The sequence below is a fragment of the Spinacia oleracea genome, chromosome 3 (assembly GCF_020520425.1).
Source record: "Spinacia oleracea cultivar Varoflay chromosome 3, BTI_SOV_V1, whole genome shotgun sequence".
NCBI classification, from domain to species: domain Eukaryota; kingdom Viridiplantae; phylum Streptophyta; class Magnoliopsida; order Caryophyllales; family Amaranthaceae; genus Spinacia; species Spinacia oleracea.
The window spans coordinates 31,036,377-31,167,014 of record NC_079489.1 but is presented as its reverse complement, the minus strand read 5'-3'; the positions used below and the strand labels follow the sequence as shown (position 1 = coordinate 31,167,014).

Below are 130,638 nucleotides of genomic sequence, written 5' to 3'. Positions count from 1 at the left end.
TGGCGGAGGGAGAATCCTCTTGCATGCTGCTTCGCTGGGCGCCCGGTGTGAAGGAAATAATGCCCTTGGTCCAAGTATGCATTCTATGTTAAGTCTAATAAGTGCGGTTCAGTATTAATTAACAAGTTAATAATTCAGTGAGATCAAGTGAGTTGAATGCCTAGCTAGAGGCCGCTTCAGTTCAAGTGGAATTAATGATATTAATCCACAGCTTACTCTTGACTGAACCGTAGGGTCACACAAATAGTACGTAAACGGATCAAGTATTTAATGGCATTAAATACTCCATCTATGGATATTCGGAATCGACGGATCTTGGTTTCAGTCGGAGCTGAGATCGTCACAGGCAAGAAATGAATACTCCGGAAACGATGATATTGCCGGAAACGGAAATATGGATCGTATCGGAAATATAAATATTATCCAAGTCGTAGATGTTGCCGGAAACGGAAACATGGTACGTATCGGAAAATATTATCGGAAATGGAAATATTGCCGGAATCGGAAATATTGCCGGAAACGGAAATATTGTCAGAATCGGAAATATTATCGGAATCGGAAAATAATTCCGGAAACGGAAATATTAAATATTTGTTCGAAACGGAAATTAATTCCGGAATCGGAAATATTAAATATTGTTCGTATCGGAAATGAATTCCGGAACCGGGAATTTAATCGGAAGCGTATCGTACGAATAAGCATCGGACGAGGCCTGCCGGACGAGGACTCAGCACGAAGCCAGGCCATCGCCCAGCAAGCCAAGCGCGCCACACGAACAGCCAAGGCCACGCCAGGCCCAGCGCAAGGCCAGGCCCAGCAGGCCATGGCAGCGCGCGCAGCAATGGGCTGCGAGCATTGCTGCAGCTCGCGTGGGCTTGTAGCTCGCGTGGGCCGAGCGGCCGTAAGGGCTGTGCGCGGGCATGGCCTACACTCTTGCGGGTTATGCTCGTGTAGAGTTTGTGTTCACATACGAAACCTAAAGAGTATAGGATTTGTTTAATGATTAAAATTCCTAATCCTAAAAGATAAATTAATTAAATAAGAATTCTACTAGGATTCTAATTTAATTAATTCGTATCCTAGTAGGATTCGATTACTTATTCCATGGTCTATAAATATGAGTTAAGGGCTCATAATTTATATCGAGTATTCAAGTATTCAAAGTGATTTTTGAGAGCAAAAATTCAGTCATATAATTGCCTACAATAGCCGAAAATTCTAAGTACCTTAAGGGCGATCCTAGTTGGTCAAGCTTAAGGCGGATCCGAACGTGCTGTGGACTATCTACGGAGGGACGACACTTGGAGTCCTAAAGACTTGTTCTTGTTCGGTTCGGGCGCAGCTAGGGAGGGCACGCAACAAAGTGTATGCATCTAAACTATGCTAAATGATTATGTGTAAATAATATGCTTTCCTGGCTTTATGGTTTTTCCGCATGATTTATGTTTTGTCATATGAATCATAACCTAAAAGTGGTATCAGAGCCTCTTATTATTTTCATAATCTAAATTGCATGAACATGGTTAAATATTACAAATTTGCAAGAATTAAAAGGGGTGATTAATTTTCGTAATTGTTAATTAATTGCAAATTGCGTTTATTTAATTATACGTACGCAGTTTTTTCGGCAGTTTCTTCGTTACTCATCCAAATCGAGTGATTTTTGTGTCAATTCCGCATGTAAAAGGCATTCTAAAATTTTGACAAAAAAAGTATTTTTCGGCCGAACCCAGAATTCTCAAATTCGAAGCCTAACTATGACTTTTCGGAGGTTTTAGTTTTTCGAATGCAAAATTTCGTAAATTTAAGATGTTAAATTAAATATTTGCGATTCTTGTTGATAAATCTTGAATTTTTGATTGACCTACTGTATATGTTTAACAAGTTTGAATGCCTAGCCTTGTTAATTATGCAATCTAATTTGTAATTATGATTAATTAGTTGAAAATTAGAATAATTTAGAATTAATTTGATTTTCATAATTAATTATAATTTAATTAGAAACCTATGATTAAAAACCACCATAAAAATTGTAAATTTATGATAAATTTTAAATTTTTATGACCTAGGCTTGAATCCATGATAATCGGAAATCAATTGAATAATAAATTTTCGATTTTTCGCCCTAAAATTATGAAATTAATATTAATTTATTAATTTGTCATTAATTTTGAATATAAATTTTTAATTTTTATGCGATTCGCTCATATAACTTGCACGCACAAAGCAATGGACGCTACGTGTTACCCTTAAGAGGTGTTGTATAGTGCGGGCATGCGACGACGAGCAAGGGAGCTCGTCGCCCATGCGGTACGAATGCAGCGAGCAAGGGCATGGTGCACGAGCACAAGGCAGCAGCCCTGCCTTGTGTCGTGGGCTGTGAGCAATGGGCGCATGGGCAGGGGCGAGAGCAAGGCACGTGCAGTCGCGTGTGGGCAGCAAGCGTGCTGCGCCACAGCGCGCACTGCCACGAGCGCTACGCACAACGTCGATGGCTCGCGCGCAGCGAGCGCTAGCTCGCATACTGCTGCCTCGTGCGATGAGCGCAAGCTCGCGTGCGGGAAAGGCAGGCGCGCAGCGAGCGATGGCTCGCATAAATCGAGCGCTGGGGCGCGCAGCGAGCGATGGCTCGCGTACATCGAGCGCTGGCGCGAGCACCAGCTCGCGTGTTCGATTGATGCCTTGCGATGGTGAGCAGCAGCGATGCGACGCAGCGCATGGGCTGCGCGCACATGGCCAACGATGGCTGTGTGCGTGTGGCCCATGGGCGTGCGTTGCGTGGGATTGTTGCGTTGCGATTAGATCGTTTTGAAATTTTAATTTGAAATTTTCAGTTTACGTAATTTTAATTAATTTTAAAATTAATAATTTAAATTATTTTCTTGGATTTTAATTTTGAATATTGTAATTATAATAAATTTTATTTATTCTAATTATTTTACTAAAATTAAAATCATGAATTAATTTAAATACGACTGAAATTAAATTAAACTTTTTGGATTCAATTATAAATTTATATGAGCTTTAAATTTTAATTAAATTTGTATGTTTCCGGTTAGACTAGAAATACATTTTTATGTTTAAAATTAGTAAAGCATATGAATTTATTGGTTTAAGTGGGAGCCCTTTTAGTCATAAACTCTTGATTAGGTCTACAAATCCTTAAGGTTAAAACAACTTGATTAGAATTAATAAGGACTGAATAATTTGTAGATTATTGGTGCCCTTGATTAATTGCTGCAAATGTTTATGTGATGCATAATGTGTTTTACTAACCAGCTATGTGGGCCATTCATGATAATGAATGGGTGAATGGTATATATTGTATATGTACTGTTTTGCAGGTTATGAAGTGACTAGTATGGCCCAAATAGGATAGAAAATATGGTCTGCGTACCATTAATTTGAATGTAATTGGTCTAAAGTACCAAAGTTGTTTTTCAATTCAAATATGGTCTGCGTACCATCAAATAGTTGTAATTAGTTTTAATTATAGCTTATCCTATTTGAAGAAAATGGTGCCTCCCACGGAGATTTTCAAGACGGACTTTGAAGTTAAAGCTTCAAGATGAAGTCGGGCCATACTAGATCACATTTATCTTATGCATGCTTTAAGTTATTTATTGCTTTAAATATGTCTTAAATATGCATGAGATCAAAGCTTGATTATGTTGCATGATTAAGGATTTTAGTTCACTTAAAATCTAACCAACATAGTAAGAGCCTTAAGTTCCAAACTTAAAAATTGAGTTAAAAGGTGTCATGCCAAAATATACACTTGCTTGGATATCCTTTACATCAATCTAGTAATAGTTTTCGCTCAGCGAGGTGTTACTTATTGGTCCTAAAGGGGCAAGGTACACAAATAATTGTGAGTACATGTTAGTTTTGGTGAAACTCACCGATATAAGTAAGGAGTCCTTTTATGTCGTGGCAAAATCGTTAGGTTTACCTAATAAGTTCTTAGACGTACCTATCAACCAAGAATAGTTTCTAGACTATTAGCAAAAGGCTTTTGCTTACCTAAGATGTTTTAGGATTAAGTCGACAAACTGTGCTTAATTCTTCAATGATTTTAGGATCTTGGAATCATTTTATTCACACCTGCCGGAACAATAAATTCGAATAAAATGCTAATAACTTGTTGAAATTGCATGATTGCTTTAATTTTCAAGTTATTACTCATGATAAATGTTTAGACTTTGCATGCTTCAATGTATGTTTTAATTATTGTTTATAATTAAATATCTTGCACTGCAGTAAATCCTTTTAGAAAGGTAACAGTAAATTTCCTCGATTGGTAGTGAATCCAAGAACGATTCACGGAAATGAGAGAAAATGAGAAATTTAAAATGTACGTTTCTTTTAGCGACTTTTATGGTTGTTTTCGAATATCAAAATCGAATGGCAAACCAATTGGTGCTTGTGAATTCAAAATACAATGTAGTTTTGAGATCATAAAGCATTGAGTTTAATACGCTCAGCTTTACCAATGGTTAACAACCTAATATCTTTGTCCATTTAATTCTCGAATGAGTCTAGTCCCTAGACATTCGAATAGATTGATGCTTAGAGAACTTTAGAAGCTTCTGGTAAGATCATCTAGTTGAAACTTAATATTCAACATAAATTAAATGGTAAGAACCTTGTTGGGGTGACATTGGACATGTCTAACAAAGTATAAAAGTCAACACTAAAGAATTCAATTCTTAAGACTATAAGAAAGGGTACAAGAAATAGGAAAACGAGGAACAAATGAAAGGAATTTACGATTCCGTTTCTACCTAAAAGTTTATGTTTAAAGAGAAGTGACCTAGCAATCAAACTTCCTTGGTATCATATACCGCTTGAGGTTCTTACTTCGGTAATAACTCAAACAATGGAAGCTAGGATACACTAATGACCTACAAGTGGGAAATGAAACATGGCAATGCTACATTAGTTGTAGGGTCATCTAGTTTGTTTTAAGTCCTTTCAAAGGCTGGAACTTAATGGCTATTTTGTTCCATAATCAACATACCTAAATTTCTGTTTTCAAACACAGAAAGACTCACATTCAAGAAAAACAAAAACAATGTTTGTTTGTTTATTTTAATGAAATGGTCAATTACAGGTTGAGTCAATATGCTTGATTAAAACAAACAACTCTTTAAAGAACTTTACTAGGTTCAAATCAACCCCTTGATTTGAGTTCCACTAATCTTTGGCATTGTTGCTTAGACCATATCAACAAGTTAACATTCAAAAGCTCTATTTTGATGGACTTTTGAAAGTTGATTGATTTCTAGATCATTTTAAGACAACTAGTCTTACTTGTTGAAAGTAACAAAAGATATGAACTATTGTTAGAACGCCTAGACAATAGAGTTCAAAGCTAAAAAAAGATTTTATGACTTTATTATTTCACATGGATTTGAGTGAATATAGGTTTATTTACTCAAATGTGATATAAGTTGAATCTGTTTGGCTAGTTCAAAGATTCAGAAGTATAAAATCCACTTGGCAAGAAATCATAAAGATCTAGGTTAGATCATGTTGATGATTACTTGAGACCAAATATGATCATCAATGATTGTGTGTTGTAATTTCACAATCTAGGTCCATAAGATATGGCATATCTTAGTTGGAATAATGGAAGTCAATTAGTACTTGATTCGATTAATGATGAATCATAAAGACTTTTCCTATAATTTCTAAAACAAAATGCTCAACTACCACCAAACTAAACCAAATTCGTCAAAGCTATTGAAAAGTAATTTCAGAATAACTTTTCATAAAATATATCTAGAGAGTTGCAAAACTCAGTGGGAGCTTAGTGTTTGTCATTCGACAAACTAAGGCCCAAGTATAGATATATGTTTCATTATGATTTATTCAAATGAGACACAAGGGTATTGTTTCTACCACGAATTTTTGAGAACATAATGTTTGTTTGCTCGAAATAATGTCCTTTTGGAGATTCGTTTCCAAAATGACAAGTGGGAGAAAATAGACCTCGAAAGTCTTCGAGGCGAACAACAAACATAAACGGACATTCCGGAGGCTTTTCGAAGTGCTTCAGAAAATCCGAACTTATTCTGTAAGGACTTTACAAGTGGCTTTAAAGAATAGACATCTCTTAGAAGACTTTACAAGTGCTTCAAGGAGAACAGAATATTCAAAGGACTCTCAAAGTGCCTGTTGATATTCTATTGTTTGATACCCAAGTAGGCATAGAGTTCAGGTCAATGAAACTATGAGATTCTTCTATTAATAGTGAAGAAACCTACAACTTGCAGTCAAACTATTAATAAGTTTGTGACCTGTAAGAAAGCTATGACGAAACCCAGATTCCCTAAAATGGTTAGAGGCCATATATAGACTCAAATGTTTTAGATGGTTAAAGACCATAAAACATAACCAATGTTTTGATGACAAAATTGAAATTTTGTTGATTTGCAAGAATAGTTTCACACCTATTGGTTGCAAGTTTGTTTTAAGGATAAAAACCATCAAACATGGAATTGTGTTCACACACAAAGCTAGATTAGTTGCTAAAGGTTACAAGCAAATTCATAGCATGGATTGTGTTGAAACCTCATGCATAATCGTAATGCTCAAGTCTATAACTCAAGCAATGATTGCATATTGGTACATATGACAATTGGATGACAAAACGTATTCCTCAATCAAATGTTGGAAGAAAACTATGTACATGGCATGTCATAGGATTTGTGGATCCAAATAAATGCTTGAAAAGGAATGCTAACTTATGAAATCTAAGTACAGATTTAAGCAAGCAATTAGGAATTGGAACTGTATTTTAGTGAAGCTAATAAGCATTTTAGTTTCATAAAATATACATGATTCTTATAGATATATAAGAAGTTTAGTGGGAGTACGTAAAACTTATTTGGTCCTATGTGTATCACACATATCTCTCTATTGTGAAATAACATTCAAATGCTAATGACTTAGGTTTGAAATTATTCATCAATGATGGACCAAGGCGAAACTTAGTACATACTGGGTATTAAGATCTATTTATAAAGATCTTATGATATTGTTTAGTAATGGCATTTACTAAATCAAACACGAAATACTCCATTGGAGATATTCGATCCATATGAATAAATCTAAGTAATGAATGTTTGAACTATGTATAAGCATTTACTAAGTTAAACATCAAAGAATCTAATGAGATTCTTCACCTATATTATATGTCAAAGAATTTAGTTGGATTCAGTATCTACTGTAACTGAATGAGCTAAAGTTACATGAATAGAATTCAATTGGGAATTATTCTGCAAAAGAATTTATCATGTATATAACATAATATGAGGATCGCCAAAAACGTATCGTATGACTTTAGGCATGACGAACATATACCAATCTCTATTGATCTAAGTGAAGATCAACTAGATTGAGATCAAGAACACTTATGGTACTTGAAAAGGTACATAGGGATAGTTCTTGATTCAAGGAAATAAAGATATGCTAAATATTGATGCTACACGCATAAACACTGGCAAAGGATCAAGCAAGACCCTTTGGAGTTAACCATTGACAAGGACGAGCTAAAGAGCATCGTGTTTTGAAATGGCAACATGGATTGAAGACCATGAGTTGTTGCGTGGGAAATTAAAATAATAATTTCTATGTTCTAAGATATAGTTGGAGAGTCTTCCACATATCTGTGAACTGCTTGGATAAGTAGATCCAAACAAAGCATCACTAGCAACCTATACAGTTGAAGTAAAAGTAATTATTGCCTAAGAAGCAATAAAATAGAGTTGTTTATATGAGTTCTTCATTGAACTTGGGAAGATCACATGTCTGTTGACTTAATGGTTCTTCATTGCAAAATGCGTAGAACCACTAATGTAGCAAGAAAGACTAGATCACAAAATAAACATACTCAAAAGTTCTTATCATCATATCTCGAAGAACATTCGATGAAAAGGATGTTAAGATTGGCAAAGCGTGATAACTAAACCTATGCAACAAGTGAGAAGCAACACTCACGTTGTAGCACTGGAAATCAAGCATAGCTTTGAATTCCATGAACTGTTTTAAAGATGGGTTTGAGGCCCATGGTTGTAAAACAATGGGGTTGAACATTTATCATACATGAAATGTATTTTCATATTCCATTTAATCTTGGTTTAGTATTAAATGATGAGTCCCTTCAATTTGACGATATATTCAAGATAGACTGTCAGGACCAGTCCTGTGACTAAGAAATGTCTATCAAGTGAACTTGAATGTCAAAGGTTGAAAATGGTCCCTAGTCGGAGTTTTCTATAAAATTGGACGCATAGAAAATGTTAAACGATTAGAATGCAAGATGACTAGTAGTTCTGTTTCTTGAACTATGTGGACATGGAAATGTCATAATCATTTGCATAGATACTTACTTTGGGAAGACTAGTATCGGACAAGACCTATGAAACTTTACTGTAAGAGATGAAAATCTGTCATAAGTAAATTTCATTAAAATTATTAGACACTAAATCCTCAATACCTGAGTGATTTGAGATTACTTGTTTGAGAACTGGTTGCTTTGACGTTGACCAACCGTCGCACCGTAAAAGGAGGCTATAAAGGCAACGCTCAGGTAATCACCTATCAAACGAAGTCTAATCTCAAGATCGCAAGATTGGGATTGTCCTCCCATAAATCGGGATGAGATGCTTAAAAGTTGTACAAGGCCACTCGGAGAGCTAGAAACTGTGAAATGCATGGCCGTGCTCGGATGAATCATAGGCTATGATTATCTGTTTATTTGATCAGTTGAACTCTGAAACCGAGGAACACCTCTGGACATAATAAGGATGACAACTCTTACCTTATGTTCAAGAGCAAGCATCGAGCGACAAAGGAATTAGGAAATGCACACTTGTCCCTAAGGACAAGTGGGAGACTGAAGGAAATAATGCCCTTGGTCCAAGTATGCATTCTATGTTAAGTCTAATAAGTGCGGTTCAGTATTAATTAACAAGTTAATAATTCAGTGAGATCAAGTGAGCTGAATGCCTAGCTAGAGGCCGCTTCAGTTCAAGTGGAATTAATGATATTAATCCACAGCTTACTCTTGACTGAACCCGTAGGGTCACACAAATAGTACGTAAACGGATCAAGTATTTAATGGCATTAAATACTCCATCTATGGATATTCGGAATCGACGGATCTTGGTTTCAGTGGGAGCTGAAATCGTCACAGGCAAGAAATGAATACTCCGGAAACGATGATATTGCCGGAAACGGAAATATGGATCGTATCGGAAATATAAATATTATCCAAGTCGTAGATGTTGCCGGAAAAGGAAACATGGTACGTATCGGAAAATATTATCGGAAATGGAAATATTGCCGGAATCGGAAATATTGCCGGAAACGGAAATATTGTCAGAATCGGAAATATTATTGGAATCGGAAAATAATTCCGAAAACGGAAATATTAAATATTTATTCGAAACGGAAATTAATTCCGGAATCGGAAATATTAAATATTGTTCGTATCGGAAATGAATTCCGGAACCGGGAAATTAATCGGAAGCGTATCGTACGAATAAGCATCGGACGAGGCCTGCCGGACGAGGGCCCAGCACGAAGCCAGGCCATCGCCCAGCAAGCCAAGCGCGCCACACAAACAGCCAAGGCCACGCCAGGCCCAGCGCAAGGCCAGGCCCAGCAGGCCATGGCAGCGCGCGCAGCGCGCGCAGCAATGGGCTGCGAGCATTGCTGCAGCTCGCGTGGGCCGAGCGGCCGTGTGGGCTGTGCGCGGGCATGGCCTACACGCTTGCGGGTCATGCTCGTGTAGAGTTTGTGTTCACATACGAAACCTAAAGAGTATAGGATTTGTTTAATGATTAAAATTCCTAATCCTAAAAGATAAATTAATTAAATAAGAATTCTACTAGGATTCTAATTTAATTAATTCGTATCCTAGTAGGATTCGATTACTTATTCCATGGTCTATAAATATGAGTTAAGGGCTCATAATTTATATCGAGTATTCAAGTATTCAAAGTGATTTTTGAGAGCAAAAATTCAGTCATATAATTGCCTACAATAGCCGAAAATTCTAAGTACCTTAAGGGCGATCCTAGTTGGTCAAGGTTAAGGCGGATCCGGACGTGCTGTGGACTATCTACGGAGGGACGACACTTGGAGTCCTAAAGACTTGTTCTTGTTCGGTTCGGGCCCAGCTAGGGAGGGCACGCAACAAAGTGTATGCATCTAAACTATGCTAAATGATTATGTGTAAATAATATGCTTTCCTGGCTTTATGGTTTTTCCGCATGATTTATGTTTTGTCATATGAATCATAACCTAACACGGTGTGCACCGGGCGGTTGTCTGCCCGTCGGGCGCCGAGGTACTGGAGAGTTCTTCGGCTTGCTCGCCCGGTGCGCGATGGGAGATCTTCCGGGAGAAAAGCTAAATATGTCCGCAACACCGAGTCTAACTTCCGGGGCTCAATCATGAACATCTAAGGCTCCCTTAAGTCGACATTGATCGTCCCGAATCCCCTCGGGATCTTGTAGTGGCCTAAATCACCTTGAAACGGGTCTAAACAGACCAATTTCTCACTAAGTAGTCCTGAAACTCAAGGCACACTCAAATACACAGATTAGTACTAAAAACGGCTCCTAAGAGCTCATTTGACGCATAAAAGTACTAAGGGACGGGGGTGAAAATATTATATAAAACGCACATATCAAACCTCCCCAAGCTAGATCCTTGCTTGTCCCTAAGCAAGGAAATCATCGATGAACACAAGACCAACTTCACCCCCAACATTTTTCAAAATGAAAACATAATCCAAGGTAAAATCTAACAAGTATGCATCAATGTCAACCAATCAAGTCCATTCAATCGCTAATCCCCCTTAATAATCGTCACGCAAAGCGAACCACAAATGCACAATGGAATTCCAGACTAGTGCTCACACACTCGTCACTCATTTATGTGGCGGATAAAAGATGTACCCGTTCTCTCCCCTCCCAACATATAAGTGAACAATGCCCTCCCAAACTCACACACTCGTGTGTCTAGAAAAACATACACTCAACCTAGTAGTCGACTCGGAATGTGTCATGTCATAACTTGCATTGATAAACAACTACTTGCACATTAATACAACTCTATGCACAAAGGTCGGAAGGTCTTTCAAGCTTGTAATGATAGGCTTAGGTAAGGGTGTGGTAAGTTTGGGTAAAATGTGAGCTTAAAGCCTTGGCTTTGGGGAGCATAAATCCTAAAAACAACCGTGATCAATCAACACAATGACCATAATCTCCCACTCAACACATGAATAAAAACAACAAACAACCACACTATACTTTCTTGCCTTGATTTCACAATTGTAACCAATCACTCATCACTAGAGGAAAAACCCTTATAAGTTGCTCATCAAAAGTTGCCCTTATACAACAAGAGCAACTTATAATGGTTACATTAAAAAAAAAAATTAAAAGCTGCCCTTATTTAACAAGAGCATCTTTTAATTGACAAAAAGTAAAAAAAATAAATAAAAAGTAAATGTTTTGTACTCCCCTTCTCTTCTCGCTGCTCCCCTTTTCTTCTCGTTGCTTTGCTGCTTGCCCACACACAAAATTCTCCCCCCGAACTCTATATCTGCAGAAGCCGTTTATGGCGACGACTGTATCATCCTCAACAGATTTTCTTCAGACCTTCATCTCCACATCAAACCTCGTACCGCCGACGTCGATTCTCAATAGGTCTATTTCCATCTATTTTTGTATTTTAATTCTTTAATATCGTGGATTAATTTCTCAATTCGCCAATTTATTAGCTAATTCTACACCTTTTGGACGGCTTTTGCTGATGGGGCTGGCGGTGGTGGTGGTTTGTTCAAGGATTTTGGACGGATTTTGCTGATGGGGCTGGCGGTGGTGGTGGTTTTCGTTGCGGCTTTCTGCCCAGTGTATCACGATCAAGTTAATTTCTCTTTGACCTTCCATGTTCAATTAATTTGCTCTGGTTTTTTTAATTTGAATTTAGGGTTTAGTTATGTTTGTTAGTTTGTGAATTCAAGTATTTTTTTTCAATTTTTATGAGTTTCGCTGTGAATTTGATGATAAATTAAGTGATTGATTTGAATTTGATGATAAATTAAGTGTTGAATTGAATTTGATGTAATGTGACCTTTTTTATTGATGTTGAATTGCTAGATTTGTTACTACTTAATAGTTAGTAACTAGAATTTGAAATCATGGACTACCTGAAATGTAAAATTAGTTGGACAGCTATTGTGGCAATTAAGGACAACCAAAATGCATACACAACAGAAGGAACATAGGCTAATCTGACATTTTATATCAACCTTGTTTAGGGAATTCTAGTTTCGTATGAAACTATTCTTTTAATGCTCGTTGGAAATTGGACTTATAAGGTTATCAAGTTCCTTTCACCTGTATAAATACCTTAAGAAAGCATAAGCCAGCCAGTTAATTTGATGTTAATTCAATTAAAAAGTATGCGTTCCATATTGTATTCTTTGTGGTTTTTTCTCTTTCAAGGTGGCATTCAGTCGCAGGGATTGTCTTATCAGGCATTGAGTCTGTTTCTCAAATGTCTCGAGACTATACTATTGTTGTTGTTTGGTGCGCAGGAACCCTTGTGGCCACTCTTTGTTCTTTTCCTTCTTCTATTACTTTCATATTATAGTGTATATATTTGATAAGTACATTCTCCATGTCTTTTGCAAATTTGAATTTGTTGGGTTGTTTCTTGGCCCTATGGTTGGCTCCATCTTTGCTCTTCTGTTGTACACTAATTGTACAATTGGTCTGTCTTCTTTAGTGTCGTCGTCCTAATCCGGTTTCGGTTCTCTAGCTACTGGTGGATTTTTATTCTTTTTATTTAGTTACTGTGCGCAAGGTATCTAATGCGTATGTTCGGGATGCTTATGTTTTGGAGTTCGGCAATCAAAGATAATTTATTTTCTGATTGATTTTCTTTTCTTCCAATTGATCTATGTGTTTTTCGGATATGTGGTTTAGTGGTTATATTTCTGTGAGCATGACAAATTGATATTTGTTTTTATAGGATATGTTGTTTTATCTTTCTGAACATGACAAATTCAGAGATTTCGGGAACGAACAAGCACTCGTGTGGCATGAGACTAACACCCCTTATGCAGTATGGAAACCCGAGAGTACCAGGGCCATATCCTTAAAATATCAGCCTTCTGAGGTGATTTTTTAAAATAGTATATGGTTATTCTGTGCTATCAATAGCACCATTTTAATAATTTAGAACTTTTGTGAATGCTTTTCATGCTTTGAGCTGTAAATAGCTTCTGTTGCTGAATACAGGTATTTGACCGTTGCTCGGTATTGATTTTTACCTCCAGGATTTAAAGCATAATGGGACTCTTTATGCACATTCTTTGCTCGATCTGGATATTCAGAAAATCCAGAGTACCAACCTTTGGCTGCCTTTGGTAGAACCAAGCGTAAGCGCTTCCACTTCAATCTTATTGTGGATTTATTCCTTTGGTTTTTAAACATGGATGTCTTTTTTTCCCCGGTTTGATTTCATGTTTACGGAGTAGTCCGTAGTTATTTGGATAATGTATTTTCTAATAAATGTTTATGAACGTTTAATTTGTACAGGGAAAGTCATCTGTTTCCCTCAAGGACTCTAGCTTGTTTGGAGTATCTCTGTCGGACTGTGTCAAGGCTGACTTCAGCTCATCTGCTTTGAGGTGCAAGGTATGTTATTGTATTTTTAGTTTTCTTTTGTCATGTTTTTGTTGATTTTAATTTCTATTTCTAGGTTTGTTTTTTATGGGTTTTAATTTTGCTGGGGTTTCTTCAAATGTTGTGTGTTTGTTTTTCTTTTCTTCCTTTAAACTGTAATTGAGAAAAGATCTGTTGGAATTGATGTCCAACAAATTATTGAGTAATGATAATCTGGTGTAAAAACGTCAGTTGGGTTCATCAAGATTTGATGAACTACTCCTTGAGGTGCCGTAGATCTGTTTCTGGTTTCTCAATCGCTTAGTTTTAATCATTAATACTATTTTAGGACTGGTGAATTGGGGTTTGTTAGCCATTTTTGTGGTTTAAATAAGGGGTGGTATGTTTGGAGCTTTAAATAAGGGGTGGTATGCTTGGAGCTTTAAATAAGGGGTGGTATGGTTGTTGAAGTCAGCCTGGCAGCAGATCAGCTGCTGAACACATCAGTTTCTGATCTGTTCAACTGCTGATCTGCAGATCAGCAACTGAACATATCAGTTTCTGATTTGTTCAACTGCTGATCTGCTGCTGTTGATCTGCAGCTGAACAGATCAGAAACTGATCTGTTCAGCAGCTGATCTGCTGCTGCTGATCTGCAGCTGAACAGATCAGTTTCTGATCTGTTCAGCTGCAGCTCAGCAGCAGCAGATCAGCTACTGAACACATCAGTTTCTGATTTGTTCAACTGCTGATCTACTGCTGCTGATCTGCGGCTGAACAGATCAGAAACTGATCTGTTCAGCAGCTGATCTGCTGCTAAACACATCAAAAACTGATATGTTCAGCTGCTGATCATTACAGTTATTACACTTCAACCGTTCATCATTTAGAACTATTTCTATGCTTGTGTAATTTTGAACCAGCCATGTTACTACTAGATGCAGACATAAGAATCATGAAAAACATTTAGAATATGGGATATAGGTTTGTTTGTTGGTAATTGGGATCGAAAATGCCATTTTTGACCATAAATGACCTATATCGACCTAAATGAACCATAGGCGTGCATAACGAAGTTGAAATGAGTCTTATAATAATATAATTAATCATATGAATCATTAAAAAGGTTTTATAATTTGAATATAAGTTCGTTTGTTGGTAGTTGGGATCGAAAATGCCATTTTTGACCATAAATGACCTATATCGACCTAAATGAACCATAGGTGTGCACAACGAACTTGAAATGAGTCTTATAATCATATAACTAATCATATGAATCATGAAAAACGTTTAGAATATGGAAATAGGTTCGTTTGTTGGTAGTTTGGATAAAAAATGCCATTTTTGGACAAAAATTACATATATCGATCTAAATGAACCATAGACGTGCATAACGAACTTGAAATGAGTCTTATGATCATATAACTAATCATATGAATCATGAAAAACGTTTAGAATATGGAAATAGGTTCGTTTGTTGGTATTTGGGATCGAAAATGCCATTTTTGGCCATAAATGACCTATATCGACCTAAATGAACCATAGACGTGCATAACGAACTTGAAATGAGTCTTATAATCATATAACTAATCATATGAATCATGAAAAACGTTTAGAATATGGAAATAGGTTCGTTTGTTGGTATTTGGGATCGAAAATGCCATTTTTGGCCATAAATGACCTATATCGTCCCAAATGAGCCTTATGTGTGCATAAAGAACTTGAAATGAGTCTTATAAACATATAACTAATCATATGAATCATGAAAAAGATTTAGAAAGTGTCCTTAGGTTCATTTGTTAGTTGTTAGGATCGAAAATGCCATTTTTAACCAAAAATGACCTATATCGACCCAAATGACCCATAGACGTTCATAAATATCATGAAATGAGTCTTATAATAATATAACTAATCATATGAATAATGAAAAACGTTTAGAATATCGAAATAGGTTCGTTTGTTGGTAGTTGGGATCGAAAATGTCATTTTTGGCCAAAAATTACATATATCGACCTAAATGAACCATAGACGGGCATAACGAACTTGAAATGAGTCTTATGATCATATAACTAATCATATGAATCATGAAAAACGTTTAGAATATGGCAATAGGTTCGTTTGTTGGTATTTGGGATCGAAAATGCCATTTTTGGCCAAAAATGACCTATATCGACCTAAATGAACCATAGACGTGCATAACGAACTTGAAATGAGTCTTATAATCATATAACTAATCATATGAATCATGAAAAACGTTTAGAATATGGAAATAGGTTCGTTTGTTGGTATTTGGGATCGAAAATGCCATTTTTGGCCATAAATGACCTATATCGTCCCAAATGAGACTTATGTGTGCATAAAGAACTTGAAATGAGTCTTATAAACATATAACTAATCATATGAATCATGAAAAAGATTTAGAAAGTGTCTTTAGGTACATTTGTTAGTTGTTGGGATCGAAAATGCCATTTTTAACCACAAATGACCTATATCGACCCAAATGACCCATAGACGTTCATAAATATCATGAAATGAGTCTTATAATAATATAACTAATCATATGAATAATGAAAAACGTTTAGAATATCGAAATAGGTTCGTTTGTTGGTAGTTGGGATCGAAAATGTCATTTTTGGCCAAAAATTACATATATCGACCTAAATGAACCATAGACGTGCATAACGAACTTGAAATGTGTCTTATAATCATATAACTAATCATATGAATCATGAAAAACGTTTAGAATATGGAAATAGGTTCGTTTGTTGGTATTTGGGATCGAAAATGCCATTTTTGGCCATAAATGACCTATATCGTCCCAAATGAGCCTTATGTGTGCATATAGAACTTGAAATGAGTCTTATAAACATATAACTAATCATATAAATCATGAAAAAGATTTAGAAAGTGTCCTTAGGTTCATTTGTTAGTTGTTAGGATCGAAAATGCCATTTTTAACCAAAAATGTCCTATATCGACCCAAATGACCCATAGACGTTCATAAATATCATGAAATGAGTCTTATAATAATATAACTAATCATATGAATAATGAAAAACGTTTAGAATATCGAAATAGGTTCGTTTGTTGGTAATTGGGATCGAAAATGTCATTTTTGGACAAAAATTACATATATCGATCTAAATGAACCATAGACGTGCATAACGAACTTGAAATGAGTCTTATGATCATATAACTAATCATATGAATCATGAAAAACGTTTAGAATATGGAAATAGGTTCGTTTGTTGGTATTTGGGATCGAAAATGCCATTTTTGGCCATAAATGACCTATATCGACCTAAATGAACCATAGACGTGCATAACGAACTTGAAATGAGTCTTATAATCATATAACTAATCATATGAATCATGAAAAACGTTTAGAATATGGAAATAGGTTCGTTTGTTGGTATTTGGGATCGAAAATGCCATTTTTGGCCATAAATGACCTATATCGTCCCAAATGAGCCTTATGTGTGCATAAAGAACTTGAAATGAGTCTTATAAACATATAACTAATCATATGAATCATGAAAAAGATTTAGAAAGTGTCCTTAGGTTCATTTGTTAGTTGTTGGGATCGAAAATGCCATTTTTAACCAAAAATGACCTATATCGACCCAAATGACCCATAGACGTTCATAAATATCATGAAATGAGTCTTATAATAATATAACTAATCATATGAATAATGAAAAACATTTAGAATATCGAAATAGGTTCGTTTGTTGGTAGTTGGGATCGAAAATGTCATTTTTGGCCAAAAATTACATATATCGACCTAAATGAACCATAGACGTGCATAACGAACTTGAAATGAGTCTTATAATCATATAACTAATCATATGAATCATGAAAAACGTTTAGAATATGGAAATAGGTTCTTTTGTTGGTATTTGGGATCGAAAATGCCATTTTTGGCCATAAATGACCTATATCGTCCCAAATGAGCTTTATGTTTGCATAAAGAACTTGAAATGAGTCTTATAAACATATAACTAATCATATGAATCATGAAAAAGATTTAGAAAGTGTCCTTAGGTTCATTTGTTAGTTGTTAGGATCGAAAATGCCATTTTTAACCAAAAATGACCTTTATCGACCCAAATGACCCATAGACGTTCATAAATATCATGAAATGAGTCTTATAATAATATAACTAATCATATGAATAATGAAAAACGTTTAGAATATCGAAATAGGTTCGTTTGTTGGTAGTTGGGATCGAAAATATCATTTTTGGCCAAAAATTACATATATCGACCCAAATGAACCATAGACGTGAATGACGAACTTGAAATGAGTCTTATGATCATATAACTAATTAATCATATGAATCATGAAAAACGTCTAGAATATGGAAATAGGTTCGTTTGTTGGTATTTGGGATCGAAAATGTCATTTTTGGCCATAAATGACCTATATCGTCCCAAATGAGCCTTATGTGTGCATAAAGAACTTGAAATGAGTCTTATAATAATATAATTAATCATAAGAATCATGAAAAACATTTAGAATATGGATATAGGTTTGTTTGTTGGTAATTAGGATCGAAAATGCCATTTTTTTTTACCATAAATGACCTATATCTACCCAAATGAACCATAGACATGCATAACGAACTTGAAATGAGTCTTATAATCATATAACTAATCATATGTATCATGAAAAACGTTTAGAATATGGAAATAGGTTCGTTTGTTGGTAGTTGGGTTCAAAAATGTCATTTTTGTCGAATATAATTGTTTTCGCAACCAATCTAATTTTTGTTTTCGCATATGAAACTTAATTTAATTTATTGGTTTGCATGTACGGTGTTCTTTTAAAGGTTTTCAAAACTCCAAGGGAGGAGCCCTTTACCAAAAAGGAGTTGGATGAGGTTCGAGACAAGTGGGCTATTTACTTCAACGATTGTGAACTACCCTCAGTGTAATAAATAGAGCAGATTTGTAGTTATTCGTGACTCTTACATTATTTTGTTATTTATCGATTTAATTAATTACATTTGAATTAATTCGGTAATATTATTGGAAATTTGAAATTTATATCATTTTTGAGAATGTCAAGCTGGTGTTTGATGAAACAGAAATTATATTGCAGAATAATAGGAATTATATTGCAGATTTTTTTATTTATTTTTTTTTAAAAAAAAAACTCAAAAGTTGCCCTTGTTTGCAACAAGAGCAACTTATGTGCAGCTTATAAGGTGCCCTTGTTTGCAACAAGGGCACCTTATGTGCAGCTTATAAGGTGCCCTTGTTGCAGCAAGGGCACCTTATAAGTTTCACATAAGGTGCCCTTGTTGCGACAAGGGCACCTTATAAGTTTCACATAAGGTGCCCTTGTTGCAAACAAGGGCACCTTATAAGATTATAAGTTGCCCTTATTAAGGGCAACTTTTGATAATTTTACATAAGTGACCCCCCCATTGGTGGCACTTACGAAGGGCACCTTATAAGCCAGTTTTAAGAGCAACTTATAAGGTTTTTTCCTCTAGTGCATGAAGATAAGAAATTGTAATACCGGAGTGACAAAAGCTTGAATCAACTTGAGAATAACGATATTTCTCTTCCTTTTTTTTTTTCTTGCTCAATCTCAAATTTTTTTTGTTTTTTCTTTCTTCTTTTGGAACCTTCACATTTTTTTTATTCTCCTCATCTCATTCATTTTTCAGCTTATTTTTTCAACAACAATCATGATAAGAAGAACTTCCCTTTTCAATACTCAATATGCTCAAAATGTACCACACTATAACTCCCTCACCTCACTACTATTAGCTCCCCCAAGCTAGGCTTGGGACTAGTAACCAATGGGGAATTTACGGGCTTGTAATGTGGTTAGTCACCGAAGGGCACAAGCACAACATGGGTAGAAAAAGAGGGAACAAATGTATCTAATTTCATCTGAAGGCTACCTAAATAGAAAAAATGCCTTCGTCCTCCACAATGTGCATGTATATGAGTCATAAAACACTACTAATAGTTGCAAACCAATACTCAAAATCAACGACACACCAGGAAGCTATCACACATCCTAACCAAGTCAACTAGTCAAGCACCAAGTCCACAAGTAGTTAGTCGGAGTTGACTCATGTTTAGGCATCAAAGCAATCGAATATCAAATCATGGCTAACACATCTACATTGCCCATCATCAAATACCAAGAATAAAACAATTTCCGCTCAAGGGGCACAGGGAAGCATGATATTGTATTCATCGGAACGTATTTTGGTATTTTTTTTTTCAAAGCAATAAACTAATCTAGAAAGCATTAAACACACCAAAGAAACACACCAAAATAAAGAAATGCGAAAAGAAAAGAAAAACATACCTAATATATACAGGTAATGTGAACCCCCCCAAACCAAATCAGACAATGTCCTCATTGGCTCAAGGGGTACCGAACCATCATCATCATCAACAGCATCACTGATGGCCTTGGCCATCATCACCATCATCACCATGGCCACCTTGGCCACCATAGCCGCTACTGCCCGCTCCAAACCCCCCGTAGTGGGTAGGCGTGAAGGTGCCCATGGAACCGGGGGCTCCGTACCCCTCTGTGGGGTAAGTAAACCAGGAAGGGTGCTGATGATCTGGGGCAATGTAGCCCTGCCTGGCGTACTGATCGTAGAAAGGGAACATAGTCCGCTGGTGATCCGCGGAAAACTCATGGAAACCGAGCTCAAGTCTGCCCAACCTCTCATGAATGGCCCCTAACTCCTCTGAAGACCCATGCTCCTCCTGTGGAGCCGGACTACCTCTCTGTCCCGACCCCCTCTCTCTACGCCCTCCCCTCCGGAAATAGGTGCGAGGCGCGGCCTCGGGCTGGGGCTGGGGCTGGGGTTGGGCTGGTTGTTGTGGTGGATGTTGGACTTGGTGAGGGTTCTGGATATTGTTGCTCCTGTAGGATAGTAGAGGGTTGTTTTTGTAGCCCTCATTGTAAGAGTTGGAGAATGGGTTATTTTGTTTGTAGGATTGAAATGCGTGACATTGTTCAACAGAGCTCCTACATTCCGGTGCATAATGACCAGACATTCCACAATTTTCACACATAGTAGCAGGTTGGGCACTCATAGCAGCTACACTAGCAGGTTGGGCAGATTGAGTATTGGCTGCTTGCATATTATCAAACTTATAGTGTAAAGCAGTCAATTGGGCAGTTAATTGTTCAATAGAATTTAAATCATGCTTACCACCCCTGTTAGATAGACCTCTAGGATTTCTATACTGGGCATTGTGAATGGCTATATCCTCAATCACCTCCATAGCTCTAGGCACCTCAAGTTGCATGAACCTCCCACTGGCAGCTGAATCCAACAAACATCTAGACTCATTGCCCAGACCATTATAAAACTGCTGAATCAAGAACCAATCTTCCAAACCATGGTGCGGGCATTCTCTTTGCAAATCCTTGAATCTCTCCCAGACCTCGAACAAACTCTCATCCGCTTGTTGTGAGATACCTAATATCTGACCCCTCAGACGAGCCGTTTTCTCAGGTGGAAAATATTTAACATAAAAAGCAAGAGCCAAGGATTCCCAATTATTGATTTTCAAAGCCGCCCGATTCAACCCATTAATCCACAGTTTAGCTTTCCCACTCAAAGAGAACGGGAAAAGTATCTCCATAGTCTGCTCCGGAGTCAATCCCTTTTGCTTGATGGTGGAGCAATATTGGATAAAGGACTGAATGTGAAGATTCGAATCTTCACCTGGTTCCCCACCGTACTAGCGTCTCTCGATCATGTTAATCAATGCAGGCTCAATCTTGAAGGTCTCAGCTGCAATAGAAGGCATGATCGCCTTTGGTAGCACGGACAGACTTGGCTTAGAATAGTCTGTAAGCCGTGGGGTAGGTGGCGGTATCAGATTTTCGTCACCCATCTCTATCTCTGAAACTGAATCTGTATCTGAAGGAAAAAGATCGCCAATATTATGATCAGAATCAGAGTAATTCCCATACTGTGCAATGAAAGTTCTTTGTCTACGAAAGGTTCTTTCGGGCTCAGGATCGAATGGAGTAAGATTACTAGTACCTACGGTCCTGGGCATAGACAAAGACTACAAAACAATATGAGATCCGGTCTCAAGGAACGTGAGTTCCTTGAGTAGTAACAAACAATAATCTAGGATAAGCAATCAACAACAGAAAATAAAATCGTGTCCCCGGCAACGGCGCCAAAATTTGACAGGCTAAAGTCGTATTACCTAATAAAAAATAACCTAAGGTCCACTAGCTAGGTAGCAAGGGAAGTCAGGATCGAATCCACAGGGAAACAGTGTTCTTTCTACTATTAATCAACTAAACTAGACTATTGGGAAACAAGAATTGGTTGGTTTGTATGCTAAGACTACGAACGATAATTAAACAATTAAGAATTCAGGAATTAAAGGATCTAGGGCATAGGTTCACCAACAAATAATAATCCAGGACGATAAACAATCACAATAATCAACAAAGCAATTAATTAGACTAGCATGCTCTCTCGAATCGATACTAATCATAGACTTAGAATTAACGGGCTCTCGCTACGTATTAATCCTAATTCCACCTATTGACACAAGCCTAAACATCAAATTGCATCTCTCGAATCTTAATTTGATATTGCATAACTACCACAATTAAACCTGCGCAAATCTAATTGTTTAGTGAAATAAACCAATCAATAGGAATCAATTACAATGCCAACAATCATGACTATTCAATATCCCTTCATATTATTCATGGATCCCCAAACCCTAGAAATTAGACTACTCAAGCATATTAACAATAACCAAAGAAATTAACATAATCGAAAGCATTATTAAGGCAACACAATGAATGAAATTAAGGAGTAATACCTAATTGAATGGCAAAGGAAATTGAAAGCTTGAATTTTTATTGAATTTGAAACTAAGTGTTTTGAACTAAATTTTGAGAGAAAAGCTAAGCTTAGGAAAATAATCTAAGTGCTTAATACTAGAAAATAAGATAATAAGGTGTTTCACTAAATTAACAAAGGCTATATTTATAGTTTAGCTTAAAAACATAAGAGAAAACCGGAATAAAACCGCGCGCTAAAGGCTCCAAGGTTGTCGTCGCCCGGTCGGGCGGCTCTCCGCCCGACGGGCGAGAAGCTCGAAATCCGCCCGACGGGCGCAGGGCTGCCCGACGGGCCTAGGGCGACTTTCTAAAAACCTTCTCCGCGCGCCCGGTCGGGCGCACCTCGCCCGTCGGGAGGAGGGAGAATCCTCTTGCATGCTGCTTCGTTGGGCGCCCGGTGTGCACCGGGCGGTTGTCTGCCCGTCGGGCGCCGAGGTACTGGAGAGTTCTTCGGCTTGCTCGCCCGGTGGGCGATGGGAGATCTTCCTGGCGAAAAGCTAAATATGTCCGCAACACCGAGTCTAACTTTCGGGGCTCAATCATGAACATCTAAGGCTCCCTTAAGTCGACATTGATCGTCCCGAATCCCCTCGGGATCGTGTAGTGGCCTAAATCACCTTGAAACGGGTCTAAACAGACCAATTTCTCAATAAGTAGTCCTGAAACTCAAGGCACACTCAAATACACAGATTAGTACTAAAAACGGCTCCTAAGAGCTCATTTGACGCATAAAAGTACAAAGGGACGGGGGTGAAAATATTATATAAAACGCACATATCACTGACCCACAAAATTGAGTAAAAACAGTATAAATCATCAAACCGGAAAACGACTCAAACACGTCGCTTTCATGTACAAAATTCAATTCGGAATACTTAACCCCAAGGCAAATACAAACAAAAGGACGTTCATCCTTTAGAGCCTCCAATGCACCTAAAGGACAAGAGCAACCGTCTTGCTGACAACAGGGCTGGCGCCTGGCGCCCGACGCTGCCGCTGCTGGCAGTATTCCACATTTTAATATAAATACCCCTTCATCTTTCACGACATGAAGGAGGAGAAAATCAGCAAACAATGTCGAAACTTTGCACAAATCCTCCCACAAAATACAATTCTCCATAATAAAAATCTCTTCCAACAATATCATACAAAATTCAAGTTCTACGATTTAGCAATTAGAGCTCAAGCTTGGAAGCATCAACCTAGAAATCTAGGTAATTCTGGGGCTCTAATCTCTCAATTTTAAGATTCTACCTTTCTGATTTCAATTTTACAAATTATCCAAGGATGTTCATGTGAAGTACATACTCACTTGAACTAGGAAATGCAATAAAGAGTAATCTTTTGAAGGGATTTCACTCTTGAAATTCCCTTCAAATGATCTTTCATACTATTGTTTCAAGTTCAAAGTTTTAATCTTTACTACTTATTTTCGAAAATTATGTTAGTAAATGAGATTTCACTCTTGAAAATACTCTTTACAACAATCATCATACAATTTTACAAAATCCCTAATTTTTGGAAATGTTCAAGGATGTTTGAAGAAGTGCAAACTCTCTTCAAACTAGAATTCATGAACTGCAAGTTTCATGTTCAACATTTAATGGGGTTACTCAGATCATTAATTTACCTCCCAACCCATATTTGGGGGTTATAAGCTCTTGTTATAAATATTTTTAATAATCCACATGTTGTAGTTGATTGTAGTTTACAGAGGAGAGGTGATGCTTATCTTGGTGACTACCTTTCTCATAAATTAAGAGTGTAAATGTTTTACAAGATAATGGGATTTCAAGATCAAGAAATAGTGTTAGTATAGCCACCAATGAAGGTGTCTTCGAGCAACCAGAACCCCTGAATCTTAGCAGTTCTATCATGGAGAGATCGAATTACTAGGTGAAGAAACTTGCAATATCATGATTAGAAGCTTGCTTCGAAGGTTTATCTTCTGAATTCATCCCCGTTGTTGAAAAATGTGGATTTGTCGCTCGGGAGATTAGAGAATAGGCTATTATATCTTGTACTTTATATTTTTAATAATAGAGTTGTATTTTATCTACAACAGGAATGCTCGAACGGAAGAAAAATGCTGGAGTTTCGCCAAAGTCTTCCAACGTACAAGGGGAGAGATGCACTAATAACAGGTGTAACATGTAATCAGGTAATTCATCGCATTAACAATCTAAGAGTTGAAAAGGAGGGTATTGTTTATCATTAGGTATTGTTTAAAGAACTAATCTCATGGAATATTATTTAATGCAAATTCAAATCAATGTTCCTATTCATTCTAGATTTTCTTCTTATTGTGCTGAAAGAGCTACTTTCTCATAGACCGGAGTTAAAGTTGATATTGATGAGTGCAATATTACTCTAAGCTATTAGGCACATAACCAAATAATAAACAATATGTCCAAATAATAAACAATATCCGGTCGCACCCTTTATCAAGTAAGATATTGATGAGTGCGACATTACTACTACTTGATGAAATAATAATATGTTACTACTTGATGAAATTCAATATCTTATTTGGACATATTGTTACTACTTACTAGATGGAATTATAGTAAGAGATTCTAAAGTTACTAGATGAAATTCTTGTAGGAAGAATATGCTCAGCGGGCTGGTTTGTGTCTGCACCCTTGTCAAATCCATGATGAATTGAAAAAGGAGGTGTACATAATAATTTACTTCAGATATTTCTTTTTAGTTAGGTAAATTGTTTTCTCGCATTCTCTTAGTTGCTTGTGGTTATGGGATGAGGCGTAAATTAGACATTGTGATTTCCTTCTAACCTTCAATTTACAGGAAACATTTCTTGTTCAGTTTTTCCTGTTTGGCAAGAAAGTAGAAGACTTGGTGTTGTGTTGTTTTTTGTTTTTAGGGAGTCCCCCCTCCCACTGGTACAGAAGTACACTTTTAAAGAAGTTTAACAAAGATAGGTAGCTATATACATTCCCGTAGCCATGCGCACCATAACTTTGGTAACAGTCAAACCATAAATGCAGGTTAGAATTGATCCATAAAATTATGTCCTACCTATCGTGTGAGGAAAAATTTGTCTACAAAAGAAAAATATTGGTCCTTTTATAAAGAGAAACAAGAAAATTTGTTTTGTAAATAATCATCTTTAGGCTTCTACCCTGATTTTGGTGATGTTATGCTTGAAGGTTTATCTTAAAGGTAAGGGTAATAACATTCAGTTGTCGTCTTTCTATTTTGAAGCTCACTCTAACTCGATAAGGTACTTTATTCATTAGTAAGACTGACACAGTTCAATCATATCCATCTGAATGCCTGTATTATGATACTTGTGGCTGTAGAAAAAGCATCCACAAACTCGATCTTGCATAACACTATTTAGTTTATAGTATTTCACTCTTTTGGGTTATCAAACATCATAAAATGTTTGTTTGGGATGTGTGATGTGGGATATTCAGTAAATATTGAATCTTTTGAGTGAATATCTTTCATCCAATATTGTGCACAACAAATTGATTCTTTAAATTCCAAGCAGCTATCTTAATGTCGCAGTGTTTTAGAAATATTCTTTACGCAGTCCAAGTTTCTTAAGATGGTTGAAATAGTATTTTTTAAGTTTTCAACCAATGTTTATCTGGCTATTAGGCATAAGTTGAGTCATTGTGTACTTGTATTTTTTTTTCCCCATCATAATATATGTCTTATCTGATTTTAGCATGTTACAATGTCTACTGCTCCAAATATTTGCATGGAGTTTACGGATGCAACCGACTTTGTGATGGAAGTTGTTCCTCACTTGAAGAATCTCCTTCAGTACCATTACACAAATAGGAGGTTGTCAGACTTAAATCTCATTAATTGTGTTGGGAGAGGGAGTTGCTTCCGAACCATCAACGACCTACATTGTAAACGTATTTATGGGTCCGTATTGTGTATTATATATATTGCAACTCGAACTTTAGCATACCTTTGCTAGCATTGCATTTTCATAAATTAGTAATGCTCGTCTTTAAAAAAAAAAAAATTTGTATAACACTTTTACCGAACCTGATTGATATGAATGTTGATATTGTATTAACGATATGTTTGTATTTCCGATAAAGTTTTTAGCACTAACCTTTTACGTAAACTTATTTGCATAAGACATTTTTATATCTTGGGGGACCGTGAGCGCTGGCGCACGAGCCAACAACTAGTGCTAGCAAATATGCACGATTTTACCTATAAAAAAACGTATCTTGAATTTGTCAGTCCATTTATTCTTCAATTCATTGAGATTCGAGGATTCTCCACCTCTCCAACCAGTTTATCATAGCTAATTATGATAATCTTTTTTCTACTTTGTGCCTAATTGTTTTGTTTAAAATTTTGTTCAACACAGTTTCAGTTTTGGGGATAATCGATTTGTATTTTTATGGGTAAGAGAAATTGATGATGACTTGCTAGGTATTCGAATAGCTCTCGTTCGAAATATTTGTTAGATCATTTTCATGGCAATTGTTAAAAGATGGAATTTTTGGTTTGATAGTTTTGTATACAGAAGATAATAACGTTGGCTCTACATCTTTCATATTCTCCACCATCTCCTAACATAAAACTTGGCTTGTAAAAAATAACTTAATGTAATTTATTTGATACATTTTGTTATTCGTTGGAATTGAAAATGCAAGAAGTGGTGATATTCATTGAAAATTTGTATCCGGGTAGGGGTATTGGCCTAATCACTTTATAAGCTATTTAATTATATAAACTAGAACCAAACCAAGTGGGATATACCCAAACTAAAACAGAGTAACAAAGGAAGAACCCATAAATAATTTTTTTTATTAGTGTCGTGGTCAGTTAATTTCTAAGGTGAACTGCTATTTTTTATCCTACTACAATGATATAGAAAAAAAAATAGTATGATAATAGATAAGAAAATATACTTAATATAAAATAAAGTTCCAATCTATTCTAAAGTTATTAAAAAAAGACATAAATAGTTAGATCGGGATAATATTATAGAGTTATAAGATTTCCAATCTATTTGAAAGTAATAAAAAAAGACAAAAAAAGGATTAAAAAATGAGTCTGGGATAATATTTATTGAGCCGTAAGAATTCCAATCTTTAAAATAATAATTAAAAAGGACATAACTATAACAGATAAAAATGAGTTTGGGATAATATTTATAGAGCCATACGATTTCCAATCTCTAAAGTAATAATTAAAAAGACATAACTAATAGGAAAAAAAAATGAGTTCGGGATAATATTTTTAGAGTTATACGTTAAAGATGAAATACAATAAGATCAATATGTTTAGTTATTTTAATAGATAAGTTAAAAGCAAATAAGAAAAATAAATGATAAAGAGTACGCAAACAGTATAATAAATCAATCACGTAACTAAACATCTAAAATTATTTTCATCTTATCTTTTCATTTTATGCTTATCATTCTCTTAATAAGGAGTAAAAACAAACTATAGCTTACAATACGCTTACTCCCTCAATTTTTTTTGACATCGGCTAAAACTTATAGGAAAAGAAATAAAAACAACATAAAAATCAATCTAATATGGCTCCAAAGGATGATGCGCCACACGAATTCCCGGTTGAATTGCTGCTTGCGCCAAGTTATGAGCCTGTTGAACTTGATCTAGATCAACCTTGTGAATGACGCATCTGCTGAAATTCTTACCTTTATGGCGAATGCCCGAAAGCGTCCATTCTTGTTGATAGTCTGAGGTTCCAGAATTTTGCATGTTTGTAACTAAGTAGCAGAATCTGCAAAAATGCAAATTGAGTCAATAGAAAGTGAAATAGCCCAATCTATTCCTTGTAAACAAGCCTTCGCTTCTGCATGCGCCGCCGAGCTTGCCATACCCCAATCATTGCCTTCCTTTTCTCCATTCACTACAACTGTAGTTGATGACAAAAATCAGCCCATTCTAGCACGATGACTATTTTTCTGCCATGCTGCATCAACTTGTAGGTGATATGTCATTGAATCCTCATTACCTTGACCAATATCAATCTTGAGAAATCCTGGAGGATAAGTAGAATAGTGTTGTTGTGGTGAATGTAAATCCATTCTTGATATCTGAGTACCAATAAAAACACGGTATTGAGTTATTACGTCTTCTACTTGAGCTAAAACTACATGTACTGTGGGATTTTGTCCCCGGAACACCTTATGGTTTCTAGAGATCCATAATGCCCAAAGATTACTGAGAAAATACGAGAGTTTGTCCCCTTGTCGACCATCCGAGCTTATAAAAATCCGGATATATAGTAGAGAATCCATTCTTGGAGGGAAAAATTCTCTTTGAAAGTAGAGGGGATTCCTAGCAATCCACACATCCAAACCTGTCTTACTATCGAATACCAGCGAAACACATGTTGGTCATCTTCTTCTTGATCCCCACAAATTAGGCACCCCGCATCGATTTGTATTCCTTCAGAAAGTAAATTTACTTTTACTGCAAGACCCCGAAGCATGATTTTCCAAATAAAAATTTTCCACTTGGGAGGAATGTTAAAAGCCCAAAGTTTTTTGTAGAAAGGTTGATTTGATTGCAGAAGGTTCACATATGTATCTTCCTTGTTTAGATCCTGTAGATATGCGTAACCAGATTTAACATTGTAATTACCTGATTTATGTCGTGGCCAAATTAGGTAATCATCTTGTCGATTTCCAGGTAACTTTGTTGATAGAATAACACGAGCATCGGTTCTTTCAAAATTCTCCCGTACCTTGACCGCATCCCATTGAAATTTTGTTGGTTTATAAACGCATATAATTTGCAACTTTGAGAATCTCTCAAACAAACATGGGATGAGAAAACAAGATCTCGACCATTCATCCATTTGTCTCTACCCGCGAAAACATTACATCCATACCCAATTTTCCTTGCGCAACCCTGAAAAAGAGTGTTTCATGTCTTCAGAATACCACGAAATCCCCAGGAGGTCCCAGCCTTTATTTTAGTCGTTCGTCCTAGAGACAGAGCATAATTGTCTTTTTCATGATAAATCTTTGAAAGGAGGAGTTGTGGATTTCGATGCAACCTCCATGCCCGTTTCATCAAAAAAGCTGAGTTGTAACTAGATATACCTCGAACCCTAAGCCTCCCATACCTTTAGGCAAGTGGAAAATATATTTTCGCACCCAGAGCATTCCTGTCAAACCTTGTTTGGCCCAAAAGAAAGTAGAGATCATGGAATCTAATTTGTTTGCAATACCTAACGGTATTTCCAAGCACACGAGCCACCATTGAAACTATATACCACCGAGTTGATAAAAATAAGTTTTTGTTGTTGTGATAAGGGAATGACATTCCAGGATGTTAATAGTTTTGCTACTTTATCAATCAAGAAATTGAAATGAGTAGAATATTTTCCCATGACGTCTATAGGGACACCCAAATGTGGTTCAAACTAAGTTATTTGTGGAATCCTTAAAATCTCCTTGTACCTACCTTGATCGTCCGTAGATGTATTTGGGCTAAACTTCAAAAATGATTTCTGTAAGTTCTGTTGTTGGCCCGAAATGGCACAAAATCTAGCTAGAATATTTCTCATCTTCAAACAAGCATCATCATTTACTTTGAAGAATATCATAGGGTTGTCTGCAAAAAATAGATGAGAAATATAAGGGCCACGACGAGCAAGTTGAAATCCTTGAAATAACTTCAACTCCCTACCCAATTTTAGCATCCTACCTAGAATGTCTATGCAGAAGAGAAACAAAAAAGGAGAGAGTGGGTCTCCTTGCCTGAGGCCACACTAAGGGCGAAACGGAGAAGATGCTTTTCCATTCATAAGGACCTTGAAAGAGGTTGTTGAGATGCATTGATGGATTAAATAAATCCACCTTGAAGGAAAACCATACGCCCATAATACCTTTAAAAGAAAATCTCAGTGTATTCAATCATAAGCTTTACTGACAAGCTAAAGTCGTATCACCTAATCAAAAATAAATCTAAAATCACTAGCTAAATAGCAAGGGAAGTCAGGATCGAATCCACAGGGAAACAGCGTTCTTTCTACTATTAAACGACAGGTCTAGACTATTGGGAATAACAAAAAGGGTTGATTTGGTTGATTAATACTACGGAAATAATAAAATACGAAAATATCAATATTAAAAGAATCTAGGGCGACGGTTCACCACAAGTGCAGACTAGGGATTGACGACAGACAAAAATAAACAATTAATGACTATAAATAGGAAAACATGCATCTCTCGAATCTTATGAATTCCTTAGGAAATTACAACTAGCAGGCTCTCGCTATGTACTAGAAAAAAATCCTATCTATAACCACAGATCATGAACATCAGATTTATACATCTCGGCGCATAATCTAAGATTCATCAAATTCAATCAAAATAGTTCGGCCGAACAGAATTGACGAACAAACAAAACAAGCTATAGAAATTATAGGTAAAAATCAGAAATTTATATCTAATACAATCCCCAATTATACATTTATGGATCCCCTAAACCCTAGAAATTAGACTACTCACTCATATTAACAATAAACAAAGCAAATAATATTATTGAAAACATAATTAAAACAAAATAATAAATCAAGGTAAGAATTAATACCTAAACGAAGAACGGAAGAATGAATGAAAAATTAAAACTTTGATTGAAAATAAACTAAGTGTTTAACAATTTTAGAGAATAAAACTAAGCATGAAAATAAACTAAGTATTCCATACTAGAAAATTAATGTCACTAAAAATAATAGGGCTTAGTATTTATAGTTTGCCCAAAATAACACTCAAAAACCGGAAATAAACTCGCAAAAAAGCGCATCAGGTTGACGTCGCCCGATCGGGCAAACGGCCGCCCGATCGGGCATTCTGCTCAACAAACAGGTCGATCGGGCAGAAATCCGCCCGATCGGGCGCCATTCTCCCGATCGGGCGCGCGTACAAACTGCACGATCCTCTATCTTCAAAACGTCATATCTCCTTCGTCATTTGTCGGAATTAGGCGAGTGATCACTCGTTGGAAAGATATTGAAGTCTAGTATCCAACCCAATTAGAATCACTTCATTTGGAGTTGTAGAATTGAGTTATGATCAAAAGAGTAGACGAGGGTCGATTTTCTACTTCTTTCACTATTCGCTTTGCTTGAGAACTCTTACAACTCAATGTTTGTGCTCTCGATAGTACATAATCTCTTGTATTGATTCAATTTAGTAGGAAATGCACACAAATATGCTAATTCCTACAATGATGAACCTGAAACTACAAACACACTACAAGGAGCACATTAGTACTAAAACTCGCTACGAAGAGCTCATTTGAGATCAAAAAGTACTAAGGGACGGGGGTAAAAACACTATAAAATATGAACATATCAAACTCCTCCAAGCTAGATCTTTGTTTGTCCCTAAGCAAAGAAATCATCGATTAATGCAAAAACCAACTTCACCCCCAAGTACATTTCAAAACAATGGATACAATTCAAGGTAAATTTCAACAAGCATGCATCAATGTCAACCAATCAAATCTATCCAACCACAAATCTTCCCTAACAATCGTCACGCAAAGCGAACCACAAGTGCACAATGTAATGCAAGACTAGTGCTCACGCACACTTCACTCATTTATGTGGCGGGTAAAAGATGTACCCGTTCGCTCTCCTCCCAACATATATGTGAACAATTCCCTCCCAAACTCACAACACTCGTGTGTCTAAAAGAACATGCACTCAACCTAGTAGTCGACTCGAAATGTGTCATGTCATAACTTGCATTGATAAACAACTACTTTCATATTAATACGACTCTATGCACAAAGGTCGAAAGGTCTTCAAAGCTTGTAATGTTAGGCTTAGGTAAGGGTGTGGTAAATTTGAGTAAAACGTGAGCTTAAAGCCTTGGCTTTGGGGAGCATAAATCCTAGCAAAACCCTTGATCAACCACAAGTGATGACCACAACTCTCCTACTCAACACATGATGAACAATCAAATGAACTACACCATACTTTCTTGCCTTTTTCATCTATAAAACCAATCACTCATAATGATAAGGAATTGTAATACTTGAATGACACAATGCTTTGAATTTTTTTTGAAAATAATGGAAAAAAAAATTCTCTTTTTTTTGCTCAATTTCTTTTCCTTTTCTTTTCATTTTTTTTCTTTCTCTTTTTTTTTTCTTTCTTTTTGGAAACCTTCACTTCTTCTATCTTTCACATCTCTTTCACTCTTCATTATTTTTTTTTCTTTTCAAACAACAAACATGATAAGAAGAACTCCCTTTTTTCAATAGTCAGTTTGTGCTCAAAATGTAGCACACTACAACTCCCTCACCCCACTTACTATTAGCTCCCCCAAGCTAGGCTTGGGACTAGTAACCAATGGGGCTTTCATGGGCTTGTAATATGGCTAGTCACCGAATAAAGGGCACAAGAAACAACATGGGTAGAAAAGAAGGGAACAAATGTATCTAATTTCATATGAAGGCTAACTAAATAGAAAAAAATGCCTTCGTCCTCCTCAATGTGCATGTATATGAGTCATAAAACATTACTAACAGTTGCAAACCAATACTCAAAATCAACGACACACCAGGAAGCTATCACACATTCCTAACCAAGTCAACTAGCCAAGCACCAAGTCCACAAATAGTTAGCCAAAGTTAACTCATGTTAAGGCATCAAAATAGTAAAATCTGAAATCATGGTTAACAAATCAACAATGCTCGTCATCAAAAACCAAGAATCAAAACAGTTTTCTATCAAGGGGCACAGGGAAGCATGATTTTTGTATTCATCGGAACGTATTTTTGTTCCTTTTTTTTTCAAAAGCGATAAACTACTCTAGAAAGCAATAACACATACCTCCCCCAAGCCAAACTCAGCAATGTCCTCAGTGCTTGAAGGAGTGGAGATCGAGGGTCTCAATCTTCATTGAACCCCTCCGGCTCCAACTCTTATGCGCCTCCCGTAAAGCGATTGGTTAGTAAATAACCAACCAACGAGCGCAGAAGCTTGTCATGCGCACTCGCACATCTTTCGTGCAACAAGACATGCACGATAATCAACAATAACATTTGCATAAAGTCCGAGCGAACTCTATGCCAGTAAGGAGTGGGATGCCTAAATTAATAATAAGAAAAAGAAGGAAAAGAGAAAGTAGGCATACTATCCTTATGGAAATTTTTTTTGTGGACTATTGATTCTTCACCCTCAATGATTAATGAAATATCACTCTCTGTGTTTTGGCATTCCTGGTGGACAAGCTCTTCACCATATAGAGCTCTCTGCAAAGCATCCACCTCTTCTTTGTAAGTACCGCAAGTACCTGCAAAAGATTCACAAAGAGGAACATACTCTATTGGGTCATTGGGCTTTTAATTTTCGGGGAGATGAGGAAGATCCTCAAGCAAAGGTTTTATGGGGAAAGAGAAGGGGAGTGAGACGATTTAAACGGGGCTAAGAATAACCCTTCTTGGACTTGGAATATGAGTGGTAGGGGTTGACACAAAAACAAGGGTTTTATCAACTTCAACTTCCTCATGGACTTGCTCTATAACATATGGCTTTTCAGTTTCAACAAATCCTTCATCCATTGATCCAACAGTCACATCACCATCCTCCAACTCATCCTCAACCTCTGTTATAAGTTCCTTCCACTCTTGGTTGCCTATGGGTTCACTCAGTTGGCCCTCATCCCCAAAACAACTCGAATCATTATTTTCAATAATTTCTTGAATTTTTCTAAATCTCTCAAGAGTAGCCTTACTAGCTTTAATAATCTCATTGGTAGCCTCTTGAGATCTAGTACACTAAATCTCAATCTCAGAGTTTAATCTTCTTAATTCCTCTGAGAAGCTATCTCTGCTTTCTGATTCGAGTTGAACATGATTGGGCAAGGGTTCACAATAATACACGGGAGAAGCAATAGTGGAATCATGAGGCAAAACATTGATATCCATGCAAGGGTTAGAGAATTCATTAGAATAGGCATGATTATCATAAACATTAGAACGCACCTCATTATAACAAGCATTCAAAGGAGAGGGGGTAGAAACATGTAGATTCTGCTCATAATTTGGATTAGCACATGGAACATAAATGGCCATTTCACGCTCATACAAATCTCTTGCAAACCACATATAATAATCCCACATATCATCCAAAGACAAGGCTCAAAATCATCATTAAATCTACTTTCTATCACATTCCTTGTATACTCATTTAAACTACCATAAGCAAAACCACAAGAATCCCAAAGATTAAGATTGTGGTACCCAATAAAATTATTTAGTCTATCGAAATACACCCAAAAAGGCTCATTTACGAATTGAGGGAAATAATAAATAATCCATTTTTTTTTCAAGGGAAAAAAAATTAAAAATTAAAAAAAAATAACTAAAGAAAATAAAATATATACATGGTCTCAAAGAACTGGAGGTTCTCTGAGACTTAAGAAAATAATCTAGATCATAAAATTAATAGCCGAAAATTAAACCGTTTCCCCGGCAACGACGCCAAAATTTGACAGGCTAGAGTCGTATCACCTAATAAAAAATAAACCTAAAATCACTAGCTAAATAGCAAGGGAAGTCAAGATCGAATCCACAGGGAAACAACGTTCTTTCTACTATTAAACGACAGGTCTAGACTATTGGGAATAACAAAAAGGGTTGATTTGGTTGATTAATACTACGGAAATAATAAAATACGAAAATATCAATATTAAAATAATCTAGGGCGACGGTTCACCACAAATGAAGACTAGGGATTGACGACAGACAATAATAAACAATTATGACTATAACTAGGAAAACATGCATCTCTCGAATCTTATGAATTCCTTAGGAAATTACAACTAGGGATCTCGCTATGTACTAGAAATAAATCCTATCTATAACCACAGATCATGAACATCAGATTTATACCTCTCGGCGCATAATCTAAGATTCATCAAATTCAATCAAAATAGTCCGGCCGAACAGAATTGACGAACAAACAAAACAAGCTATAGAAATTATAGGTAAAAATCAGAAATTTATATCTAATACAATCCCTAATCATACATTTATGGATCCCCTAAACCCTAGAAATTAGACTACTCACTCATATTAACAATAAACAAAGCAAATAATATTATTGAAAACATAATTAAAACAAAATAATAAAGCAAGGTAAGAATTAATACCTAAACGAAGAACGGAAGAATGAATGAAAAATTAAAACTTTGATTGAAAATAAACTAAGTGTTTAACAATCTTAGAGAATAAAACTAAGCATGAAAATAAACTAAGTATTCCATACTAGAAAATTAATGTCACTAAAAATAATAGGGCTTAGTATTTATAGTTTGCCCAAAATAACACTCAAAAACCGGAAATAAACTCGCGAAAAAGCGCATCAGGTTGACGTCCCCCGATCGGGCATTCTGCTCGACAAACAGGTCGATCGGGCAGAAATCCGCCCGATCGCTCGCGCGTACAAACTGCACGATCCTCTATCTTTAAAACCCCATATCTCCTTCGTTACTTGTCAGAATTAGGCGAGTGACCACTCGTTGGAAAGATCTTGAAGTCTAGAATCCAACCCAATTGCAATCACTTCATTTGGAGTTGTAGAACTTGAGTTATGATCAAAAGAGTAGACGAGGGTCGATTTTCTACTTCTTTCACTATTCGCTTTGCTTGAAAACTCTTACAACTTAATGTTTGTGCTCTCGATAGTACATAATATCTTGTATTGATTCCATTTAGTAGGAAATGCACACAATTAAATATGCTAATTCCTACAATGATGAACCTAAAACTACAAACACACTATAAGGAGCACATTAGTACTAAAAATCGCACTGAAGAGCTCATTTGAGATCAAAAAGTACTAAGGGACGAGGGTAAAAACACTATAAAATATGAACATATCATTTACTCATGTCAATCTTGACAGCCGCTAGGTTCGAACCCGTCGATTTTCTCCCATTAGTGATTGGTAATACCTCATGGCTAATAAGAACATTGTCTGACATATATCCCCCGGGAGTGAAAGCATGTTGTTTATCTTGAATCAAGATCGACAATATTGGTTTAAGCTTGTTAACCAAATAACTTGAAGCACAATTATAAACAGTATTACAAAGGCTAATAGGTCGCAAATGGCTAACCTCTTCTTGATTTTGATGTTTTGGTATCATGACCAACAATGTTTGGTTCCATTCTTTCAACATACGCCATGTGTTGAAAAAGTGTTGAACACTTTGAATCACTGATTCCCCTAAAATTTCCCAATTATGCTTGAAAAATTCCATTGACATTCCATCTGGGCCAGTGGATTTAGAACCTTTCATTGCGAACATTGATAACCTTATTTCTGCACCTGAAAAGGGCATTAGCAACGCTTCTATCTGAGAAGGTGAAAGTTGAGGAATATCAATTTCTCTAAGAACATTATCCAGGTCATCATTCTGGATTAAAGAAGCATAGAAATAAAACACTTTCAGATTGGAAACTACAACGTTTTCCACTTCTTCTTGGCCTTCTGCAAACCCAGAATCTGAAATTCTAAGCCTACGAATAACATTTGTAGCTTATCTTTTTTTAACTCTAGCAAACAAAATCTTCAACGGACAATCACCCTTTGCAATCCACATCTCCTTCATTCTTTGAGACCAATATTGACTTGTAAATTTGCACTGAATCGAACATCCACCACCATGGCAATATAAGTGTTTCTTGAGTTCAAATCTAAAACCTTATTTCCTGCATCAACAAGAGGATCCAATAACTGCTGCCAATTTATGCCCCAACATCGTTTATTCTCTAAACACCACTTCCTAATCCGATCTTTGGCCATCATGATCTTTCTTGACAAAGAGTACATAGAGGAACTAGCTATGGATAAACTCCAAGCTTCCTCCACAATTGTTGAGACTTTTGAAAAGGATAGACACCAATTCTCGATTTGATAAGGTCGATTATTTTTTAAAATCAAAGAATCTGTTTCAAATACAATAGCTGCATGATCTAAGACTATGATTGGCTGATTAATCACTCTACTATTAGGGAACTTTAAAAACAATCATTTGACATGTAAGGCCTATCTAATCTTTCCAAAATGAGGTCTTGGTCTTCTCTTTTTGTAATCCCCCATAAATTTATTATAAAGTTTATTAATATATTTTAACGTATAGTTATTTATATTTACATGAAATTTATGAATTTTAGTTATATATATATATATATATATATATATATATATATATATATATAGAGAGAGAGAGAGAGAGGCTCCCATAAGAACACTTCTTACGGTGAGAACACTTCCTTACGGTAAGAACACTTTGTGATAATGGCATTTTCGTAATTATTATTAACAAATACCCCATTTTTTTTACGCCATTTTTTTTATTTCAGAATCTCTTTCTCTCTCTTCAATTCCTCCCTCTCTCCAATTATCTCTCCGTTCGTAGCCACCACCAACGCTCGGCGGTCGCCGGTCAGGTCACTTCTCGCCGGTCGCTTCTCGCGGTGGTGATTCCTTCGCAGAAATCCAGCGACGCCGCGAACACCTTCCTCCTCCAATTCATCGATCGGTTAATTCTCAAAACTCAATCGCCAATTCTCAATTTACGATCTATTTGTTATTCGAACAAAATCGCACCAAACAGAAATTGTTATTCAAAACAGCTGCGATTTGTTATTCAAAACTCAAATCGCAAATTCTCAATTTGCGATCGATTTGTTATTCGGTAAGATTTTGCTGGTGGTGATTTCTGGTGGCCTATCGTCGCCGCCGCCGTTGCTGCTTGCTTCTCGGCGCCCAAGCTGCTCGCCGCCGCCTCTGCTCGCAGCCATTCAGTCGTCGCCGCTGCTCGGTTAATTTAATCGCTGGTGTTCTCAATCGATTTCAATCGATTCTAAAATAAAATCGATCGGCAGTTCGGTAAGATCTCTCTCCGGCGCTCATTCTCTCTCTTCAATTCCTCTCTCTCTCTCCTTTTCGAACACCACCAACATTCGCCGCCGCCGCCGCCGCCGCTGCTCGCGTCTCGCTTCCGCCGCTGCTCACTGCAATTCAGTCGCCGGTCGCGTTGGTTTTGGTTTCAGCAATTTCGATTATAAATTCCGTTCGCGGTGGTTGTGGTTGAATCAGATTTCAATTTCTGTAAGATTCTTCGAAATCAATCGATTTGGATTTCTTAATTCGATTCTAAAATCAATCAATTTCGATTTTCTAAGATTCTAAAATTAATCATTTTCTCCGATTATAAAATCAAACGATTATTCGATTCTTTAATCAATCAATTTCTCAATTCAAAAATAAAAATTGATTTGAATTTTGGTGGCCGCAAATCAGGTCTCGTTTTAGGACATTGTTGGATGAAGTTAGAACATGTTTGAATAAAGTTAGAACATGCTTGAATAAAGTTAGAACATGTTTGTATAAAGTTAGAACACTGTTAAATATGTTTATTATAGGCTTGTATAAATTTATAACATGCTTGAATGGATTTAGAAATGTTTGAATAAATTTTGAACACGGTTGAATAAAGTTAGAACATGCTTGAATAAATTTTGAAATACAGTTGAATAAAGTTAGAACATAGTTGAATAAATTTATATCATGTTTAATAATTTTAGAACATGCTTGAATTAATTTAGAACATGCTTGATTGGATTTAGAACATGATTGAATAAATTTAGAACATGCTTGAATAAATTTAGAACATGATTGAATGAATTTTGAAACATGTTTAATAATTTTAGAACATGCTTGAATAAATTTAGAACATTAGCTTAAAATTTAGAACATGTATATATGTATATGTGTTGACTAGGTTCCATGTTCTAAATTTTGAACATTGTTGAACGTACAATTTTAGAATGTGCTTGTATAAAATTAGAACATGGTTGAATAAATTTAGAACATGAGCTTGAAAATTGATAACATGGTTGAATAATTTTAGAACATGCTTGAATTAATTTAGACATGAGCTTTAAATTTTAGAACATGGTTGAATAAAATTAGAACATGCTTGAATAAATATAGAACATGGTTGAATAAATTTAGAAAATGGTTGAACAAATTTAGAACATCGTTGAATAAATTTAGAACATGCTTGAATAAATTTAGAATACAAGCTTGAAAATTTAGAACATTTGTATATGTATATGTGTTGACTTGTTCAAAATTTAGAACATGGTTGAATAAATTTAGAACATCCCTGCACAAATTTAGAACATCGTCGAATAAATTTAGAACATGTTTGAATAAATTGAGAAATTGATTTCGAAATTGAATAAATTTATTACATGTTTAATAATTTTAGAACATGCTTGAATTAATTTAGAACATGAACTTGAAATTTTAGAGCATGTATGTATGTATATGTGTTGACTAAGTTCTCATATTATAAATTTAGAACATTGTTGAATAAATTTAGAACATGGTTAAATAAATTTAGAACATCGTTGAATATATTTATATATGCTTGAATAAATGTAGAACATGAGCTTGAAAATATAGAACATGGTTGAATAATTTTAGAACATGCTTGAATTAATTTAGAACATGAGCTTAAAAATTTAGAACATGGTTGAATAAAATTAGAACATGGTTGAATAAATTTAGAACATGGTTGAACAAATTTAGAACATCGTTGAATAAATTTAGAACATGGTTGAATAAATTTAGAACATGAGCTTGAAAATTTAGAACATGGTTGAATAAATTTAGAACATGAGTTTGAAAACTTAGAACATGGTTGAATAAATTTAGAACATGGTTGAACAAATTTTGAACATAGTTGAACAAATTTAGATCACAGTTGAACAAATTTAGAACATGGAGAGTGTAAAAGTGTTCTTACCGTAAGAAGTCTTCTTACATAAGGAGGTGTTCTTACCGGATCCCTCCCCTATATATATATTATATATATCCATATAAAATAAATGTATTTAAATAAAATAAATATATCCATATAAATATATATTAAATATATATATATATATATATATATTTATATGGATATATTTATTTTATTTAAATACATTTTAAATATTTTAATGATGTATGTAATCAGACATTTTTAGAATCATAATTCGAAAACGATTTGAAACATATAAATACCTTGGTTTTAGAAAAGTATTTATAGTCGGGTTAGGACTCGAACACTTTTAAATTGAAAAAGGAATCCTAATCCTAGCCCAATTAAAATACCTATGCCCCAAATAAACCCCAAATTTTACCCATAACTAATTCTCTCTCCTCCCTCACCAAAAATCACGTACATTCTCCTTTTCTTCTCCTCTCTCTTTCACGTAAAAACTTCTCCTCCCTCTTCTTGCTTCAGCCGCCGCACCACCACCAGCCGCATCAACCTCCTCGTTGCCGCCGCGGCGAGCCTCCCTCCTTTCTCCTCTACACACACAAGCACTCCCCCTATCTTCTTTCTTGCTCCACACGCGTCGCCCAGCCTCCGCGACCACCTGCACCACCGTCGCGCCGCCAACCTCGTCGCCCAACCTTCGACCGTCTGCCCTGCTGCCGCCGTCCCTGTCCGCCACCGGCCAGCCTTCCTCCCTCTCTTCTTTTTGGTTAATTCTTAAACCCTTAAACTAATTAATATTTGAATTAGGTTTTACTCCATAATAATTTAATTCATGTTTCCTTGAGTTAAATTTATAGTTATTATGAGTTTCAGATTACATGTTTTGCATAATTAAATTAGTAATTTTCAGATTCTATAATTTGATTGAAATAAGGGTTTTAGATTATTAAAGCATGAATTTTTAGTTTTAAATCATGGTAGGATGATTATAATTTATTAAAATTATTATTTTTATGATTTTAAGCATGTTGGATATATTTTAAAAGTATGAAACTATTTTATATTGCTGGAAATTGTAAAGGGCATGTTTTATTGGAATTTATGATAATTTGTGATCATTAGTGAAGTAATCACTATGCTAGAAGGTTTAGTAGTTAAGTTTTGATATTTGAAAATGTTCTAAATATGTTTAGGAAGGGTTTGAAGTACTACAATTAGAGCTGTCAAAAATCGACCCGACCCGAAAACCGACCCGAACCCGACCCGAAAATACTGGGTCCTGAACAAGATTTTGTGACCCGTAACCCGATTTTATCCGAACCCGAGCAACCCGAAAAGGAATGGGTCAAAACCCGACCGAACCCGTTTTGGACCCGACCGATTGAAAATCATTGTATTTATAGTAATAAATGAGATTATGAGAAAATTTAAGCATAATAGACACGTTGTTTTTACTATTGTTGTGTGTAATATGATTTTAATTTGAATTATAAGCCATTTTATGGTTGAATTTGACTAAATATAAACTTTCGTAGGAAAATTTGTTAATTTGTGCCAATATTTTGTATATTTATAACCTAAATTAATGAAAATATAATGCGCGTTTTAAAATCTCTCAACCCGTTGGGTCAACCCGAACCCGAAAGTTCTGGGTCCCGAACAAGCATTTGCAAACCCGAACCCGAAAGTGACCGACCCGATTCAACCCGAACCCGAAAGTAATTTTTTACAACCCGACCCGACCGACCCGTTTGACAGGTCTAACTACAATGTTGCTGTAAATTCATGGAGGATTGATATAAATTTATATTGGTTGTTTTTAGGTGGAGAATTCTTTGTAGTCGACTTTTGAAATTGTTAAAGTGACCTCTCAATTTGTTTACACAAGGTACTTATATACCTATATGTAGATGGATGTGGTGCTATGAATGGAAACTATGTTGAATTCATGTATGACTTGCTTATATTGGAAATTGCATGTTTGATGACGTTGTGCTAACATGTTGATCATAGAATTTTGTTATGAGATTTATATTATGTTGGCATGATTGATTTATGCAAGCATGTTGGTTGGGAACTTACATTATGTATATAATGGTATGGATCATGATTGATTTTTGTTTCCCTTTTTAGTATTTCACTACTTATGAGGACCGTGGACTTTGTTTAGTAATTTGATATTTTACACCTGTGAAAGGTAGTTGATCATTGGTAAAGGAAGGATTGAATTAATTGGTATGAATTCTAGATTGAAAGTGGTGTGATCATTTATTTAATTTCAAGATAAAAAGAAGTTGTGATTATTGGTTGATAATGCTATTTATGTTGTTGATGAGTCATAACAGTATAAATCGGTAAATCATGTAAAGTGAAACCGGATATTAATGGCTTTAGATTGTGCACATCTGAAGTGACGGACAATTAGGAGTTGAAGTTCATGGTAACGTAGCCCATGGCCTTTTCTGGGACCGGATTGATCACCGTGTCCGTTTATAATTAAAAGGTTCCTCGATATTGTAGGTCATAGGAATACGAAGTCGCGCCCGTATTCTGTCTTCCAAAAGGAAGGCTATTTCAGTTAGACAACTCGGTCCATTGACTAATCCATTTAAATGAAATGTTATTCAAAGCTAGTCTTGTAAAAGTTATCTGTGAATATTTATGTTGTTAATTATTATTGTTTATTATTTATTAGTATCATGTTAGGTTTGTTCATTTATTAGTACCATGTTAGGTTTGTTCATTTAATAGTATCGTGTTAGGATTGTTCATTTATTAATATCATGTTAGATTGTTTATTATTTAGTATGTTGTACTCAACTTTACTGATTACGTGCTTTTATTTGTATGTGTTGATCATGGCTATGCCTTATTGATCATGTGATGACCCATTTTGGTGAGCAGTCTCTAGGGATCAATAAGCATTGTCCATTTACAGGTTTGAAGATGATGCATCATTGGGTTCGTGATTGGAGAGCTTGTGTAGTTATGTATAATTTTCTAAGTTGACCTTGGTTTGATTTATTTAAATTGACCTTGGTTTTGGATTTATTCAAGTTGACCTTGGTTTTAAGTTGACCTTGGTTTTAAGTCGACTTTAGATTTTATTGGTTGGTTTTGAAGTTAAATTATGATTAACTATTTATTCTATAAAGTTATTATTATGTTTTCTGCTGCAAAATTCTGAATAAGGCGACACATTTTCATACGGGCGATAATGCCTTGAGATTCTCTATATTTTATATTAAAAGGTTATTTTAGAAAAGAGAGAATTGTCGGGGTGTTACACTTTTATTGGTCCATGTAAAAGGCGGTCCCCAAAATGGAACTTCAATAAGACTTGACGCTAAATGCCACCGAATAAATTCATCATACCCTCTAATGATTGAAGACCCCCCTAGTTTATCTGAATAGTATTCAACTTGATTAAAATCACCAATTACAAGACAAGTAGGGTGAAGAGTCAATAAATATAAAATTTGATCCCAGACCTCTACCCGATCCTCAACTGATGGTGCCCCATAAACAAGCATTACTTCCCATTCATTTCAACAAGAGAGTTTGATTTTACAAAGTACTACATTTTGTGAAGAAAAAACACAAAATACCTCAAAAGGGCACCAACCTAAAACCACTAAACCACTTTTAGGACCTATAGAATTAGTACCACAAACAAAAGAGGGATTACACCCTTTAGCTAACCTTTCTACATGATCTATAGAAGATTTTGTTCAGAAAGGAAAATAAACATTAGAGCAAAAGTTTTAAACAACCAGACCAAGTAAGGAGAAACCCGGGATTTTTGGTCGTTAGTTCCCAGACAATTCCAAGAAATTATTTTCACAATAAACCTGGGGGCTGTGAAGGGCCAGCCGCCAAACCAAGAGAGTGACAAAGAAGATGGGCAAGAGAACTTTCCTCCTTCTCCACAATAGCTGCTGCAAATTATTTGTTTCCATAAGAAATTTTATTACCACCCACCGGAATCCTAGGCTTTTTCGCCTTACTTACATTGACATTGTTATCTTCCTCTTGCCTCGATTTTCCATCTGCATTGATGAGTTTTGCGTAGCCACAACACCTGAGCCCAACGAGCCAACATTTCTTTGTGAACAAAAATCCTTCCCTTCATTCGAACCCTAATATTAAGAGTTAATTACTCCCTCAATTTTGGCTCATGTAATTCCTTTATGGCTGAAGTAAAGGCTATGGAATTTGGGTTAGAGCTGGCCAAAAGAATGGGAGTAACTAAATTGCAAGTTCAAAGGGATAATTAAGCTGTGGTTTTAGCTCTCAAAGGTACTGAAGCATATGGAGGGGAATGTATTCATATCATACATCATTGCAGACAACTTATAGCTGAATCAAGATGGGATGTAGAGATGATGCATTGATATCGTGAAGGAAATAAGGTTGTAGATTGGTTGACCAACCAAGGTGTTACCCAGAACAACAAAATTGAGTTGATTCAAGTCCCTCCTTTAAACTTAGGTCGTATTTTACATGATGATATTGCAGGTGTGGCTATGTCACGTTTTATTCCTCCGTAGTAATTGTTGTTTTAGGTTTCTTTTTTCTTTTCGATGCTTACCTCTCGTTTTGCATAAAAAAAAAAAGGTCGTAGATAAAAATAAGTTATGCATTTATGGATTTATGTTTTAAATCAACAAATTTGATAGCTATATATAATGGAGTACATATATTGTACGAAAAAAATTGATCGTTGGTAGACAAAACTAAGTTACGAATTTATGGATCGATTTCTCTTCAACAAATTTGATAGGATCAATATTTTGGAGTATAGGATACAAGAGTATTGTACAAAAAATTTAGTTATTTTGATGTTTTGGAGTATGATCGATTTCTCCGTACTTGTCATTCATCCGTGTATTGCACGGGCAAACTCTAGTATTTTTTAAAAGTTATCTTAATGTGTAATGTGTTTGTGCAACTGTGCAAGACTTCGCCCAAAAAGTAGACTACTTGAAAAATGTATCATTATGAAATGGGAAATCGGTCATTTTTCTCTTTAGTTAAAAATACAATACAGGCGTCCGTTCTTCCTTCCTCCAAACTGAGGAATTCGCGTATTTCAAACATTTCTAGGAAATCGAATTCCAAAATCACTCGTTCTTTTGTTTTTGACGGGAGAATCACTCGTTCTTAGGTAAATCAATGGCTATCTTATTATTTCTTCTGAATTCTATATATACTTTTTCATTTTTTACTCAATTTCTTTTTCCATATTTGGGGGTTCAGTTGAACCCACTGAAAACCCTCGTTGGATGCGCTACTGTTCTACTAAATTTGATATCATTTCTGCAATTAGATGTCAAATTGACTCCCTTGTTACTTTTTTATTGTGAGATTTTGATGTTTTTATAATGATTTATTAAAGTTATAGGTGATGGCGGATCCGCATAATGTTGAGTTTGAAGCTGCTAAGTTTTTACAGAAACTCATTCATGAATCTACTGATGAGCCAGCGAAATTGGCCACAAAACTTTATGTTGTGAGTTGTTGTGGCCGTCTTCCACTTCTTTCCCAGTCGATTTTTTATACGACTTCTTAAATATTCTCTATGTATGCTTCAGATATTACAACACATGAAAGCAAGTGGGAAGGAAAATTCTATGCCGTACCAAGTAATATCTAGGTGAGTTTTTTTTACACCCAGCTTCATCATTCTCACTATTTTTATGTGTTTGTTGTCAAAATACTTAGGTTAGTGTTGATTATCAAAGTTATTGGTTTGATTTATGTCTTGGTGGGGCGGGCTAATATGTTGGTTTGGGTCAATTCTAGTGAAAGATTAGAGGGTTTAGAAATCTGTATATTAAGCTGACTAATTCTGTGTTACCTCAGTCTTTAGGCCAAATAATGAGAACATTAAGTACATATTTTTTGTTCGGTTTGATTGGTGGGACGGGCCAGTAAACTTAGAACTCGCAAACTTGATTTTATTGAGCACACTGCAATGTGTCTTTTTAATGTCGAAGAATTCGAAGCTAACCTGACCATTCTAGTTAAAATAGTCTTTTTGGCCTTTTCCATAGATGAACAACTTGTTAAAAAAGAAGGTGAAGGACTACAACCATAGGAAAACTTCCTCAGAGACCTGCCAACGCAAAGCCCGGGTCTCAGTCGCTTGGTCGGTTATATATACACAAAGAAATACGTAAAGACATCCTAATGGAACTTTAATTTTTTTCTTTTATAACTCTTTATTCTGATTTTTTTGTCCTGATATAGATATGTCCTTGTGATTTGTGATTAGATCCTACAAGCTTTTTTATCTGATAACCAAAGAGGTTGAAACTTGAAAGATTCTCATTTGGGACCCATGTGGGTTTTCTTGTTGTGATTGATGTATGGGAACACCTCAGGAATATGGAGGTTTGAGTTAATAGAAAATTTAAAGAAATAAAGGGGGGCCAAAGGTGCTGTGTATGGAGGGAGTTAAAAATATTAACATGAAGAAAAAGGGTTTATGTTGCACTTCATAGAAGCTGATAGCAGAAAAGTATCTTTGTGGATGACCTCGATTATCGGTTCATGCAGCCGACCCCTTCCATTTATTTGCATTTATTTCGGGAGTGGTTGTGCCGTAGAGAAGAACATGAGGATAGCAATAGGGATATTCTTCGGGTTATCATTGCCAAGACATAGTACTATCATATACAAGCCAAGCATATAGTGTATGCTAAATTATTTGGCAGGCTGAATGGCTTGGTAGAGAAAGAGAGTGAGAAGAGTTTGAGGATGATATAGGACCCAGTCCAGTATAATTCTTATCACATGTCATACAGTTGTCAACGAGTGCCGAAGGGCTATATGAAGAGCGTGAAGGCTAAAGCTGAATACTCTTATTGATCTTTTATCACATTTCTTATTCATTCGTGCTTGTGATGGTTGCTTTAATGTAGGCTATGAATTACTAGCAGATGCAGTTGTAGGAAGAGCGTTAAGGTTAAAGCTGCAGACTTATGTCGATCTTTGATCACAATTTTTTCATTTGTGCTGGCTATGGCTGCTTTTATGTAGGCTATGGATTACTAGCATATGTCATTTTCATACTAATGTTTATATGATACTCCCCTGTTCCCTAATTGTTTGCTCCATTTTCTTTATTGGAGTAAAGTTCAGCAACTTTGACCATGAATTCTCATTGATATGTAAGAAAAAACAATCATGCATGATCTTGTTAGATTTGTTGGAACATATACTCCATAATATCAACTTTTTAGAATTTTACAAATACTTAATTAGAGACATTAATGCTCAAACATGGTCTTTTGAGACAGCAAAAAAGCAAGTGGTGCAAACAATAACAGATGAATGGAGTCATGGAGTAATTGACAATAAAAAAGCATGCCCTGAGAAAGCAGTCTTGTTTTTTTTATTGAATTTTTTTTTAACTTTTAGATAATGAACTTCCATAATGTCAATGAAAAAGTCAATGTTATGGATGGAGAAGTATTGTATGTGATGGTTCATGGGAAGTTTCACTTACCTAGCTCCCTCTTTCAAGCAGTTTTCATGCCATGAGAAGTTGATTACCTGAAAACTAGTTGCACCATGGAAACTGGTCAACCAAATAATGCAGTTTCTTTTTCTTCTGCGGAATTTCAATTTTCCATGCCTTTTTCCCCCTAATAAAAAAAAAAGCCTTGATCTTTGCTGATTCTTCAGTTATTCAGCGACAACAAGAAGTAGGGCTTTTCATTATTAGATCTGTAATGTGATCTTCTTTTTGAGCATAAAATCAGATTGACCTGTGCTTCTCCAATCATAGCATCATTGCTTCTCAAATGTCCAGAAGAAGACTAGTGATGTAATTACATAAATGGAATGCTGATAACAAACCAAATGTTGCATTGTTTTTGAAATGTTAATAAGAGTGTGTTTTCTTGTTATCCTCGGTAAATCTGGCTAACAAAAAAAGTTATGATCTGCATAACTTCTTACTTTCAATGTCTGATGAATTTCATTCTCACAAGGGCCATGGAGACTGTTATAAATCAGCATGGTCTTGATATCGAGGCATTGATGTCGTCACGCCTTCCTTTGAGTAGTGGATCTCACGTGGGAGAGTCTGCCAGAGTACAACCAGCAGGTGTTAATAACTCCTATAGGAAAATTTATTTTATTCTCCTTCAAGCATGTCATTAATATTGCGCGTGGTTGTTTTGGGTGGTGAACGATTTTGCAGGATGTTCACAGTCTGTAGGAGTTGCCACAGACTCTAAATCGGGCATGATTGAAAATGACACTACAAGACCTGATGGTTTTAGTTCTGGGAGGCCACCGGCTGTTCCTAGCAGTATTGGGAATGACCCTTTCCAAGGACAGGTTTCCCAAAGGAGTGCAATGTCATTTGATCATGAGAGCCCTTCAAGTATAGACACCAGATCTACTAACTCACATTCGCAGGATCGGCGTGAACCACCAGTTTGGGAGCAACAAGGCATGCAGAAAGATACAAAAAGAGCCAACATCAAGAGAAAGAGGACTGACTCATCCGGCATAGAAACACAGGATGATATCTCCCAGCAGCTCGATTCTTATTCTGGCATGCCTGATATAAGGAAGGAGAGGCTTATTGGCAAATCCGAAGCAGGAGGGACTCTTCCAGGTGATAGTTTACAACTCTGACCTGTATTATTTCTACAGCGCATGCAGGGGTACAGAAAAAGGAGGCTGCGTCAGCTTATGTGGGCTGTGAGGGTTGCAGTGGGGGTAGTTTGAAATAAGAGTAATATGAACATCTTGTGTTTTATAAGTGATGTAGATCTTGCTGTTTTTTGGTGTCCAATCTATAACAATCTTTACTCAACTGTCAAAACCCAAGGGTTCTAGTTCAAATTCAAAGGCTTCACCCCCCTAAGGTACAAATTAGAAAGGGTTTAGATTGATTATATGAGCTTCACTCACTAATGCAATTAATCTACCTGATCTTATTTTCAGTGTTTTCACTGGCCTACAAGTGTCACAATCTGGTTTTACTCCCCGATTTACAATAGACTCTTTAGTTAAAAGTCTCTCCTTTCACAAAAGAATTTTTGTAAAAGTTCCGAAATATTTTCTCAAAAACTGAAAATTACAAGCAGCAATGTTGGGCTAAAATAATCTTAATAAACTGTCCTAGTACCTCCTTAACAAATTACTAATCTAATACCTAATCCCTAAAAAGATTCTGAAATAAGAAGACTAAACCTAATCTAATTAGGAAACCAACTCCTGGTACACAAGTACACCTCTAGGTTTTTAAACAAACCAATCCTGATACACTTGGGACTTGAACAAAACAACAATTACTGAAATCCCAACTAGATTTTAATAAAAACTTAAAAATAACCTATGGAAAAATAAAGAAAATTTTGGTTACATTAAAAATCTCATTCCTATTGAATAAGTAAAACCACAAGTCATTTTAAGTGATATTTTGATAATTAATGCAAATGATAGGAGGGCCTTGGATACGGATTCATAGAGGACATTAGGGGAGTACACAATTCGCATTCATACATAGCTCGAGAGAAAGCATTTGTGTATATGTGCTTGTTTATTAACGTAAAACAAAAATTGTGGATGGTTTTTGCGCTGGTAAAATTCTATAAAATGATTTATGCGCTGGTAAAATTCTATAGTACCATGGAAGGGGGGGGGGTGTGTAATGAGAGATTGAGGGAGCTGCCTGCCGCTTTTAGTAGACAGGAGGTCATGCGAGTCTAAATCATATAGCTGAAATATTCCGAGACTTGTGTTGCTGCCTAGAGATTAATAGCTGAACCAACAAAGGCACTTGCTACAAGCTTAGAACTTCATAACTGTTGGCTTTGTTTTTGAGTTGGATATTGTATTCTCTGCTCGCGTAGTCGCGTCCTTGATGGTTAATTGTCATTTGAAATGAAATTGAGATGTTGCATGTCTTTGAATAGTAGCAAGCCCCTATGTGGCAACTTTATGCCTCTCTTGGCCGCCGGTGAATTTTGTGCCTCTCTTTCTCTCTCTTTAATTTCAAGGAATTCATTAGTGTATCCAATAATGTTTAAAAATATTGTAGGATGACTTTTGGAAGGATCTTTCTAGTCTTGCTTGCAGGCTGAAAAATAATACACTTTTATGTTTCTCTTTTCGGGTATTTTTTTTGGGACTAGGGATAAGGTTATGTGTTTTATATAGATTTTGTCTTGCTCCTTTTGCAATTTTGGGAGGCATTGGGTACTTGAGAAATACTTATAGATATATCTACATTTACATGTGTATGGGAAAGTATAAAATTATCCCTAAGATATACTTCGTACTATACTTTTGCAATTCACTTCTTTTACTTTAGATTCTTTTAAAAAAGTTTTAGAAGTGTGAACACATTGTACGTCTAGAGCACAGGTAGTCCCGAAACTATTAGTAAAGTTTCACGGGCATGAGGTTTTGCCTTCTTTGATACTTGGTTTCGGAATTTATCCCCATGTCAAACCAGCCCAAACTGGGTGCGGGATGTGGGTTGATGGTTGGGCTCGCGTGGAATAACTGGACTCTAACCAAAACAGGTGGAAGGTATGAGAATCTTGGTTAAGGTTTTGAACACCCTAGATCTGAAAGTTGGGCACCAAATAAAAGCAACAAAGCATTTTTTAGCCACCAAAGTAGACCCAAACGGCTTTGCAGCTACCAAAGTGAAAATGAGTGTCTACAAAACACCAAAGTAGGTATAAAGATATTTAAAAAACACCAAAGTTAATTAGGATATTTGTAACACATGCTAATGCTCTCACATCATTGTAGTTAATATTATCATTTCTAGAGGTTTGTCATTTGTGCATATGGTATCTTCATCACCCACTCAATAAGGTAAGCAACTTTTTAATTTTTGTTTTTGATAATGTTATTGCAAAAGCAAACTGTATGCAGCAACAACAACAACAACAAAGCCTTAGTCCCAAAATGATTTGGGGTCGGCTAACATGAATCGTTGTAGGAGATCGTCATTGTCACCAATCAAACAAAAAAGGAGCAAGAAGTAATAAGAAACACAAGGAAGAGAAAGTGGAATTAATGAAAGTAAGATAAGAGAAAAATGTATATATATTATAGAAGAAATATTGTAAGAGATAATAAAAAATAAGTAAAGTTTAAAATAAATGAATAAGTAAAATAAGTATATTTCAAAATAGCATGTAAATTAAAAAAATTAAAAAAATTTAAAAATAAAATAAAAATAAGAATAAAAAATAAAATAAAAATAGAAAGAAACAAAAACATGAAAACTGTATAAATCAACTGAAGTCATCAATGCATATTCTCTCCTTCCACTCTGTCCTATCCAACGCCATATTTTCCTCAATCCCAAGAAAGCTCATATCGTGCTCAATCACCTTCCTCCAAGTTTTCTTAGGTCTTCCCCTACCCCTTGCAATTCTATCACTTTGCCACCCTTCTATCCTCCTAACCGGGGCATCACTTGGTCTTCTGCTCACATGTCCAAACCATCTTAAACGATTTTCCATCATCTTAAACTCAATCGGTGCAACCCCTACTTTCTTCCTAATAATCTCATTCCTCAAACGATCCTTTCTTGTATGCCCACACATCCAACGTAACATGCGCATCTCCGCCACATTCATCTTGTGCACGTGACAATGTTTCACTGCCCAGCATTATGTGCTGTATAACAAAGCCGGTCGAATTGCATGCCTGAATCACATAGGAACCCCGTGGCACCTTTCCACTTCAACCAACCTGCTTTGATTCTATGGGCCACATCGCCATCCAATTCTCCATCCTTTTGGATAATAGATCCTAAATAACGGAACGTTTTAGAGCCTTGGACAATTTTCCCATCTAAGGTAATCTCCCCTGTCTGTCTCTCTATCTTGGACTCCACTAAACTTACACTCCATATATTCCGTCTTGTTTCTACTTAGCCTAAAACCCCGAGATTCCAACGTTTGTCTCCATAACTCCAACTTACTTTCCACTCCTTCTTTTGTTTCATCAATCAACACAATATCATCTGCAAACATCATGCACCAGGGAATACCATCTTGGATTGACCTCGTCAATTCGTCCATGACTATAGCAAAAAGAAACGGGCTAAGTGCGGAACCTTGATGCACTCCAATCGTAATGGGGAATTCTTCGGTCTTACCAACACTAGTTGGTATTTTGGTGGCAAACTGTATGCATTTTGCCAAAATTCAGAACTCAAGGGGTTCTGGTGGCAATGTAACAAAGTTGGTATCTTGTGAATTTTTGTAAACCCAATGTCCCCAACACCATGTATATTCTCAAACTGAAAGAAGAGAATCAAACCATTATGATATAATTATGGAAGCCTCAAAATTTCTAACATTCTATTTTAATCTCTCTTCATAGGATGAACATGTGACATGGTCCACACAAAAATAAAGTTTTCATTTGTTGGTTGGTATGGTTGAACAACTTATAAATCCAACTTAATGAACAATGTTTTTATTAAATTCTTGTACACTTTGGGTTTTTATCGTTAGTATACATCAAATTGCCTTTTGAAACTATACCCTTGAGCAAGTCACCTCTCTTAATTTTTCTTTTGGAGCTATGAAAATATATTACATTTCCTTGCAAAGACATATTTATTTTCTCTTATGAACATCCCTCAGTTGGGATCTTTTATCTTATGGCTGCCATGTAAAGAAACATGCAAAGGAGAAGCTTTTGTCTTCCAAATATAATTGTAGAACAACACTTTTCTTCAAGAAAGACACCAAATTGACCCCTTTACTTTTAACTGGAGCAAATTGCGCTTATAAAAGCATCTCTAATGGTAAGCTAATTTGACAATTAGCTTGTTATGCCACATAAGGTTTCAAGCTATTTTATAGTCTAGCTAATTTATGCTCCAATGGCTAGCAAATAGCTTGTTATTTAAATTGGTCCTACTTGTTCCACTTGTCAATTATTTATTTGGCAAATTTGGGAGCTAGTTGTCTAGCAAATTAGCATGTTTAAGCTAATTTGCTTGGCCAAGCTAATTTGTTATTTTCACTCCAATGGTCTAGCTATTAGCTTGAAACTTTTATAAATTTCAAGCTAGTCCCTAGCTACAACCATTGGAGATGCTCTAATGATTGTGCAATCTATCCTTAACCTTGATTTCCCTTCTAAAACTCAAAACTTGGTGCCTCACTGCCATGTGTTGGTGGAACACTGTGCTTAGGTTCCACATTCCAGCTGTCTGCACATCATGTCATTGTACAAGATAATAGAATTTCTTTCTTGCATAGCATGTGTTATTATTCTGTTGATCTGTTTTCTGGTGAATATGCAGTCGATTCTGATGGCTGGAAGCAGGGATTCTTCAGTGGTGCCAAAAATTTCCGAGATAAAACTGTGCCAGGCCATCTATCATCTGGTACTCAAGTTGACGTTGCAATTAGAAATCTGAATTCTGCATCTTCTCTGGATGCTGCTGGAATTTCACATATACCACTTAGTGCTGATAGGCTTTCTCAGGTGATTCTCACCTCAGGCTATGTATACATCTTTCTTGTTCCTTGTGCAGTCCCCTTTTCCCTCCCCTCAATCTTCTCCACTGCCCTCTCTACGAGGAATTGTATTTTGTCAATTTTTTTGTGGGAGGGGGGGGGGGGGGTGGGGGGGAGGGACTGCCTGGTGATAACCTAGTAAGGAATAGAGGTTTTCACTACTACTCTTTTATGACAAAATGAATCCGTACAAAATAAAGAATAGTTGTTAAGCACAAATCTCCAGTTGGACAGTGCCTAAAAAACTCCAGCGAGTAGCGACCCTATTCTATTGGAAATTAAGTAGCTAGTTCTACCATAAATTGGTTGTACATTAGATTTATTTATTTAGTAAGTTGGGATCTGTAATGAAGAAGTACTAAAAAAGGATAGCAAAAAGGTGTTGCCCATTTTGCCAAATTTTTTATGCCTTTTAGCTAGTATCAAGTGACATTTTGTCTAGAAACCCAAAAAAGTCCAGTTACATTAAGAATCTAACATCTGGTTCCAGCTATACAGTAGTTTCGGTAAAAATAACTTGAACTCTTGCCGCGAGAAAATATACCCTCGAAATTTGCTGGTTTCCTGCTTTCAAAGTATGGGAAGAAAACAATCCCCATATGTTAGTGAAGTTAACCATCTTTCTGCTACCTTCTTTTCTATGTCACATAAACATTTGTGGCAGAATGAGGATTAAGTGAGGGGTCCTTTGGTTGGACATTTTGGAATGGTTTGGCATGGAGTTAGATTCCATTCCATCCATTGTATTGTTTGGTTAGGCCTTTTAAGAATGGAGTCTCATATCAAGGGGTTCTATCTCCACCCCAAACCCTTAGAATCTCATACCCACCCCTTACCATATGATTCATAATCCATTCCACCCAAGATACTAACCCTAACTCACAAATGAGAGAAGAGAGAAGGTTGCAGCTGGCCCACCATCTTCAATCTTATGACTTTTGATCCGGCGACCGCCGCCGGGGACCTTCAATCCGCGACCATCAACGACGACCTTCGATCCGGCAACCACAACGACCTTCGGACTTCAATCATCGACAATCCTTATCTCTGGCATAATCGACTGTGTTGTAATTGATTGTGATGGTATTGCAATATGATAACCATACAACCTTCGAACTTCAATCATCATCGTAATATTCTGTGTTGGAATGTCATTTTATTACTGGATGTTTTCTAAAATGGGATTTGGCTTATTTTGATTTACTGCTCTTGATGTTTGCGATTGATATTTGATAGAAGTATATTTTTTTTGGAGATATTTGATATTTTTAAAATAATATGTTAATATCAGTTGTATAATATTAGTAAATTAAGAAATAACAAAATTGTTGGATAACTTATTTTCTGAAAATAATTATAATTAATACAATAGTTAGCTTATTTTTTTTTATTAATTTAATAAAGTTAAACTGTAAACTAATTTTGCAAATATAAAACTAGAATCCATTCAAAGTAAACCAAACATTAACAATGGACATAGAATCCATTCCAATGGTGAACCAAACAATTTCACTATGGTATGGGGTTTTGAATCCACATCTCCCTGGAATGGATATTCATACCAATCCATTCCAGTTTTTTGTACCAAAAGACCCCTGAATGTATCCCAAACAAAGCTTTGAATACGTGCCAAATAGATTTAACTTATGGACTGTAATGTATGATTCTAAGAGATGCTCAACATGTACTTACTCCATTTAACATAAGCTACAACTACAAGTCTGCAACCTGCTTGCAAGAAACTATCAGAAGAACCAGTGCCAATGCAAAACTTTGACCATCATTATCTTTATCTGTTAGCTTATCGCACGAAAAAAATAGAATATTCAATCATTAGTTAAAAGATTCTATGTGGTTCAAACATAATTTGAGACTAATCCAACCATCTTTTGCCTAATAACTTATGTTTTTATATCCTAGCCAAAAAATATGGTCAGAGTGAGGTATGCAATTAACGCAAAAGTAAAACTATTGCAAGTAAAAGAGAACGGAGGAAGTACTATTTTTCTTTGATATCTACATGCACATACTTTTCTTTTTATAATATTTCAGTTATATATTTTTTTGGTAAATAGTAGATTTTACTAACCAGAAAGAGCAGCAGTTTAACTTTACAAGACACGAGGCAATGCCAAACAGCAGGCAACACAACAGAGTCTAAGACATGTCAACAGACAACAATCTAAACACAAAAATTACCTAAGGCACGAGAGTTGCTAGCTTTTTTAGTTAGTAGCAACTGGTGTACACAGCAACCTGAATACTACACACAATCACTGAAGTCTCCTGCTTATGCTGTTTAAATTTGGATTTTGGAAATGAGTTTATAGACTAGACAGCAGCAGGCAATAGGTCTATAATCTCTAATACTAGAAGCATTCTGGATCTTAGGAACCAAAGTCACCACAGTGTTGTTGACTTGTTTAAGCATTTTACTTTCCTTGTCTTCCTCCCCTACCAGATCATATAGACAGCAACCGAGATAGCCACTCTGTAAATAGTCAATTGGAGATGATAAACTGCATCTCAGTCTACCTGTTCCCATCCATTCTCTGAACACCAAGCCAATTCAGGATTGAACTCTAAAGTTCCCTAGAAAAATCACACTGAAAAAACAGGTGATTAGAACTTCATCAGCGCTATGACAAAGGCAACATCTTGTTCACAAGTAGAAAGTTTGTTAAGATGGCAAGCCAACTGATGAAATTGCATTTTGGAGGTGCTGGGTTGTTACAAGTCATTTTCCTCCAGGGCACTCTAAGTCTCTGACATCAGCTGGAGCTGCTTATAATACTTACTAATGGAAAAGAAAGGAAGCTGCAAAAAGTTCCCCCAGCAGTTATTATTTTTTTAATTATAAAAGGTAGAAAATGAACTCTCTATTTTGATGCCACCCCTGGCTTATATAATACTAGCCCTATATGCACGCGATGCCCACCATGAAAAACATAATATCAAATATAGTATTGGACCTTATAACCCCAAATAGTTAAGTCACCCCGGATGATCAAGTCATTGGAAAAAAACAACGTTATCATTTGTTAGAAAACTAATATCTAGAGAAATGAGTTGTTATTTAAAGAGGTGTAATCTAATTTCTTAAATGTAGTTAATAGGATTTTCTAGGCTATTTATTCTACTACAAACTACGTATAATTGATTATGTGATAGGATAGTTGTTAATATTTTTGACTTATATCATAGGCTGGAAACTTACTTATTTTTTACTTTCTTATTAAGTATCTCAAATTTGGAAATATCTAGTGATGTTATTCGATTCGTAATGTCGATATATCATAAATGAAATGCTCATTGTTTTCATAACTTACAAAGTTTTGCTGTGCGTAAGTGTCCAACAGTTAGAAAATGAGATGACAAAAATTGAAATTGGGTTGAATAGTGTATGAAAAGGTGACCTAGGTGCTGTGGCGCTAGGCGATCGGGCTAAAGCACTTTATTTGTTCTTGCAAGGCGCATTCAGTGAGGTGCAAATGGCGCATCTGAGGCGCACATCAGTCAATTTAATTGAAAATTTATGTAGTGCGTCTCAGTGTCTCACTTCAATGAGGCGAACCCAAGGCGCAACAAGACCCCTATCGACTTGGTGCACCTTGATCCTCTTCACTCACTGGGGCTGATGCTTTCCATATTGCATGGTTCTTCCTATATTTTATTGTTGGACGCTTGATTTTTCCTTCTTTTTATTCATTTTAAGTATTAGTATAGGGGATATCATTTATTTTATGGGAGGGTAGAAAGGGAAATCATTTTTTAATGCCACCTCAAGAATTGGCGTATATAATAGAGATAGTGGCAGAAACTAGAAAAGCCCCCCCCCCCCCCCCCTGGCTGAAGTTATTGCCAGCAGGAGAGACGAGTATGCGATGGAAGATATTTTTCTGTTTTTTTTTGCTTGATGTATTTGTAATGGTTAGTATTTTCAATAATCCAGTGAGAAGGATACTAAATGTGAGATTGTAAGATGCGTGAGACGAATTCAGGTTCGTTAAGAAAATATAATATTGTAGGCCTTCATGGCTGTCCAGAAAAAAAATATTTCATTAATTCTCCAGGATACTTGACTTTCCAAATAGCATAATAATGTCTAGCATTCATCCTGCACGCAGTTAGGTAAACCTTGTAGTAGCATGAGTGGACTCTCTCTGGTCTCTGCCCAGTCGTTAAGAGTTACATTGTTCCCCTGGCATCCACATTCAGTTTTACCATCTCTCTTTGTATAAGTGAAGTGTATTGATGTATATAAAGGAATACACCTCCATTAGTTTGCTTCAGAAATTTCAAATATCCTTTTGCTGCTCCACCTGTACAGTTTATGATGATTTGAGATTACTGATGTAGATTTTTCCTATTGAAAAATGGTAAATGTTGTGAGTGCTATGTGTGTCTTGCATTTTCCTTAACCATCCTTTGTGCTCCCTCAGTCCCTCCGCTTCTTTAAGTTGTTTCGATTTAGGATCTTTATTGATTCCAAGGCCAATGGAATCTAGTACTTTGTCGTTAAATATATAAATCAAAATATATTCATGTGCGATCTTGTTTGATTTGTCGAATTATGGTCGTACGAAAACAAAATTCTCTATTATAGTTTTAAAGTATCAACTTTTTTTATTTTTTTATTTTATGTATTTAACGATGTTGATGTTCAAAATATGCATTGAAAAATGTGCGAGAAGGGAAATGGAAATATAATTCTGAAATAGAGGGAGTATAATTTTTGTTTTCTAGTGGCCACACAGTTACAGATATTTTTTTCCTTTTTGACCTTAAGGTTGTCTTGCTATTTTCTTCTATTTTTGTTGTCTTTTACAAGTACCTCACTTCTGGCTGCGATCTCTTTATTTTGCTGATTCTTAGATTGTTTGGTTGTGTTTTACCCTCAGGCTGGTAATTCCAGTAAACACTGTGAAGGGGGAATACCTGGAAGTTCAGCTTCTAGAGATACTGGAAAGTATCCAGCTTTTCCTGCTTCAGTAACAAGCATGCCTTTTAAAGAGCATCATCTGAAGCAGCTGAGAGCCCAGTGTCTGGTCTTCTTAGCATTCAGGTGTGTATTGTACTGTAGTTATTTTGGCTAGAATATTGTAAGATGTCAATAAATCTGGATATCTTTTTATCTTGACTAGTTTTTCATTTGCATAGAAATGGGTTGTCCCCAAAAAGACTCCATCTTGAGATTGCGCTCGGGAACATCTTACCTAAAGAAGGTACTATGCCCTAAACCTTTGTCATCAGCTATATTCTCTTCACGGAATCACCTTTTAATACCAAAAAAAAAAGTTCTTTAAAGAATCATGTTTTTCGATTTCTGGATAGTGCTAATATTCTGTTTTGATGCTGCTAGGATCCAGCAGTAGTGTAGATGGAGCTCAAAATGAGCTAGTTAAAGATAAGGGGAAACAGCAAACAACTTTTGAGTCAAGCAATATATCTGAAGTCCCTTTGCCACTGGGAAACCTGGCTAGTGTGAAGAGTGATGGAGCTCCTACTGTTTCTGGTGCTGCTGTATATATTAGAGAAGCTGATCCTCTCTCGAAAGAAACTGAGAATATAAAATTGTTGGCAAGAAAACCTGCACTGTCTGACCTTTCACATACTGATGAAGATATGAAACACCTTCGTCACGGAAACAGAAGCCTGGAGGATGATACGGAGAATCAGGAAATAACCAACTCTTCTGCACTTATAACAACTCCGTGGAAGCCTGATACTTCAGGAATGAAAAGTTCAGCCACCCATATCCATGAAGATATTCTGCAGCCAGGGGGAGCTAACCATGTTCCTTGTGTTATTGGTCTGAATAGGCAGCTGAAGCCTGAGATGATTTGGGAGACTAGAGTTGATCAGAATGACTTTTCTCGGGGGCCATTGCATGGCTCTGTTCGACATGAATTAGGGGCCAGTAATGAGATTTCTTCAATTTTATCTCAACGTGACAGCCTTAATCAGTATCAACAGCTTGCTGATAAACAATTGTCCACATCTTGGAAATCAATTGAAGGCGTGGAAAATGGACATAACAAGGCAAGATCAGTAAATGATCCTAACATACAGCCCCGTAATGCCTTGCACGGTAAGTAAAACATTTGGTTGGAGATGCTTGGACGAATAAGCTATGGTCTAGCTAAAAAATATAGGAGTATGGGGTCTATTGCAAACTGTAAAAAGAAATTTTATAAAAGTATAATGTTAGTCTACTTAGTTGTATTGATAACAGTTTGGTATGTTTCATGATAAATTGAAAAGAAAAGCAAGTGTCTTACCTCAAGAGGGGCAGGGGAAGTATGGTATTCAACTTGGTAAGTGCTATACATAAGTCATAACATTGACTGTAGTAGCCAATTAATAGCAGAAAAAAACTGTTTAAATATAAAAAACTGACTTGACCAGATAAAATGTAGATAAATAATAAAAAAGGGAAAATAACTCAGGAAGATTGAAAACTTAGGACGATTGAATCTAACAAGCACGTAAGCTTGCCTTACTGTGGGGTCAAGAGAAAAACACAACAATTGTATTATTATTTATATCATTAATGTTATTGAGTCCATTTTTTCCCGTCGCTTCACCATTCGATGGTGTAGTTCGAAGTATGCTTTGATTATGCTTAGAAAACTGTTCTGCTTGACTATAGTCCTTTCATTAACTGTGAGGAGTGCTGCTCCTTATCATATATGCATCTATTCTAAAGTCAAAGTACTCCAACGTAAACTCTTTCCCGTAAAGCTTGTTACTCATCATTCACGTTAATGTGCAGATGGTAATGGTGCTTTAGAGTTCCGAACACGATCTATCCCTGATGGGTCAATTGTTGTTCCTGTGTCTAATTCAAGCTACATGAATAAGGATTCTAGCTCTGTTGCTCCTACGGATAAGCACTCAGAATCTGAAGAGGAAGGAAAATTTTCTGTTAAGTTGCCCCCTGTACCAAAATATACGTTGTCTGAAAAATGGATAATGGCTCACCAGAGAAGGAAACTTGCTGCTGAACAGAAGTGGGTGCAAAAACTGCAGAAAGCAGATCAAAGAATCACCACCTGTTTTAGTGAACTGAAGGTTTATTCTTTCCCGTTGATTTTTCATTGACAAGTCATAACTTGGTGGTCTTACTGCTTTATTTCTACTTCCTATTTAGCGTATATCTTGCATTTTTATGTTATTTTGATGCCTGAAAAAGTGAGTTATCTGGAAAGTATCAGCTTCTTAAATGCTTAGGGATCACTTCCATAATGCCATTTGAGCAGACATTGGTTTTGCTAATGATATATACTTAAGTAAACATCATATTACTTAAACCCAAGTTTGAAATGGAAATTTTCTACATGTGCTATTAGCCTATTACACCCAAAAATATACCCTTGTTTTTTGAGCAAGCGGGTCTTTTATTTTTTCTCTGTGTACTTTATGCTTTCATGGTCTTTATCAAGTGTCACTTGGCTTGACATAACCGTTTCCCATTTCTCTCTCTTTCTCCTTGGTTTGTGGTCCCAATCACTTGTTTGCAACCAAATAAAGACGGAGGAAGTATATGAGTATATCTTTTGTGTATATTTCCAATGCCTATGAAATACTTCTTGCTTGTCTTTTTATTTGGAAAATTTGTCAATTACTAACTATGAAAATATCCAATAGGTCTATCTGTGACTCATACAGTTATAGGCTGTTTCATATAGAAGTTGTAAATAACCACGATTTCAAGCAGTCGCCATTTACTCGACACATATAAGGCCCGATTCGAGCTGATATTGAGCAGAATGTCTCATCAATAGATATACCCTAAATGAATCGACCATAACCGAACACGATTTGAACGTCTTGTTTTTACTTCTAATTGATTTTATCCTTGTAATGTACTCCCTGTACGAGGAGATTGTGGGTGGGGGGAGGGGGTAGGTGAGGGCTTAGTTTTAAAAAGCGCGCTTTTTTGCGCTTAAAGCTCGGAAGCTCAGAAGCTCACAACAAAACGCTTCTGCCAGCCGAAGCCTAGTGACATACAAGAAGCACGCGCTTCCTAGCGCTTCGGTGCTTCTGCGCTTCTTGTAGTCTGGGCACATCAGACCCTTCTTTTTTATAAAAAATAAAGCCACATGACTTTAATCTTCTTTTTTAAAGTATCACGTGATTTTTTTTTGAAAAACGAATATTTGGGAAGTTTTTGAAAACCCTAGTGCAATTTTCTCCCGTAGCCGGATTTCTCTAGCCTTCTCGCCGGATTTCTCCCGTTGGATTCTGAATTTTTCTTTCATCGTTTAGATTTCTCTTTTTTTTTTTCATCTTTTCTTTCCATATTTTCTCCATATTTTCTGAACTTTTGAAAATTTATGATTTCTTTCCGAGTGCGCTTCGCCTACGAAAAGCGTGCGCTTTCGCTTTGCGCTTAAGCTCCAGGGCCCTTTTGCGCTTCATTGCGCTTCGCGCTTTTTAAAACTAAGGGTGAGGGCATAGTTACATTGGTAATATTGCGTTCTGGTACTTCCATGATCTCGGTTCGGGTACAAGAAAATGTACGAGTGGTTTAGATATTTCATTACTTCCTTTGTTTTTTAATGTTCTACTCAAAATTTTGTAGACTCTTGTTTCTAGGAAGTTTGAGAAAAGTGAGTGGGTGTAAGAAAAAGGTGGATTAAGTATGATAGAGTGACTTAGTGAGTGGAAAGGTGTACATATCATGGGGAAGGGGGTTAGGATGGTAAAAGGGGTTTGCAAAAAATAGAATAAAGTCTAAGTGAGTAGAACTTTATGGAACACCCAAAAATAGAAAGTGAGAGAACATTAAAGAACGGAGGGAGCATGTCAGTTTTTCAACTAGTGATGCTAAACCCATATTTTGGTGAGTGAAGTTATTACTAATTCTATCTTTTCTATTTGAAGTGGTGTGTATGAAACCACAAAATCTCAATCTAAACCCTTAGAATTTATATACAGAGAAAAGATAATTGGTTACATTAGTCAAATGTTTTTTACACATAAAAAGGGTGCTGATTTCATGGTCATTCTTTCTTCTATTGTTTTATCTGTGTGATATGTAGGAAACAGTGAGCTCATCTGCAGATATATCTGCAAAAACAAGGAGTGTGATTGAGTTGAAAAAGCTTCAATTATTGGAGCTTCAACGCTGCCTTCGAAGGTGATAGTCTTTATTCTACATTTGTCTTCTGCTGAAATATTCTTTCTCTGATTCTTTTTTGAATCTCTTTTCTGCAGAAATATTCTGAGTGATTTTTTTAAGCCCATACAAACTGAAATGGACCGGTTGAAGTCAATTAAGAAACACCGAATTGGTAGGAGGTTGAAGCATGTTGAAAAATTTGAGCAAAAGATGAAGGAAGAACGTCAAAAGAGGATACGTGAGAGACAAAAGGAGTTCTTCAGTGAAGTAGAAGTTCACAAGTGTGTCTAATGTTCCTTTTGAACTAGATGTGTTCCATTCTTAGCTGATTGGTTCTTCTTGTTTTATGAATATTGTTTTGTTTGATTCATTTTAACTGTATTTCATTTGTGGACTCAAATGCACTCAGGGAGAGACTGGAGGATGTGTTTAAATACAAGAGAGAACGCTGCAAGGGTTTTAATCGATATGCGAAGGAGTTTCACAAAAAGAAGGAGCGAATACACCGGGAAAAAAATGACAGAATTCAACGTGAAAAAATAAACTTGTTAAAAATCAATGATGTGGAGGGTTATTTGCGGATGGTACAGGTATAAAAAAATGAATTATCTTAGTGTTGTCCTTTCTGGCCTTCAGTTCTGTGCTCAAATTTAATTTTAAAACTGCTTAGGACGCAAAATCCGATAGAGTCAAGCAACTTCTCAAAGAGACAGAGAAATATCTTCTGAAGCTTGGATCAAAGCTTAAGGAGGCAAAGGCTGCTGCTAGGCAAGTTGAGATGGATGAAAACAGGATTGCGGCTATTGATGAGAGTGGTGATATTTTTGCTGAGGCAGAGGATGAAAGTGATCAGGCAAAGGCAAGTAATGGGAAAGGACTTTCCGGCTCTCTTTCCATTTCCGCGGCCAATATCTCTGTCTCATCCTGTTGTATATATTTTTGCAGCACTACAAGGAAAGCAATGAGAAGTACTATTTGATTGCTCATAGGTATAATTAATGTCTTTGACTAATGGATTCTCCGATTCTGCCACTTTCGTACGTTTTAATGTTCAGGATTTATTCTGTTACGTAGGAATCCTTGAACAACATTGTGGGCTGTATCATCTGCTTTAACAGAATCTGTTGTCAGGCACATATTAGGAACTTTAAATAAAATATGGGATGATTAGAGCGGATAAGTTATGCTACTGAAAACAAGAAATAATAATTGAGCTTTCACAAGGAGTGGGATAGAAGCTGACAAAGCAGGGAAATGCAAACCTCCTACGAGTCTAGACATAGCTTAATATGCAGCATTCTCTTTTGTGTCCTTATCAAGGGGTGATGTTCTTACGAGTTATGAGTCCCCCACCCCACCCCACCCCACCCCACCCCTCTCCCTTGTTTAAATTTTTTATTTTTTTTATATGAACTGTATCCTTAACAAGCCTTGAATGTGCCAGGTTTGTGATTACTTCCCGCAATTGGTCTACCAGTTATTCTATTGCACGTGTTTGTGTCGTATTTACGTGCCAAATCAATTAATATATGCCTCCTTTTGTCATCGTCATGCGCAATAGTTTATTTGTCATCTGGTTAATTTCAGCCGTTAAACTAAAAGTCTAATCTCTACTACCATTACTTCATATCAGGCATCTTTTAGTTGGACTGGCACCCAATCCAAGAAAATCAAATGAATAACAGCCACCAGTACCACCACCATCATTTATTTAGGAGAAATGTGTATGGCGAGGCTATGTTGAGAAAATTGTGATTATTAAATTGAAATAGTGGGTAGTTTTAGTCCTTATTTTTTTGGAATGGTAGATAAAGGAAACAATATTATCATTGGTGGACCTAGTCTAAGGAAATGGTAAAGGTAATTGGGACAAACCAAAATGAAAGAAGGGAAAGATTTTGTACGGTGGAGGGAGTAACTAAGTTTAGTATATTTATTAAATCTGAAATTCAGTTTAGTTGGGCCAAGTATTTAGTTTGGCTTAAGGCCCCTAATCACATTCCTATTCAAGCAGAAATCCAGTTTTCAGAATGTACTTGTTTTGTTTTAGTTAATCCACCTAACTAAATCCTAGAACATTTTTAAATATTTAATTTTATTTCAAATTTCAAATTTCTAAAATTTTAAATGAAATAAAATTTGATGTTATCTTTATATTTAAAATCTGAATTTTCAAATTTCAGATTTATAAAATTTTGCTCAAACCATAATGAAAGCGCAAAACATATTTTGACTGGTGTCGGTTGGAACTATGAAGTTTTGATCTTTTAATGAATGTATTAAGATTGGGTTCACATACTAGTGTAAAACTTTGGTTCGAAAAGTATGTAGTTTTGATTTGCTTTGTGACTTGAGCATTAGAGTTAATGATGGAAGTCCATAAATATTATTAAGCTGCAATTAGCTGCTGGTCATGCAAATCGATTTTGATTTCTTTTACATTCTGCCTCCTTCGTTTCATCTTGCACTTTATTTTTTGCAGCATCAAGGAGAACATTGCCGAGCAACCAACTGGACTTCGGAATGGAATACTACGAGAGTAAGTAGAACAAAAACATCGCTGTTTTAAGTAAAATTTTGTGACTTCTCTTTTGTTCTTTCTAGAAACACTGAACCAACTGTTTAGGTAGTTATATAATCTGCTTGTTTTTAGGTACCAAATGAATGGACTGAGATGGCTCGTATCACTGTACAATAATCATCTAAATGGGATTCTTGCCGATGAAATGGGTCTTGGGAAAACTGTTCAGGTATGACATAGGATTCATATATTTCAAAGTAGGGAACAGAGAGCTGGTAATGGTGGTATTTAATTTTTCAGTGTTTACGGATCAGTGTTATGTATGATCTGGTGTATTTTTACTGTAGGTGATTTCTTTGATTTGCTACTTGATGGAGACAAAAAATGACAGAGGACCTTTTTTAGTGGTTGTTCCGTCTTCAGTTCTTCCTGGATGGGAACAGGAGATGAGTTTGTGGGCACCTGGTATAAACAAAATTGTTTATGCTGGGCCTCCGGAGGAGCGGCGCAGGCTATTCAAGTAATGGACTTGTATTTGAGAGTTATGGATTTCAGCCAATAATACCCTGTTGAATAACTGCAGCTGTTAATTTTCTGCTGTAGGGAGAGGATCATCCATCGGAAATTCAATGTCCTCCTGACAACATATGAATATCTAATGAACAAGCATGACAGGCCTAAATTGAGTAAAATTGACTGGCATTACATTATAATTGATGAAGGACATCGGATAAAGAATGCATCTTGCAAGCTAAATGCTGAGTTGAAACTTTATCGTAGCTCTCACAGATTACTATTAACTGGGACCCCTTTACAGGTTATAAATCAACCTTTTCTATCCCATTATCTTCTTTGAAAACTCATGTTATTGGCTTGTTGACTTTTTAAAATTATGTATTCCTAATTGATTTTGTAATCCTTCCTTTTTTTTCTTATAATATCAAACAATGTTGTAATTTTGCAGAACAACCTTGAGGAGCTTTGGGCTTTGCTTAATTTTCTACTGCCAAACATTTTTAACTCTTCTGAGGACTTTTCTCAGTGGTTCAACAAACCATTTGAGAGTAATGGCGACAACTCCCTGGATGAGGTGAGACTTGATCTGGCTTCTCCTATGTGGCTTATCTTTCAGAGGTTTTTTCAGTGGATAATTTATATTGTCATTCCCAGGCCTTGCTATCTGAGGAGGAGAATCTATTAATCATCAATCGTCTTCACCAAGTTCTTCGTCCATTTGTACTTAGAAGGCTGAAACACAAGGTTCTTTTAACGATATTTCAGTTTTTTATGACAGTGTTTAGTCTTTGCTGTTAAAATTGCGACACTTAATGAGAATTTACTCCTTTGGACATGAATGCTCTTACATATGGACATATAATCCTAATATAAAGTTGTGGAAGTGTAATTATAGGCCTGATCTATAGTAGCTAAGCCACCAAGAACAATCCTTGAGATTTGCTTAGCTTGTTTGGTTAAAGACTTTTTCTGGTTTGCTTGTTTCATTAAAGATTCTTCACCTACACACTCGAAAATCTGATAGTAAGAAAGTCTAAAGCAGTCTATTAAAAATACTTTTTAGGTGCTGTGGCCCTAGACGATAGGACATTGGAAGGCGAATAAATGTAATTATTTCTAGTCTGCCTCACTTCATCAATGAGGCACACGCCCTGTGCCTTTGGTTTTTGCTATGCGTTGTACTGTCTCTTATATTTATGTTTCTAGTGACTGTAGCTAGGCAACGGGTAAGGATTTTAAGCGGGCTTGGCTTTTGATAATTTGATGTCGAAAAAATATCTCCATAGTAGGAATTCCGTGGTATTTCCCATGACAGATTAGTTGACTTTGTCTTTCACAGGCCTTAATTTGCACGATTCACTTTTTTTGGTTCATTTCTGCTATTTCTGAACAGTAAAAGTATCGAGCAGAAGAGGGTAATTAAAAAAAGAGATCATGTTTTTTGCAGGTGGAGAATGAATTGCCTGAAAAAATCGAGAGACTTGTCAGGTGTGAGGCTTCTGCATACCAAAAGCTCCTTATGAAGAGGGTTGAGGAGAATCTGGGTGCACTTGGGGTGTCAAAGGTTTCTGTTTCTGCATTCAGTTTGTTGCTTACTTTATCTTTTTCCGGAGAAGCATTTAGATTAACATAAAGTACACGGTCCTTTTTCGGGCATTTTTCACAGTTGGACAGTAAAACAGCAAACCTAGTTTCACAGCCTGCACGTGTTGGTTTTCTCACTCCGGTATTATTATTTTATTTTCTAATGGTGATCACTAATTATCAGGCTCGAGCTGTTCACAACTCTGTGATGGAGCTCCGGAATATCTGCAATCATCCATATCTTAGCCAGCTTCATACGGAAGAGGCATGTTTCCTTCTTCAATCATGGGATTTGTCAGTTTTTGGGTAGGGTGAGGGATGGAAGATAGGTGCATTATCCTGTTTTTCTTAGTGTGCTAAGTTTCTTGTTAATTTTGTTTTATGTAGGTGGATAATTTTATGCCTAAACACTTTCTGCCGCCGGTTGTAAGGCTATGTGGCAAGCTTGAGATGCTCGATCGTTTGCTTCCTAAACTCAAAGCAACTAATCATCGGGTATTGATGCATTTTCTCTTGCAGTTTAAGTATAATCTTCTAATTTTATGTGAGATTGTTGCCGATCAGTTGTTCTGTACTAGACTGGTAACTAGAAATATAAAATTCAGGTACAGGAAGTTAATATGGGGAAAGTTTGACAGATGATTGTAATGCTAATGCAATTAAATCACCAGCAATGGTGTTGGATCCCAACTTTAGAGTGGCATGACACTAAAACTATGCAAAATAAAACAAGTAAAAGAGATCCATCGTCAATATTCATCGTGCTTTCTCTTTCCCTAAGCTTCTCTATTCATAGACTAACTAACTCCCTGTTCTTGTTGCCCAAGGTTCCATTAACTTAATTATAATGACAATTTCTAACGTGCCCTTTCCCTATACCTGATGCATTGCATGTTCTTTATCTAAGCTATGTAGACTAGGGAGTACCAATCTAACATGGACGAAGATATGAGTATTGGATCCTTGGAAGGAAAGGAAAGTTTTGTGTGATGGTAGAGGACCGAACTTGACTTTCTATTTGGTGGACAAAGGAAAAAAAAAGAACATCACAAACTACCCTTTTGTTTTGTTTTAATGGTTTCCGTAACCCTATTGACCAAAAAAAAAAGTTTTATGTTATCCTTTTTTCCCCACCAAAGATAACGTGTTTAAAAAGGCTTCCCTTGTAGACTTTCCCAAAAGAATTTCCTAAAAGGTGCAAGGCGGAATAAAAAGTTCAGAAATGTGAGAAGTCATTATCCATCGGATAAAATAGAGCACCCTTTTGTTTCCCACATTTCTTATGCTCATGTACTTGTTTGTTAGTGTTATCTAAAAAGAACTCCAAGCTAATGCATCGTTGGTGGCTTTAAGCTGGGACCTTAGTCTCCAATTGCTTCAATCATCAATCCCAAACTCTTTTAAGTAGTCGTATTGAATGCAATTCCAACATCATAAAACTACTTCAAGATTTTTCCCTTCTTGTCACAAACTACAAATATGTCTTTCCTTTGTTCCTTGCAACATATCTTGTGGAGTAGACGTTACAAATATGTTCATGGGCTTTCGTGCCTTAGTATTTTAGGAAGATTGCTTATTTTTGGGCCTGAGCTACCACCCAATGGCCCACACTCTTCCTTTTCCCCATCATCACCATCATCATCATCAAATTGAGGTATGCTATCATTTGACTATTTCATTTTGCTTGTGCCTTTTTAATCTTAAATGCCTTGACTTCCTCCTTTACACGCTTTGGGCAATTAGGGTAATTTAAGATGCATTTCTATATCCTCCAACCAAATGTTGTTTGAAGGGAAAGGTCCTTCCCTTAGTTACTTACTTTATCACAAAAGATTTAGGATGTAGGATCCAACTTTTATACTCCCTCCGTCCCCGGAATACTCGCACCGCTTTCTTTATAAAGTCGTCCCGGATTACTCGCACCGTTTTTACAAATGGTAAACTTTTATTAATAATATTATACTTACCCATGGACCCACCTATATCCTTACTCCCTAAAAATAACATTAAAAAGTGATTCAATTTCCACTACCCTTTTAAAAAGTTGACACATTTCCCACTATCTATATTAATAAAATACCTCACTATCAACTACCATCTAATTAAATAATAAGTCAATTACATTGTATTAAACTATGTGCCGGTCAAACTAGTTCGAGTATTGGAGTATTTTTTTGCCGGTAAAGTGACAACAATCAATAGTTTATTGTGTTCTTGAAATACTCCATCCGTCCTTGAATACTCGAACAATGACAAGATGGTGGTGAATGATGGAATTGATAATACTTCTTGTTCTTCAGCACTATAATTCAAAACTGAAATTTTCGAAAAGGAGGTAAACTACCGAAAATTTGTCAATTATTTATTGTGTTCTTGAAAGCAACCCTCTCCCAAAATCATGGATGGTTTCGTGTGCAGAATTGGGGGACAATGATCAAATTGATAAGTTTTGATTCCTATGTAAAAGGTATTTACCTAATTCGTATCTTGAACTTTGTGACAAAGGTCATGTTTGTGAAGTGTTGGAGCATAGGAGGTGAAATCAGATTTTCAGGCAAATTAAATTGTTCAATTACAAAATTGGTAATTAGTATTAAAGTGATTTTTAGTACATAATTTAGCTTGCATTAGAAGGATTTCTTGCTTGTCAGACTTTATTTGACCTAATATCCTCAATAAGGGTAGAATGGTAATAACACACTAATGGAAATTTGACGAATTGACGCCATCTGGAGTAAGGGGCAAGTCATGATTATTTTAAAACCAGAGGTATTTGGTGAATTATTTAAAACACGAAGGTATCCTGTGAATGTTTATTACCGTACTATTATTGCTTCACGTTTAGCAAACGATTTTGTATAATGGTTCATGTTGGCCGACCCCTGGGTTAAAGCTTTGTTGTTGTAGTTGGAGGGGACACACGTTCGACTTTGTCGCTCCAACAGTTTTACAATATGTATACATGCTTGAAATTTAAATTCAAATAATTTTAACTGAACCTTCAAGGGCTATTTTGGCGTTCTCGTTGATGTGTAATAGGCCCCTATTCGAAGATCAAGTTCACAAAACAAAGTGACCGATATTTCTCCTTGTGAGAACACTCCCGAACCCGTGTATGAAAAAGCACCTAACGCTAGGGGGTGAGCACTTTTTTAGTTCTAGGCGAGGCTCATTCAAAGAAGTGTATTAAAAAGTGCAAAGCGCACTACAACGATAAGAGTTCTAGAGCTTAAGCGCGCGCCTTTTCTTTTGGCTCTTGTCCCACTTTCCACTGTTAAGGATTAATAGGGTGTGGTCCATAGCAACATAAAATTAAAATAGAAATGAGAATTTCAATGAAGCGCAAAAAAAACAATCTTCATGCACTTTGATGCGCTTCTTTCAAAACGCTTCACCTCAGACTAATTAATCGCTTTACGCGACGCTTAAGCACACTCTTTTATACACTGATTCAATGAAACACACTTAAAGCACACAAGGTGCATGTGAGGCACACATGGGGTGATATGGCGCGCCTAGGCGCAACAGGACCCCTATCGGCTATCGCCTTGGTTTGCCTTTGTATACATTGCTGCTTGAACCCCACAATTTGAATCTTCAATCTAAATCAAAAGAGAACACTCTTGAACATCACAATTCGAATCGTCAATGGAAAGAGAAATCTCATAAAATTTTAATGATACTAAATCTAACATTTAGATTTTCCTAGATGCTCTTTATCCTAAATCACTCTTGTATTTAGAATAAAGCAAGAAAGTTTAACTTTCAAAATAAGCAAAACTCACGATTTTGTATTAATTCCATGTATCTAAAACAATGAGTCTAAGGTCCTTTGTATAGGCCTTGTTAGCAATGCTTAATCTTAACTTTAAACAAACTTGGAACCTAAAGTCCTAAAGGAGAAAACCCCGTGGCGCGTCGGATGATCCATGAGCAAGAACAGACCCATGAGGGTTCGAGAAAGGTGGCAAGTGGGCCCAACCTAGGTGTGTGACCCTTCGTTTTCTTCAAAGTGAGCCGTACTTGAAGTAGAAGTTGTTTCTTAATTCCAAGTGAGTGCTGTGATGAATTCAACCCTTTGAACGCCTCGATCGGATCCCATTGGATACAGTGATATTGTGTTTGGCTCATCAAAAGAATTCTCGTTCTATTCTTGTCACTTGTATATGTATATGTTGATATGAAGAGCAGGGTATGGAGTTCAATTTCCCTACTAAGAATCTAAGAAAAGTAGTAAACAATTGATATCCCAAATTACGCTCTATAAGATGTGTAATTGATGCTCTTAGCTCAAAAATATATTAAGAGAGGTTCTTCCCAAGCCACTAAAATCAAAGGAGGAACTTATGTTATGGCTTCATCAGTATACTTGGAACTGGTCAACAATTAACTTTTTTTTATCACAAAGCTCAAAATATTACATACTGCACCCTAACGCTTGTATAACCTAATACTTCTAGAATTTCGAATAACTAGAAGCAAGCTTATATAACGTAAAACTGTAAAATTATATCGGAAAAACTGTTGTTAAGGTTGTTCATATCAAGCTCCCACTATCTTTTAGTTCTTAATCTAATTAACAAAAAATATTTAAATTCTTTGGCTCTTGGACTGATTATAATAATTAGTATGAACACTTGAACAGCCAAATCCTAAACTCAGCCAAAATTGAAAACGCCGCATTTTCCCCCCTTTTTATTAAAAATAACTTTTAGAAGCTGTAAGCATAATGAAGTTAACCTACAGATTCTTGTGTTGAAATGGTAGAAAGTATTTAAATAAATATGAAGTAAACATTGGAAGATGTTGCTGGAATCATATTCTTGAAAACTATGTGCAGCATCGGGTATTGATCTCCTCCTGCTAATAAATTATGCAGTTATGTTTATAGCTTTAAATGGAGGGTCGATTTTTTTCGGGCTTGGCTTTTACTTGATTCATGCAATTAATGCAAGTACCTTTTACACACTCACTTGTTTCAAGTTTGTGTTGTTCAGTGAGTGATATTGGGTAAACTCTCATGTTGTTCTGCAGGTTCTTTTCTTTTCCACAATGACTAGGTTGCTTGATGTTATGGAGGAATATCTTGTATGGAAACAATATCGTTACCTTAGGTTAGATGGACATACATCTGGCCTTGACAGAGGTGCCCTTATTGAACAGTTCAACCGACCAGATTCTCCCTATTTTATATTCTTGCTCAGGTTAGTGACACTTGGTATGTTTTAGATTGGATTTAAATTGGTACTCCTATTCTCTCATCCTTACTCAAAGCATTTTACTTACCATGTCCAGAAGTATCCTGCTCTAACTTTTATAGGATGTCCCAAATATTTTCAATTTGCTTGCTTTTAATATCTATTTCACTATATTTATGGTTGTTTATATCAATTATTGTCTTGACGTTTAGAGTAATTTGAAAAATAAAAAGGAAATAACGTATATTTGCTTGTAAACTTCCAAAGTAAATAAGGTTTGCCGGGTTCTGGTTAATTTTTTCATTGCGTTTTGGTAACCCATGCAAACATTTTGGGATGGAATGATCGTAATAGTTTTCTGCCTCATGTGACAATATCAAATGCAGAATTCATGGTGTGTCATCTTATGGTCATCAGTTTTTTCTTTTTGTCCTGGGATTAGGAGTGATACTTGTTGGCAGATAATGAGCTATACTTCGTATATGATGAACTTTGGAAATTATATTGATGTTGTACGAACTTTTGACATGTTCTATTTATGTTCTGTCAGTATTCGGGCTGGAGGTGTTGGGGTGAATCTTCAAGCAGCAGATACTGTCATCATTTTTGACACAGACTGGAATCCGCAGGCATGTCTTTGACCCTTCTGTTCTCTTTTGTTCACCGAGGGGGCGGGGGGGGATGTTGTGGGTGGACAGTTTTTGCTGACCGTATTTGCATTGCTTGTGGTTTAGGTTGATTTGCAAGCACAAGCTAGAGCGCATAGGATTGGACAAAAGAAAGATGTGCTTGTTCTTAGACTAGAAACAGTAAGTTACTTTCCCCCCTTGTGGTCTATTTCCCTTAATACATTTCGCATTGCAGGATGTTGTGAGGCTTTGCTTATGGAACTTCAGTGTTATCTTAATTAGTGTTTTTGAACATAATGATTTCGTTTGCGAAGCATCTGGAGATGATATATGGAACATTTGTCAAATTCAACCCAGCTAGCTTCCCACTTCCCACTTTACTGGACCCCCTCAAACTTTCATTTTTCTTAATTACAACCTAAAACTCTATCCCTCACTTTAAATTACAAGTTTCAACCCCGAGTCAGTTTCCGGCGAAAACAACGAACAGTGATGTCATCAATATATTTCCAACACAATTAAATGATTTCCAAAAAAAACACATTAATCAGAAACTTAAAAAAGAAATAAACTCCATAAAACCTTTTCCATTTCTTAACTCCCTCCATCTGCTAAACTCTTCTTCGATTACTCCATCCTGTTCCACCAATTTATCCCTCACATTGCCCGCGCCATTGAAGTCCAAGCTTGGAAGCTTCAACGTCGCCCCTCTCTCGCTTTCGCCGATGCCACCCTCCTCTCTTGTTCTTACACTTAATAAAAGCAAAATCGGAAGTTTTAAAGGTCGAATTCAACCATCAGAACTCCAGATCTGGAGTTCTTATGACCGGAAGTAGCCATTTAGAGACATGATTGAAGATGACGTATATTACGTGTGTTTCTTTGAATTGATTTTGTCTTTCTACCTCTAGGGTTTTGGTTTTTAGGATTGGGTTTTGGGTGGATTACTTTGGTTTCTTTGGCTGTTGTGGTTTTTACTGGAGGATTTGTGGGTGCGGGGGTGGTTGCGTAGTTTGGTGTTTGTAGGTAGGTAGTTTGAGGTTCTGCACTAGTGTTTGGGTGGTGGACCTACGGTGGGGTAGGTCGAAGGTGGCTAGGGTGGTTTCAGGGTGGTGAGCAGAAGTAGAGACAAGGGGGCTGGCAAGGAAGTGGAGGTTGGTGTGGAGGGGAGGAGAGAGAAATTGGAGGCAGCCATGGTGATGAGCAAGGGCTGCCAATCTGTCATGGAGGAGAAGGAAAGGAAGGGGAAATGTTAATTAGTTCAATTAAATGTTAAATTTTGAATTTTTAGTGGTTAACTAAGGGTTATAGGTTAATAAACATAGTTAAGGTAAATTTTCTTTTTTTCCAAAATCATTTAATTTGTTGGAAATTATAATTATGACATCACTTTCCGACACCATTAGCCGGAATCTAAACCGGGTTGTAATTTAAAGTGTGAGGTTAAATTTTGGGTTGCAGTTAACAAAAATGAAAGTTTTGGTGGTAACTCGTATAGAGGCAAGTTTATGGGGTTGTATTTTGCAAAATTTCCATTATATATTTTACCAATCTCCCAACCAAAGCAACAAAGAAAAGAAAGAGAAGTGGATGTTGAAAATTTGCTGAAACGCTTCTTCCGTTGCATATTCATCTCACTTTTTTGTTAAATATTTTGTGTTCCTCGTGTATTCACATATCGATTCTCACTGGTATCTTATGATGGAGCTAAGGAAGACATTCCAAAATGTGCACGATGCTTTGGTTTTAGAGAGATGCTCAACCAACGATGCTTTGGTTTTGTGGTTTCACGGGAATCTTGTGGCTGCTCTACATAAAAATAAATGGATTGATTTTCTTTAATATGTACTAATTATTAAAAGTGTTCATATGAATGTATAAGTACCACATGGCATACTCCTCTTGTGCAAATGCTTCATTTATGTGTCAAACCCTGAATAAAAAATAAAACATTTTCGTTGCAAGATATCCGAGACATTTGAAATGTAGAGTAAGAAACTGACCACATTAGTTCCTTTATGTTTGTCCAATTTTCCTTTTTGCATATACTCTAATGCGCACATTTGATCATCAATATCTTAAGCTGCAGCTTAAAAAAAATTATGAATATTTGATATTTTGAAATTACACATCGAGACGTATCTAACAAGACCGTAAATGAACATGTTTTTTCCCTATATTTGTCGAAGATTCTTCATGGTTAAATTTTCTCTCTCCAATAATAAAAGATTCTAAACGGGACAACCAAAAAGGAATGGATGAAGTATCATGTTCAATATTCCCAAACAAAATATAACAAAATTCATTGGTATCTCCTTAATAGCATCACATATGTATTTAGTCCTCCAACACTTTTATTGTATTAAGACTAACAAAAAGAAAGTACTGTTGTTATTTCAATTCCTTTTTGAAATTATACTTCCTCCGTTTTATTTTTAGGTGTTACACTACCTAAGTTTTTTAATCAAGTGTTACACTTCCATTAATGGAAAATCACTACACTATTTAATTGTATCTCTCTCCTCTTCTAGTACTCACCCCAATTATGTTAATCTTTCTTTCTCTCTCATGGTCCCCACACTTGATCACAACATCTTTTCTTACAATTAACATTACCGAATATCAATTTACTACAATAAAGAATTAACCAACTACCCCACTTGCATGTTATTTTAAAAACTTCCTAAAACTACATGTTGGTTAAAGTGTAACACCATAAAAAAATGAAGGGAGTATTAATTATTATGTTCGTTTTTCCATTCCCAAACTTGATGAGATTTTATAGAACTTAACAACCCGGCTCGGGGTACTTAATGGTTAGGCTATTATCGCTTACTAACTCTGTTCCCTTTTGATGGCTATTGTTTACTTTAGATACACTTATTAAGGGTAGGAGAGTATGTTGTAAGCGGGTTTATGTATGAAAAGAGTGAGTGAGTGATTCAGTGATTGAGTGAGAGAGTGTTGTAAGTGGGTTTGTGTAAGAAAAAATAGAAGAGTGAGAGAGTGAGTATTGTAAATGGGTTTACGTGGACAGAGGTTGGGAGAGTGAGATTTGTGTAAAAAATTTTAGGAAGAGGAATAAAACTTTACTTAAATTCAAATACAGTATAAGTGTAACAAGCAAAAGCATATTTATAAATGGATTTACGTAAGAAAAAATTTAACGAGAGCGTTGTGAGACTTGTGTAAGATAAATTAGGAAGAGTGTTGCATGTGGGATTATAGGGTAAGGTGGATTAAACTTTATATGAAATAGGAATGAAGTACAAGTGTAACAAGAAAAAGCGTAGCAATAAGAAAGTAACGGAGGTAGTAATTAATTGTGGACCAACTTTTGTTTTGGGTCTTGCTTTGGTTTCGTTGGCACATTATTGTCCGGTTTTTCCTTGATGCAGGTCTTTCATTATAATGCATTGTTGTTTCTATTAATGTACTGTTATATTTTGTTGGTTTCCTTAGAAGGGAAATTAAAGACGCTGAGATATCTTAATTACAGATTAGATTTTCCGCCTTTTTAAAAATTTTTAGTTTTTGATAATCATCTTGTCTAACAATTGTTAAACCTTATAATTAAGGTCCACACCGTTGAGGAGCAAGTGAGAGCTGCAGCTGAGCACAAATTGGGTGTGGCTAATCAGAGTATCACTGCTGGTTTCTTTGATAACAATACAAGGTATTACGTGTATTTAGCCTATAGTTTTGCTCTTCCCTGCTAGATTTTCTTTTGCAAATTATTCAGAACAATAGATTATTGCTGAAGCTATAACTTCTACCATCATCCAGTGCTGAAGATCGTAGGGAGTATTTGGAGTCTCTCTTACGGGAATGTAAGAAAGAAGAAGCTTCTACTGTGCTGGATGATGATTCTCTGAATGATATTTTAGCTCGCAGGTATCATATTTGTGCTCAAAATTGTCTGTTAGTTATTTACTGAATTTAATCCCCTTAATTTATTTTGCACTGAGTTTCCTATAGCAAATATTCATTGCCTAGATTGCTGTTTCGGGATTGAATGGTGAACCAGATAGACCTACAAAAACTGAATGGAATTTGAATGTTTCTCAGTCATTTTTTCGCGTTGTTGTCCTTGTTTGTCAAACCCAATGACCTAACTGTTAAATTGTTTAATTTGAGTATCCAATTTTGTTCTTATGTAACATATTCTGCTTACATTTTTGTAACCGCTCCTTAGTCTTTCTCTATGTAAATGTGATTTTGTCTGTGTTGCGTCGTACATTTTCAAAAAATTTCCACTGAATATTAATTTTTTTATTTTTATTTACATTTAGTCTACATTCACTTGTTTCCTTACTTTTTAGAAACTTCTTCCTTTTTCTAATTAACATATCCATGCTATTTATCAACTCATGTAGGATTTGGTATTTGGTGTTGGGCATTTGGCAATAGGTATATGTACGTGTGTTTATAGATGCTTCCTTTTTTTTTTGCATTTTTGTGCGACACAGAATGTCATGCAAGCTTTTGCATTGCCTTTGTGAACGCCCCTGCGTCTAAATTCTCATTAACAAATACTAGGAAAAAGTTGTGACTGAAGTATAGATTGTTTACACTTTTTAAAACTGTTTTCTACACTTGGGAAATTCAAAACTCTCTTTACACAATTCCTAATACACGAAGATGGATTAGGGAGTGAACTCAATTCATAATTTCGTACAAAAACTGTAGCTAGGGGTGAGTGAAACTAACTTCATGGCTAAGTAAACACATTTCTTAAATTTGGATAAAATGTGTTCAGCATATATCTTCTGCCTAGTGTAATGAATCTGATCAGCTTTTGCATTTACTTAGCGGTCACGCAAAACACCTAACTACTATTAACTACCAAAATGCACATGTTTGCTGTCCATTCAAAGCCATTTAACAATCCATAAAGTAATGAATGAAAAAGACTGAAGATAGCTCCCTGGTAGAACTTTCACACTTAAGAGTAAGGCCTAAGTGATTCCTAACTAGAGCCATAAAGATAGTTTGGTTGATATCAGGTATTTGACTATCCCTATATCATGTAACAAAGAAACTTATCATTGGCAGGATATTAAATATCTGTCACATCACCATAATGTTAACGTTACCGGAACTACAGGCATTGCTGGAAAAAGTTGTTTGACAAAAAGATTGCACCACATCCGAGTTTTAAAACCACAATGGTAGAGAAACAAAACACAGAGGAAAAAAAGGCATAACTGGAAGAGAGCCCGTGCAAATGGCTATTATAGATTTATTTTTTGAGAAAGAAAGTAAGAAAAGTTAGGATAGTCTTTCCTCAAGACCACTTCAGTCTAGGCCAGGCCCCCCTAACGTTTGGCCCAAACCAAATAACATCAAACAAATTTAGTAAGATAGGCCCAATTAATAGCAATTGGCCCTCCAAAAAACTTGGCCCATTGAAGAGAGTCCCGAGTGTAACACGTAATAAATTGCTAGACCAGAATTCTTTATTGTAAAAGCAATAAATTTGGATTTGGGACCACAGGAAAAAAACAGGAAAGAAGAGAGAAAGAGACAAGAAAGTGATGTTTTCTAAAACAAAAAAGGAAAAAGACAAAGAAACATAGAGAAAGAGGGTCATAAACACACGTAGAGTGAGAAGAAGATAGAGAAAGAGAGTAAAGGATAGAGAGTGAAAGAAAAATAGGAGAAGGTAGAGGGAAAAAGTTTGTTACATAATTTATTTTTATTCTAAAAATAATGGTTAATTGTGAGAGTGTTTATTGGTAATTTAATTTACGGATTTTTCATCAAATACCCCTCAATTTTCACGAAATTCACCAATGCCCCTCAACTTTCAGAAATTCACCAAATGCCCCTCACCTTTAATATAATACCCAAACTACCCTTACTAATGACACGCCGTTAGTCCGCCGTTAGCCCGCCGTTAGCCTACTTTTCTAATTCACCAAATGCCCCTACAATGTAACTTATTTCACCAAATACCCCTATTTCAAAATATAATTCACAAAATGCCCAAATGTAAAAATTACCTTTTTAAAGCCCAACGGCTAGTTTTTGGGCATGTGTATGTCGACCGAAAAGATGGAACAGTCCTTGTCGGCTGGTGTTACGGGGGAGGAAATTGATGAAGCAGGTTCTCCGTGCTAATTTGTTGGTGGCGTTTCAGGGTTTTCTCCGGCTAACAATTGTCCATTGGTTGGGGTTGGGGTTTGGTTGGGGTTGGGTTCTCTCTCTCCATTTTTTTAAGACAAGTGAGAGTCTTTTTATTATTAGATGCGAGTACAACATTAGTTTACACCATAACCGAGCTTAATCATAGTTTGGGGAAGTTGCTGTCAAAAATCCGTAGCTCTAGCGACAACCACATGTCCATAATAGGACTAGACATCGAAAGACACTACTGTCAAGATGACACCAAACGCCAACTTGCTGAAAAAGTTGCCATAGTGAAGCTGTGTTTCTTCGACAATTGCTTGACTATTCAGTTGTTGCGGATTAATAAACCTATTTGTTCACTGGCCTAGTTTTTCCAAAGACAAGAGCTTACCTTTGTTGCTTTTAAAATGAACAACTGTCTTAAAGCGTTGAACAGAGATTATGGGATTCAATGCAGGAATGCTTTTGATTTGGGTGAATTGGTTGTAACCATGGTGTAAAAACTAGCCCGAGTTAACTCGTATCGCCCGAGTTAACAAGGTTTTGGAGGCTGGCGATACGAGATATCCCGAGTTGTAAAGGTGTTTTTAAAAACGGCGAGATCTCGGCCGGTACAACCGATCCGAACGAATTTTGTCCGCATTAAACATTATAAACCTCACATCTACTCGGTTTTCAGCCGAATTCCCCATGTTTTCGACAAAAAGAAAGGGAAAAAGGAAAGAAATGGAGAAACTCCATTGAAATAGAGTAGAGAACTCCATTTTCAAATCTAAAACAAGAGAGGAGAGAGAAGGTAGACAAAGGAATTCATTTTAATTATGTCACGTGTATGGTTTAGGGGAGGGGAACTAGGGTAGGTAGTGAATGGGGCTGACATGGGGCTTCTTTTTAAATTTCAAATTCCTACGCGACAACCGCGACACGGTCCGCGACTAACGCATCATTTCCGTTACCGAGACTCCGCGACCGATCCCGCGACCGTGACCGATACCGCATTTTTTATCTATGGTTGTAACTGTTAAACAAGATAAAAAACAGACCAATGAAAAGTTCAAAACATTTGGATTGCAATATTTGACGAATCTATTTACACCGGGTAAAGAATTGTTTTTGTACGTGCTTAAAGGTCCTGCAGCACCTCTAGGAAGTTGGGGTGCTACTATGTTGTCTTTACAACAAATTGAAGCAGCTACTCGTGATGCTTACTTGTGCTGCCTTGTTGCGTATTTCTCTTGTTAATTACTCCATATTTGGGAAATAAACTACTTCCTCATGAAATTGTAATCAATCTAGCATTTCTGCTACTAATAGTTTCAGATGTGTCAGAAATAAAGTGTACTAAAAATATCAGCAACAGATTAAGCATATTCAACACACAAAAAAACATCACTTATCAAACTAGATTAAGCATATTCACCATTCAAAAACATCATAATTATCATATTCACCATTCAAAAATAACTTCATATAGTGACAGATATACTGAAACAATATGTAGTATGGATAAAAAACATCATAATTAAGCATATTCGCCATTGTTGCTTGGATCACGCTTGTAGTATACCCTTTGTGGATTGAGTGTTGTATCGGAGCTACGAATGACAAATTTCCTCCCACGATAACAGATTTTATTTGGGACTCTAACATATGTGGACTCATTATGTGTGGATGATGATTTTGAATGATAACTCATGACATAAAATGAGATGAAACTACAACAAAAGAATTTGGTGACTAAATAAACACTCAGAACAGGGTTATTTATACTAAAACAATAAGCTACGACTATTTTTCAATCCCAAAAAACTAGCCGTTGGGCTTTAAAAAGGTAATTTTTACATTTGGGCATTTGGTGAATTATATTTTAAAATAGGGGTATTTGGTGAAATAAGTTACATTGTAGGGGCATTTGGTGAATTAGAAAAGTAGGCTAACGGCGGACTAACGGCGGACTAACGGAGCGTCATTAGTAAGGGTAGTTTGGGCATTATATTAAAGGTGAGGGGCATTTGGTGAATTTCTGAAAGTTGAGGGGCATTTGGTGAATTTCGTGAAAATTGAGGGGTATTTCATGAAAAATCCGTTTAATTTATTATGAAATTATAAAAAATAGAAAGTAATATCATTATTTTAATTATAGCTAACATGGAGTACTTAATATTAGTATATTACTATTATAGATGATAGTAATAGATTAAAACTTGCCATTTGCAATTACCAAAAATAGAAAAAAAATATTTGGTATTTGTATTGGTTAGAATTTTACGAAATAGAATTTTATTATTTTTCCGTTTAGCCCCCCTAAGAAAATGGGTCAAGGTCCGCCATTGCTCAAGACGGTATAAATTGGATATTTTAGACAATTCTTATTATTTAGTTTTTTCCCGGGGTCAATCTTTCAAATCAGGGTTATGTAGTTATGTATAGTAAATGTTAACATGCTAAATGAAATAGAAGAAAGGGCGTAACAACAAAGATTGTTCCCAATCGATCGCTGTCAACCCTATTAAAGATTGTTCCCTTTCCTCTTGATAGCACCATCAGTTGATTTTCCTAGTTGTTGTCTTTTTTTTTTCTTCTTGAACAACCCTAAGCTTTACTGTGTATTTTTAGTTCCATAATTATTCCAGAACTTTTGAGCAGTGGGCACAGGGGACCCGGCTTCTGACCTGTTTCAGAGGATATATTTTAGAGCTGGCTTTTCCAAATCCATGTCCCCCTTTTCTCTTTTCCTTCTATTGGATGATTATTGCTTTCTGTTATCTGAACATCGTATTTCTATTTCAGTGAGTCTGAGATCGATGTATTTGAATCAGTTGACCAGAAAAGGCATGAAGAAGAGATGGTATTTACCTCAGAAATCACTGATCTGTCTAATTGTTTGTTATGTTTGTATTCTTCAACACCCCTGCCAATTTGGTGTACTTGTATTATTGTTGATGGACTTGTTATCAATTTAAATTAAAGGTTACATGGAGAAAGCTGGTACTCGAGAAGGGAGGTGATGGTTCTGAAGTTTCGCCGCCTCTACCCTCACGTCTTATAACAGATGATGATCTGAAGGTATTCTATGAGGCAATGAAGATACATGATATTCCTAATGATGGGGCTGCTTCTAGTTCTGGAATGAAGAGAAAAGCCGGGTATTTGGGAGCCTTTGATACTCAACATTATGGGCGGGGTAAGCGGGCTCGAGAGGTGGGTTAATTATATTCTTTGTTTTGCACATAGTTGACTTCTCACCAACCTATCCCATGCTTTTGGCCTTTGTATAGCTTTGTTGTTAAAGCTGTAGTAAGAAGTGCATGATCTTGTAGGATTGGCACTTCTCGTCTGTCATTTCAACACCTTGAATCCAAGTTTGCCTTTTTGATTGTTCAGGTGCGCTCTTATGAAGAGCAATGGACAGAAGAGGAATTTGAAAAGATTTGTCAAGCCGAGTCTCCTGAAGTTCCCAAGCCACAGGATGAGAACATGGATATCTCACTGGGAATAGACAATGGTCAAACATCTGGCAAAGTGGAGCTACCTTTGCAGTCCCTGCAAACTCCTCCTCCCTCTTTAGTATCATCCCCGCTTCGTAAGAAAGAGGTCAGACCATCCGTTAAGCGGGGCCGAGGGAGGCCAAGGAGAACAGAAGCAGATGTTTCTCCTGCCATTGGGGTTAGTTCAACACCCATTGGAGTTAGTCAACGTGAAATTCAATTGCAGAAAGGAATAGATTCAATCATGGTGAATTCAAGTGATCTAGACACTCATGGTACTTCTGCTGTGACACGAGATGACAGTGGAGACAAAAATCAGAATGATGTGGTTCCTCACAAACCCGAGGCAGTTGCACCTTTGCCACTTTCTCTTGATTCTGGGGTTCAATCTGATCTTGGTTGTACTTCTTTCTCAACTCAGCCTAAAAGACAAGGTCGGAAAGGGCAGCCAACCGAGAGATCTATTGCAGGGAATTCAGGGACTGAATCTGTTAAGCGGAGGGGAAGGAAACCAAGTCGTGTGTTCCATCCTGTTCCTGCTGGTTCTCAGGTAGAAGAATTAAAACCCATTGAACAACTATCCTCAGATACACCTGTACCGGAAATTTCTAGGGTTAGCACAGATAATCCTCATGCAGTGAGTTTAGGTAGCTCAGATCCCAAATCCTTTGAGGGCCGTTCTGGTTTAGCTGTTGATGAGGATTCGAAAGAGTCTGAACCAGCAGTTAAGCAGACTCTATATGATTTCTCATCGATGACTGACACGGAAACAAGCAAACCTAGATCATTATCAAGTCGAAATGTTTCTGCCCAAGATTTTGTAGTTGGGTCTGTTGACACAGCTGTTCAAGATCCAAAACCTAATGTTAATTCTAAAATAGATATCTTGGATTCCTCCTCTATTTCACCGGCTCCTTCAAAAGCTTCTGCTGTCAGCAAAGGTGATCCTGTGTCTCAGGATCAAATGGTTAATTCATTGAAAACTGGAACTGATCTTCAAAATGTTACCGCACAACTTTCCAATCCTTGTTCTGAATCTGCCATGGCTAACCCAATTGGACTCCGACCTGGTAGAAGACAAAGCCAGAAGCCTCAAGGTGGAATTGAACCAGTCCGACGCAGGGGTAGTAAACGTGGCAAGATAGTGAAAACTGACCTTGCTCCACCTGATGTTCAAGATAAAAATTTGAATAATAATGTGAAAAGTCAAGGTTCGCTGTCCACTTCAGCTGGCACATATGTTACAGCACCTGGAGCCGGTAATATGGGAATGGGCTCACTTGTTGCTACTGTCCCTGTAATTCCTCTTGTCCCAGTCTCAGGTTTCATGCTCAGTTCTACGCCTTTGACTTGTACTAGCGGCTCAACGCATCATGTAAACATGGGTTCACAATCAAGTCCTCTTCTGTCTGGAACTTCAGCTATCTCCCCCAAGAGTCCTATGCTTGTTCCTTTGCAAGACCAAGGGCAAGATCAGAATGCACAAGCTGGAGAAACGGCTCCACGTCGACGTGGAAAGAAAAAGAGTGCAGCATTACCTGCAGATAACTCGGGTAGTCAGTCAATATCTTCGAGGCAGTCTGATAAGAGTGCTGGAGCCTCTGGTAGCCGCAAAGGCATAGCAACAAGAAGTAGACGAATAAACATTTCCCAGACTAAGATTGTACAGGAAAAAGCAGAGGTATGGGACATTTCTATTGCTTCAACTGGAAAGGATTTAGAGACAATCCAGTCGGCCGTCGTGTCTTCTCATGTTGTCAGTCCATGTGTTCTGGAATCTGCTTTTGTTAAGGCCAATGAAGCCAGCAATTCTCAGGAATTAAGGCATGCTAACTCAATGGAACAGATAGCATTATGCCGCACTCCAGCAGATCTTCCACCCGTATCATGCAAGGGTAAAACGAATGTTATTGTATTGGCTTTAGAATCAACTGGTCCTGGTGTAGATCCTGCTCGGGTTACTTACAGAAATGTGGTTGCGAAAGATGAACTTTTGGAGTTGCAAAAGAATGCTGCTCGAAGTGTCCTTACACCAATTGTTGAGGTTTCTCAAATAGAAGCCAGCTGTACTGCTGCTATGCAAGCACCTACTCTGGATGAGGAATTGTTTGCACCTCCTGGATTCGACACCCCAAGAAATGAAGTGTCAGAAGCTGCACTGAGGAAGCCATTGGAAAGAGATGTTGGTGGCACATCTAAGATTACTGATGCAAAAAGAAGTGCTGTTGTCTTGGCTCTGGAATCAACTGTACTGGCAGCCAGTCCTTGCGGCATGTCATGCAAAAATATGGGTGAGAAAGAAGAATCTTTAGACTCGTACAAAGTAAAAGACTCAGACACGGGAAGTGTCTCTTCTTCGAAGCCTATAGGTCGTGAACCAATTTCTGAATTGGCTAATACAGCGACGATAGGTCACCCAGAAGATGAAATGTCAACTCCTCCTGGATTTCACGTCCCTCAACGGGGCCTGTCTGATAATGCAGTTGCAACGCCTTTGGAATGTGATGATAGCCTGACCTCAGAGATGGTGGCTGATTCTGCTCCAAAATCTAAAGTTGACCAATATTCTGAAGGTATGTGAGACACTGCTGTTGAACTGAAAAGGGTTGAAGAGAGGGAGATTGTTTTTTAAGGAATCACCGTGTGTCCTAGTCTCTATTCTCTTTAAGGATCTCTTCTTTTTTACACTTGTTATTTGTATTATTTAAAAGTATAAAATTGGTCCCTGGAGTCCGTGTATTAAGAATCAGACAATAAATGCTCTGGAGCAAAAGAGGTCTTGGTGTGAAGGGGAACATTTGAACAAAGCAAGGCTCAGAATTACTTTAAGCGATTATACAGTCCTTGTCTTCTAAAAAGAATCAAACACCGGTTGAAGAAGATTTTTGAAAAACGTTTTAAAATTTCCTACATAATAACACATTATCATGGAAGGCATACTTTAAGCGATTATACAGTCCTTGTCTTCTAAAAAGAATCAAACACCGGTTGAAGAAGATTTTGAAAAACGTTTTAAAATTTCCTACATAATAACACATTATCATGGAAGGCATAATACTGCTAATGACGGTTTTCTTCTGTATACACTCAATTCTGGAGGAGTAACTGTCATCGACTTATAAGTCCTTTGCACTTAATTTTACCTTGCATGATGCGTTGGTTTGTTCATTAGAGTTCATAAATGTTCTCTTGCATTCTATGTTGGTTAGTTTGTGCATCCTTTGCCTGTGATGTAATTTGGCGTTACTCTCACATTATTTTAGGTGAATATGAGTGGTTTGATTTGGCTCTTTTACTATTGCTTGTGACACTACCATGTATTTATATTGGTAGATCAGTATGGTAACTCTTGGCCTTTGTGCTCAGTGTTCTTTTGGGTAAGCATCGGGCAATGTGATTTGGTGTAGGTGTGATAGAAGAACTGGGTCTTTAATTAAGGATTACTGATTTACTGTCAATGTGAACTTTGTTGATATATGTGTTTAGGTTAGTCTTTTATTCGGCTTCTTTTGGGTGGATTCTTACTGTACTTTGTTAATGGGGAGTGATTATGAAATTGAGGTGGGACTGGTTTTCATGTAGCAATTGTTGCGCTTGGGTGTTCTTAAACTTTTGTTGGGATGGTGTTGGTTAATTTCCTTTTTATTTTAGAGTTGTCCCTAACGACATAGTATTTGAGAATTTGAATATAGCACCAACGTTGTCTAGATTATGTTGTTTAGTGATACAGTGATGTGACTATGGAAGTTAATGAGTTCCTGGTAGTAGATGGTTTAGCAACTGCTTTCTTTGAAGTTTTCCTGGTACTAGATGATTTTCCTAGTGCGGGTGTATCTGGTGTCCGTTCACAAACTCTTAAATAAGGCAATTTAAAGTTACTCTAATAGGATTAATAACCACCCCTATATAATTAAAAGTCACCTACTATAGTGTATAAAGGTAATCATATTACCGTTTGAAAAGCACTCATAATGTACAAAGGTAATCATATTACAGTTTACCCCCTTCCTAATGTACAAAGATAATCAAAATAGGTTAAAAGTCACCCTCATATTGGTTAACCCCAATAAAGGGCGTTCTACAGTAAAATTACTGTACACCCTCGCACACAAAAGTTTTTGTTGTCCCTTTGTTTTTGTGCTCATGGAGCCCTTCCTAGAGTATCTTTTTCCGATGTACTTACTGGATGGGAATGCGGGTTTTTGCTCAGTAATTCCACCTCTGCGAACTTTTCATTTTATAGGCAATGAAACTTTAACCGTTGCGGAAAGGTATGTAGTGAGATAGCTTCCCTGATTTGCATTTTTGTTTGACAGAGCTTAATGACGTTGCTGATGTTCCAACAGCTTCTGATGCTGTAGATCTTCGTAGTGGGTCAACATTGGAAGCACAATCAAGAGAAGATGAGCAAATTCATGGTATGCCTCAAACAAGTTTTAGTTAAGCAACTCAGAGAAGAATGTGCTTCTCTTCGCAGTTCTTTTTCATACTTTTATAATCCTAGCCTGGTATGTTGAAATTATTATTCTACCATTACTACCCAACCGGATTGAGTCCACGATGATTTAATTATTTGCATTTTCTTTTGCAGGGTCTGATGATGGCAAAGTTGATGCTTTTGATATATCAACAGCTTCTGGTGCTGTTGATATTGGTATTGTGTCAACATTGGAATCACATTCTAGAGTAGATGAGCAAATTCATGGTATGTCTCAAACAAATTTTAGTTAAGCAACCCAGAGAAGAATGTGCTTTTCTTTGTAGTTCTCTTTCAATATTTCTACACTCCTAGCCTGGTATGTTGAAATTATTATTCTACCATTACTACCCAATCGGCATTAAAGAATTGATCCAAGTCATCCAACATGATTTAAATATCTGCATTTTCTTCTGCAGGGCCTGATGATGGCAAAGTTGATGCGGTTGATGCTCCAACAGCTTCTGATGCTGTAGGTCTTGGTATTGCATCAACATTGGAATCACATTCAAGAGAAGATGGGCAATACCATGGTATGTCTCAAACAAATTTTAATTGGCAATACTTCATTTTCTAGTTCTTTTCACATTTCTTTACTCCTAACCTGGTATGTTTAAATTTTTATTCTACCATTACTACCCAACCGGCCTAAAGAAATGAGTCCGACGTGATTCAATTATTTGCATTTTTTATTGCAGGGCTTGGTGATGGCAAAGTTGATGCTGTTGGTGCTCCAACAGCTTCTGACGCTGTAAGTCTTGGTATTGCAGCAACATTAGAATCACATTCAAGAGAAGATGGGCAATTTCATGGTATGTCTCAAACAATTTTTAGTTGGCTACTCGGCAAAGATTGTGCTTCATTTTCTAGTTCTTTTTCATATTTCTTTACTCCTAGCCTGGTATGTTTAAATTATTATTCTACCATTACTACCTAACTGGCCTAAAGAAATGAGTCCGACATGATTCAATTATTTGCATTTTCTTTTGCAGAGCCTGGTGATGGAAAAGTTGATGCTGTTGATGCTCCAACAGTTTCTGATGATGTAAGACTTGGTATTGCGTCAACATTGGACTCACATTCAAATGAAGATGAGCAATTTCATGGTATGTCTCAAACAAATTTTAGTTCAGCAACTCAGAGGAGAATGTGCTTTACTTTCTAGTTCTTATTTATATTTCTATACTCCTGGGCTGGTACGTTGGAATTATTATTCTACCATTACTACCCAGCCGGCATAAAGAATGAGTTCAACGTTGTTTAATTATTTGCGTTTTCTTTTGCAGGGCATGATGTTGGCAAAGTTGATGCTGCTGATTCTTGTGCTGTTGCAGCTCCTAGTTTGGTATTAGAAATGGAGGTGTCTCGTGGTACGTCTGTAACATGGTTTTCTACTGTTTTTGTTCTAGTTTGTTCCAAAAAGATTTTTAATCCGTCACGGTTCTGTAATTTTCTTTTTTCCAGACACCAATGATGACACTGCTGACACTAATGTCGGTGGTCCAGATTCTGATGCGGCAGCAACGTCATCTTTAGAATCCAAACAGAAAGAGAAGCTGCATGGTTTGTTTGAAACAAATTTTAGTTTTGTTCTCGCAAAGACCAGCATTATTGTTTTGTTTGAATTTGGTTGCTATATTGTTGATATATCTCCAAGAATGATGACTTACTAGTATTAACGGTATAGCAAATTTTGATAGACTGACCTTACCATTGGATAACCGTTGTAAAAGAAGAAGGAAAATAGTATTCCAGCATGATTATGTAATATGCATGTTTGTCCACAGGGCCTGATCATGACAGTGGTGAACTTGAAATTGGTGATGCTCCCACAGTTTGCTGTGTTCTAGGCTCTGAAGCTGCAGCAATTTCAACTACGAAATTAAATGAGAAAGAAGAGTTCCTGGGTATGTTGTAAAAAACATTTTTGGTTATTTTTCTGAAAGAATGTCACCATGCCTTGTTTTTAGTAGTTTTTACATGCCTTTGTTGATTATACTTTCTCCTGTGTTTTTTTATTTTTATTTTTTATATTTATTTTTTATAATAGCACCATTTGCCTTATATGGAAGTTGCTTATTAATTGCACCAAGAAGTGTTGTTTGACAAATGAATCAAGGAGTGTGTTGGCTATTTGTTTGGAAGAAAACAGGGAATTTTAAATTAAGCCTAAAACTTCTTTTTTTTCATTTTAACAAACTGTTTTGATTTTTAGTTATTTTTAACTTTATTTTTACGTAGGATAAATTTGTATTAAACCGTCAATGAGGAGAAAAACTGAAATTATAGTATGTAATATATATTTTTTTTAATGTAAAACTAAATTAGATAGATAAAACAAAATTTCTTCCAATAGTGAACCAAACACTAGAAATAGGATATAGAACCCATTCCAATGTTGAACCAAGCAAATCTGTATTGGTAAGGGGTTTTCAATACATATCACATGGTATGATAATCCATTCCAATTTGTTGAACCAAACGGCCCCTTAATTGATTTGAATAATCACTTGTACAATTTTTTTACAGAATATTAAAGACATTCATCTTACAATATACTTCCTGCTTTCTTTTTTAGATGACACAATTTTTTTTATCACGTTTGCCAATGCAATATTTCAACAATAAATATCTTTGATTATCAATGGGTAAAATTTATAAAAGTTGATTTAATAAATCTATACAATGAGACGATTATAACAAGACCCCACATGACTATTTTTTTTTACGTATAAATCACAATTGATGGTTTAAGTAGATTATATGAATAGTGTCAAAGTTAAATTGTATCATCTAAAAAAGATCGGAAAAGTAAAAAGAAATATTCAAAACGATAAAGACTAAAATGGGACACCCAAAATGGAATACGTAAAGAATGAAAAGGGACGAAGGGAGTACTAATATCCCCTGTGACCAAAATACCAAAATAACTCGGCACTTTTCTAGTCTGATTGTTCCAAAATAAAAACGTCACACTTCCTTTTTGATTGAACATTGTTTTTTACTTATCTCACTCCCACCAATTTTTTTCCCGGTACCCCATCGCGGCAACACTATCTCTTTCTTTTCTTTTTCTTTATCCACTGGAAATTACTTTTTTTGGTTAAATGTCGTCATGCTATTATTCTTTTCTTAGTCTCTTTGCCTTAAAAATGTGTGAAGATTATTTTGGGGGAGGGAGTGTTGTCTTGAACTGTCCAGTTATCTGACATCTGAGTATCTGTATCATAGGGAGGTCAACAAGGGAGGAAATAATATAGCTAATTTATTTATTTTTATAAAAAATTCCATGTCCGATTCAGGGTCTGAGGTTGGCTATACTGTAAATGATGCTGCTGATGCTCCTGCAGTTTCCCTTGCCGTGGTTTCTACTACAGTAACCTCAACTTGGGGATTAGAAGATAAAGGAGAACTGTGCAGTATGTGTCAAACACCCTTTTAATAATGCAATTGTTTATGAATACTACTCCTTCAATCCCACTTTAGGAAGTCATTATCAAGGAATTGGCTTCAAATAACATTATTACCCATGTTTATACAATTTTTGAGAACAAGCTTCTTAATATGATATTACGCCTCAAATCTTAAAAATAGTAAGAATTTTATGGGAAAATTCATAATTTCACATACTAGGTATGAAGAGTGGCCTAATATTGTGAGATGACCCAAAATAGATATACATCCTTCAAGTGAGAGACGGTGGGAGTGTTTTTAAATTAAATGGTTCAGTTAGTTTTGCAAAATGTCGTGTCCTAGATTTGTTTGGCCTGCCTTTGTTGGTCAATTGATATTTCCTCATTTTTTTGTTTACCCAACACTTATTACGTTTGGGAAATTTCTCTTAAGTTGACACGTTTCTATTTTGGGTAAGTTTGATGCGTGAAAATGTCAAATTTACCCACGCCTATTTCTCTCACTCCTCTCCTCCTTCATCCCCTGTAAGTTTGATTGGAATTACGATTCTTGATTGAACCTCAAAAATCACGAAGCTTCAGAAAGGAACCGGGTTTAGTGATCGTTGCGGAGCGTGAAGAGAGAGATGGAGGATGTGACGGTGGGGACACGTTGTTTTGGTGGTTATTTGTAGCGGAATGGGTAGGAGAGGAGGAAAGAGGCTAGGGTTTGTTGCGGTGGTGGTTTGTTGTTGTTGCGGCGGCAGTGGTGGTGAAAAAGAGAGATAATTCAATGAGCTGCAATGGCCGAGGATTTTGAGGTTTTGAAGAAATCCTAGAGGAGAGAGAAGAGGGGTTGAGAACTTGAGAAGGATGGGGTCTTTGGAGGTGGTGGTAGGGTTGAGAAAAATGGGTTCGTGAAGGTGGTGATGGTGGTGGTGGACTGGTGGTTTAGGGTTGCCGAGCTGTTGAGGAAGGACAGAGTCAGACAGTGGGTTAGGGGAGAAAGGATAGGGTAGGTGTAATTTAGGGGCATTTTTGTCTTTAGACTTTCTCTTTCACTGAATTCTTGTGCCAAAATGAAGTGCGCCATCTAAATAAAAACGGAGGAAGTAATATGTTGTCCAATTATTTCTACAAGAAGTCAAAAAATTGAAAACACCTCTAGCACGTTTCAGTTATAGGTTTGTTCAGTTTCAGTCCTTGATGACATTGCCAGATTAAATGCTATGCTGGTACTGCTCCTACAGCTTCTCATTTTCTATGTTCTGATACCATTGCAGTTTCAACTTTGGAGTTAAAAGATAAAGGCCAGTGCTATGGTATTTAATTCAACAAGTTTAAGCACCCTAAATTTGACTATGTTTTGTTTCTTTTGATTAAATTCCAAGGAACCCAGAATGGAAACTGTGGAAGCAGGGTTGATTTTGATATGACTTTGTTGTACTCCTTCCTTTTCACAAAGATGGTTACACTTCCCTTTTCACAAAAACAAATAAAATGACTGGAAGCAAGAGATTGTAGTAAGAAAAGAAGGAAAATTTGGCAAATACAACCTAATAAAGTTCTATTTGCCAATTACAACCTCAAACTTCTAATTTTGTCAATTATAACCTTAAACTTATAAATCTATTTTAAATTACAACCCGAAGTCATTTCCGGCAAAAATTACCGGAAAATGATGTCATAATGTTATTGAAAAAAATAATTACATAATTTCCATAAAAAAGATTAAATAAAAAAATAAGAAATTAAAACAAAATAAATCGAAAAATTAGAATAAAAAAAACCGAAAACTAAATTTTTATAGATATTATGTAAATGTTTTTTAAATAACATTATGACATCATCTTCCGGTTAATTTTGTGGAAAATCACTTCGGGTTGTAAATTAAAATGGATGTATAAGTTTAAGGTTGTAAACATGTAATTTCCAAAATACGAAGTTTGAGGTTGTAATTGGCAAATAGAGAATTTTATTAGGTTGTATTTGCCAAATTTGCCAGAAAATAATAATAAAGTAACGCAAGGAGTGGAATGATGTAAGAAAGAATAATTAAATAATGTACAGTAGTGTTGTATCGTAAGAAAAAATAATGAAGCAATGCATGCAAGAGGGGCAAATATGGAGAAATAAGTAATAAATTATTGTGGGCCATATGTGTGAAAATAAAAAGAATTGAAGTTTAACCATCTTTCTGAAGAGAGAGGGACAATGAGTAGCTTATAAATGTGTTATTGATCAATAAGACTATTGTCAGATCTCACTATCAATCTAAATCGGGGAAACAAAAAGGAAATTTAAAGTGATATGGATGTTCGTTAATAGAGTTTGACGTAACAGTGAAACATGATATTGATGCCCCTCCAGCCTCCTGTGTTGGATGTTTTGATTATGTGGCGGTGGTGGAAAAGTGTCTCTGTATGCCTTAAAATTTTTAAGCGGAAAGTTGCTGATATATGCACAGGCGCACAGCAGAATACATGCAACTCTTTGAACTGAATGAGCATATTTTTGGAAAACTGATTGTGCATTTTTTTTTCCCCAAACTGGAATTTCTTTTTCAAAGAGGAAATATTACTTCTGTACAGAATCCATGTACCAAGTCCTTAGCTAGGCCTTAAAAAAAGTACTTCCTCCGGTTTTTTTTACTTGCATCATTTGATGTTTCACGTTTGCCAATGCATATTTTTAGCCATTAATATTTCTAATTATACAATTAGCTAAAATTAAAAAGTTGATATTTTGAAAATATATATTGAGACGAATCTAATAAGATTCTACATGACTATATATTCACTATTGTATAAATCACAAAAAAAATGATAAAAGACAGTGAAAAGTGTAAAATTGTAAATGGTGCAAACTGCAAAGTTTAAAAAAAAACGGAGGAAGAATTATTTTTAAGCCCAATGTAATTTTTGAGTTGGTTTTGCACGGCTTTGCAACTATAGTATATAACTATATACTTCCTCCGTTTTTCTTTAATTTTTCTTTACTTGCAATTTTATACTTTCTACATACTCTCTTTTATCAATGTTTTGTGATTTATACATAATGAACTATATAGTCATGACTCTTGTCGGATCTTGTTAAATTCGTATTGATATATATTTTCAAATACCAACTTTTTTTTGTAATTTAAGCTAATGTATAATTAGAGATATTAAAGCTTGAAACATCAAATGGTGCAAGTAAAAAAAACGAAGGAAGTACGTCATTTTATCATACTGATCACCATAACAATACAACCTCCGATTTTATTTGTTCTACTCACTTTCTGATTATTGTTGTTATTTTATATTCTACTCACTTTACTTTATTCCATTTTGGCATACCGTTTTACCCTTCTTACTCCATAAAAAAAAGCAGGAGGTAGTAGATTGAATAATAATGCTTACATAATTCGTAATTTGCATCTTTCCCTGTAGGCCCTAGTGATATCAATGCTGTACATGATGCCGGTAATGCGCCTGTAGTGTTGTCCTCTGTAATTTCAGATATAGCAGTGACTCCAATGTTGGCATCAATTGTAACGGAAGAGCCTCGGGGTATGGTTTAAAAGTTCTTTAGTTGACACTCCCACAAAATTCATCACATAGGTTTTTATTCCGAATGATTACTTTCTAGTTATTTAATCACACCATTACCATTGTCAAAAAGGAAGTAATATTGTTGTGTGTCTTACTGTTAATGTATTTTTCCTTCTATTTTACAGTGGCTGATAATAGTAATGGTGATGAACATGTTGCTGGGCCTGCCGGCAATGCTCCCTCAACCCCAAATATTGTGGAGTTTGATACTGCCGTGTGTTCAATTCAACAATCAAAAGCGATTAAAGAGTGTCATGGTATGTTTGAACAAAATGCTGGTTGAGTATCCAAAGAAATAATTCAGTTATATAGTACGACTGTTTCGCAAAAAATCTTTATTTCTACTGTACTTCTTTGTGTGCCTTTTAAAGTACTATCCAGCTCTTTTTGCAATAATAGATTAAAAGATAAATAATATGGCCTTACGTTTTAAAATTTGCATGGTCTTTTGCAGAACCTGTTGATGGCTACACTGAAATTGATGTTGTAGGTTCTGTTACTGTAGTAACATCACCGTTTGAAACAAAAGAAAAAGAAGAGCTCGAAGGTCAGTCATACACATATAAGCATCCCTGTGAGAACGGCATTACTCTTTCACTTGGGTTGGGCATCCTTATTTATGTCTGGCATGCCTTTGTCACCAATATCGTTACTGAAGGGAAACGTTTTTTAAAAATATAATTCCAGCATGATTTAGAGTGTTATGGATGTTTATGCAGGGCATAATGATGGCGGTGCGGAACTCGATGTTGGTGAATCTCCCACAGACTCCACTATTCCAGGTTCTGATATTGCAGCAGTCTTGACTTCCGTTTTAAAAACTAAAGAAGACTGCCTTGGTATGTCATTATACTAATATAAGCTTCCTAAAAAGATTTTACCATGTTCTGTTTGGTTTGCTCTTAAAGAAGCACTTTGTGGTTATGGCATGCCGTTGCTATTCAGTCTCACTGTCAATAAAGGGGAAAAGGTGCAGGATTGCTCCAACAAACCAACTTGTTTAGCAATTTGTGTGTTCTTTTGTAGGGCCTGAAGCTGGCATCGTTGAACATGATGCTGTTGATGTTTCCTCAGCTTGTATAGTTGGTTTTGATAAGCAAGCAGCATCTTCTTCAAAAGATAAAAAGGAGTGTCATGGTATGTCATCAACCAATTTCGGTTAAGCATTATCAGGAAAATGTCATTTTCCTAGACGTGTCCAATTATGACCACCAAAAAGGAAAAAAATAGAGGCTGCTAGTGTTGCCATCCTCATGTAATAATTTTGATTTGTTTTACACAGGGCCTGATAGTTATGATAAACTTAAAGCTGATGATACTTACACAAATCTGCATGTTGGTTCAGATCTTGCAGAAACCTCTACTCTAATAGAAGAAGAGTGCAATGGTATTGTTCACTATAATTATATTTGAGCATCTAGAAAGATTACAACATCTTTGGTTAGGGGTAATCCAATAGTATTGTTTGGACATGCCTGAATCGGTTATGTTCCTCTTCGAACAACCCAACACGGGGATCTTTGTTTTTATTTATTTACGTTTGTAATTATCATTCTTGCTTTTGCTATAACAAGTATGTTACCCGCGGGGGGGGGGGGGGGGGGGGAGATGGTATTCCAAATGCAAATGTAGAAGAATTAAGAAAGATGGAAACAGCATAAAGTTTGCTGAGATGGAGAATGGAGAGGAAAAGTAATATTTACTTGGTACTTCATCTCGGACGTAAATTTTATGTTTGGAGTTTGGACAGTCATAATGAAACCATGAAGTCCTGTATGGATAGAGGGAGTAATTTGCCTTTCGTTTTTGCAGGACTTGATCGTGGCAATGGTGAACTTGATGCGGTTGATGCTCCTACAGCTTTTCATGCAGTCCGTTCTGGAGCTTCAAGCTCGGAATCAAAAAAAGAGTGTCATGGTATGTTCAACAAATTGTTGTTAAGCATTACTGAAAATACACTATAATTCTCGAGGCCTGTCCTCTATATCGTTTGTGGTTGTTTGGCAAAACCTTTTTGGTTGTTTTTTTGTTCTGAAATTACAACCATTACACGAAAAAGGGTAGAGAAGGAAACTAAATTGTTACTGCCTTTGTTTCTATCAAAGTGCAACACATGAATTTGCATTGAGTTTTAGGCTACGTATTTGATGTGCTTATTTTAATATGCAAGTGGGATACTTTATAGAATAAACAAAGGGTATAAAGGGGTGAGTGAGTTAAGTAGAAGGCGATAGAAAGACAAGTGAAAATTAAATTAATGGCAAGTGGGGTGGGTCGAAGGAGAGAGAAATAATAAAATTTTAGAGGAAGTTGCCATTTATAGTAGTGATGCACTTATCTGGATACGGCCATTTTAAGCAAGTGATGCCCTTATTCGGAAACGGAGAGATTATAATATGATTGTTCTGCATGTATTTTAGGGCCTAAAGATGGAGATGTCAAACATGATGATACTGGTGATATCTTTAAAGGTTCTGATACTCCTGAAACTTCAACTCTGTCATCAACTGATAAAGAAAAGTGTCATGGTATGTGCAATAATAGTTTTTGCTTATCATCCTTAAAAAAATGCCATTATCCGTTTTGCTTATGCATAATAAATGTTGCTTTGTTTATTTTTAACATGCTTGATGCCGATAGTGGTAACTAAACACGAACGTTGTCAAATTGTCTCTATGAGAAGGGGAAAACAAACTGTCTCTGTGAAACTAAAAAAGTAATTTCCTTACCGTTGTTTAGGGCATGATGATAGTGCTGAACAAGATGATGGTGATGCTCCAACAGCTTTCTGTGTTGTAGATTCTGATATTTTAGCAGCTTCAACTTTAGAATAAAAAGATTAAAAAAAAAAAGAGCACTATGGTATATTTTGACAATACTATAATCAACCTTCAATACAAGCGTGTTAGAATCAATAATTTGGTCATTCTTGACGTCTCTTCCTAGTACCTATCCAGTTACCATTGCCAGCATCTGTTTATTTGCTTGACTCGGAAATATGTTTGTTCATTTGCAGGTTGTACTGATTAAAATGCTGATCATGATACTTGATACTGGTAAACCATCTACAGATTCTGGTTGTCTTGATACTGCAAGAAGCTGTGATAACTGTCATCTTATGTCTGTAAAAATTTAGTTGTTCATTCGTAAACAATTATTATGTATATGTTTCATCAAAGTAAGGCTTGGCCAATCTATAGATCTTTTTACATTGTACTTTTTGAATGCTTTATTAGTGCATCTAGTTTCCATGCATTTGCTATGATGCTAGGGGGGGGGGGGGGGGGGGGAATTTAAAACGCGCCTAACATAGTCTGATCCGTTCCAAATTTCCCGTCATGGGTGTTGAATCAGGAGCTTTAGGGTGCCCCGTCTGGCGTCTGGCACCACCCAGCTTGACTTTATTGGCTGTAAATAAACTTACAGGCCTTCTAGCTTAGTCGACGATTACGGTTGATAACACAAATTAATCCTGGCTATTGATTTTACTCGATAGATTTCAACCACAACTAAAATGACGTGTTAACTCTAAATAAAAGGTGAAATAATTAAATTAAATTATTTTTGCCTCTTCCACTTGCGATAATTATTTTTATGTACCTCTATTAAGTTAGAATGCTTGATTGTGATGATCATTCGATGGTTATCAATTTTGCTGAAAGAAGGCCAACATTGAAATGAGGAAAAGGTTTATTTTTCTCTAATTTTATCTTTAAGCACAATTTTCATCATTTTATTTTGGGTTATTGTTAATTTGACTTGCAAAATGTAAATCGAGGGTGGAGTTTGATTTAATTGTTGGAAATTTAGGGTTTGGTCATAAAACTAATTGGGTAAATGATATCTGGATATTGTTTGATTGTTATTGATTTTTGGAAAATGTTTGATTTAAAAGAGCTGATGTGTGCATGGCAGGCTTATTTCCTTGATATTCTTGCTATCTGAGTATCGTTGGAGTTTTCACTAGATGCTTATAGGTTTTGCCATGGTCGTACGTTTAGAGGACAGTAGTTGAGGTTTATCATCGTAAGCTAGTTTGATCTCAATTTGATTTCACCATATGCTGCAATAGAACTGACAATCTGTCCTACAAACCAACCTAACAATATGTTTGGATAAAAAAAATGGAGAGAAAGGAAGGAGGGGAGGGAAACAAGCTCCCTTTTTTGGGTAAAAGATAGAGCGAAGAAAAGGAAGGGATCCATTTTTTAAAGATTTCAGAAATACGAAATGTATATGCTTAGATAAGAAATTATGGAGACAGAGGGAGATGGAGGGATGGGAATGATATTGTTAGTGGAATAATTCCAACGCTCAGATTGTGCAGGGGTGTGCATGGTGCTCTTGGTGCACCTGTCCCAAAACGCACATAACAATAAAACGCAATAAAAATAAAAACCGCAAAAAAAAAGAACATTAACAAAAAGAACACTAACAAAAAGAACACAATTTGACAAATCAGACAAAAGGTACAAATATAAAAAGCAGTTATATTTTTTCTTGTTCTTTTAAGTTCTGGAAATGTTCTTTTCCAACCAATTTACAGTATGTTCTAATTAAAAAATAAAACGACGAACCTTTGATGAACTTTAAAACCAGATTTATAATTTTTCTTGTTCTTTTAAGTTCTGTAAATGTTCTTTTCCAACCAATTTATTTTCTAATTAAAAAATAAAACGACGAACCTTTGATGAACTTTAAAACCATATCTATATTTTTTCTTGTTCTTTTAAGTTCTGGAAATGTTCTTTTTCAACCAATTTATGTTCTACTTCCGTTATTTTATTTATCAAAATATATCTGAAAACAACACTATAAATATGTAAAAAGAACAATTGCTGATTCTAAAAAAGAACACACTGTTTTGATGCCACAGAAATAGAAAGTTATAAGAAAAGAACATTAAAATTTAAAAAGAACATAGAATTAAGAACGAGAAAATTTACCTTAATCACCCGATGCACCTTCATCAACAGCATAAACCTCTTTGAATGAATAAAAAAATTCAAAAAATAGCGAAATTGAAATAGTATTTCGCTTAATAAACTCGTTTTTTGTAAACGTAATTCAATTAAAATCACATTTCAGAAAAAGAAGGAGAAAATTTGTTTTGAACTTTCTCTCTCATAAAATCTCTCTTTTGTTGGGAGAAACTAAAAGCACTCCTCTTTCTCTCTCAAGAATGTGTTTTTAAAATGAGAAGTTATGAATCCAATAGGAGAAATATTATATATATAGAAAATGAAAAATAAAAAAACTAAAAAAAAAGAGGGGGGAGGAGAAGAAATACAAGCCATGTTCATGATAAGAACGGTGCACTTGTTTTTTTTTTTTTTTTGGGTTTTGTTGTTCTGTTCTTTTATGTTTATTAGATATAAATCTTAATGTTCTTTTATGTTTGTTCTTTTTTCAAAAAGTACAGTATTGAAGAGCAAATGAAGCTTTTACTTGACCAGCAACAAATGATGTCAAATCTTCAAAAACAGCTGAAAGAACAAGAAGAGAGGCTGAATAAACAGAGCAATTCCTCAAAAGAACAAAAAGATGATGAACCTAAAAGAACATTATAAATAAAGAAAAAGAACATTATAAATACAGAAAAGAACATATCATGTAGAACACTTATTTTAACCATGTAAAACAACATTACCAATAAAAAAATGAACAACAATAGAGCATAAAAGAACATAATAAAGTAAAGAAAAAGAACATTAAAAATAGGAGAAAAGAACATATCATGTAGAACACTTATTTTAACCATGTGAAAAAAGAACAACAAAAAAGATAAAAGAACAACAAAAATGGTAAAAGAACAATTTGATTTGAAGTGTGTAATATCAAAAGAACAACAAGCTAAAGCAAAAAAGAACAAAGAACAACAACCTAAAGCAAAAAAGAACAACATGTTCAATAATTATTTTCTGTATTATTACAATCTCTTAATACATATATGAGAACCAATATATAAAAGAACAAAAGATAAGACTAAAAGAACATATAAAATCGAAAAAATAACAGAAATCAAAATCATCAGAAATATATAATCAAGATACATTAATCATCAAAATTATCAAAATATAGAATCAAAATACATTAATCAAGGTTATTGAGAAATGCAGAAATCGAAATGATCAAAAAAATCAAAATAAATTGAAATGATGAAAATAATGAACCATGGAAATCAAAATCATCATAAATAAGTAATTCGTTTTAAAAAATTGAAAAATTACCTTCACAAATCGGATTATCAGCAGAGGAATTCAAATTTGAAGAAGAATAATCAATAGAATTTGATATTGAAATAGAAAAATCAACCAACATCTGAGAATTTTCCATTACTTTCTCTCGCCTCTTCACAGTTTCTCTCTCCTTTCCATAGTGTTTCTCTCTCCTCTTCACAAATTCTGATTTGAAAATTATAAAAAATAAGGTATATATACCAGAAAAATGGAGTGAAAAACAAAAGAAACGAAAAAAAAGGGACAGAGCAGTCATTGTTCTTTTTTTTAACAAAAGAACAACGTTTGTTCTTTTTTTTAACAAAAGAACAACGTTTGTTCTTTTTTTATCAAAAAAACAACGTTTGTTCTTTTCTTCTTCGGATTCAACAAGATATGCGCGTTTTATATTTATTGCATGTCATTTGGACACCAGTGCACCAAGAGCACTGTGCACACCCCTGCACCATCATATTTGCAGAATAATTCAGGGTGAGGCGGATAAAATTAGTCGTATTATATCATGGGATTTGATCTTGAGGGAAATATAGGATCAAAATAAGTAACTAATGACTAATGATTTAGAGGCAAATTTGTCCCTGAGTTTGTTCTTTTCACCTTACCCCAAAGAAAAATACTACCGGGAAGATTAATTTCAGACTAAGGCTACCCAACTCAATACATTATCAAAAATACGTTTTTGGTTAGTTCAAGAATATCAACTTTTAGGAGAAAATATTCAAGACATGCTGTTTCATTAACAATGGAATAGTACTTGAAATTTTTCAAAGTATAGAGTTTCCAGAAAATTTTATATTTGGCAATAAACTGTTTAAGAGTATTTGATCACTCTACCAGATTTAAGCTTTTTTCTTTTGTTTTATCTGGATATTGTGTTGTGTTGAAGGTTATACGGTTATTGAGATCGGATAATTAGGTGAGTTGTGTATATTTCGATTTTGCAGTATGGCTTAGCTGAGGACTTACTAAGGATCGGGGGATAAGTCATGGTTACCTTTAATATGTATGAATTGTGTTAAATTTTCAATTAATGTTTCTGATGAAGAAGTAAGAACATGATATTTGAATATCAAGAAAATTAGGGTTATATTAGCTTTAAGAAATTAATGTATGATTATGTTTGATCTGAACTTTTAGATATGATGTTGGTCAGTTTGTAACTAATGGATGACCGGGTTAATAATGAAACAGTAAACAACAACCATTATAGCATTATTTTCTTTTGGACTAAGTGTCCTCTAATGGTAATTCCTAGCCGTGTATTTTAAAATGAACACGCACCTCTGTTTCCAGTTTTTTCAACTCGTTATGTTTTATCCAGTTCTTGTTTGATGTATATAACTACTTGAGTAATTGAAAGTCTATCTTAAGTATTAACTGATGCATATGCATAAGAATCAGTCATTTTTTACTTTCTAAGTTTTGATTTTTGGGGCCTAATTTCATTTGCGAACAAAATAATTTGGTGGGAAGTTTTTTTAGTCTGTAGTTACGATGTCCGGATTCTATAGTTAGTGTGACATTGGGTTAATTGTCTGTCTTCTATAAAATTTAGTTTCTAAAATGTTTGGAATCTAGGTTAATTCTGTATCTGTGTATGCCTGGTTACCGATCTTGATTAGTTTTGGTGTACTTTAGCTTATGAAGAGAGTGAACTGCCAAAACTAAGGAACCTAAAAGGAGTGTGTAGACGTGAAAAATAGAAGCAATCCATTTGAAATATTCAGTCCTGTAGCATTTTTTCTTTTGGAATCAGATCCTTATAGTAGTGCCAAGATGGGAACTAAACTCGCAAGTCACAATCATTGTTAGCAGTGTTGGTTGGTTGGCATGCGTACAATTTTTGATCTTTTCTTTTGGGAATGAGATGCTTCGGGGGCTTATTATTCTTAGTTATGTTGTACTTATTGCCGAATTTTGAGATACATTTTGATCTGAGGATAACTTAGCTTTATGTTCTGTTTAGTTTGCCATTCTCAGCTCCTGCCTTCTCCTTTCCATAAAGAGTAAGTAGGTAAGAGTTACATATCAATATGAACATATTTTGATTCTAGATAGTATCTACTCTATTAGCAACATGTGAGTTGTATAGTATATAACCCTGAATTCGTTATAGGTGCTTTGATGACCAGTATGACGAATGGATGTGAAAGAGTTTGAGTGAATCTCTTCATACATCTAATTTCCCGTCTTTGTGTTGGAAGTTGTTTGGGAATTTTTGGTTTTCTAAATTACCCCTTACATATTTTTTTTTCTCATTTTTTCGAGGCACAAGTAAGCATGGTGATAATATTCCCTCCTGCTGCAAGGAAATGGAGACGCTTAATGGTTTACTGGCTGCAAGAGATGAGATCTTTCTCCATTGAGCTTTGACAGATGAGACTGTCCATATTATAAATGTTTTATACTTATTTCCAGATTATAAATGTCTTTCTCTTGTTTTATACTTAATTTTTTTCAACTTAATTTATAAGGGTCTAGACTTGTGACTATATTATTTTGAGATGAAGTTAAGCTGATATGTTTCGTACATTTAGGGTTTCGAGACGCGGGCAAACAAGATGGCTCCTTTGACATCACCTGTTGTATTGAATCTTGTTGAGCTTGTTTCTCTTGAAAATGTGAAGGAGCTTGAGATCAATATTCCTCTGTCAATTAATCCTCTATTGTGGTTTTAAGTGAAGCCCCTCTCTGTTTGTAAGCCCCCCACACTATATTCCCCTTAACCTTTAGCTTCATACTGTACTTGATTAGATTACATGATTTCATTTGGTATTTTTGTCGTTTCTGGTATATTTTGTGAACCATTTCTCACAATATTTTATGCTTCAAACCCATTTCTATTAGCTTGATGGATCTTAGAAGTACACTAGACCATTTGTGTCTAGAGTTTTATGCTGGTGTGTGCTATCATCTTGTTTTCTTGCACCACTGTTCGAAGAGATGGTTAACTATTAAGACAACAATGTCTCTGGTTGGATGTGATGAAATATTATATGAAATGTAGATTTTTTAATTGTCCTTTTTTGGATTGTCATTTCTTTCTTGAAGATATTGAAGTTATAAGAGAACTCTTACTCCGATTTGCATCAAAGTATGATTATTTGTAGGGATAATTAAATGTATTAGTATGATGGTTATGCTTGTTGATCGAGGTAGAAACTAGGTCGTTTACTAGTCTCTCCTAATCAAACAAATTACCTAAACTAACCACTAAACACAAGTAAAGCGGTAAGCAAGGGTCGGAATCCACAAGGACTAAGGTGCGCTAATTTATGCTAATCGAACAACAAGCTAGGTCGAAACGAGTTGGAAAGTCAACTAACTAACTAAAACTAAATCAACTTAACTAAGAAACCAAAAGCAAACGAGATTAGGGAATGGGTCAAACAACAACAAATCATGGAATTGACATAAGAGAATTGAAAACGGGGAAAATTCACAAGCACTACAAAATAAGCGTTAAATTCACAAATAGCTCCAACCATCTCCCGACATGCGAGCAATTTCCCTAAGCATCAAGGATGAACTTCCGTTCTACCCTATCATACACGGGGTAAATCAAAGTCCTAATTCAACTACATAATCAAGTTTAGGTCTTTAATCCCTTTTCAACCCAACTAGACTACTCCAAGCAATCATGAAACACTTAATTGATCAAGTTAAATGCAACATGTATTGGAAATGCCTAAACATGTAATAATTTAATCATGAAAATCCCTAATTTCCAAACACAAACACTCAAACCAATCAATGTTGAGTTTTCACCAAACCCTAATCAATAAACTACTCAATTAACATAAAAACACAAAATTTATTGAAATTAACAACTAAAAACATGGTTCTAAGCAATAATAACAACTAATCTAAACATGAATCATTAAGCTAAACAAAAATAATTAAACTAATTAAAAAAATAAATGAAAACAATAAATAAGGAAATAAAAGAGAAGAGAGAGTAAGAAATTCTCATTGAGTGAAGCTAAGAAGTTGTTTCAAATCTCTAGATTGCTCCTTCAATCATCCAAAATCCAAGCTTTCCATTAATTTTTCTCACTTTTTCTCTCTAAACAATACTAAACTAAAACCCTAAACCCTAAGAAAAATGAGAACTAAAACTAAAAAGTTACATGGTAAAAAATCTCCCAAAATTAAAAGAGCTAAAGCTATTTATACTAAAGATTAATAGATAAATTAAAGAGAAAAAAAACTAAAATAAAACAAAAGAAAGAAATTAAAAAAAAAAAAAAAAAAAAAGGAAAAGGAAAAAAAGAATGAAAAAGGAGGAAAGAAGCTCCGTAGCTTCTTGTTTTCCTTTTCACAAAATCTTATTTACAAAGGGTGTACAGTAATTTATTGTACACCAAGCCCATTTTAGACAAACCCACTTAGCTAACACGTGTGAAATCAAGGGTATACTGTGAAGTAACTCTCATTTGCTCTATCTCTCTCCTCTCAAGCGTTCTTCTCTCTCTTCCCTTTCTTCTCTGGCGGCGATTTTTCTGGCTGCGATTTCTCTTGCCATTTCTTCCACCTTTTGCTGCTAGTCTCTTCTGCCTCAATCGATCTACGAATATCTCTGCTGCGACTTTGCTGCGTTCTCCTCCATTGTTATTCAAGGTTTGTTTTCGTCTTTTGGTTTGTTGATATTTAGGTGTTCATATTTTAGCTTTGATTTAGGTTTTCTAGTGCGTTTATTCTTTGTTCTTCATCGTCAATAATTTTCAATGTTTTGTTTTGATTTAGGTTTTCTATTAGGTTTTATCAATTGTTGCGATTTTTAGTATTTATTCTGCGAATTATGTTGAGATTTTGTTTTTCTATGTTTGTGTTGTTGCGATTTTGTGTGTGCTGGGCAGGATGGTATGGTAGAAGAGGTTTAATCACCACAGTAATTTTACAGAAGCAACAAGCAAGCAACCCTGAAAATGTTATCAATTTCATTCCACCTTACAACCCTCTGTAAACCAACAAAAATGTCTTGTATACAACAAATAAGTTTTATTGAATTTATACCATTCAATTGCTAATGCTTGATACACTATAGCACAAAAAGGGTCCTCCTGATTAGAATACCAAAATATAGCTTCCTTTTCTTTTTAGGCGTAAGTGTAGGAGGGTAAGTTATGCTTGATCATAACTTTTGTTTGAGTGATGATGGTGATTTTGTTTGACTGATGATGGTGATATTGATTGGCTTATGAATTGGTGTGGATTCCCTATGCGTCTCCCCTCCCATTCTTAGGGTCTGTCCAACCAACAATGTGCCAAACTAATAATGGTGCTATTGCTTTTAGGGCAGGGTTAGTTACTCCTGATAGTTTTAAGTACTCCTATCATTTTTTATGATGTCAATAAAATGCCAAACTGTGAATACTGCAGCCCTGCTGCTGCACCAGATATAGTGTGTTCTGGGATGATCAAACATTGCCTTCAGTCCCACTCCTATTGAGGAAGAAGATCCACCAGATTCCTCGTTTGATTCTATTGCTTTTTCCAGTCCTACTACAAAAGGCTATTAGCTCAAATGGCAGAGCGATGTGCAAAATTATGTACATGGTGTGGGTTCAAATCCCGCATAGCCTATACATGCTTGCAAGTTGCGAACTAGGTTATGAGGTTACACATAAGTGAAAAGTTAGGAATATCAACATAAAAGTTAGCCCTAGTGTAGTAAAAGTTAAGAAAAAAAATTATATCAATTTACGTAACTATTACTACATGAAGCTTAACTTTTAATGCAAAAAGCCTAACTTTAATTTTTTCACTCAATAAGACTAACTTTAACTTCTGGGGTTACACTTACGTGAAGAGTTAGGAATATCAACATAAAAGTTGATGTAGTAAAAGACTAAAAGCTAAAGAAAAGTTAAAGCCTAACTTTTACTTTTAATAACTTAACTTTAACTGCTAAAAGTCTGACTTTTATAATTTTACCTTTCTTCAGCTAATGTGAGTCGTGCATTATTTTATGTGTTAAAGTTGTGGTTATGTAGGTTAAAGTTATGAAAACTGTTCTAAAAGTTAAGATAGTTTTTCATCGTCTCAAACCTAACTTTTACTTTTATTAATTTAACTTTAACTACTAAAAGTCTGACTTTTATATTTCTACCTTTCTTCGACTAATGTGAGTCATGCAATCTGTTTTATTCCACACCTTGTAATTTTATGTGTTAAAGTTGTGGTTATGTTGGTTAAAGTTATGGAAATTGTTCTAAAAGTTAAGACAGTCTTCCGTCGACTCAAGCCTAACTTTTACTTTTAATAACTTAACTTTAACCGCTAAAAGTCTGACTTTTATATTTTTACCTTACTTCAGCTAATGTGAGTCATGCATTATTTTTATTTCACACATTGTAATTTTATGTGTTAAAGTTGTGGTTATGTAGGTTAAAGTTATGGAAATTGTTCTAAAAGTTAAAGCAGTTTTTCGTCGTCTCAAACCTAACTTTTACTTTTATTAACTTAACTTTAACTACTAAAAGACTGACTTTTATATTTCTACCTTTCTTCGCCTAATGTGAGTCATGCAATCTGTTTTATTCCACACCTTGTAATTTTATGTGTTAAAGTTGTGGTTATGTTGGTTAAAGTTATGGAAATTGTTCTAAAAGTTAAGACAGTCTTCCGTCATTAATGTGAGTCGTGCATTTTCTTTATTTCACACATTGTACTTTTATGTGTTAAATTTGTAGTTTTATAGGTTAAAGTTATGGAAATTGTTCTAAAAGTTAAGGCAGTCTTCCGTCATCTCAAAATTGATAACTTTTACTTTTAATAACTTAACTTTAACTGCTAAAAGTCTGACTTTTATATTTTTACCTTTGTTCAGCTAATGTGAGTCATGCATTATTTTTATTTTCACACATTGTAATTTTCTGTGTTAAAGTTGTAATTTTATAGGTTAAAGTTATGGAAATTTTATAACTTTAACTTTAACTTCTGAGTTTTCACTTAAGTGAAAAGTTAAGAAAAGTCTCATATAAGTTCATCTAACTTTTACTGTTTGAAGGCTAACTTTTGATTCAAAAATGCTAACTTTAACTTTTTTTTTACTCAAAAATGCTAACTTTTAACTTCTGAGGTTTCACTTAATTGAAAAATTAGAATATCAATTACTCCGTAAAAGTTAAGAATATCAATATAAAAGTTAGCTCTGGCGTAGTAAAAGTTAAGAAAAGTATCATATAAGTTCACCTAACTTTTACGGCTTAAAGCTAACTTTTAATTCAAAAATGCTAACTTTAACTTTTTTTACTCAAAAAGACTTTAACATCCGAGGTTTCACTAAATTGAAAAATTAGGAATATCAATTACTCCGTAAAAGTTAAGAATATCCATATAAAAGTTAGCTCTGGTATAGTAAAAGTTAAGAAAATTCTCATATAAGTTCATCTAACTTTTACTGCTTGAAGGCTAACTTTTGATTCAAAAATGCTAACTTTAACTTTTTTACTCAAAAGGGCTAACTTTTAACTTCTGAGGTTTCACTTAATTGAAAAATTAGGAATATCAATTACTCCGTAAAAGTTAAGAATATCAATATAAAAGTTAGCTCTAGTGTAGTAAAAGTTAAGAAAAGTATCATATAAGTCAACCTAACTTCTACGGCTTAAAGCTAACTTTTAATTCAAAAATGCTAAATTTTACATTTTTTTAACTCAAAAAGCCTAACTTTAACTTCTGAAGTTTCATAATAAAATCAATAGCCTATGTAGGATTTAAACCTACATCTCCGCGCAAGTTGCACGGTGCTCGGCCAGTTGAGCTAATAGGCTTAATAATAAATAAAAAACCACACATTGTAGAACATATATAGGCATAAAAAGATTAGGTTGTCAAGTGTTGTTGCTGCTATGCTTGAAGTGTCAGTGCTCCTGTTGTTGGGAGTACTGGATTGGAATGATTGTTTGAATGAGAAATGGGGATGTCAGCCAATTGACTAATCTTGGTATTGTATCATGGATGTCTGGTTGTGTTGCAAAGAGCTTGAAAACAATGAATTTGAGCTAGCCTACTGCATTTGGATACTCTACGCAGCTTACTTTTTTGTGCATTATCTATTTGCAAGGGAAACCTATTATGCAGGGGAATACAAAAAATTGATCCCAAATGCTCAAAGCCTTGAAGATAATGAGAGTCAGTTTATGACTCTAGCTGCCAAAGGAGATTTGCCCAACAAATTGGACTGAATACACAGTGCAGGCTGGTCTTCCCCTTCTGGAGCCATAACACTCACAACTGGCTCGCTACAGGAGAAATAGTGATTCCCTTAACTTAGTATAGCAGGCTCGCTACTGAAATTCCAAAATGTGCAATGACATATGTAGCTGAATACACCATTGGACGAAATTGGCATGAGTTGCTTACCAGAAGCAACTGATAAGGGTGAGCAACAAACTATACCAGGGTAAGCAACAAACTATAACAGGGTAAGCAACAAACTATACCAGAAGCAACTGAGTCCCATACCAGAAGCAAAAAACCAGCAAATGATAAGGAAACAAGAGCTCACAACGAGGGTAACAACTCCACTCATTCACATCTCAAACTATTACTTGTATATGAATAACTTTAACCACAAAAAGGGTAACTTTTAAGCAAAGTAGTACCTAGAATAGATACATTGATTTTATATCAACATACAATATACCACAGAGAATAACAAAAACTTACCAAGCCAATTTCCATCAGATTCAGCAACATTATACTACAAAAAGTTAGATAATAATACTTGAAAGTTGAAACCAATAAGTTAATATGCACACCAATTATAACTTTTGACATTGGGCAACTTATAATTGAATAGGGTTATTAACTAAATCATATGATTTTGCAACCAAATCGCAATAATACAAACCAAAATTTGCACAATTATATGCACCCAAAGTTTAAAGAGATGAAATATGAACAATTGCAGTGAAAATAGAGAGTACCAGAACCAATTTTTATACACAAGTTTGTTGCTCATAACATCGACGAACTCGAGAACAAAAACATCAAATTAACCACCAGAAAAAAGGTCATTTGAGAAAATTAGGGTTCTAACTTTGATCATCAGAGAATCAATTGCAAATTAATAAAGTAAAGATAATAACCTGAAGAATAACAGATGCAGGAGATGGAGCCAGAGAATAGGTATGGTGAGAGATTCCGCGACAGCTAATCGGAGAAGACGAGGTGAAGTTGGCGGATAACAGAGGTTGTGACGGCGAATAGAGTTGCCAGAGAGAGGGAGGAAGTAGTGGAGGAGAGAGAATCGAAGCAGAGTGAAGAGGAGGAGTGAGATGCTCCGCCATTTTTGTGTCTGGGGGTGATGGGAGGAGAGAGAAAGGGAGGAGGTTGGTAAGTGGTAAGCATTTGGTCTGACATATCCGCGGCTAGCTTCGCACGTGTGAAATATTAGTGCACGTTAATATTAACGTACACCTGTTGCACGCAAGACCGATTATTTCCTTTTCAAAATCCCAAAATCAAATCATGCCCCCCTTTCCTTTTCAAAAACATCAGACCCTCAAATTGCTTCCTCATTTTTCTTGTCTCCTTCCCCTGCTGCGTTGATCCAACCCAGGCGGTCCATCATCATCCATCATCGTCGACCGTTCATCTTCATCATCTTTATCAATCATCAACCTCTGAATTCAATCTTGGGCTTCCGATTCCTAATCACACGGCTAATCATCATCTATCATCGCTCCATCTTCAATCATCGTTGTTCATCAACGGCCTCCATCAATTAATCGCAGCCAAACTGAGGCCGTCGGATACTCATCGAACGATCACAACCGTCGAGCTTCATTAATTCCGTACAGAAATTCGCGCTCAAATGTTCGGTCGAACCCGAAAAGGTTCGGGCGAACTTAATTGCTGGTTTGGGCGAACTCAAAGGAGGTTCGACCGAACCTCATACAATCAAGAGCTCTAAATTTTCGGTTCGACTACGGTTCGACCGAACCCGAATTGCTCTGTATTTTCTCTGTTTTGTGCGATTTTTGGTGTTGCTTTGTGTTGGAGGAGGTGCGAATTGGAGTTGTTGCAGTGGCTCGGTGGAGATGATGGCGGTATGGCCTGATGGTGCGTGCCATGCCGTTGGCTGTGTTGAAGTTGGCGAGAAGGTGTTGGTGGTGAAGGATAAGGAGAGATGAAGTGGTGGTGTGGTGAAGGATAAGGAGGGGTGATGGAGAGTAGTTGTTGTTGTTTGAGACGTTGACTTTTCTTGACCGGCCTTTAAGCTTATATTTCGATTCCCGAACAACATGCACCTACACAAAATAAAAATGGAAAATAAGAGAGAAACTAGAAATAGAAAAATTAAATAAATAATAATAATAATAATAATAATAATAACAAAAATAATAAAAATAAAAATAATAATAATAATAATTGAAATTGAAATTGAAAATGAAATAGAAAATTAATAATGAAAACTAAAATAATTAAACTATAGAATTATAAAAACAAGAAAAACAAACAAATTACGAAATTAAGGCCTAAAAACAAAGAAAAGTCACTAATTACGCTAATTAAGCTATAAAATATAAAATAAAATAAATAAAGGCTAAAAATGATAAAATTAGATAAATATATAATAAAATAAGCTAGAAAAACACCTAAAAACTACCCCTAGGAGTGACATAAATGTCACTCATCACTTGTATAAATTTATACAATTTACCGCAATGCCCCAACAAGGTCTCTGTTTATTTCCAGGGGAGGGGTAGTTAAATGTAGGTCGTACTTTTGTGATTGATCTTCTTGTTTAATCAACAGATTCGAGATGAAACTTTCTTACTTTTGTGATTGTTCTCCAAACTGATGGAATTGTAGAGTACACTTGAATAATGGATGACAAATCAATGGAGAATGGATTGTTGATAGGAGCAACATAAATTTTATTTGTTTGAGTTGGATCTTTTATTTCATTAGATGGTAGAATTGCATGTCTTGTAGATGATTCTGTACTTAATATAGATTATTAGCTTCTTCATTTCATTAACTTAATGTGAACCTTAACATTGAAAATAATTCATTGGTTTAATGTGTTTGGTTGGCTGACAACATAATATGTTAATGGTTGACTATATTCGTTGTTTATGCTGAATTGTATGTGGTAAATGCTAAATTTTCTTTATGGTGTCAGGTCTGAATCGATATTAACAAGAAAAACCAATGTTCGAATTGGATTTCATAATGGATGGGAAAATTATGCTACATCCATAGGTGACGAAACAAATGAACTTAACCGCATAGAGTTAAGTGAGTGCATCATGCCTGCTGCAGAAACAAGTGAAGTTAACTAGATAGAGTTAAGTGAGCTCTCCCTGTTTGCTCACAGGTTATATACTGTATGGTTGTATATGTTGTCACTATTGCGGTCTTTTGTGCTGTCGTTGTTGGATATGCTCTCTGATGAGTTCCATTGAGTTTTGTTGTTTGTGAATACTCTGTAATAAGCGTTGTCTGTAGTAGGATTGCATTACAGAAAAAATGTTTCAGATTTCCATTCTTTGTTAAGCTCCTTTTTTTTTTTGGCTAAATTTTTTCGGGTTTTTTTACCCTTATCGCTCAACTTATATTCTAATTCCGTTCTGCCAATTTATTTCAATATCTTAGGGGACCGCGCGCTAACGCGCGGTCCAACAACGTAACTAGTATTTCAAAAAGGGACACTATGCGTTTAAAAGGATCACTATATGTTAAAGAAGGTCACATACTTTAAAAGAGTAACTACTTGTATATGTTAAAGTGAAGGGTGACTTTATATTAAACATATGTCACTATAGTTAAAGAAAGCATTATAGTGTAGGATGGGATTTACTCCGTAAGACACGTATTTGGCACGTGCGGCCTTTTGGTCCACACTAATATTAGTGTGGACCAAGTCCATACAAGAATTTTCCCTCTTTTCCAGCGAACTTCGTATAAATAAGGCTTATTTATTTTGATAATTTTGGGGGGTTTTGGGATTTAATTTTGGCATTTTAATTTTATTAATTACTTAAAATGATTTAATTATAGTTAAAGGTTAACTAGTTTTTAAGCCCTATAACTTTAACTATAGCACACAATGTCATACTATTCATAAAAATGTTGAAGAAACTGATCCTCACTAATGCATATACTCCGTATATATTATGTCGTTTGGCAAGAATCCTAGCTAATTTGATTTCTATGCATGGCCTAAATATATACTTCCTCTGTTCTTTTTTGAATGACACAATTATTTAGGCACGTTTGCCAATGCACAATTCCGAACATTAACAACTTCCATTACGGATAAGAAAAAATTATAAAAAGTTGATATTTAAAAAATACTTATTGAGATGAATCTAATAAGACCCCACACGACTATGTTTTTTCTTATGTATAAATCACAAAAGGAAGTCAAATAAGCTTGTGTGAATAGTGTCAAAAACTCAATTGTGTAATGTAAATAAGAACAGACGAAGCATATGTAAAGTATACTACTATTTGGTTCAGTCCTAATTGAATTCTTATTAAAATTATCTTTTTATTTCTACTTTAATATAATAATAGTCAAGTTTTTTATATTTTATATTTTTTATAGATATGAAATACATATCTTTATCTTATCATAAGACACTAACTTTATCTTTCAATTAAACATATCTGTTATATCTTATCATGAACTTACTTTATCTTTTTTTAATTAATTTATAATATATTAATAATAATTTTGTGACTGGAGATTCCTACAAGGACGCTCTGCACGGCTTAATTTAATTTTAATTTTTTGGTGTTTTACTATTACAGTCTAATTTTTTTATTGGCTGATTTGAAACCAAATATTATTCAATCATAAGGTTTGTATTTAGAAAATATGCAATTCAAATGATACGGATAATGATGGTTTCTTTTATATGTTCAAAAACAATAAATACTCAGCGTAACAAGATATAGACGACTTAATCTAGACATCTAATTAACTTTACAACACGATTCAATCTTTATATTTTTGCATTTTTCATTGTTTCATTCCCTTGTATTCGAACATGTTCTTAGCTGTTTATTCTCATGTTCTAAATCATTGGTCATATGTTCTGAACCTTTTTATGCACACTCTCTGAAGTTATATTTCATGTCCTATTGCAGTTGGAATTGTGTATAAGGAACCATCTAGTTCTTCTTCTGTTTGTACTCCTCAAGTTGTATCTTCATTCAATCCTGGTGGAACTAGAAAATGGATTCCTTCTTGTTCCTAGGAGCTAAAACCTATTGTTGGAATGAACTTTAAGGATCCTAAGGAAGGTATTCAATTTTATAATGTTTATGTAACTCTGCTGGTTTTACTTCTAGAAAAGCTACTACATGAAGCAAGAAGTTTGGGATAGTTGCATTTCAATATGTTGTATGCAACATAGAATGTTTTAAGCCGTCGTGTAAGCTTATTGTGCAAGCAGTTGAAGACAAATCAGAAAAGAATCAGATTACAAGAAGGAGGTTGGTTACTCGTATTGGTTGCGGTGCTCAGATGTGTATGAAAAATGTTAACGGGAGTTACGTTGTGACATATTTCAAAGACGATCACAATCATCCTCTATATACTCCTGGTTGTGCTAAATTTCAGAAACATGGGAGGAAAATGGATCTTTTGCATTAAGAAGATTATTGTGGATAATTCAAAAGTGTTTTTAAGGCTTATGTTCTTATGATTTCCTCCTATGTTCTAATATGTTGTTTTTATGTTCTAAATTATGTTCTCTGTTTTTCTGCACAGATGAATATTGGTCCTGTGAAGACTTTTATATTGATGAAGGAATTAAATGGATCATATGATAATGTGGTGCATCAAAGCAAGATTTATAAAAACTTTTATAAAGTTTTGAAGGCATACATTGAAGGATCTGATATGCAAATGTTCATCAACAATTTTCAGAACAAAAGGTTGTTATGGAGTACGTTTTTTTTTTTTACTATGAGTTGGATGCAGAAGATCGGTTATGTAGAGAATTTTGGGCAATGTCATATTTGTAGAAAGAATTATGCTCTCTTTGTGAAATGGTATCTTTTGATAACACATTCAAAACAAACAGGTGATGTTCTATTTTGTACTGTTTTCCTTCATGTTCTAATATTTATATGCTTGTGCTCTATTTAATGTGTCATATGTTTTAAACTGTTTTACCATTTCTTAGGTGTAATATGATATTTTAAACATTTACTGGAGTTAATCACCGCAAAAATTGTATCACTTTTGTTGTTTCCCTTGTATCTAATGAGGATATATTGTTTTTTTAGTTGGTTTTTTAGAACATTTATGAAGGTGATGGGAGGTAACTACGAGCCAATGTGTTTGATTACTGATGAAGATACTGCCATGAAAGTTGCTTTTCCTAAAATATTTCAAGCGATTTTGCATGTGGCACATGAAAAAGATGCCTGACAAAGTTGGCATTGAGCTTTCACAAGAGTCTGACTTTCTTAAGAAGGTTTACAAACCTGTTTTGAGTGCAGAGATAGAGCCGACAAAATTTGAAGATTGATAGGGCAAAGTTATTAGTTAATTTAAGTTGGAAAATCATGAGTGGTTGGGGCAGATTATGATAGGGTGAAATGTGGATTCCGACTTATTTTAGAGATTTGATCTTATGTGGCATTATGAGAACCACATCAAGGTTAGAGAGTGAAAATAATTTATATACAAAGTTCACTAATCCTCATCTTACCCTTGTCCAGTGGCAGATCCAGGATATTACGGATGGTGTGTGTAATACCTCGTATTTTTGTAGTATTTATAAATATATTTAATTATATTTATTACGCATTTTGTAATTTTGTGAATTTAAATCGCATTTAAATAAGCTACTTAAATGTATTTAATTAATTAAAAGTATTTTTTATTTTAATTAATTATAAAGCGAATCTAGTTTTCAAGTTGAGTAGTTATTTGGGTTTTAAAATTATAATTCAAGAAGTATAACTCAAAGCCCAATCCAAAAGCCCTAACTCAAAGTGTAGGAAGGTGTAGGAAATTACAAAGAAATTTCCTTAAACCTTAGGACACCTTACCCAAGTTTAAAGGAACCCAACTTGAGTTAAATGAAATTACTAGGAAGCTTCCTTAACCCTAATCTCCAAAATATTCTCACCCTATAAATACCTTGAGAAACCCATCATTTTCCAACACATTTTGAGAACACTTTCTCTCTCATCAATTTTATTTCTTCCCCTCCAAGATTTCTCTTTCTTTCCTTCTCTTTATTCTTCAGTGAACGCTGCCAGCGAGCTGCCCAGCTTTCGTGGCTGCTTGCCTCATGTGCCTTGCTCGCTCGATTCGTGGGCGATGCTGCTGCCCATCTCCCCGCGCACGACCCTCCCTCGCCCAGTCGCTGCGCAAAGCTGCCCTTGCGCACGCCAGCTCCTGTCGCAACCCACCGCAAGCAAGCACGAGCTTGCTGCCTTGTTCGTGCTTCGCATCACTCGTACTTCTTTCCATTTGCGCCCAATTACATAATTAGTAATCGTACCGTGCTATAGGCCAGTTAGGTATATTTCTCTTCTTCCGAGCCTTCTCTAGGTTAAAGCTTGAATATTTATTATATTTTGATGATGGATTGTGATTATTTATGTACTTGGGATTGGTTATGTAACACCCCGACAATTCTCTATTTTCTAAAATAACCTTTTTATATAAAACGTAGAGAATTATCAAGGCATTATCGCCCGTGTGAAAACGTAACGGCTTATTCAGAATTTTGCAGCGGAAAACATAAAACTAACTTTAGGTTTATAAATAATCGATTACAGGTTTAATCCCAAAAACCAACCAACGAAAATAAGGGAATATAAATAGTACGATAAGTTTAAAGTCTAAATTAACAAACCAAGTTACTTAGCAAAACGAAACTAAATACAAGCTCTCTAATCCCGATCCCCATGATGCATCATCTTCAAACCTGCAGATGGCAACGCTTATTGATCCTTAGAGACTGCGCACCAAAATGGGTCATCACAGGATCAATAAGGCATAGCCATGATCAACACACACAAACAAAGCACGTAATCAGCAAAGCTGAGTACTACATACTAAAACAAAAACAATCCTAACATGATACTAATAAACGAACAACCCTAACATGATTCTAATGAAACATAAGCAAGGAAAACCTAAACATATTGACTTGAAAGCTATACTTGACTGGACTAGACTTTTGTATCCTTAACATTACTTTAATTGAAATAGTCAATGGACCGAGTTGCTACTAGAAACTTCTTCTTCTTCACTAAGGAAGACGAGGTACGGGCGCGACTCCGTAAACCCCAATGACCTGCGATATCGAGGGACTTTTGAATAAAATAGAACCGGCGATCAATCCGGCCCCAGAAAAAGCCATAGGCTACCCATGACCCCAACTCCTGATTGTCCGTCACTTTAGACGTGCACAGTCTAAAGCTATTGCTACTCAGTTTCACTTTACATGATTTACAAATTAAACTCTGTTATGACTCAACAATCACATAAGTCATACAATCAACAATTATTCTCAATTGTTTTTATCTTGGAATTAAGTAAGTGATCACAAAGGTGTCAATCAAGACTTATTCCAATTAATTAAACCTTTCCTTTAATACTGATCATGTTAGGTTATGATACATATGACAATTCATAAATCATGCGGAAAAACCATAAAGTCAGGAAAACATATTATTTACACATAATCATTTAGCATAGTTTAGATGCATACTCTTTGTTGCGTGCCCTCCCTAGCTGCGCCCGAACCGAACAAGAACAAGTCTTTAGGACTCCAAGTGTCGTCCCTCCGTAGATAGTCCACAGCACGTCCGGATCCGCCTTAAGATTGACCAACTAGAATCGCCCTTAAGGTACTTAGAATTTTCGGCACTTTATAGGCAATTGTATGACTGGATTTTGCTCTCAAAAACTCACTTTGAATACTTGAATACTCGATGTAAATATGTGACCCTAGGCACCTATTTATAGAGTTATGGAAAAGGATTTGGAATCCTATTAGGATACTAATTTATTTAATTATAATCCTACTAGGACTCTAATTAAATAAACTAAATCTTTTAGGATTAGATTTAATCATATGACAAATCCCGGTAGCTTTAGGATTCGAGTAGCACACAAACACACACGCACGCACAACAGCCCACGAGGGGCGCCATGCGCGCGCGCAGCCCGCGAGCTCGCAGCCCACTGCCGCAAGCCCACACGCTGCCGTAGCCTTGGCGCGCGCTGGGCCTGCCTTGCGGTGGGCCTGGCGCAGCCTTGGCTGGTGCGTTTGTGGCGCGCTGGCTTGCTGGGCGATGGCCCGGCTTCGTGCTGGGCCTTCGTCTGGCAGGCCTCGTCCGATGCTAATTCGTACGATACGCTTCCGATTAATTTCCCGATTCCGGAATTCATTTCCGATACGAACAATATTCAATATTTCCGATTCCGGAATTAATTTCCGTTTCGAACAAATATTTAATATTTCCGTTTCCGGAATTATTTTCCGATTCCGATAATATTTCCGATTCTGACAATATTTCCGTTTCCGGCAATATTTCCGATTCCGGCAATATTTCCATTTCCGATAATATTTTCCGATACGTACCATGTTTCCGTTTCCGGCAACATCTACGACTTGGATAATATTTATATTTCCGATACGATCCATATTTCCGTTTCCGGCAATATCATCGTTTCCGGAGTATTCATTTCTTGCCTGTGACGATCTCAGCTCCCACTGAAACCAAGATCCGTCGATTCCGAATATCCATAGATGGAGTATTTAATGCCATTAAATACTTGATCCGTTTACGTACTATTTGTGTGACCCTACGGGTTCAGTCAAGAGTAAGCTGTGGATTAATATCATTAATTCCACTTGAACTGAAGCGACCTCTAGCTAGGCATTCAGCTCACTTGATCTCACTGAATTATTAACTTGTTAATTAATACTGAACCGCATTTATTAGACTTAACATTGAATGCATACTTGGACCAAGGGCATTATTTCCTTCAGTCTCCCACTTGTCCTTAGGGACAAGTGTGCATTTCCTAATTCCTTTGTCGCTCGATGCTTGCTCTTGAACATAAGGTAAGAGTTGTCATCCTTATTATGTCCAGAGGTGTTCCTCGGTTTCAGAGTTCAACTGATCAAATAAACAAATAATCATAGCCTATGATTCATCCGAGCACGGCCATGCATTTCACAGTTTCTAGCTCTCCGAGTGGCCTTATACAACTTTTAAGCATCTCATCCCGATTTATGGGAGGACAATCCCAATCTTGCGATCTTGAGATTAGACTTCGTTTGATAGGTGATTACCTGAGCGTTGCCTTTATAGCCTCCTTTTACGGTGCGACGGTTGGTCAACGTCAAAGTAACCAGTTCTCAAACAAGTAATCTCAAATCACTCAGGTATTGAGGATTTAGTGTCTAATAATTTTAATGAAATTTACTAATGACAGATTTTCATCTCTTACAGTAAAGTTTCATAGGTCTTGTCCGATACTAGTCTTCCCCAAGTAAGTATCTATGCAAATGATTATGACATTGCCATGTCCACATAGTTCAAGAAACAGAACTACTAGTCATCTTGCATTCTAGTCGTCTAACGTTTTCTATGCGTCCAATTTTATAGAAAACTCCGACTAGGGACCATTTTCAACCTTTGACATTCAAGTTCACTTGATAGACATTTCTTAGTCACAGGACTGGTCCTGACAGTCTATCTTGAATATATCGTCAAATTGAAGGGACTCATCATTTAATAAACCACAAATTAAATGGAAAAATGAATTCTTTTCATTTATTGTGAATGATTAACCAATAATGTTTTACAAAGATTTAAACTCTAAAACTTTAAAACATTAAACAGGGTCATCAAAGCCATTCTCCAATATGCTTGATTCCCATAGCTGCAGTGTGCGAGTTGTGCTTCGCCTGCGGCAGAGGTTTAGTCAATGGATCTGATATGTTGTCATCGGTTCCGATCTTGTTTATCTCGACTTCTTTTCTTTCAACGAACTCTCGTAGAAGGTGAAATCTACGAAGTATATGCTTGACTCTCTGGTGGTGTCTAGGCTCCTTTGCCTGTGCAATAGCTCCGTTATTATCACAATACAGGGCTATTGGTCCTTTAATGGAGGGGACTACACCAAGTTCACCTATGAACTTCCTTAGCCATATAGCTTCCTTTGCTGCTTCATGTGCAGCAATGTACTCCGCTTCAGTTGTAGAATCCGCAATGGTGCTTTGCTTAGCACTTTTTCAGCTTACTGCTCCTCCGTTGAGGCAGAAGACAAACCCAGACTGTGATCTGAAATCATCTTTGTCGGTTTGGAAACTTGCATCCGTATAGCCTTTAAAAATTAATTCATCATCTCCACCATAGACCAGGAAGTCATCTTTGTGCCTTTTCAGGTACTTCAGAATATTCCTGGCAGCAGTCCAATGCGCCTCTCCTGGGTCTGACTGGTATCTGCTCGTAGCACTGAGTGCGTACGCAACATCCGGGCGTGTACATATCATAGCATACATTATTGAACCAATCAATGATGCATATGGAATCCCATTCATTCGTCTACGCTCATCAAGTGTTTTTGGGCACTGATTCTTGCTTAGAGTCATTCCATGAGACATGGGTAGGTAGCCTCGCTTGGAGTCCGCCATCTTGAACCTATCAAGCCCCTTATTGATATAAGTGCTTTGACTAAGTCCAATCATCCTTTTAGATCTATCTCTGTAAATCTTGATGCCCAATATGTACTGTGCTTCTCCTAGATCTTTCATCGAAAAACATTTCCCAAGCCAAATCTTGACAGAGTTCAACATAGGAATGTCATTTCCGATAAGTAATATGTCGTCGACATATAATACTAGGAAAGCAATTTTGCTCCCACTGACCTTCTTGTATACACAAGATTCGTCTGCGTTCTTGATGAAACCAAAGTCACTGACTGCTTCATCAAAACGTATATTCCAGCTCCTGGATGCCTGCTTCAATCCGTAGATTGACTTCTTTAGCTTGCATACCTTTTTAGCATTCTTTGGATCCTCAAAACCTTCAGGCTGTGTCATAAACACAGTTTCTGTTAAAACGCCGTTTAAGAAAGCAGTTTTGACATCCATCTGCCATATTTCGTAATCGTAATATGCAGCGATTGCTAACATTATCCGAATAGACTTTAGCATTGCAACTGGTGAAAAGGTTTCATCGTAATCCACACCGTGGACTTGCCTATAACCTTTTGCAACCAATCTAGCTTTGAAAACTTCAAGTTTCCCATCTTTGTCCTTTTTCAGTTTTAAAACCCATTTGCTTCCAATGGCTTGGTAGCCATCTGGCAAATCGACCAAATCCCATACTTGGTTTTCAGACATGGAGTCTAATTCAGATTGCATGGCTTCTTGCCATTGCTTGGAGCTAGGGCTCGTCATAGCTTGTTTGTAAGTCGCAGGTTCATCACTTTCAAGTAATAGAACGTCATAGCTCTCGTTCGTCAAAATACCTAAGTACCTTTCCGGTTGAGATCTATATCTTTGCGATCTACGCGGGGTAACATTTCTAGTTTGACCATGATTCTCACCAGATTCTTCTAAAGATCTCTGAGTTTCATCCTGAATGTCATCTTGAGGATTCTCTAGAGTTTGTTGTTCGACTCGAATTTCTTCGAGGTCTACTTTTCTCCCACTTGTCATTTTGGAAATGTGATCTTTCTCCAAAAGACACCATCTCGAGCAACAAACACCTTGTTCTCAGATGTATTGTAGAAGTAATACCCCTTTGTTTCCTTTGGATAGCCCACAAGGATACATTTGTTAGATTTTGGATGAAGTTTGTCTGAAATTAATCGTTTGACGTATACTTCACATCCCCAAATCTTCAGAAAAGACACATTTGGAGGCTTTCCAAACCATAATTGTTGTTCCTAAGTTTTGGTTGATGACACACACATATTGCAAACTTCCTGATTATGGTTGCTAAATGACTTTGAACAGGTAAATGCCCAAGTTTCTATTAGGATAGGAACTTGAATCAGATGGTGAAGTTCCTGATGTACACTTGGAACAGTCACTGGAGTTCCAGAGCTGGAAGTTGTATTTGTTCCAGTTTGAAGTTACAAGAGGAGCAACACAGTTACATAACAAGAGTTCCGAATATTCACAAGAACTATTACAGACTCATGGCCACGAGTTCCTATTTAAACATAAGAGGAACTCATTAATGTTCCTGAGCTGGAACAAGTGAAGCTTCAGAGTTGAATGCCTCACCAAAGGAAAGACATATATGTCTAGGTAGTTTATCTTGCTTAGATTATATGTAATATGTTAATATGTTAAGTAGTATATAAGGAACTAGAGGAACTTGGATTACTCGTGTGTTTTTGTCAAAATATCAAGCAACACAGTTTTAAGGAAAATACTTTAAATAAAATATCTTTTCCTGTTTAATAAAAATAAGATTTTCATCACATTCGGTTACTTAAATAAAAACAGTTTTTATCTTCCTAAAACTTCTCCTAAATATTTTGACAAAATAAATAAACATTTTTCAGTGATTGACATAGTCTTAAACACGTCCAGCAGTTGAGGAAGTTGTGTGGGAAGTGGTCTCCCCTTGTTCCTCAAGTCTAGGGATGTGAAAATCAAAGTGTCAGTTGTTGGCAGTTGAGTTTTTGAAGGGAACAAACCCTAAGGACAAAACTCTATATAAGGCCAAGAAGTTTTCTGAAAAAAACACACAAACTTTCTAAGAGTTCTTGCTTTCCTAAAAACGCATTGTCAAAGATTTTTCTAAAAACAGTTTGTGTCCTAGTTAATCCTAAGTTCCTAAGTGACATATATACACCAAAGCATCATTAATATCTAGAGTTATCCAAACACGAATTGTATTTGGTATTAGTAAGGATAGAGTTATCTTGTTGAGACTTAGAGTTTAAGTTTGAGAGAGAGAAGTGAAAGAGCTGTAATCAGAGTAGATTACTGTGAGGAACACAAGTTTGAGAGGAACTTGTGTTGGAGAGATTATTGTAATCGAGGCATTACTATAATAAAAGAATTCTCTTCTTGATTAGTGTCAAGAAGTTTTCACAATTGTTGTTATTGTCTTCTCTATTCTCAGTTCCTTGATTGTTTCTTAAGTTCCGCAAGAAACTTTATCAAAGTTCTAATTACAATTCACCCCCCCCTCTTGTGCGTGTTCCTACTGGAATAACAGTTGGTATCAGAGCCAGTACTCACTAAAACACAGGAAACCCTGTTTGAGTCAAGTTCCTGAAAGTATGAACTCACAAGAGAAACTGGAAGAAGGTTACTCGACACAAAGGCCACCTATGTTCAATGGCAAGTTCTACTCATACTGGAAGAATAGAATGGAGATATTCATCAAAGCTGAAAATTACCAAGTTTGGCGTGTAATTGAAGTTGGAGACTTCGAGGTAACAAAGACCAATGCTGAAAACGAGGTAGTTCCTAAACCAATGTCTGAATTTTCTAAAGAAGACTTTGATAAATATGAGATGAATGCCATGGCTGTCAAAATCTTGCATTGTGGGCTTGGACCTCATGAACACAACAGAGTCATGGGGTGCAAGAACGCAAAACAGATTTGGGAACTACTTCAAGTAACCCACGAAGGAACTAATGAAGTTAAGCGTTCCAAAATTGACCTTTTGATGTCTAAATATGAAAGATTTGAAATGCTTCCAAAAGAAACTATTCAAGAAATGTTCACTAGATTTACTAACATAACCAATGAATTAGTTTCTCTTGGTAGAATCATTCCCACAGATGAACAGGTAAGAAAAATACTAAGAAGCATGCCACAAGATGATCGTTGGAGAACAAAGGTCACTGCACTGTTTGAGACCAAGGACTTTACCAAGTTCAACATTGAACAACTTGCTGGTTCCTTGATGACACACGAATTGCATCTTGGAGCTGTTGTTCCTGAGAGCTCAAGAAGTCGAGGACTTGCTCTAAAGGCTGAGGAACTCGATGAATCTGAACCAGATGAAGAAGAGGCTGCCATGCTGGTCAGAAGAATGAGAAAGCTCTATAGGAACTTCAAACCAGGAAACCAGAAAGGAAGGAACTTTGCCAAGAAAATCACTAGTTCCAAAACTGAGCAAGGTTGCTTCAAATGTGGAGAAACTGATCATCAAATTCGTGAATGCCCTCTGTGGGAGAACGACAAGACCAGAGGAAAAGGGAAGGAACAGGTCAAAGATCGCTTTAACAAGTCTACCTTCAACAGACCAAACTTCAAGAAGGCCATGATAGCTGCATGGGGCGAAGCAACAGACTCAGAAGACGATGAGGAACAACCAAATGAAGAAACTGCAAATCTCTGCCTTATGGCTAGAACAGAAGGAACTGATCAAGTTCCATCAGAAGAAGTAAGTTCCTCCACTCTTCAGTGTCTCTCAAAGTCAAAACTAATTGAACTGTTGCTAGAAACTCTAGATGATTACAAAAAGCTAAGTATATTAAAAGCACAAAGTGATAGAGCCTTGGAACTCAGTAAAGACCACATAAATTATCTGAACAATATTAGATCTGATGTCCAAGGCAGGTTCTTTGAATTACTAGATAGAAATACCTCTATTAATGAGTCATTCGAAAAAATTAGAAATGAAAACATCCTTCTACAAGTTCAACTCAGTCAATATAAGATGTTTAATCTAAGTTTAGATCCTACAAAATCCTTGGAGATCAACATGGGAGTTTTTAACATCGACTTAGAAAATTTAAACAAAGATCTGATCACCACAAAGGAACAAAAATAGAAACTGGAAAGGGAACTATCCATGGCCAGGGCACAGAGACAACCACCTAAAGTTCCTCCCAAATGGATTGAGAATGCTCAATCTAAGAAAACAGAAGGATTGGGCTTTAACCATAAAACTAGTCATAAGAAAAAGTATGTGGATCTTCCTAGTGTAAAAGTCTGTTTCTCATGTGGAAGTGGAAGTCATATAAGTACTGAGTGTTCCAAGATGAAGGAACAGGATCAAAGAAACATAAATTATGTAAAGCAAAAATGGGTCAAGAAGTCTGAAGTTATAGTTGAAAAGGAACTCGAGGAAACCCGAGTTCCTGTAACTAACCTTTGATCTCTTTACAGATTCTAGTGAAGGGGAACAGCTCGTGGTATCTCGACAGCGGGTGTTCCAAACACATGACAGGAGACAAATCTAAATTCCTCTCACTAGAAGCCTACAATGGAGGAACTGTGACCTTTGGAGACAACATGAAAGGAGAAATTGTTGGAATTGGAAAAGTTGGAAGGTCAAGTTCCTACGCCATTGAAAATGTATTTTTAGTCGAGGGTTTGATGCACAGTCTACTAAGCATCTCTCAATTCTGTGACAAAGGAAACTCTGTAAGTTTTACTTCTGAAAACTGTCAAATCATAAACAATAACACTGGGAAGGTTATTTTGGAAGGAACTCGTAAAGGGAACACATATTCTGTGGATCTCAATACAGTTCCCAGGAACAATCTAACCTGCCTCAGTGCCCTTGAAGAAAATTCCCTACTATGGCACAGGAGGTTTGGGCATGCTAGTTTCTCTCTGCTTGACAAACTAAGATCAAAGGAACTGGTTCGAGGACTCCCCTCAATCAAGTTCCTAACTGATAAAGTGTGTGATGCATGTGCAAAAGGCAAGCATGTCCGAAGTTCCTTTAAATCTAAGAAATTGGTAAGCACCACAAAACCATTGGAACTCATCCATATGGACTTATGTGGACCAATGAGAATTCAAAGCAGAAGTGGGAAAAAATATGTATTAGTTATTGTTGATGATTACTCTCGCTTTACTTGGGTCATATTTCTAACAAGCAAGGATGAAACGTTTGATGAGTTTGTTACATTTTCAAAGAAAATTCAGAAAACCACAGGTCATCAACTGATCCATATAAGATCAGATCATGGAACAGAATTTGAAAATTACAAATTCGATGAATACTGCAAGGAACAAGGTATGGACCACAATTTCTCAGCTCCCAGAACTCCACAACAAAATAGAGTTGTTGAGAGGAAAAATAGAACCTTAGAGGACATGGCAAGAACCATGTTAATAGCCAGTTCCCTGCCTAGGAACTTCTGGGCTGAAGCAGTCAATACTGCTTGTTATATTATAAATAGAGTTATGATTCGAGCAATCCTAAACAAAACCCCCTATGAGCTACTAAAAGGTATAAAACCCAACATCTCTTACTTTAGAGCCTTTGGTAGCAAATGTTTTGTCCACAACAATGGAAAAAGGAACTTGGGGAAGTTTGATGAAAGAAGCGATGAGGCAGTGTTCCTAGGATATGCCTTGAATAGCAAGGCTTATAGAGTTTATAACAAAAGATCTATGTGTGTTGAGGAAAGTGTACATATAATATTTGATGAATCTAACAAAACTGATATAGTACAGGAACAAGAATTTTTCGAGATTGGTTTATCTCGTGCTGCAGAAAATGATGAGGAGTTCCAACCAAGCAAACACACAGCCAGAGGAACTGCTCAACAAAATCAAGAAGTTCCCGTACTAGAGGAACAAGCAGAAAACCAAGAAGATCCAGAAACAACACCAGAGGAACCCCACAATGACCAACAGGAAACTCAGGTCATAGAAGGAACTGACGAAAATGCCACAACACCAGTAGCTCAATTTCAACCTAAACCTTGGAAGCATCAAAAGTCCCACCCAATGGAACTCATTGTGAGTGACATCAGAAAAGGAACTCAGACAAGGGCACAACTAAGGAACTTTTGCGCATTCCACGCGTTCCTCTCCATATTTGAGCCAAGAAATCACACTGAGGCTCTGGAGGATGCTGACTGGATCATAGCCATGCAAGAAGAATTAAATGAATTCAAAAGAAACAAGGTATGGCACTTGGAACCCAAACCAAAGCACCAGAAGGTGATAGGGATGAAATGGGTGTTCCGGAACAAGAAAGATGAACATGCAACAATCATAAGGAACAAAGCAAGGTTAGTGGTCAAAGGTTATAACCAACAGGAAGGTATTGACTTTGAAGAAACATTTGCACCTGTTGCTAGATTAGAAGCCATTAGAATCTTAATTGCTTTTGCTGCTTTCATGGGCTTTAAACTTTATCAAATGGATGTTAAATGTGCTTTCTTAAACGGTTTCTTAGAGGAAGATGTTTATGTGGAACAGCCCCCTGGATTTGAAAATCCCGAATTTCCAAATCATATTTACAAATTAGATAAGGCTCTCTATGGACTAAAACAAGCCCCTAGATCTTGGTACGAGAGATTATCAAAGTTCCTCCTTCAAAATGATTTTAAAAGAGGTAGAATAGACAAAACCTTATTCTTAAAATCTAGAGGAACTGACTTGTTAGTAGTTCAAATTTATGTTGATGATATATTATTTGGAGCAACTAATGAAAATTTGTGCAAGGATTTTGCAAGCTTGATGAGCAGTGAATTTGAAATGAGTATGATGGGGGAACTCAATTTCTTCCTTGGTTTACAAATCAAGAAAACCGAGGAAGGAATCATGATACACCAACAAAAGTATGTGAAGGAACTCCTAAAGAAATATGAGCTAGAATCAGCCAAAGTAAATCACACTCCCATGGGAACTGCTACCAGATTAGACACTGATCCAAATGGGAAAAGTGTGAATGAAACGAAATACAGAGGTATGATTGGATCACTATTGTATTTAACAGCCAGTAGACCTGACATTTCTTTTAGTGTAGGACTATGTGCAAGATTTCAATCAAATCCAAAGGAGTCCCATCTAACTGCGGTGAAAAGAATACTAAGATATCTCAAAGGAACTGATGACCTATGCCTATACTATCCAAGAAGTGGATCTTTCGAGCTAAGAGGATATGCGGATGCTGATTATGCAGGTGACTTAGTGAATAGAAAAAGCACATCAGGTATGGTACAGTTCCTATGTCCATGCATGGTTTCTTGGGGTTCCAAGAAACAGAACACTGTTGCTCTATCCACAGCTGAAGCTGAGTATGTAGCTGCTGCAGCTTGTTGCTCACAAATTCTATGGATAAAACAACAGCTAAGAGATTTTGGTATTATCTATGATTGTGTTCCTATCTATTGTGAAAACACTAGTGCTATTTGTATTTCAAAAGATCCGGTTCATCATTCCCGGGTCAAACACATCCATATTAGACACCATTTCCTTAAAGATAATGTTGAGAAAGGCTTGATCAAATTAGATTTTTGCCAAACTGATCACCAAATTGCTGATATTTTAACTAAGCCTTTGAACAGAGAGAAACATGAGAAAATGAGAATGGAACTCGGAATGATCAAGCTAAGGTAATTGCTAAATTGAAGTTCCTCTAAGGCAAAAGCAAAAATCATGGTACATATAGACTATTACAAACACAAAATCTTGTGTGCAAACATAGTTGAAGCTTACCATCGTGGCAAATTCACTCACACTCCAAATGAGCAAGGTAAGCAGTTCCTTTCAAACTAGTTAAGTCAGAGATACGAAATTAAGCAAGTCAAAGTCAAACACAATTTTTTTTCTACATTTTCCTTTTATTTTTATTTATTTATTTTTTAAAATTCAAAACCGAATACCCATATTCAAAGAATGTTTGGAACGGTTCCATTGGCAATAAATAGGAGAAACTCTTCCCTTTCCACATTCAATCCATGCAACCCCCTTTCTCTCTCTCCCACACGCCTTCTCCACTGACATCACCTCTCCTTTCACCTATAAAAACCTTCACCATGGTTCTCACAAGCAACAACACTGATCTCACTTCCCTCAAACGAAAGAGAAACCCTTCATCTCCAGTTCCCATGGATACCTCACCCATTCAATCGCCAATTCCTCTTCGATCCCACAATCCAATGCTCGCAATCACTCAGGGGGAACAAACCGACACTGACATCGAAATGAAATCCCCAATCTCAAACCCTAGATCCTCCACAAGAAAATCCAAAAAACGACGAGTGGAAGCTTCTGGTGAAAACATCGAGGAAACAGAGGAGAATGCTCAAACTCAGGGGGAAGCAAAAGGGTCCAAGAAACTCACTGCAAAGGAAAACAACCTGGTCGAGGGGTTCGCAATCAACTCAACATGGTGTGAAGCCACGAAATTTAAAGAGTTGATGGAAATCCTTGAACAACAAAAATGGGTAAGTCTGTTGAGTACCTATGCCAAATCCCCCTTAATCCCTGAAGCTATGAAAGAATTCTGCAAGAACTTTGCATGTGTTGATAATGTATGTTCAAGTAAAGTGAATGGAACTCGCATCGAATTTGATGCCTCTTATCTGGAACAGCTGTTTGGTACACCCAATAGGGGTTTTGATATGTGGCTCAAAGGTCAAATCACAGTGACCATAGATAATGTAGATGAGAAAGATATAGTTGGTTCCATTGGAGGAGATTCTAAAGTATCCACCTCCACCTCACACAACTGCTTTTCACCTCTTCAAAAATTACTGTTTAATATTGTGTGGAGAGGTGTAGTTCCTCGAACTCAGAAAAGGAACATAGCAAGTCTGTTTGATGCATGTCTCATGTATTGTCTTGAAAGGAAAATTCCCATAAACTTTCCTGCAATCATGATCAAACACTTATCCACCTGTATCCCCAAATTCAAAATTCCATACTCCTCCCTTCTTACAGAAATCTTCAAAAGCTTCTCAGTTGACCTTAGCCCATACTTTGTGATTCCCTTAAAATCCACCCAAATCCTTCAACTTGAAATGCTCCATCTATTAAATCTTAAAGTGGTTCAGGGTAAAGTCATTAGGGCTGGAAAGGAAGAGAAACAAGATGAGGAAGATCAGGAAGGAACTGTAGTTAAAGAAGAAGTGGAGGAGGAGGAGGAACTCGAACAAATAGAGGTCCCTTTATCTCGAGGGAACAGGAAGAGTGTAGGATCCCAAGGAAAAAGAAAGAGCTTGAGGGTGGCAATGAAGGAGAACAAGAAAAGAGGGCCTGTCTTCATGGAAATAAATGAGGAAGGGGATGTCAAGGAGATGCCCATAGAGGAGGATGCTGTTCCACTGAATCAAGAGGAACTGCCTGAAACTGTTGGGCCAAGAAAAAGGACACCCAGATCCTCCAAAAAGTCAAAAGCTCGTCGTGTTCCATCTGAACAGGAACATGTTCAAGATCATGGGGGTGCCTGGAACACAAAGGATGATCAGATATTGGAGTTGAAGGCAACAGTTGCTCGTCTGGTGGAACTGCAGGAGGGAACAGAACACAGGATTAGCTCAATGCAGGCCCACATAGGTGCATTGGTTACCAGTGTCAAGACTCTCCAAACCACTCTTCACCACTACTCAGAACAAGCCAATGCAACTCGTGCCACAATCCTCACCAAGATCAACAATCTGGAATCTTTTGAGGAGACTGTGATAGAAGAAACTGCTGGTTCTGGTTCCCCATCCCAAGCCTAATCACCCTATCCCATGTTTCTTTTATCTTTTGCCATGGAACAATCTTTTTAATTTGCTTTTGGTTTGTATAATTTTCAAACTTGGGTATTTGTTCCATCTTATTTTGACTTGCTTGGTTACACCTATCTGTGCTTTCTAGTTTTGATCATTACTGCTTGCTTTCAATTTATTGTATGAGTTGGTTTAATACTTTGAGGCTAGCTTAACTTGCCAAACGTTGATCGTGGGGCACTGTGTTTGGAATGGCTATATTTCGTGCTATGCTTTTTGTTGATGTCAACAGGGGGAAGTCAAGGGTGCAAACTTCCAAGGCACACTCAATCCCAGTTCCTGCATCAATCTCTCTGAATCTCTCTGTAAGTTTATTTTTCTTTCTTTCTTTCTTCTCTTTAATCTTTCTCTTTTGTTTTTCAATTTTTATGTTCTGTTTCACAATAGTCTGTATAAGTTCCTGTTTGTA

General features: G+C 36.0%; 1 protein-coding gene, 2 long non-coding RNA genes and 1 other non-coding gene across 17 annotated transcripts; 3 read left to right on the top strand and 1 right to left on the bottom strand.

The window, feature by feature from the left end:
* Positions 1 to 13,327: 13,327 nt before the first annotated feature.
* Positions 13,328 to 18,744, top strand: LOC130470756 (uncharacterized). Its single transcript, XR_008931480.1, has 3 exons — positions 13,328 to 13,465; positions 13,626 to 13,724; positions 18,523 to 18,744. It is a non-coding gene; the product is annotated as an uncharacterized lncRNA (long non-coding RNA).
* A 2,330-nt stretch (positions 18,745 to 21,074) lies between these two features.
* LOC130470926 (small nucleolar RNA R71) lies at positions 21,075 to 21,181 on the top strand. The gene has a single exon (XR_008931641.1). It is a non-coding gene; the product is annotated as a small nucleolar RNA R71 (small nucleolar RNA).
* Positions 21,182 to 45,352: 24,171 nt separating this feature from the next.
* Positions 45,353 to 97,747, top strand: LOC110801225 (chromatin structure-remodeling complex protein SYD). Of its 14 annotated transcripts, none has more exons than XM_022006554.2 (50): positions 45,353 to 45,512; positions 45,744 to 45,857; positions 45,940 to 46,001; positions 48,346 to 48,461; positions 48,558 to 48,980; positions 53,658 to 53,842; positions 58,776 to 58,939; positions 59,035 to 59,099; positions 59,237 to 59,965; positions 60,650 to 60,948; positions 62,922 to 63,019; positions 63,097 to 63,282; positions 63,411 to 63,591; positions 63,672 to 63,860; positions 63,947 to 63,990; positions 65,484 to 65,540; positions 65,655 to 65,751; positions 65,870 to 66,042; positions 66,126 to 66,339; positions 66,487 to 66,612; positions 66,693 to 66,782; positions 67,486 to 67,602; positions 67,807 to 67,887; positions 68,010 to 68,117; positions 72,657 to 72,826; positions 73,371 to 73,449; positions 73,555 to 73,629; positions 77,028 to 77,125; positions 77,236 to 77,343; positions 82,372 to 82,429; positions 82,552 to 82,782; positions 82,966 to 85,642; positions 87,386 to 87,487; positions 87,661 to 87,774; positions 87,966 to 88,079; positions 88,245 to 88,358; positions 88,539 to 88,652; positions 88,833 to 88,916; positions 89,011 to 89,109; positions 89,334 to 89,453; positions 90,897 to 90,965; positions 94,370 to 94,489; positions 94,657 to 94,788; positions 94,986 to 95,078; positions 95,251 to 95,370; positions 95,558 to 95,668; positions 95,814 to 95,918; positions 96,344 to 96,448; positions 96,952 to 97,059; positions 97,548 to 97,747. In XM_022006554.2, the coding sequence occupies exons 2-50, from the start codon at positions 45,753 to 45,755 to the stop codon at positions 97,559 to 97,561; spliced, it is 9,243 nt and encodes a 3,080-aa protein (XP_021862246.2). In that variant the 5' UTR covers positions 45,353 to 45,512; positions 45,744 to 45,752; the 3' UTR covers positions 97,562 to 97,747. The 14 variants fall into 14 exon arrangements, with proteins under 14 accessions (XP_021862246.2, XP_056696038.1, XP_021862248.2 ...); XM_056840060.1 differs by having other exon boundaries at positions 90,849 to 90,965; positions 95,251 to 95,313; positions 95,877 to 95,918; XM_022006556.2 differs by having other exon boundaries at positions 90,849 to 90,965; positions 95,251 to 95,313.
* A 900-nt stretch (positions 97,748 to 98,647) lies between these two features.
* On the bottom strand, positions 98,648 to 110,585 carry LOC130470278 (uncharacterized). Its single transcript, XR_008930280.1, has 3 exons — positions 109,869 to 110,585; positions 100,762 to 100,935; positions 98,648 to 100,017 (listed from the first exon to the last, which is right to left on the bottom strand). It is a non-coding gene; the product is annotated as an uncharacterized lncRNA (long non-coding RNA).
* Positions 110,586 to 130,638: the final 20,053 nt, after the last annotated feature.

Bases quoted from the DNA above. Each gene is read 5' to 3' on its own strand.
- LOC110801225 (XM_022006551.2), top strand. From the start codon at position 45,753: ATGGCGGATCCGCATAATGTTGAGTTTGAAGCTGCTAAGTTTTTACAG. The intron at 88,080-88,244 runs GTATGTCTCAAA...TTTTTATTGCAG, and splicing joins AGAAGATGGGCAATACCATG to GGCTTGGTGATGGCAAAGTT. The intron at 89,110-89,333 runs GTTTGTTTGAAA...GTTTGTCCACAG, and splicing joins ACAGAAAGAGAAGCTGCATG to GGCCTGATCATGACAGTGGT.